Raw genomic sequence first — 144179 nt, 5'->3', positions numbered from 1 at the left:
TACAATTATATTTCTTACAATATATAAATTTACATGTAAAAAACATCTCTACAGTCTACATGTTTCATGCTTGATTTCCATCTTTTATTGTTTTTAAAAACAAAAGTTCTAACAAGAAACCTTCTTTTAGTAATGCAAGTGATGCTCTTGATAAGCTGATATTCTTAAGTGTAACGGATCCCTCATTACTTGGAGATGCTGGTGAGTTTGAAATCCAAATTAAACCTGATCCAGAAAAAGGGACAATCACAATATCATAAGATTACTTACTTTTCTTCATTCTTGAATCTTTCCTCATAAAATACAACTCTACAAGAGATTTATAAACCTTTTTTTACCCTTATTGTAGAGACACTGGTATTCGAATGACCAAAGAAGAACTAATAGACTGCCTTGGAACCATTTCTCAAAGTGGTACTTTACCTTCTTTCATATAAATCATTAGCAAATATGTACTACATTACATTAATTGGTTAATTTTATAAAATGTTGAATCTTTTTGTTTAGGAGAACAAGGATCTTGGAAATGATAACAGTTTAATTGCTCAGTTGTTTTTTACACTCTCTGGCACTGCAGTAGAAAAGATGTATTTTTTTTTTATACCAAGTGGCTCTTAGTCTCACTTTACAAATTTTCATGTTTTGGGAAAACAAAATACCTGAGTAGGACCCTTAAATATTGAGTCATCAACTGCAATTGAAGGTTTCTTGATGAAAGCCCTAATTTTATTAAAGAGGAAGAGGCGACTAATCCGTAAATGGAAGCCTTTGGATTAGCTAGTCATCCAGTTTCTCTGAAAAATAGAACACCACACTATTATTAATATTATATATTTTAGGTGCCAATACAAGTGAAAAAATTCTTGGCACATAGTGATGGGATGAAGGTTGTTGAATCTGCAAAGGTTTCATTCGAGGGTTCTCCAAATGGTTTAATTTTTAAAGAACTTGATCGGTATAAACTATAAACAGTTAAACACACCCATATTTCATCTTTTTTTTAATTATATAAACAAACTTTTTTTTTAAATTATACAGACCAAGTGGACAGCCTTGTATTGAAACCAAGGAGTTTAATCTTGTAAGAAACATGCTTATTACTGCTGTTGAAGAACGTTATAGAGATGTTGGTATTTTTTTCTTACTTTTTGTCTTAACCCATTAAGTCATTTCCTCCAGATCAAGTGCTTAACCCATTAAGTGTTGTTTTTCACACAGCACAATGGAGGGACAAGCTTACTCAATTCCGATCAAAGAAGAACCGGGCATAAAAGGTAGTGAATTCCTCTTTATTTATTTTACAAACATATAATTAAAAAAAAAACATTTGAGTAACAATGTTCAACTATATATATATATATATATATATATATATATATATATATATATATATATATATATATATATATATATATATATCATGTGATGCAGGAGGATCAAATCTGTAAATAATTGATCGAAGAAATGATATGAACTCACGTCTTTTCGTCCCCATGTGTAGCAACGTCCATCGACATATCAATATCCAATGCCACACAATGATTAGATGTTGCATAAAATGTTCAAGAACATTATAAACTTAGGGATTTTAACAGGGCAAATGTAGGTCTTCTTCAGGAGCTCTTTTCATCCATTCCTGTAATTTATTTACACATGTGCTATTATAAATAATTCTGATTACAAAGTCAAACACATGTAAAGAAAAGTCAAAAGTAATACCTAAATGGTGGAGCCAGTGATTTTTTCAACAGAAAATGCAGTTCCATACCATGGCTCTATTAGCTCAGTATGTCCATCAAATTTTGTTGACTCCCAAATGTTTCTGGAACCAGAAGGGCATACTGAGAAATCATATAAATTTAGCCAGCACTAACAAACTCATTGATAGATGATCCGCTACCTTACATTGTTTGGTGTGATCTCACTTAGTGCAGACTGAATAACTTCAGGGGGGAAAAAGTGGAAGGTAAAGATGATCCAACTAGCCAATCTTTTGAAGGGTATAACTGCAATGTTGTTCAAAATCAAAATGATTATTCAAATAAGTAAAGCAAAAATATGATAAAAAGTGCAAATACCTGCATATTTGATGAAAATTTCACAACATAATCAATTAGAGGAATCTTGTCCTGATAATGGAAAGTCATCTCACAGATTGCAGAAAGCTATATGGATCTTATAACAAAATAACATCATTTGATTTTATTTTAAAAAAAAAAAAGAGTATGAACATGATATGATAATATTTTCTAGTATTTTCAGGTACCTCATCATAGATCCACTTGCAAACACCATATCACTGCAAGAGTGTAATGTATTTGAAAAGGAGCCTAATTATATGTTCAGCATTTGCTGGTGTTTTCATGAAACATATATTACAAATGATGTCAGTATCTAAATAATCATGAAAGAAATGAACACACACACAGAGAGAAACAGAAGACTGGAAACACTAACCATGTCCAACATCAGTTAATTCAATAACCACTTTAAAGAAAGAGAACTCCACAGTCCAGTTTGATTCACCAACAGACAAGCTTGTTGCCCAACCCAATTTCTTCAAGACATAGAAGAGGGATCCTTCTCCTTCATGACCAATTAAGTGTCCAAGATACCTACTTGGCCCTTCCATGTAATGATCAATGCCATGTGTCATTGGCCATGTGATTCTTAGCTTGTGACCACGTTTTACAGGAACAATTTTCACAATAACCTAATGAATAAATGCAACAAGACAATAAATGAAAGCAATTAAGCGTACAAATGAAAGCAATTATGTGTACCAAGATAATTATTCATAAATTTTGGGGCACGAAGAGGTCGACCCCTATGATTAGCAATAGAAATCTTCCACCTATCAAGAACAGTAACTGCAGCATGCTCCATGTGTTGCAACATCATACAAAGTCCTCCTTGTTTCTCTACAGACCCCAAACCACCACCCCAATTCAAAACCCTAGCCAAGTCACTCCCAGTTCCAACAGGTAGAATGGCTATAGGAGGGGGTGAAACGTAACTTTGCTTCTCAATTGCATCCAATACCCACCCTGCTGTCCCATCTCCTCCACATACAAGAATTTTGGAATGAGCTACTCTTCTGAATAGATAAAGACCAACTTCTGGCCCTTCTGTTGAACTCAACTCAAATATCTACAAAAAGTTTCATCAAGATTTTAGAAATTTTGGTCAAAAGATAAATCAAGAACATATTTAGCTAAAATATCAACCTAATTTGACAAATTCATATGAATTGTTGAATAGATAAAGTGATTGATGCACCTTGGAGAACATATTTAGCTCTAACATCGAGAATATAAGTAGAAATTTTACCTGCAATGAGTAGCAAACTGTCATTCTCTTCAGTCGCAGCTCCTCCAGGAATGGATACGCTTTGGCGAGAACACTCAACCATGGATGAACATCAGCTCCCCAATCATCCGGTACTAAATTGAAATCTGAAAACCTCGGTTTCCCCTTCAAGGTTTTGGTTCGCTTCTTATTTAGATCCATACTTTGCTGGAAATTTTCAATTAATGATTCGGCTCATTTCAATAAGATTCGAAGCTAAAATCTTCATATTTCAGAACTAGAATTCAACGAAATTCACTGCCGAGATTTCTCCAAAAACTTCAATCAATCGTGGAACTGATTTCGGTTCAAGACTAACCGACAAAAACTTCAATCAATCGTGGAGGCAGTTTTAGGAGTTTGACATTATAGGAGGTGGGAACGTATTCGCAGGGGAAGGTGGAGGGATAACAATCATTCCGAAGCTTGATCGGTACTGGGAGAGGGGATGCATCAGGTGCAAGATACGCACGCATCACGCATCAAGACCTAGGGCTTGTAAGTACAACAAAAAAATCATGAGAAACCTTCATCGTCGAAAAGAAATATTGTAGATGGAAGAGAAAGTTGAGATGGAAGTATTGAAACCCACATCAGGAGCTGACGACTAAAGCTATTAATAGATAGTATTAACAGAGGGTGAGTCGGAAAATGACATCAACGGAGGTGAAGGGAACGCATAAAGAAACCCCTATGAGAGAGAAAGCAAGAGTCGATTTGAAGCAACCGACAAATGAAATTGAAAGGTAGAGGCGCTACACTCTTTTTTTTGTTCGTGTCACCACACATCAACATAGAGAAATCGAGAACCCCTACAGGTTTGATCAGTTCAAAAGACGGGATCAGAGATTTGGTGATATTACGATTTTGTTGTGGGAGAAAAGAGGATTGATGATGATATTAGGGTTTTTTTGTGTATTAGAGAGAGAGAGAGAGAGACTAAGAGAGAGAGAGAGAGAGAAAAAAAAGGATGGAAATAAGGTAGAGAAGAACAATGGCGGCCTTTCAAACTTTTGGGATTTTTGTTTCCCCTCGCTGCAAAAGAGGAGAAAGCGCCTTTCATTCAAAAAATATAAAGCGACATTTCTAAACGACGCCCATTTTTAAGTAAGTGCCCTCCGTGTTTTTAATTTTTTTTGTTGGACATTAATTCTAGGGCGCGTACAAAAGCGTATCGTTTATCCTTCAAATTTTAGAAGAGATGACATTATTTTAAGGGTACACGCTTTTGCGTATCGTAAATCACCGCGTGTCATTGTTTGCGCGTCATTAAAGGGTTTTTTTCTAGTAGTGCCTCCTGAGACAACTGGAGGAAATCAAGAAAAGAAAGTCAGCTGCGAACAATAAAACTATGAATGCTTTGATTGTACAGGATACATGCAACTGTGATGAATTCGGAGGCATGGAAGTATGGTCCACGGACTCAGAGGATGAAGAAGTAAGAAAACCCACTCATAGCAAAGAGATGCTAGTGAAAGAAGAACCCGCTACAGGAAGATGTTTGATGGTGACCGAAGGTGTGTCTCTTATGAGAGGATATACAACTGATGGTGGGATAGAAGGCGAGAAGGAGCGAGAGGACAGGTGTTTTGCTGCGAAACCTGTTAGTGCACAGATCAACGAATGTGATGAGTTGATCAAGACGGTACAAAATATCCTTGCTTCTCTAAATATAACAGTTGCTGACTATGAAAAGGAATTGAATAGCTTAAAATCTAAATTTTCAAGTATAAGTAGCAGTCTCACCCAAACCCGTGTCACAAATTCTAACCTGACTATCAAATTAGCAGGATATCGTCGAAGAGTGAGGAAAGGAGGATGTGGATTGAGCAGAAGGAGAAAGAGTTGATTAGGTCTAAGGATGAATCGGTTTATTTGCAACGAGACAATCTTAAACTTTTAAAACAACGAAATGTGTTTTGTTTGATTGCTAAAAGACTTTATTTTAATATCACTCACGGGATAGATTTGGACTATGGATCAATCATTTGGCAACAACTGGTCTAAAGCTTGCATTCTTCCTCAAGACATTCAGAAATCTCGTGTGGTAGGTACTGGTCCATCATCACTAAGTGGGCAATAGATCGTCTTCATGTTCCAATAATGGCGGATTCTCTTCTCTCCTCTATCACCACCTTTCACACAACCAAGATAATCATCACGGATCCCACTAAGTACTCCTTCATTGGATCCATTCCTGATACCATGCTTACCTGTGTGTCCACAGCAAGCACTGTTCTGCAACAATACAGGAAGATTCCTTCTTCGCGTCCAAGGGAGCTCACGCAATCTATGGTTCGCTCCATTGAAGAGGCTGACAAGCCAGCAAAGGGGGGAAAGAAAACTGAGACGAAGGCTACTAAACCAACTAAGGGGCAAACCCCTACGAAGCAAAATTCTGACAAGGCTGCTCCGTCACAACCTCAACCGAAGAAACAGAAAAAGCCTGCTCGGAGACCCATACTCCAATCTCCAACTGATTCAGAGTCAGAGTATGTTCCTCCCAAACACAAATATGCTCCTCCTTCAGAATCTGAAAGCGAAAGCTCTGACGATGAGGCTTCGGGTCGTGGTGACACCCCGCCTCGCTCGCCTACCCCAGAAATACCAGTTCTCTCCCTACCTCCTTCTCCTCCACCTGTTACCATCCCATTATCCATCCCTCCGATATTTCCTATCCCTACCTCTCAACCATCAACCACTATTCCCATCCCTACTCCAATCTTCACAGACACTACCACTACCACCACTACTATAGGGGCTCATTCTACAGCTCCAACCCCACCTGTTACAACCAAACCACCACTAACAACCGAACCTCCTATCACTACCAAACCCTTATCCCCTACCCGTCCACTGACACCATGCCAGTTCTAGGCGGTCAGGACTTGGAATTTGATTCCACTTATTTCAGTCCTTACCGTGTACAAAGTGATGAAGACGACGATGAACCTGTCACCAAGCATCATCTCAAAGCAGTCAACGACAAACTCGATCACTACTTTCCTCCTCTTCATCTGGGCTTATTTTGATGTTGCTTTAAAGGTTTTGTTCTCCTCTATAGTCCAAGAACACAATGCCTCCCTTACAAATGTAGCTAAGGCTATCGACGCCTCCACTTCCCAATGCCAGAAATCCTCCCTTGCAGTTGAAGCTTCCACCAAGGAGTGCAAAGAAGCAACCGTAAAAGTCAATAAACTAGTTTCTGAGGCTCACTTATTTTTGGATTCTTTGCAGGCGGCTGCTCAGAAAAATTCTCAAATTGTGAATGCTTCGGTTGATAACCTTCAGCGTTCTCTTCAAGCTGAATGGTCCAAACTTGAATCTGCTCGTCAAGCAATCGAAGCAGCCAATGCTACTCTGCACGACAATGTCAATGATCGATTGACTCAATTGGAGGCAGAGTTGGTAGTTGAAAATCGCATCATGGATGAACTCGACAAAAGAACTTCTCAACTAAAGATGCAGAATCTAAAACTTCGCAATGCGACAGCTGAAATCAATGACTTGAAGTCTGAGAGGGAGGTTATTCGAAGCTCTACTGGCGATGTTCACTCCATCTTACTTCACCTCCTTGAAGCCCATGATCCCATCATTACCATCACCATCCGTAGGCATTTGGCTGAAAAAATTCGACCTGCACTGGCCATACTTAGTCGTATCGAGGGTGTTCTGGTGACTAGTGTCCAGCCGAAACAAGGGGGAGATAAGGTAGCAAAGATTCAACCTGCTCATGAACCGAAACCAACTGTTGAACCGAAGGTTAATGAAGCTTCGGTTAGTAATAGAGACAAGAAGAAAAAGAATAAGAAAATTAGGGAGGATAACATTGATAATGAAGAAGATGTTTATGAAAAGGATCCTGAAAACCCTTTTCAGAAGACAAAATCTTTTGTTAAAGAGCTTGAAGAAACGTTTAAGCAACACACGGCTAAGCTAGAGCAGAAGCAAAAGGAAAAGGAGCTCCTAGAAAAAGAAGATGTCCATTTTTGCTGAGTTAACTCTCGATTCGCTCCAAAGGTGTGCTATCGATGAACCAAGTATACTTTGGCTTGAGCCTGTGATGTCATTCGGGCTTGACAACTCCAAGGATGCACAGTTTGACATGCCGATCACGCGAAAGGAATTCATCTTTCATTGTTTCAACTCCACTGTTTCCATCCCATCTCCAGACCCGAAGGTGGATCGGGATCTATTGGAATTCTATCTGGAGTTTGCTAAGCCTCAGTACTTGATCTAGAGTTCACAAAAAATCACAACTGTCAAGGTACTGAAGCCCTATTCAGCAGGGAAGTTTGTTAATGTGAAATTTAAAGTGACTCGAGGATCTGAAGGCTCGGTTCACAACTTCACTCTTGCTGATCTACCGAACCTCAATCCCCACGACTGGATAATCCTCATCAACATCTTACTATTAAATCCTCAGGAGTATCAGCCAATCATTGACCATATCAAGCGAATGCTTGTCTGCTACATTCACTAAGTAGAAAAATAGACCAAGAAATCGCCTCGGTAATTCACAAGCAAACAATGATAAAACCAATGGGAAGAGTTGGCGATGTTAACTTGATGGTCAAAGGGAAGATTGATACGAAGTACCACACTGTGTTGTTCATTAGAGGCGAAGGACAGAAATGCCTGTTCGCTCTTGTTGACAAACACCTCTTCTCAACTGCTTACTTAGAGTACATTTTAGAGATTGTTCAGAGGTGTGATCAGAACATAGCAGCCGACAAGAAGATGTTTACTGATATGCTGAGATGGTATATTCAATTTCGGCAGACACTTCTTGCTATCATCCCTCGGCTGTTCAAGGTGGTAAAGACAGTAAGGCCAACTCAGAAGAAATAATCTCTCGCCTCATTTGACGCAAAAGGGGAGATTGTTGGGTTTATAGTGTTGCGTCATGGGCTCGGTCCTTAGCCCAGTTTTGGTTGCCGGTTTGGGCCTGTCCAACCGTGCATGTTTTATTCTAGGGTTTAGTATTTAAGCTACATGCATGCAGTCTTTGTGATTAACGATTTTATTTATTTTTCTCATTAAGTTTTGTAAACCCTAGCTCGCCTATACAGTGGAAGTTCTTGATCGAGCTCTGCTGAGGCATGACTATATTTGAATCAGAAGCATAACGTTGATTCGATTCGGTGTTCATAATATTATTGTGTTTGTTTTGTTTGATCTTCATCTTTTACCTGTGAAAGATTTAATCGATCTAAGTTTTAATCTCATCACATTTATATACAAATGGTCTAATACATTTAAAGTGTCTAATACAATTACATAAAACATGTCATAAATGTTTAACAAAGTGTTTAAAAGAAAAAACTAAGAATCATTCTATGGATTACCGATGGGTATATTGAATTATCTCATAAAATCTATCTACATTCTTCAAGTTATTTGTGTTTGTTGAGTTTTTCCATGCCTTTGAACTTGTTCGTGCAATGACCAGACCTAAAAATGATAAGACAAACATATATAATTAGTATACGAGTTTTACTTTTAAGCGATAACAACAATGTACTTTAGTTTTAACCCATTATAAGAATGTATTATTTACCTTCATCATTTATCATTATAAGGAAATAAAAACCATAAATAGTAACTACTAGTTCATCATTCATCGCACATATACCACCATACTCTGCCATTTGTCATTTAATAAAAGGTACACAAGCATCTTATTTATATTAGTTATTGAATACAATAATTTAATAACCTTTATTAACAAAAAAAAAAAGTTAGCAAGCATTTATTACAACATACTGTAATTGAATCAGTTTTTTCTATTTTGCATGAGAGAAGTTGCATGCATATATAATCATCAGACAACATTTGTAAGCTCTAGTCTACTAACAAGCATATTATATTGGCAATCATTAAAACCAACAAGGATAACTAAGGATATTTCCTGTCACGCTTTCACATAACAAACTCGTTGAGACTTTACATTAAATATAGGAAATGAAAATAAAATCGTAAGAGTTGTAAAGCTCTAGATGCATAATTGATCAATCGACTTCTTCAATATTCATGGCTTCTCCCTGGAAATCATTCAACACCAGCTCAAGCTCAAAATTTTCCAAGTCAAAGAGCATAAATTATAAAGCAAATCCTTGTGATTATGGGTACCCTTCTTAAATATGTACATCAACCACAAAGACAAATCTTGGTAAAAAGAAGTAGGGTTTGTCCTAACTCTTTAGTTAGTGCATCTAAAAGCTTTATCATCGTTTTTCTTTTAGAAAATTGTTTGTTTATGTTAATTGTTAATTGAATATGAAGGATCCAAAGAAGGAAAAATGTAATTTATGAATGGATTGATGAAGATGAAGAAGTTATAACCAAGAATAAGAAAGATGAAGCTCATGAACACTCCACTGTGGTGAAAATTGCAATATTGGAACATGATTTCAGTGTGTGCAAGGTGACGATTGATAAGCAATCTAAGGGCGAGTTCGGTTCATATAATGTTTTTGAAAGGAATGGAATCTATCAAAAAAATTAGAATCCGGAGGAATTAGAGTCTGAATGTACTAGAAACTTAAATGCGTTTGGTTGACATAGAATGAAATCTGATTTCTGTTTGGTTTGTTGATTTACCAAAGTAATTGAAAAATGACTTTTGTAATATGACAAAAAGTACCCTTTAGTGATTTTTTGTGACTTAATTATATTTTTTAATAAACATGACGAAGTTTTATATAATTACAACATTTTTATTGAACCCTTCTATAAAATATAAATTAAAAATAACTAACATGTGTTTCGTCAAACACATAAAAATCTTAAATACATTTTTTAAAATTGAAATAAAACAATTATATATAATAATATAAAGCAGCAAATGTCATTCGTTATTTTCAATCTAAATTTAATAATTTTTAAGAAAAATTAACCACACACTATGTAAAATAATGTCTAGATACCTAGTTCATAATCATGTCACTCTTCTAACATGAGCCTCACAAAATCCTCTCGATCTTCTCCTTCCAAATTCCATAAACTTAACACGGTTTCCAGGCCACGCATTATTTTCCTACTTGCTTTGAACATATCCAAGGCACTCAATGACTGCATTTTTGAAATTTCGGGAATCACCATCAAAGCTTTTTTTGTACTTTTGTTTCTCCTAGTATTGCCTTATTCATGTTATTCACTACTTTTTCAAGTTTTTCTTCAAGGACGTTAGCTGCAATAGTTGTTCCCTTAATAACAACATAAACTCTTTTTCTCTTCTTTGAGCCTATGTTTGGAGATTCTTCATTTTTTGTGGTTTGTTCTTCAAAATCATCTGCTACTTGTTCAGATTGTTCTTCATTGTTTGCATCTTCTTCCATTTGTGCGAAATCCTTGGCTTTATTCCTTTGAGATATATCCTTTCCAAAAATGATGCATAAATCCTCGTAATGAGGAAATATCATATTTCTCCATTTTCTTGCCTCTTTGTGAACCTATTTTGTATCATAAAAGGTTGGCACATAAAAATATAACATAAATATTTAAATAGTAACAAAATATATAAAAGTTTTAATATTGTACTTGTATGTAAGAATCTCAAACCGATGGTTCAGCTGTTACATAATGAGTGGAGCTATCATAACCAAAACCACTCGTGTTTGTACCATTCACCATACCATAAATGACTTGCCAATCTTTTTTCATGGTATTGATCATTGACTCAATGTGGGGTATACCCAATATGTCAGAGGTAGGAATTTTTTCCTTCAATACATTTTCTAGATGTTGTAAATATCCAAAGTTAAAATCATTATCGACTTTAAATTCTCTCATGTTCAGCATATTTACCAATGCTTCCACGAGCTTGGCATCTTTACTGATTGTCCAGTTACGATAGTTCCTACTTTGATCTATCACACCTACTACTATAAACATAAAAATTAGATGAAACAATGCATGTAATAAAAAGAAATAGCTAACCATATATATATATATATATATATATATATATATATATATATATATATATATATATATATATATATATATATATATATATATATAGTAACCGGAAAAAAAACAAATTAAACTTCATTATTGAAAAGAACAAACGTAGCACAAATTCGTTCCTAGAAAATGATAAACATAACAAAAGTAGAAAGGATCAAGTTGTAGTATTCCAAGAATCAAAAATAGTTTGCACTAAGTTGTTTCTAAATGTAGTCCACTCGGTTGATACACCAACAGAAGTGATATTATCATCGTCTCCATCACTGACATCTCTAGTTCCCTCGTCTAATGCAAAGCGGATCTCAAATAAATCAATTGTCATATCTTGTATTATATAATTATGAAGAAGACAACATGCCATGATGATCTTATTTCTTATATCAATAGGATAATATGACTTTTCCTTTAAAATTCCCCATCATGCCTTGAAAATACCAAAACAACTTTCTATAACATTTCTCGCAGATGAATGTCTCGTGTTGAACAATTCTTTAGGTGTAGTTGGTTGGTGTCCAGCATGCCAATCATTCAAATGATATCTTTGATCTCTATAAGGGGCTAAGAAACCTTCACCATTTTTGTAACCAGCATCTACCAAATAGTAACCTATATATGTAGTATAGTTAGTATAATTAATAACTAATAAAAATCTAAGATACCAATTATTATACATACTCGGCATCGGGTCCTTCAATCCATTTGGTCTAAGCAGGGCATCTCAAAGCACTCTACCATTTGAAGTTGAGCCCTCCCACATAAATACATTGCATATCTTGTGAACACACCCCTAAGACATTTGTGGCAAATATCATTTTTTTTCTTGTCCTGTATTTAGGCATGTCTTTTAGTGGCACTAAGCGCTTTATGTGTTTTCCATATAAAGCTCCTAGACAATTATATACGATATACAAAAAGAAATGGTCGTATGTCATATCAAGCAATTCATGTACTAATTGGAAATTTTATAAGTAGTATATATACCTTGAACCACTTACATCTTTGATCTGTAGAGTTTTCTGTAATTGGTTCGGGTTTCTTAAGAAACTGTGGATGAAACCTTATCACCACATTGCAAAATCACGTAACAATTTTGCTAATTGTTTCTACAAAACGCTGGAAACGGTCTTTCATGACTCGATTCTTCACATTATGTGTAATAATGTGAAGAAATATGGCCACTTATTCATCAATATCCATATGTCTACTTGCTCTTAACCCACCTAATGTGTGAAGCATGTCACATAACTTTCTTAAACATCTTCGGGTCATTCTAAGGTGTGATATGCACGTATTGTCGCTTTTGTAAGAGTAATTGTGTAATATTGATTGTCGATCCACATCTGAAGATATGTTTTTTATATGCACACCATGACAAAAAAAAATCATGCAATAGTTGTCATAACTTCATTCCAAAATGTAATGACTTTTTGACTTATTTGTTTTCTATATGTGTTTCTAATTAGACTAAGTCGTGCCATTTCCTGCTCATCTCCCACAAAATAAACATTTTACATTTCAAAGACATAATAGTTAATAATGTTGTGAAAATTGGATCATTAACAGATTTGAGTTGTTGCAAATGTAACTGAAATTATGTAGTACAATATATTAGTATAAAAAGGAATTAAATGATGTTTTTTAAAAGCAAATTTATCAAATACAAATGTACATGAAAGTACAAACTTACAATTTGTTAACCTCATTTTGTACATGTAATGGTTATTAAGTATGGATTTTAGAGTAATTTATGGGCTTTTATCTTTTCTTCTCCAAGAAAACAAACACTAGTGGTAAAAGGAGTGAATACAAAAAAAAAAAAAAAATCATGTTGGCAAATAAAAAAAATAACACAGAGGCAAAAACACAAACATTTGGTGTGCATAATTATAAAAGGATTGATTGCACATCCCCAACAGTAAATCCAAACCAGAAAATTATACATATACATGTAAAGAGAAATCTTGATACTTTATCTAAAAAAACTAGAGATGAAGTACAACCAGACAGTAGATGAAGCAAATATGAAGTATAGTAGCACAAATATGTATATATTATGTAGCTGTCTATCACACAAAGATGAAAGCACAAACAAATATGTATGAAAACAATAATAAAACACAGTTGATTGTAGAAAATAGAAGGATTCGAGGGAATACTTGTAAATGGAGATGATAAAGGAATGACGAACCATAATAAATATGGTAGCACGGCAACAATGAAAATAGATGGAATCGTTTGGAAAATACTAGTTGCAGATATACATAATCGAGAAGCCAATGTAATTGTAGAAAAGATATGAAAATCACGTAAATAATTTGATTTTGATTTCACACATGGATAATAGGAGGATAGTGGTGTAATTTAAAACAAAGTTATGGAATTGAATTTGAATTCTCCTTGAACGATGATTGAATTATAAGTCTTTCAAATATGGAATTGAATGGTTATTATGGAAATCTAATTCCTTTTATTTGGTTTGCCAAATGCATTTTCCACATGAATTTAATTTCCAATTCACTTTAATTCCTTTGGAATCTGTGACATCCCCAAAATCTCGGTCAGAAAAGACCGATTTCATTTATGCTTTTTTTTAAAATAGTTTCAGAGTAAATCCTTTTGATTTAAAAGAGTTGTGGAATTTGTTCGCAAAAACAAAATATGATAAAATAATATTTATCAAAGCATTTCATCAAGAGATGCATTTTCATTATATAATCAAAACTCGCGATGTCATGTTCCGATACAGACCATAAAGTATAAGCGATAACATTACAAGTCATTCAACAAATATATACATATACAGACTTGTAAACAAAACAACTTGATGATTCATCCATCTTATGCCCTTGCGCCACTTCCTGTAATACAAATAAACTTAGTGGGTTAGACTTGGGAGCCTAGTGAGCATATAGGGTTTTCAACCCACAATAAATAATTATATTTAATTTCACCAACCAACAATAACCCAATTACCCATTCCCGTTATCCTCACTTTATGTCCCCAAAACAACATCTATCTCAAGGGACCTAATCTATGATTTTCTTCGGGACGGACATTACTGCTAAGGGGTTTCCTCAACAATAGAGATCCTAAAGGCAACCATGAGGGGATAGAGTACACCGGTGAACACATCGTTCACAACACCTACAGGTTATGAACCTGCTAGCGTTGCACTGGACTGTCTAGAAAGAGTCCGTGGTCGTCATCCATACTCCGCTAGATGACTAGGCCAACATCAAAAACATCAAGGCCTCTCATCTGTTTATCACACATCAATTATCTACCCATGTTCTACCCAACATATTAGTAGATAAAAATATATATTTTTATACATAGTTTAAAAGCAGTATAGCATGTTTAATCTATATTTTTATACATAGTTTAAAAGCAGTATAGCATGTTTAATCAATACATATTCCACATAACAGATGAGGCACACACACATAACACGTATTTCATAGAGAATAAATCAGATCTATGAGATAGAAGAAAGTGAATATACAGTCATACTTATAACAACAAAGTATACACATAACACATATTTTATATAAAATACTTCATAATTATGCGTTAGAAGAAAATAACTACACACTCACTTGATCAGAAGACGATCGGACAGCACTACGACTTGTAAAAGTAGTATTCTTTGGTAGATCTAGAAGATCTTCACAAAAACCGGGCTCCTTGCGGGCAGAGCTTCGGCTCAGGAATTTCACTTCTCGGGATCTTCGGGCTTCGGGACTTGCTTCGGGGTTCGGGAATGATCCTGGGGCTTCGGGATATTTCTTGCACGAAAAATGATGCAAAACAGGGGAGAGAGGAGAGAATTTGGCAAAAGAAGTCGGCTGCCCTCGCATGCCTTTTATAGAGATTGAAGCCTCGCATTACGCTGGGCGTAATGCTCTACGCGGGGCGTACGCTTCGGAAACCATCATCGCTTACGTCATCGGAGCTCTTGAGTGCGAGGCGGTGCATGCATCGGGGTATGTTGGGCGTACTGAACTACGCTGGGCGTAGTTCGGATCAAACTGGTGACTCCTCCGGATATACATCCGAATTAAAGATCAATTAATAAATATTAATCATTTAAAAACTTTGGAAATTCATATTTTCTTCACACGAACTCCGTTTTCGACGTTCTTTATATCCACGCGTAGGTGAGACTACACTCTACAACTTTCGTTTAGACTCCATCGACAAACTCTGAATTTATTTTTATTATTTATTTTTAGTAGTCCGGGACAAGAAAACTCCGTTATAAATTCATAACTTCTTCATCCGACGTCCGTTTTCACCTATCTTTTCATCGTTTCACTACAATTAACGAGATCTTCGATTCTCGTTTAGATTGTTTCGGCTAAAAACCGTTCGGTCTTAAATCGAGTATTCGGGCTATATACTGCTAAGACGAAACTTCGAAAAATCATAACTTCCTCATACGAAGTCAGATTTTGGCTAAATATCGCTCTAATGTAAATTTCACTTTTTACGTCATTCAGCGTTGCCGGTTCTGTCGCGAAACTTCGATAGATCATAACTTCTTCGTTATAACTCGGATTTCGGCATTCTTTAAATATTCGGAAACCTCATTTCAGCTACTAAAACATTATTCGTAGATATCAAGCTTATCTAACATTTCATTTTGATGCTTATTTTTATTCTTAATTCTATTAAGTCACACAGTTAAGCACAAAACACATAATACTCAAATAATACACTTCTATTATTTCAAAACGGGTTACAAAGGTTAACCTATACTATTATATCAAGATTAATGACAAGCCCAGAAACACAGGCGTTACAGAATCATGCGCCCTAAGAGTTATAGAAAGGAATTGGATAAAATGAGTAGGAAATTGTGTACTATGGAATGTTTCGGGCTAAACAAATAAGCAATAAAAATGACCTTTTAATAGAAGATTATTTAGGATAAATAATATTAACCAAAGTTATAGTATACGTGACAAGGATTAAAGAACTCTGAAATCCGACTCCGTATGAAGAAGTTATGCTTTTACAAAGTTTTTCTATTAAACCGGCGTGACTCGGCGTATCTTGAAAGTGAAATTTTGATAAATTACTTTTTAGTCAAAGTAATCTAAACAAAATTCGTTGTAGTCGTAAAACTGAGAATGTAACAATCCACTCACCTTTTGTTAGGTGAGTCCATAGTTACTTTCAGCTTACACATAAATATTAAGTATTTAATTTGCTTAGATGCCATATGTGCTTATTATCTCTGTTCCTAATAATTGTGCTATATGAGATAGATGATTTTTTTACTCGCAATAAATTATATATATATATATATATATATATATATATATATATATATATATATATATATATATATATATATATATATATATATAGGAATAGGATCAAATGAAAACACTTAAAATGTTGAGAACGCGAGAACAAATCTTAACCTTCCAAATAGTAATATTTGTGGTTATTTAAAAGGTGTCATTTATATAAATTATGAAAGTTTTGTGGTGAAATCAAAAAGGATAAAATTAACATAATGGCATTATGGGAATTACAATTCATTTGACTTCCATATAATCAACCTATATTTTGAGGATCTCGTCAATATCTCCCCCATCTCTAATTAAATTAGGGCTCATCATAATCGTACCCATCAATTTAATCAGCACCGGTCTCCAAATAAGCCCTTCCATTGTCTTCCCTGCTCCTCCACTATTTGCTACGCTTGCTTAGATCCATGTATCTTCTACATTCCTTCGTTCCCTCAAATCTTCCTCGCCTTCTGAATAAATCGAGTTTTCTTAATATTCTCTCTTTCATCGCATCCCTAATCGGTTTCAGACTCTTGATCGTGAATGAAACCAAATCCATCTTCAACCCATCGAAGATGCTTCCATTAACGCATTTTGAGTATAATCAAAGTCGATTTACTGTTTCTCTTATCAGTGTCTCCTTTCTCAATTTTTCCAAAGTTTTACTTCAATAGCTTTAGCAACGACAACACCACACAAGATCTATTGATAGAAGGCATCCAGATTTTTAGCCAAAACCACGAGCTTGAATGGCAACACCAAGCAACTTGGTCGCTCACCGATGCTAGAATCAGTAGTTTTCGGGCATTCAAGTCTAGATCGCATATAATCATCAAAGCATGTAAGGCGGTGTTCAGTTATAATGGTGGTGGTAGAGAGGTTAGAGAGACTGGTTCACATATGCGAAAGGTAAAAGGTAGTTACTTGGAGAAGAAGACGTTGAATCGGACATGGAAGAGTTCAGATGCTCCTCTTCTTCCATATGGTCAATGGGTGTTTGTATCAAGAAATACCAGTAGACATCTTTATTGGCTTCAATTATCTATGTAACTACTCTAAATTTTTCTGGATGTAATTAAGGATATACACAAGAGAAGCAGTGTATTTATTTGTGAATAGCAGTGCATTCATGTGTGAATGAATCTATTTACTTATGATCAGATGTATTTATTTATTCATTTTTGAATAGCAAAGTACTTATTTGTTAATAGCAGTGTATTCATTTGTGAATAGCAGTATAATAATGTGTTAATGAATGTATTTATTTGTGATTAGAGGTATTCTTTTTATGAAGAAATTATAAGTTTTGCACTCTTTTTATTTTTAATTGATTAAAAAAGGAATTTGATTACTTTTAAATCGACGTGTATTCATTTGTGACTGGAGTAATATCATATTTTTTTATAAAAAAAATCATTTGTGAATACAAATATATTGATTTGGGGTAACTGATCCTACATTTAAGGGAATTTGATTGAATTTTATTTTGTTTTGATTTAATTAAAATATATAATTACTAATATGACATTATATATTGATTGGTCCAGAATTGTTCTCGCGTTCTCAACCTTTTAAGTGTTCTCATTTGATCATTCTCATATATATATATATATATATATATATATATATATATATATATATATATATATATATATATATATATATATATATATATATTACTATACTTATATTATATCTGGTAGAAAGGGTAAAGAGAGAAAGAAATGAGATAATGGTGAGAGACAATGTCAGAGATAAAATAATGGTGAGAGACCATACTAGAGATAATACAATGGTGCGGGATCATGCCAGAGATAAAATAGTAGTGAGAGACAATACCATAGATAATATAATGCTGAGATATTATGCCCAATTGAGAGCAGTCATCTAGCAGAGTATTGATGACAACCATGGACTCTTCTAGACAACCTAGTAGAAATCTAGCAGACTCACAATCAATAGGTGTTAATGAATCATACTATCCAGGATTATGGATTATGTTTTCATTCGAGTACTCTATCCACCTCATGATTTCCTTACAGACATGCATTGCTAAGTAATCCCCGAAGCAGTGTCGTCTACTCATTGTTACAGAGATCCTTTAGGATAAGTCCCTTGAGATAATCATTTTAGGATCGAAGAGTAACAATAACAAGAATGGTTAATTAGGATTAAATATGTTTGGTGTGTTAAAGTATACTTAAAACAATGTAATAATAAAAATATAGGTTGAAAACCATATGTGCTCACGAGGCCCCCAAGCCTGACCCACTCAGTTTCTTTGTATCACAGGTAGCTGTATGAAGGTACAATCCACGAGAGATTTGAGGAGTATAGGTCACTAGTATAATGAGTTAATGTAAGGCGTGTAATGATTACATTTATTGTAACATCCTAAAAATCATGACCAAAAATTTCATTTTAAGTTATTAAATAAAACCATATCTTCTCATCAAAATGTAAATCATAGTATCTCAAACATCATATCAAAACTCATATCAATATATCAGAGTAAAAACATCTCATGCTAACATAATGGTTTCCACTACAGTCATCCCGAGCTCTTCCCTTTGCTACCAGAAGTACCTGAAACCAAAACTGAAAACTATAAGCACGAAGCTTAGTGAGTCTCCCCAAACTACCACACACCATACACGTAATCACATAATAACATATCATGGGCCTTTCCTGCTTCATCGGGCCACGCCTGGCATCAGACAATGCCCGGCATCGAGCAAAGCTTGGTATACATATAAACATATCCACAAATACACATAAATAATCACATAACATAAACATGTAAACATTCCTCGGCCCCCGTCCGGTATCGGACCAAAATACGGAAACATACTAAGATTCCTCAGGCATTGCCCGGCATCCGACCAATATCCGAAAAGCATATAAAATAACCACATGCAAGAATCACGAAGACATTAAGCATACAAACATTCCTCGAGTACTGCCCGGCATCGGATCAGAATCCGAAAACATATAAACCTACATCGGGCCCTATCCGAGATCAGACATTGGTGTGGAACATACTAGCATACATATACGGGTCGGCATTGGTGCCATCGACCCGTTCATACAGGAGGAAACTCACCTCACTGTCGGATGATAGCTGAAATTTCTCTGCCTGGAATCGGCTCTACTCACTCCCTGTACCAAAACAACCCCATAGATACCATTCCATACTCATAACCCTTAAGGGTCAACTCTAGTCAAGTCAAATTCAAATTCAAGTCAAAGTCAACGCTCCGAGTTGACGCAACTCGTCGAGTTCCCATGAATCACAAAATCGTGAAATCGCGATCTAACTCGTCGAGTTTTCCTCTAACTAGCCGAGTTTCTATAAACTTCCTCTGGCCCTGCCCGACATCGGACCGAAATCCTGAAACATATAAACATTCCTTGGGCTTTCCCTGGCATCGGACCGAAGTCCGGAAACATATAAAACAAGCACATGCAAGAATCACAAAGACATCAAGAATACAAACATTCCTTGGGCTTTCCCCGGCATCAAACCGAAGTTCGGAAACATATAAACCTACATCGGGCCTTGACCTTCATTGGACCTAATCCCGGAACATACTAGCATATATATACAGGCCGACAATGGTGCCTTCGACTCGTTCATACAGGAGGAAACTCACATCGCAAAGTTGAATGCGGAATCTCACTGTAAGGAATCTCTGACGGTTGCTCCAACGACTCCCCAGTGCCTCGTTTGTTTTTCTACAAAAGTATTTTTTGAGCACTTTTCCCTTCTGGTGGGTAGACGTTTCGCAAGTGCACGTCTTCTTCCGCAAACTTGGAAAAAGACAAAAGACATTTAACCACTTCCAAAACAAACAGCACCTTAGTCAAAATCCCATAATCCTTCTTAGGGTAAAACGACCATTTTAACCCCTGGTTTAATTTGGACCATATCATAGGCCCAATTTAATCTAATCTTTCCAAGCTCACTAATGGCCCGATTTTCTAAATTGGTCCCAACTCCTCAAATGGGCCTTCCCCTAAGACCAACATGTCCTTAGCCCAATAACTGACTCTTAATGGCCCACTAAGGCCCAGAAGCTAAGTAGTCCAAAGATTGGCCCAACCCGAGGCCCAATATGATGTGAAGCCCAAAATCAGTGAATACGCAGGGGGTACTCCTCTGTATGCTAAGCGTACATGTTGGATGGCTTGTAAGATGCGCGTACCGGCTTGTACGCCCAGCGTACTACCCTATTAAGCCATAAACTTCAAAAGGGCTTAATCCCTTAAGACCTTAAGCTCTAAACACAAATCTGAGTCCACTAGAGTGTCTTAATCCAAAAAGTCGATTACTTGGTGGCTTGCAACCCACCAAATGGACCCAAACTTGGAATATAGCAACTAACTTCCATGGAAATGACTAGAACTCATGCATGGTCACAAAAGGACCTTAAAGATAAAAAAATTACTGTTATTGAGACTCATATAGCACTAAGGGTGGCAACTATAAGCTTAGATACAAAGTTGAACCATAAAAATCCATTATTGGGACCTAAAAAGGTCCAAAACTCCATTAACATAGATCGAAGCATTCATGAGGCAAGTTGAAAGCTTTTTACCTCAAATGAGTTCCAAATGGTGATGTTATCTCGGATCCTTAAGCTCAATCTATTCAAGTTCTTCTTCTTCAACTTCTTTTTTCTCCTTTCAAGCTTCTAAACACCACAATGAACTTCATAAGGCAAAAAAACACAAGGATGAGGAATGAAAGGCTATCTAGGGTTTCTGAGGTTGAGAGGCTGGTAAGGAGGCTAGGGTTTGATTCATAATGGTGTATATATATGGCTTAAACCCTAAAAATTAGGGTTTTGAGTCTGCTTGCGTACGTTGCACATACACCTTGGTACGTTATGCGTACGCACCTCCGCCCCCCGCATCCAATGTTGCACTACGTCCTGCGTAAGCCCAACGTACGTCTTCAGGTAGCCCAATCATGATGTCCCACTTGCTAAAGCCCAACTCAGTAATCCACTTATCTATTTCATAGCCCAACAATTAGTTACAAATATATTAAATAATTATTACCTCAAGTGACGGATGTTATAGAAAAAATGGACAATTTTTTGCAAATTGTTTCCGAAAAAGAGTGTAGAAAACAAAGGGGTAATGACATGAAACTACTAACGCTCCACAAGTCACATGGTTGGGGATGAGGTTAAAATTGTTTTGGCAATGAAAGTCGACGTTAAAAAACATTATGTTAATTAGTTTTTTAATCGTTTGTTGTGTTTTTTTTTTACGTTTGTAGGTTTAAAAATTCTAGTTATTTTATTTTGTAAGTGTTTAAGAGTTTTTTTTAATCTTATGTTATGTATTTTTAAGTAATGAAACGTTATGTTTCTTTTTAAATAATGAAATTTATGTTTATCATTAAATTGTTTTATAAAATTATATATATACATATATGTTTGTCATTGTATCCACATTTAGGTGTTGTTCGTTTTTTTTAAGCGAAAATTCATGAAGTCTGCGGACCACCTCTGCAATTCTCTGTAGCAGAAGAGGTACAACAAACGGCTGAAACATATAATAAGAAGCATGTTTGTTTTTTAACATCTGCAGACTGCTGCAGTAAACTGAAATTTAAATAAACTGATTTTATAAACTGAAAATAGTTCTCAACACCAGAATTTTAATAATTTTAGTCTTAAAATATTGACAGAATACTAAAAAGAACATGTAAAAAAACAAAAATATAAACATTTAAAAAAAACTTTAAAAAATATAAAAGAAGCTAACATTTTTATTCTAGAAAAAAAAAATTAAAAACATAAAAAAAATAATAATAATAAAAAATAAATAAAGTATTGCAAACGATGTCTACAAAGTTCGTAAAAAATTGCACACGTTAAAAATGATACAACTGAAACTGAAAATATTATTAACAGAAACGGTAAAATAATTAAAAAAATCAAAGTTTTTTTTTAAATCAAGTTAAAAAAAAATATGGAAACTATATAAAGAACTTGTATGAAATCCGTAAATAAAAGTTAAAAAAAAAATAATAAGTTATATCAAAATTCTAAAAAAAACACTTGGAAAAAATGAAAGTTGAAGAGGTTTGAAGATGCAAGTCAAGTGTTTTGCCATGCAACAAACGCACAGAGGTTTTGTAGTCTGAAAACTTTCAAAAAAACAAACTGCTGCAAGGGGAAAAGTGTTGCGCGTGTGTTGCGTCGTGCAGCAGAAAGTGGTTTGAAGAGATTTTATTAAAAAAAACAAACGGCACCTTAGTGTGTAGCAAAGAAACCATACTTTTATGATAAAAATGACATGGATGTAACTTGTAAGATGGTATCGATGTGGAATGTGGTAACAATGATATTAGAGCATTGGGTGTGGGCAAGAAGGTGCAACACCAAGTTGTGTCACTTCACATGTCACATAAGTAAGTTGTGTTATAACATCAAGTGGGAAAATAGACAACAAGATGTAACACCAACTTTTTGAAAAAAAAATATGTTTTATTTTTTATTTTTTATTTTTTTGAAATTCTTGTTCTCCTGTCATCAAAGGAAAAAAAAAAAGACGAAAAAAAAAAAAAAAGTTGGTGTTCCCTCTAAAATCTTGCCGTTTCAATTCGTCGCAACGCCAACGAGATACGCCACGACGAGATGCAACAAGTTGGGGGCAGTGTTCCCCTGGTTATGACGGCGTTGTGGGCATCCAGGTCAGCATCTTCCTTTCTCGTTATAACCCATACTGTGCGGTCTTAGATTATGATGATCAGTTTGAGACCAAAGCTAGTGTACGGTCGAAAACATTTAATGCATCACATCTTCCATACTATCTTCCTCATAAAAAAGTATAGGACGACATACAAATTGGGCAGACCACATGTGAAGAATTGACTTTTTGCATTGTAGCAAAAACACATTTTGTGAAAAGGTGGTTTCCATTTTCTACCTAACTGGAGAAGGTCCATGTTTGGTAATTTTGGGTCTCCATGTTTGGTAATTTTGACGTTTCCATGTCGATCAAAAAAATAATGTAGAGTAAATTATATTTTGGGTCTCCATGTTTGGTAATTTTGACGTTTCAATCCTATAAAGGTTTGTGTTGCGGTTTTGGTCCTCATTTAAGGTTTTTGTAATATTTTTGGTATCTAATCCACATAAAATGACTACTTTTTGTGCTGATTTTAGCAGTTTTTTTTTTTTAGAAAATAGTCATCTTGTTGGAAAAAAATACCAAAATCGTTACAAAACCTCAAATAATAACCGAAACTTCAAGATGAAACTTTTTTAGGCCAAAATTGTAAAATCAACCACACTCATGGACCAATGTGTAACTTACTCTTTAATGTGATTAGGTATAGTAAGTTTACACACAAAGGACAAACAAAGGAAACCTTTTGTCCTATTCTACATGAAGTCTTTAAAAATATGAAAACGTGGATATGAGATTCAAGGAAAAAAACATGAATAGCATTGATATAAAAAACCGGGTAGATGCTGAATGGGCCCACCCAATATATGATTTATGAATATCAAATGTGAGTATACATAACTTTTACCTTTATATTCAAACAAAACAATTTCCTAATATTCATCAATTATAGACATTGTGAACAAATAAAAACATCAATTCACATTAGTGTTTTAAAAGCTTTTTCGGCTTAAACTAAATCATTATGTCCCGATTAAGTAAAAAAGAAACAGTCGTATATAATTGTCCATATCAAGTCCTAAATCTATTAAGCTCATTGAGTCAAATTGTCAAAAAGGCACTAATGGACCAAATTATGGATCATTAATCTTCATGTTCAAATTCAAACCATATAATAACAAGTAAATATTCACACAAGAAGCTTTACAAACATATCCCGATAAGAATCTAAAGGTGGAACCTTTTACTTCAATACAACTCTCTCCAACCATCTTTTTAACCTTCATACTCTTCCTCACTTTTTCTACCTCCTCCCATTTGCATACATTCGCATATCTATTTGCAATAATTACCAAATTGCCACTCCACTTTGGCTCCAATTCAAGTAATCTTTTTTTAACCTTTTCACCAACTCCATCAAAGTCATTTCCACCATGAACATTACATGCACTCAACAAAGTCCTCCACACAGTTGGATCAGGTTTAATTGGCATTTTCAAAATGAAATCATATGCTTCATTGAGGCAACCAGATCTTCCTAAAACATCCACCATTGCACCATAGTGTGTCATCCGAGGGTTAATTCCAAAAACGCCCTTCATTTGTTTAAAGAATCGATACCCATCTTTCACTAATCCACCATGGCTACAAGCAGAAAGAACCCCAAGAAATGTCACATGGTTAGGTTGGATTTTAGTGAGTTCCATTTTCTCGAAAAGTGTTAGAGCATGTGTAGCGAATCCATGTTGGGCTAATCCTTGAATCATTGTACTCCATGTCCACACATTTCGATTGTGCATTTTGTCGAACACTAAATGTGCATAATTTAAAGCCCCACATTTGGCATACATGTTAACGAGTGATGTTCCTAATTGACAATTAAGTTCTAATCCTTTTGCAATTGTTTGAGTATGAACGCATTTCCCCATTGTCAAGTTCCCAAGCTCAGCACAAACAGAGAGCATCACCACCATTGTAGTTCCATCTGGCTCGATCCCAATGTTTCTCATCTTTGTATAATACAGTATTGATTCATAGAACCACGAGACATGAAAGAAAGCAGAAATGATAGTGTTCCAAGAAACAACACTTCTGTACGACATTTCATCGAACAGTTGTCGTGCGTTAATGATCTTCTTGCAAGACGCATAGAAATGAATCATGGTGTTCCGCACATAGACATCGAAATCCAAACCACGTTTCAGGCAGTTGACTTGGATCTGCCGGCCTTCTTCAAAGGCCAACATCGAGGCACAAGCTTTAAATACAGAAGCGTATGTAAGCTCAAAGGGTCTAATATGTGAAGAATGCATCTGTTTGAAATTCAATATGGTTTCTCTTTCTCTATACAAATCCCCATTGTTTCCTTTCCTGGTGGTACAAACCCTGATGACATTGTTCGATGACGAAGGCTTAGAAATTTCGGAGTGTTGAATCACAAGCCTTGCATAACTTGAGCTGCCAAAGTGCTTTGAAGTGCAAAATCGGGTGATTTCACGAATCACATGTCTGTGGGAATGCAATCCAGATGTTAGGATTTGGGCATGAATCCGCAAGAGATCTTTCATAGAAAGTACAAGATTTTAGGATGGAAAACAATCATTGGTGTCTCATGTCGTCTGTTATGTGTATCAGTTTCGAGTTGCAGGTAGATTTCCTTCGGATTCACATATCTTCTTTTGTGATTATACGGAGTATAATCTCATTCCCATCTTGGAAAATTGTGTCATTCATCAATTCTAAAACTAAAAGTTCGTATGAATCTTCAAACTCAAAACAAACTCTATTATCAATAAGAAACATAGAATTCGGGTACCCAAACAAATGAACAATTCCAATTGTTTGTATTTTTATTATACTAAAGTTTATAGCCAAAATGAAAATTACCTATGACCAAAGACAATTAAAATTTATCATCGGTTATTATACAACTAGAAAAAGAAAAATAATAATTTAATTCCATGAGTATCCTTTTAGGGATCTTGATTCACCATGAAGGTTACAAATTAAAGAAATACAAAAAGATAAACTACAACGGATCTAGATCCGGATATCCGTGACACAAGTCCTTTTTTTCTTGGATCCTCCACAGATACACAGATATATGTGAAGGATCAAAAACAATCTTTCTGATGAACAACAAAAAAGGGTAAATTAGACCGGAAGGATACCTTCCCCGACAAAAAGTCCTACAATTAATATAACAAGGCCGGTGCCGATACATTGAGTTGGAGTCATGTATGTTTGTGAATAAGCAGAAAGTGTAATTCATGCACCTACAACTCCAATCATCAAAGCTTTCACCTTGTCATTCATCATCTTTTTGTTCTTCAATTCTATAGATCAAAGAGAAAGTCAACTTAAGTTTCCGGCAGAAATCAAACGAAGATATGAAATGGCTCAAATTTGGAAACATTTAAAACAATAAAGTCAACTCTTGGAAGCTAGAGAGAAGTTTCATTTGAGGGTTGTTAACTTTTTCAATAACATATATATATATATATATATATATATATATATATATATATATATATATATATATATATATATATATATATATATATATATATATATATATATATTGGATCGAGTGAGAATTCAAAAATAAAGACTGCGATGACAACTTTTTACAGCAGGATTGAAAAATAAAAGATGGAGATTTTATTTTATTTATCGTTAATATCTCGCAAGATAATATTACATTTTTGTAATTATGTGTGAAATTTTGATATTTTCCCGCAAAGGTTAATTGTTTGGAGGTTAAATAAGTAAAAGAAAAAAGAGGGAAAAAAAATGAACTTCGCCCCTAGATGTGACTCGAGTTATAACACGCAAACACCACCACGCCTTACTTGGGGAGATAAGTCGCAGCTACACACAAGAATCTCCTTCTATTATCTTTTCTTTCTTTTTTCCAGGTGATGCCCAGCCCCTTATATAATTAAATCTAATTTGGAAATATAAAATAGTAAAGGATGAACTTTAATAAATTGTGAGAATGCCTTCGCAATGCTTTCATAATCTAAAAGATAAGTGATTATGTGGCTTTGAAATATGCTTATGGGGACTTGTAATTTTCCTTTGCAAGAACCGGTCAGCGCAATGTTACCACTTGTCTTACCATTCATATCAATACAATAACTCTTTTTCAAAGCGGATGCCATTAACTTTGATCATTTTAATGTTTAATTCAACATTTATTTTTTAAAAAGAAAATTCTAATTTGATATGATAATTTATCATTTTATGTAGAAAAAAAATAAGAATTGTTTTTTTAATTTGAACAAAATATAAAATAATTATGTTTCAAAAAATAATAGTTGAAATTAAACCGTAAACTTTATTAGAAATTTCCAAAATAATTTTCATATATTTCAAAAAAGAAAATTATTGGACTCCATAACACACAGACACCCAAAAAAAAAAAAAAAACAGCGTATCAACTTTTCAAGAAGCTGTAGACAAATGACAACCAAATGGACCAAAACTGCAATTTACCCTAATTCTCATTACCTCACCCACAGATACGAAGCAAAATCATTAGTTTTACACAAAAGCTAGTCGAGACTTTTATTTCCAAAATACAAAGAAACTATAATCAACTCGTCAATAAACTACTTTTTGTCTTGATAAAAAGAAAACGCTAGAAATAATGTTAAAATACTCTCATCATCTAAAAATACATCGATAACAAATGATAGCTTCGTATCAATCCAAATTACCCAACCAAAACTCCAAAATATTGAAAAAAAAACCCTGTGTAAAAGTAAAAAAACTGGATAACTTTAACTCACTGCGACTTTTTCTGACCATCGATTAACTTTAACTTTTTAACCACAGGCATTTTCCCGGGAAACGCCCAGCGTAAAAACCTTTCCCAACTATAACACCCAACAAACATCAAAACCGCCCAAATCAAAAGCTTATCCCTCAACTCCCTTGGCAACGGCACCAACTTCAACCAATCATTCAAATCCCGAAACAAATCCGAAGCAATCACTGTAAAAAACACAACCGCTCCCAAAAGCGCAATCTTAAACGGTTTATTCTCGCTAATACTCTGATTAAACGGATGCCCCATGTAATTCACCGCAAACGTCGCCACCTGTATCATCATACTCACCATGTAAGAAACCGTATTCACTAAATTACTCTCGAATTCCGAATCCGGTTCTATGCATTCCTCAGGCATGTGTTTTTCAGCTTCGGAAACTGATGAGATTAGGAAGAGGATGTGGAAGGTGAATTGGCCGAGGAGAGAGAGGAAGACGTAGTAGCAGAAGATGTTGGGGTGGGGGCGTTCCGCGGAGAGTGTCGGGAGTGGGCGCGCGTGGGAGATGAAGAGGAAGAACGCGGCGGTGAAGACGCCGGAGATGGTGGCTTGGATGTCGCCGAGTTTGACTCCGTCGAGATACATGACGCTTAGGACGTAGGCGGTTGCGAGGCAGTTGAGGCCGAGGATTTTGAACATTTGGAGGGTGGTGACGAGGGTGCTCCGGCCTTGGCGGATGATGTCGGTGGTGGGGGAGACGGAGGCATGCTTGGCGGTGAATGGTGAGGCCATGGAGGCGTCGCCTAGTTTGACTATCGGAGCGGAACGACCGTCGTCTCCTTCGTTTAGTTCGTCCATTAGCTTCTTTAGCTTCTGTCTTTGGACTTCGGCGGGTGTTAGATGGCGGTTGGAGGCGGTTGGAGTGGCGGTGATGGTGGTGCTGGAGCTTGGTTCGGTGGTGGGTTTTGGTTTTTTTGATTTGGTGGTGGGTTTTGTTTCGGGTGTTGGTTTGTTGTCGGGATTTGGTGGAGGTATTGCGTTTAGTAGTGCTACTCCTACGTGTGCCTGAAAACCACAAATAAACATCAACAGATGGTTATGATAGTTAATAATGTTAATTTTACAATTTTGGTCCCTGAATTTGGATGTTTTCTTCGAATTTGGTTTCAAAAGAAATTGGTTTGTAAGAAAAAACATTTAACAGCTGAGTAGTTAGAATTTCACAATTCAGGGGCCAATATGAAAGAAACATCAAAAGAAGGATCAATATTGTAATTTACTCTTAACTAACAAACAAAATCTATGAAAGTAAATTGCTATTTCTTGCATTACCTGTTTCAAAGCTCCAACATCATTAGTACCATCACCGCACATCAAAGTTACTCTCCCGGATGATTTAAAAGTTGTCATTATCAACTCTTTTTGCTCCGGAGCCACCCTGGCAAATACCTGATAATTGAAGTTGATTTTTTAGCTAAACAGCTTCATATAAAAAGTTTTTGAAAAAAAAAATTACAAATTTGGTCCCTGTATCATACTATTTTTCCAGCTTTAGTCCAAGGGCAAAATGGTCATTTTGAAAAAAGCTAAACTGAGTTGTTAAACTCAACAACCATGGTCTATATCGGAAACAAACTGATACAAAAACATAACCCGGACCAAAACCGAAAAATACAGTAAACCACAGGGACCAAAGTCGTAATTTAGTAAAAAAAAAAAAAAAAAGTTTCACAACCTTCACATATGGAATGACTTTAACAACAGCAGAAGTCTGCAGCAACATTTCAAAGCAGTCGCCTCCAATACAGAGGTCATGATCCTCTGCTAAAGCCTCAACTTCTTCCTCACTGTGTAAACAGAAAGTGGATAATGTGTTTTCTTATTAAAGCATTGTACTTTGAAAAAAAATAAAAGTAGGATGCTATAAAAAGCAAATGAATGAAAGTACATCGCTATTTCTTGTTACCTGTAGCTCACAACTTCCGTTTCATCTGGTGAAACCCATTCATATCGTTCCTTGTTCTTTGTTGGAGCAAGAATCAAAGCTGGTTTTGAGATTATATTAACTTCACGAGCAACATGACATGCAGTCAATGCTTGATCACCCGTAATCATAACCTAATGCAAAATTCATTAAGTGAGAGTAAATGACCATTTTACCCTTGTATTCTAACAAATAACTTTTCGCTCGGTGATACTTACCAAGTCATGTGATGATTTTTTCAATTCAGCCAAGACAGTAGCAGAATCTGCTCTGATAGGGCAATTAAATACCTGAAGTTTATTTATATAACAAAAATGAAACCATGTTAAAAAACTTTTTTTTTAAAAAAACAAAAAGTCGAATAATTTAATATTTATACCGCGAAACCAGCAAAAGTGAGTCCAGTTTCCACTACTTCCCTGTCCAAGTTTCTAGCTTCACTCACCTATAACAAAGAAGCTGATTGTTGTGTAAGTGAAAACTAGGGATTCTCAAAAGGGCAAAATAGTAAATACGAAAGAATATTTACCGTCATATCAGGAAGTGGTTTATATGCTAAAGCAAGGACACGAGAGCCTTGACGTGTGTACCTCTTGTAGGTGTTTATATAAAACGAGGGTATATCACTTAATCTTTCTTGAATGGTCTCTGGTGCACCCTAAAACAAACACCATTTAAAATTTTAATAAAACTGAAAACACCATAATATATTATGTATTTAACATTTTAAATACCTTCACAAACACAAAAAATTGTTCTTCTGTACGAATAACAACTGACATTCTTTTCAAGTGAGATGCAAAGTGATGCCTTTGAACGATTTGAACTGCACTACCACCTCCCCTGTAAAAAAAAAAAAAAGATTATTAATTAATTTCAACCATTTATATATTTTTTTAAAAAAAATGTTAATTAGGGTTTAATTTCATTGATAACAGCTTACTTCTTAGGCATGGCCTTCTCATCAGATTTGTAGCTCCATTCTATCCCTTTGATTGCAGCCTTCTCAAGAGGATCACCAACCTAAAAGCAATGGTATAAATATAAATATATATAGGCCACAACTAGAAAGTGAAAAATATAATTTGAGATTATAATTATTATAATATTTTATATACCAGTTTGTTGTCCACAAAAACAAGTGCATGACAAGAAGCAAGAATTTCCAAAGTTCGAGTTGGGATTTTTTTAGTGTCTGTTTCAAGATCTAAATCAGCACTCAGTCCACCAACTCCAGAGAATTCCTGCAAAAAAAAAAAAAAAAAACATGAATGGGGGACTGGAAATGGAAATTTTACCATGAATGGCAGAATTGTAAATACCATGTCATCAGATGTCAATGTTCCCGTCTTGTCGAAACAACATATATCAACCTGCAAAAGATTTACTATATGATCATAATAGCAAAGAAATGGAAGGCAAATTGGTCATTTTACATCCATCAATTAAGGGTGTCAAAGTCGGACTAAAAGCATGACTAAATTGCATTTTAGGGACTAAAAATCGAAATATTGGACCATATCCGTAAAAACCGACAAACCACGTGGACTAAAAATGTCATTTGCTTAAAAAAACATGTAGTATAAGCTAAAAGACTTAATCCCAGGTTTATGATCAAACTAGCAAAGAAACTGGGGCGAAATGGTCATTTTACACGCACTTAACATCCAGCTATTGACAGTGTCAAAGTCAGGGACTAAAGATACAACGAAGCAACATTTCAGGGACCAGAAGTTAAAAATCAACAAACACACAAGTTAGAAAACTGTAATTTACCAAAATATACATGTATTAGAAGCTAAAAGACATGCTAAAACATAAAGCCATGGGGGACAAAATGGTCATTTTTACATGCATTTAACATCCATCTATTATTGGTGTCTAAGTCAAGGACTTCAAGTGTGAAGAAACTATTATTTGGGGAACCAGAAGTTAAATATCAAACAAACTGGAGCAAACCCATAAAAATGAAGAAACCACAGGGACTAACAATACAATTTTAATTTTTACCACAAAAAAATAAATGTTAATGCTGACCTTCCCAGCAAATGGTATACGAAAAGGCTCTGTACAAAATATACCACGTCTTGCTAATGCAATCAATGAGGTATTAACAGCTATTGACAACTCCATTGGCAATTCAGGGGGAATCACAGATGTTATAATTAAAGAACAGCTCAGAAGAAGCTTGTATCTACTCCTGTTTGGGTCCTCAAGCCCCTAAATCATGAAAAAATTACGGTTATAACCTTCACCACACCTTTAAAACACTAATAGATGTCGATTTTCATCACCCAGTTGAGAGCTTTATACCTTTTTTAGAACATATCCAGCTGCTATAATTGCAAAAACAACTAAAAACAAAATGAAGAACCCACTCTCCCAGCTGTTAGCAGTAACCTACATTAAAAGATATATATACAATTATATAATTATCAAACAAACGGTGATAAAAATGTACCAAAATTACGGAATTACCCTCTCGGTTGAAAACAAAATAGTCCGCATGAGTTTCCCTTGAGTTGTCTCAAATCCAGTTCTTAAAACAATTGCTAAACAGCCACCATCGGGAGTTTTCATATGAAAGGTCTGAAATAAATTACAAAAGAGTAAAACTTTAGACTGAAAATTAAAATAAAAATGGATTTTATTTAATGCAATGTGTAAAAAACCTTATCAGGAGTATGCTGCAGTATCTTTGTGCCACCAAAAAGAACATGGTTTTTATCTCGTTTAGATGACAAACGCTCTTCAGGTCCTCTTCCCATTATTGAAACCTGAAAAAACATGTCATTTGTATACATAAAGTAGAGAAATATTATAAAGTATAAAGTATAAACCCTTTTCTTGAAATAAGGAAGCAAATTTCAAGAAAGAGAATCACCTTCCATTGAGGGGTGGATTCGCCAGTTAGGATTGCTTCATTTACAATAGCAGTGCCAGCTAGGATAAGCATGTCAGCAGGGACAGATTTTTCTTCTCCATCTTGACCAGCAGCACGACCAATGGACACAACATCACCAGGCAAAAGCTCTGTTCCTGCTACCTTTGTCCACCTGTCAAAAACCAAAGTCAACATAAGTCAACAAAGAAAGTGTCAAGAAAACTAAAACTTGTAAGTTGTAATTTGTAGATTGTAATTTGTAAAGATGAATAGATAATAACTTACTTCCCACAACGATACACCATTAGCACTTGAGAATCTACTCTCACACGTCTAAGTTCTGATAAAGTCTTCAACCGACTTTTGGCCATTGTTGACTCAAACATAAACAGCATAAAGAGGGTGAAAAGACTATAATACCAATACTCATCTAGACACCAAAGTCCCACACAGAAAACCTGCAGTTTAAAGGGGATAGCTTTATTGAGAAAAAAAGTTAAACAAAAGCACATGTTAAAGGTGTCTTTCATTGATGATTAAATGGACCTGAAATACAAAGAAGGGCTCCATGCAGTGTTCTTTCATTAATTTCTGGAATGTTGGTTGTGGATATTCAAATCTATAAAAAGATTTTGATAAGATAATAAGAAATGTGAGTTGATAACTTGATATCACTAGTGACAAGGGAAAAAGCATAAAATTGAAGAAACTTACACGTTGCGTCCCCATTTCTCAGCAGCAACTTGAACTTTAGCTTCAGTACCATGTCCAGTGCTTTTGAGATAATACCCAAAAGATTCTTTGGAAGGGTAAGGAAGCTTACAGAAAGTGTTTTTCTCATTTGAATAGATGAAACACTGCTTTCTGAAATCAAAATATATCTCCTCTGTTGAAGAGCCTGCCAACTGATATAAACAAAAACATATTGATGTCTATGTTGATACAGATGATAAAAAGATAATGATTATTTAATAAGTGATATAAGTTGAGTTTATAACCTTCCGGAAATGTAGTGGTACTACTTCTTTAGCACCACAAAATTTGGCTGGAGTGATTTTGCATGCATTTGCAAGATGAATATCATTAACCTGACAAAGGAGCATTATAGTTTCTTTAAGAATGTGATGTTAAGTGAACTGAACTATAGAAAGAAATTACATTGAAAAATAGTTTAGAAAGACACAAACCTTTGAATACTGAACGAAACATTTAAAATCCACAGACCATACAGTAAAGAGGATCACCAATATGTGGAGAACAACCAAACCTCCAAAAATTATGAAGGCATCAAGGAAATCTAAACTGGGTATGATAACAATCATCCAAGTAGCATAAAGTACGGCAAATGGCCATGAATCAAATCGCCATGGCCAGTGTCTCTTCCTCAGCAAATCAACAGTATCAACAACTTTTCCATTGACATGAAACCTTGTCATCTCTCTTGTTAATTAACAACTCAAGTTCCAATCTAGTTAGCAGCCAATCACCCCCCTTTGAAGTCTGAACTGCAATGAAGCACGTAAACTAAACATAAGTAGATTAAACAAACGGGCACAATCAGAACTCGATAGTAATCTTATGAAGAACTTTACGTAATTATACTAATAAAAAAATTTCCCTTTGTTTCGTTTGAGCTTTTTTCTTCACTAGTTTTCACTATAGGCTACATATGTTCTGAACCATACGAAATCGGACTAACACGATTGAATATATTATATAAACAACTAGCGTCATTCTCACTAAAAAAAATCAACCTTAAATCATGAGAACTGAAACTTGAACATAAACTGGCTTACTTGTGACTAGGTTTAAAACGCTTCGACGGAGATCAAGGCGAAGGTGATGGAGATACCTTGTCCGCCTCTCTCTCTCTCTCTCTCTAGATCGTTAGGGTTTATATAGCGGTGTCGACTCCAATTGAGGGTTTTGATTGTTGGTAAAATGGGGCGGAGATCTGGCGGAAGGCGCGATCGGAGGGAACACCAAGAAAGAAGCGCAAGAAGTGAACCAAAAGACTCGACACCATATAACTTTGAGATAAGTTACAGAAACAGTCCTTAAACTATTTCATAACTTCCATATTTTGCCCGGTGGTTGGTATCAAATGTTGATGCTTAATGTGGTTTTATTTTACAAATGCTCTTCGTTGAATACCTATGAGATATTCAAAACTCGATTAATCTATTGGCTATTGAGTTTGAGTAATCAAACTAGGGTTTTTCACCTCTTATCTCAAAAGCGCTCATTGAAGATAAATCAATACATTTAACAACAAAAACTTCTTCAAATTCTTCCTTCTCTATACATCCTCATTCAAAACACTTAATATGAATATACATTTAACTACGTCGATTGTAAATTCAAACATTAATGAGCTTTTGTGCTTCTTATCTCACCTCATATATACACATCTATATATCTACAACATACGCCAAGATTCAAAGCAAATTAATACCTGAACACGGAAAGACTGACTTGCAGGCTAAGCTATCAATTGCGCGCTATAGCGGCGCTATAACATTTTGCGGAGGTCAGGAACCGCTATTTTCAACTTAGCGTTTTCATTTCGCGGTACCGCTATTAGCGGCGCTATTCACCGCTATTTACCGCTATTTCAATAACCGCTATAGCGGCGCTATGGGTGCTATTCCATTTTCATTCACATTTAGGGTCATTTTGTTACTTTGTCAATGAAAAACTAGTTTTAATGATCTCACTTCACTTTCATTTTAAAATGCCCAAACAACTAACATAATTAAAAGCATTCAAAGCAACTACGTCTACCGACAACTCTCTTTCTCATCATCTTTTTCTGTACTCACGACGACTTGAGCTGCTATGGTCGGACTCCATTAATGTTTTTTGTAAATCGAACCACACCTATGAGGCTACGACTTGGGAGTTAACTCTTTATATCAACCATGACCTACTAATACAATATTGAATACGGGCAATACAATTATTCTCTATTTGACACTTTGACACTACGTAGTTTCCTTATTACCATAATAGAATATTATGTTATGTTTTTATATCACTTTTTAGGTTTATGATATTAATTCTATATAAACTTATAGTATTAATACTCAAATATATATAACTTCTATATAAATATAATATAAAATTATAAATTATCCGTAATATTAAAAAAAACGCTATATCACCGCTATACCACCGCGATAACCGCGATCTCAAATAACGGCATGTGACCGCTATTGAAATTTTGACCGCGATAACTGCATAGCTTGCAGGTCCTTAACAGCTTGCGACCTGGTGATGTATCTGGCGGCGTTCCCTTCCTTCTTCTTCCCCTGCGAACCACAAGTGAAAAACGCAACATAAAAACGATATTCTTCCGTGTAGGGAATTACTAGTAAGTTTCGTTTGAAACTTACTGGAGGCCTGTAATGTTTAGGCGTGGCTGCTAGCAGTCACGACTCTGCTTCTAGGAAAGACGGTGAGGTACGGTGCTCCGGTGAAAGGTGACTCGGCCAGTTGAAAGCCTTTCTCTGGAGAGGGAAAGGGCGGCTGTGGGTGGCCGAAGTTCGGCGACGAAGAAAGGGAGGCGTATGTTCTTCGATCGTGAAACTATATATCTTACGGTTTTCACGTTAAAAAGGTATTATACTACCACATTAAGGTAATGTCGGTGTTACCATATTTACCTCCCCTCAACTTTGAGAAATATACTTCCACCCCTTGTCTTCTTTTAACTTTCAAAAATGATATTTTTTATTCCAATATTTCGTAAAATGTTATTTTAAGTCCTTCTATTTTGAACCTTTTAAAATATCAGTTTCAACCCTTTTATTTTCTAACTTTTTATATTTAACCCAAAAAATTACTTGTTTTTGTATGTATGTTTAGGTATAAATTTGGTTTTTTGTCTATTTAAAATATCAGTTTCAACCCTTTTATTTTCTAACGTTTTATATCTAGTAACTCGTTTAGTATTATATGAATGAATTTGGACCCTCCACCCGACCCCCACATCATTCTTATCCTTCACAATAATCCACCATGATAACCAAAACTTTGGCCGCACTCTACTCCTCATGCAACAGGGTTATAAATACCAAACAAGGAAACGTGTAGCAAATTGTCTATTAAAAGCCTTATTCCACTTAAAATAGATATTTAACTAATCTAATTTAAAAAAAGAATTTTTGGATTTTTCCATTTATTTTGCATTTTAAAATTATTTTTAGATTTGGTCTTACGGTATCACAAAATTATAATGGTCTCAAATAAACCTGAACCTATATATATATATATATATATATATATATATATATATATATATATATATATATATTAACCCCCTTTATCAATAAGATTACAAACAAGAAATATATTTCTAACCTGTTTTTGGTTGTTTTTAAGAAATATAACTTTTTTAGCAAAATGACCATTTGGTTCCGAATGCGGAATTTCGGACCCCATTTTAAATTCGGTTAAATGGGTAGATATCCCTTATAAATATCAATTAATCTTTTTCGAATTATACTTCGATATCCCTTGTTTCGGATTATCGTATCTTTCATTCTGGACACCTTTTACAACTGAAAATGTATTTTGATAGCAAGGAAAAAATGCAATAAGTTTCAAATTTATTTCTAATTAAATGCATTTATTTTAGATTATACGCTAAAAATGTTTAGTTTACGCAATTATATAGGTATTATAGGGTTTTCTATAAATTTTAATCGTGTTAAGACAATAATATGATTACATAGGCTTATACATTTACATTACATGATACATTGTTATCAAAAATCCTAATTTTTGCTAGTCCGGAACGTGTCGGGAATCCAAAAATCATGTCCGGAATCTGATAATCATGTCCGGAATACAACGAACTGTGTCTGGAATTTTAGTCCAATACCGTACCCGGTTTTCGGATTCCGAAACATACATACAAAAATCCTAATTCCGGAATACAATCAAAAACGCTAATTCCGGAATACAATTAAAACCCTATTTCCGCTCAGGAACATACATACAAATATCCCTAATTAATAATTCTTTTGATTGCAACACGATATAACATACGAAGCGGTTGTTGCTACAACGTGCATACCTAAACTTGGGCGCAAAATCATGGCGCGCTTACAAAGCCGACGAGTTTGTGGGGCGATGTTTAAGCAATCATGTTTTGTTGATTACGTGAACATGTTGATAGGTGTCTAATGTCACCATTTACTATGCTGTTATCTTATGTGTAACGAAGTTACTACTTTTGATCCAGTTGACCTAGAAAAGCTTCTATTTCTGGTTCGAGGTTATTGAGTTTACTTAGACAGGAACACATTCTACTTGGTTACCGGCTTGTAGTTTCGGGATTATTTTCGTCCAACTTCTGGTTTTTGCAGAATTCAAAGAACATATGTTTCCATTTGTGCCGCTTTCACATTTGGTGAGTGTGGTTGGCCTTACGCACGTGTTCAATAACTTACTTCGTCAATTAAGTAATGAAGATGTGGTGAGAGTCTCCCTGTTGTATATGCTAGAGCAAGGATTTTTTGAGAAATACCTTTGACAGCCAATTGCTAATGAACGTATGACACACATCTCTAATTTATAAGAGTTTTTAACAGGTATATAGTTTTTTTTACCTACATTATATTAAAATAATATATATACTTATTAAGTGTAATTTTTTGACATATGTACCAATGGGGAAGATTGATATGGAGTTCACTTACAAATAGATGCGTGTTGTGTTTGATAAGATTGAGGACTATTTGAACCCAAATGCGCAAAGAATCGGCAGTAGACACACATATACTCTATAGGGATTTGTCTGTGCATTTAAGGTATGTACATTATGTTTAATAAGAGGTTTTAAACAACAAGTATTGTAATCTTGTTAACTTAGTAAGTTGTTTGTCATTTTAATTTTGTAGATTTGGATCTTGGTGACATTTCCCAAGAAATTGTTGGTTCCCCTAATTAAAAAAATGGCATATTGAATGAATATATGGCTTATTGAGATCGTTAATAACATCATAGATAACACCAACCTTTTTATTTGGTCCATCATTGGAGTATGAATCAAGGTTTCCTAATTAAAAAACAGTAACAAAAAAAAAACACGATTACTTTGAAGGGTGACAAAAATAAGGAAACTCCAATTCGAAACATGAAGATGTAATTGAATAAAAAAAGGACTAAATTGAATTAAAATAATTGTTTTGATGTTGTCATACATGAGTGACAAATCGATTACGATACATGGTGTAGAGCGACGTTGTTGTTAAATGCATCGATTACGATACATGTTGTTAAATGTTTCGACACACCAAAACATCATCAACCTTTTCTTTTATAACCATAAAATAGCACAAACAAATAAAACTGAAAAAGATAAATATATTGGATCTTTTTTCTAAAAGATGATAAAATTATTATACTTCTACTTATACAATAAAAGACATTAAAATTATCATATGATCATTACGAATTTAATATTTAACATCGGAGATTAAAATGATAAAAACTAATTAATGAAAAATAATAAAACTTTAAACGTTAAATAAAATAAGGGAATAAAATGGAAAATTGTTAAATAAAATGACTTAACTGCATCAAACATTAAGCTTATAAAAACATTAAGTGAAATATAAAATATAAGGTTTTGTGTTATTAAAGGACCACACCCGACATGTAGAATTAGTTCCGACGGGAACACCACATAGGCTAGGATGGTGACCATACTCAAGAGCTCCACCGGGTCATGGGCGGAGCTTTATTAGGGCGAGGAGGGCTGTGGCCCCTTCTCCTGATTTTTTTTGTTACAAATAGCCCCTTATATTTTCATTTTATACATATTAGACCGAAAAATATAAAATTTTGGCGGTGGTTCCCCTTGATCACCGATTTTTATACATATTATATTTTCGGCCTCCAAATCATATGTTGAAGCTCTTCCACTGCACCGGGTGGAACAACGTTGCATTTTTTTTTCCTCTTTTACTTTTTGAAAAGAAAACATAATACCTCTTATAATACCCATAAACTTTAATATATTTTTTTCAGACCACCCAGCCAACACTCTCTTATTTTCTCTCTTATTAACCTCTAAAATGAATTTTCAAAGTCCCTCAATTTTCACAACGCCGCTATCATCATGTAGCCGACCTCATCTTCCTAACACAACCATAACCACAACCATACTCGCACCCACTTCCACCTCTGATAATCTATTTTCTCTTGAATCTTCACCACAACCATACATATCGCACAATATGATATGCTTTCATTCATTCAATTCAACCCCGTATGTTTTCTTCAACCCCTTCATATTTTTCCTGATAGAAGCATAACCAATCTTTCATAACATCAACCACTTAAACTATTGTTATACCACTATTTTTATTTTCTTTTTCCTTTCTATGCCCTCATCAGCATCACATCATCTCCACTCAATTTTCAATCAAATTTACAATCTATGTTATACTCTTTTTTCACCATTGTCGTACTTTTTATTGTATTTTTTTAATTTAAAGAAATAATGCAATTATCTTAACACTTACTTTTATTATTTGTATTAAAAAGAATGAAAGATGAAAAACGAATATAATATAGGTTGAAAGAAAGCAATGAGAGTGAAAATGATATGGCAATGACAAACATAGAAAGGAAGAAAAGAAAAGGAGAGGTTTAACAATAGCCTAAATTAAGTGGTTGATATTCTTAACCAAAAAACATTTCACTCCAACGGTATAAGAGCTCCCATATACTATTGGAAATAGTTATGTGAAGAAAATAATCATAATATCACATGGGTTCACATTCTTTTAAAATCGTAAGTTTTTCTAAGATGTTAAACATAATATGGGAAAAACATACACACAAATTAATACTCACAGAGAACAAATTCAAAGTCATACCATATGTGATTTAGTAAGAATATCATCAGATCCAGAAACAAACCAAATTTTGAGGAAAAAAAAAATCCACCGTTATAAAAACATGTAAAAAAAAGCCAATACCTACAAAATTTAATTCATTGCTTTGATTATAAAAACGCAGGGAATTAAGGACCTTGAATCTCTAAATCAGCTTCAGTGAGATGATGTTTTCTTGGAGTTTTGAATATTTTTCTTCCTTGTCTTGAGAGTATCCACACTTGCCTTTTTCCTTTCTTGCGAAATCTGGACACAAAGAAACACAAATTAAATAAACAAAACATATGATGGGCTTCTTGATTAAAAAAAAAAGAGATATATACAATTGAAACTAACCTTCATGGCTTCATAAAGTCTCCTCTTTTTACGTGACATGGTAACCTTTGACATGTTGTCATTATCATCAGCAAACTGCTGCAGATTTTGATCATCATCTTCCGTTTCTTCATCATCAACGTTCTTTTTCTTCTTCTTGCCCTCTTCAGCTGTAGCGGGTGTGTGTTGTGTTGTCCCTTCCAGTTCCTTTTTTAGTTCATGATGATACTCCTCTTGAAGCATCGCCATCTGCATCCCCAAGGGGTAAAATCGTCATTTCACACAGCACCATCCAACTCATAGACTAAGGAGCTGTTTCTTTTCTTACTTAATGGGTTTATCGGGGGTTAAGCACACTAAATATAATGAATATCGTAAATAAGTTTTCTGGGATGCAAGGGCATAATGGTCATTTGCCGATCAAGAAAAGATACCAAAATTTATCATTAATTATTCATTCAATCATTGGAATGTAAGGCGTTATCACACAGGGAGCAAGAAGAAAGAAAGATTCTTTTGGGGACCAAATCCGAGAGGATGACCAAAGCACAAGGACCAAAAATGTAAATTTGTAAAGCAGGAGGAAAGGAACCTTTCTTTTTCTTTCAGCAGCTTCTTTGGCTTTAGTGCGATCGATGATGCCTTCAGCAAGTAGATTTTGGGCATTATCAAGATCATCTTGTTCGCCACCTGGCATTGGGAGGATCTCTTTTCTAGCAGCAGCTTGATGCCTTTTAATGGTCTCTGCATACTCGGGTTCATGTCCTTCTGCTTCATTATCAACAAATGGAGACAAATGTGGTGGAAGAACCCTGATTTACACACAATGACAATGTTAAGAACTATTATCATCTTTTGGTCCCTGGGTATTGTTTTTTATTTAAATTTTAGTCCTTATTTGAGTTTTTTGTAATATTTTTTGGTCTAGGTTCCAAGTAAAATGATTATACTTCTAGGACCAAAATTGCAAAAATCAGCTATATTGAGGCCAAAAATAATCATTTTACATGGAACATAGACCAAAAATGTTACAAGAATCTAAAATAAGAACCAAAACTGAAAGAAAACTTTTTGGGACCAAATTGCAAAAATCAGCTTTACTCAAGGACCAAGAATGTCTGTTTTACTTTGAACAAGGAACAAAAATGTTTCAAGAGCTTCAAATAAGGACTAAATTTGTAAAATAACACTTTTTGGGACAAGGATTGCGAAAATCAGCTATAGTCCGGGATCGAAGATAATCATTTTACTAGGAAAAAAAGACCAAAAATGTATAAGAAAATATTTGGGACCTTATTTGCAAAAATCAGATATACTCTACTCTGGGACCGAAAATAGTCATCTTACTTTGAACAAGGAACAAAAACATTACACGAATCTCAAATAAGGATTAGAATTGTTAAAGAACACTTTTTGGGACCAAAAATGTAAAAGAACGCTTTTTGGCACCAAAATTGCAAAAACCAGCCATAATCTGGGACCAAAGATGGTCATTTTATGTGAAAAGGGACCAAAAACATTATAAGAACCTCAAATAAGGTATAAAATTGTGATAAAAAAACTTTTGAGGACCAACTTTATAAAAATCAGCTATACTTAGGGACCAAAAATGTAATTTACTCTATTAAAAATTAATATATTAAAAGGTGGGTGTTTACTGAAACTTACTTCCCAACAATATAGTCTTCGGTTGGTAGTATAATTCGTGCATTTATGCAATCAAAGACCCATTGTGGCTGTATATAATCTCTGGAAATAAACCGGTGACTTTGACTTGGCCTATCAACAATCTACAAAAATAAAACATCAGAATAATACTAATAATTAGTAAGAAATATATAAAAGAATTTTTTTTTTATAATAAAATAATAAAATACCTGATAATTAATGATAATTAATGCTCTGGTTAGATTCCTCAAATGGAGCTCCATCTCCCTCCCATGAAACCACACCACCAAATGCCGTAATCACAAAAAGCAATGATTCTCTTGGAACCAGTAAAAAAAATCGACACTCACTTTAACACGATGAAAGAAGCTTGAAGGCTAAGCAATTATTCAATTTAAAAAAAAAAAAACAAAAAAAACAAAAAAAAAACATCGACTTTATTTACCTCACGACTCAAGAAGAATGTCATGTCTTTGAAAAGGGTTTTACATGCTCTTGTTTCTTCATCATCTTCATTCTCATCAGCAACATTTTCAACATACCTTGTAAAAGCATATAAATCTGTACAAATTTTTAAAAAGTTAAGTTACCTTATGATATCTAGTAATAATCTATATTCTATGATGTGATAGAAAATTCATACCTGAAGCTGAAGCTTTCAGTCGAGGATCAAGGATAGGTGGGTATTTCAAATTAATCGAATTGTAGAGTTTGAAATTAACAAAACCTAAGAGATTCTGCATATTTAATCAATTTATATGTAAGTAAGAGTTAAAACAAAAAGATATATAATATTCATAAGAAAGGTAGAAGCTTGATCATTATCACAAACCTCGTATAATTCCAAGAATGTAAGCATGATCTTGTAATCTACATCTTGAGGCATTACTTGTTGTAGCGCATGAGGCGTCAACCATGTGATTTTTTGCCCTTCAACCTCTGCCTAAAAGGGGCAAATTGGTAATTTTACATTCTACATAACATCAAATTTATTGATTTATACATGTGATGATTTCTATACCTGGTAATATATGCCTTTCACAGATATGAAAGCCTTTCGCAATTTATGTGTGCGAGAGACATATGCTTGCCACTCAAGACTCAACCTAAAGAAATTAAAGCATATAAACCATTAAGATATAAAATTAGATATTCAAAATATGGGAACACATTACACATACCCTCTACAACTATGGATTCTTTCTACTTGAATGTTTTCCCTTTCTATAGCAGGTAATGCAGCAAAAAGATGCACCATGGTGAGTCCATCATCCAAATCTCTTAATGCATCAATGAATGTTGGATACCTGAAGTCAAATTTGTAAAAAGTTACGACTTAATTGGGAAAATCTTCTTTTTACTTTTCTATCAAGTCGTTCTTTTTGCATTTAGTAAAAAAGAAAGACTGGTATATAGTTATATACTATAGGTATATAGCATACCGGATTAAGTAATGTCCTCATTGAGTCAAAAGGAAAATGCAACAAAAAGTGTTGTATAAGTTAGATATATTATGACACTAACCTCTCAAGGATAGGCCTATCAAGTGTGTAAGAAGGCTTGTGTGTTGACACGCGTTCAACAAGATCTTTGTTCTTCTTAGACATTGCTTTCTTTTTCTTTTTCTCATATGTCCTAGCCTCACGAAACTTGACAAGAAGTGGGTCATGTTTAAGACCCAAAATATCTTTCATGTGATAATAGGTATGGTGGTTTCCCTTCACTTTTTTCTTTGGGTCTCGAGGAAAAACTTTTTTGAAGATACATAATTTCCTATTTAATCAAAAACAACCAAAACATTTGGATTATTAGAGTATATATACACAATTGAAAATATAGAACCTCTTATGAATTGTATACGTACCAAATATTTAACTATCAAATACACAACACAAGAGAGTAACTATTCAAATCCACATTATTACATGTTTTGCTTTTTAAATCAATAAGACCCTTGATCATGGTAGTAAAGGACATCAAATTAGGGTTATGGACTTCTTATCATCACTCCAAACTAGGGTTTTTCACCTCTTATCTCAAAAGCGCTCATTGAAGATAAATCAATACATTTAACAACAAAAACTTCTTCAAATTCTTCCTTCTCTATACATCCTCATTCAAAACACTTAATATGAATATACATTTAACTACGTCGATTGTAAATTCAAACATTAATGAGCTTTTGTGCTTCTTATCTCACCTCATATATACACATCTATATATCTACAACATACGCCAAGATTCAAAGCAAATTAATACCTGAACACGGAAAGACTGACTTGCAGGCTAAGCTATCAATTGCGCGCTATAACGGCGCTATAGCATTTTGCGGAGGTCAGGAACCGCTATTTTCAACTTAGCGTTTTCATTTCGCGGTACCGCTATTAGCGGCGCTATTCACCGCTATTTACCGCTATTTCAATAACCGCTATAGCGGCGCTATGGGCGCTATTCCATTTTCATTCACATTTAGGGTCATTTTGTTACTTTGTCAATGAAAAACTAGTTTTAATGATCTCACTTCACTTTCATTTTAAAATGCCCAAACAACTAACATAATTAAAAGCATTCAAAGCAACTACGTCTACCGACAACTCTCTTTCTCATCATCTTTTTCTGTACTCACGACGACTTGAGCTGCTATGGTCGGACTCCATTAATGTTTTTTGTAAATCGAACCACACCTATGAGGCTACGACTTGGGAGTTAACTCTTTATATCAACCATGACCTACTAATACAATATTGAATACGGGCATACAATTAATCTCTATTTGACACTTTGACACTACGTAGTTTCCTTATTACCATAATAGAATATTATGTTATGTTTTTATATCACTTTTTAGGTTTATGATATTAATTCTATATAAACTTATAGTATTAATACTCAAATATATATAACTTCTATATAAATATAATATAAAATTATAAATTATCCGTAATATTAAAAAAAACGCTATATCACCGCTATACCACCGCGATAACCGCGATCTCAAATAACGGCATGTGACCGCTATTGAAATTTTGACCGCGATAACTGCATAGCTTGCAGGTCCTTAACAGCTTGCGACCTGGTGATGTATCTGGCGGCGTTCCCTTCCTTCTTCTTCCCCTGCGAACCACAAGTGAAAAACGCAACATAAAAACGATATTCTTCCGTGTAGGGAATTACTAGTAAGTTTCGTTTGAAACTTACTGGAGGCCTGTAATGTTTAGGCATGGCTGCTAGCAGTCACGACTCTGCTTCTAGGAAAGACGGTGAGGTACGGTGCTCCGGTGAAAGGTGACTCGGCCAGTTGAAAGCCTTTCTCTGGAGAGGGAAAGGGCGGCTGTGGGTGGCCGAAGTTCGGCGACGAAGAAAGGGAGGCGTATGTTCTTCGATCGTGAAACTATATATCTTACGGTTTTCACGTTAAAAAGGTATTATACTACCACATTAAGGTAATGTCGGTGTTACCATATTTACCTCCCCTCAACTTTGAGAAATATACTTCCACCCCTTGTCTTCTTTTAACTTTCAAAAATGATATTTTTTATTCCAATATTTCGTAAAATGTTATTTTAAGTCCTTCTATTTTGAACCTTTTAAAATATCAGTTTCAACCCTTTTATTTTCTAACTTTTTATATTTAACCCAAAAAATTACTTGTTTTTGTATGTATGTTTAGGTATAAATTTGGTTTTTTGTCTATTTAAAATATCAGTTTCAACCCTTTTATTTTCTAACGTTTTATATCTAGTAACTCGTTTAGTATTATATGAATGAATTTGGACCCTCCACCCGACCCCCACATCATTCTTATCCTTCACAATAATCCACCATGATAACCAAAACTTTGGCCGCACTCTACTCCTCATGCAACAGGGTTATAAAGACCAAACAAGGAAACATGTAGCAAATTGTCTATTAAAAGCCTTATTCCACTTAAAATAGATATTTAACTAATCTAATTTAAAAAAAGAATTTTTGGATTTTTCCATTTATTTTGCATTTTAAAATTATTTTTAGATTTGGTCTTACGGTATCACAAAATTATAATGGTCTCAAATAAACCTGAACCTATATATATATATATATATATATATATATATATATATATATATATATATATATATATATATATATTAACCCCCTTTATCAATAAGATTACAAACAAGAAATATATTTCTAACCTGTTTTTGGTTGTTTTTAAGAAATATAACTTTTTTTAGCAAAATGACCATTTGGTTCCGAATGCGGAATTTCGGACCCCATTTTAAATTCGGTTAAATGGGTAGATATCCCTTATAAATATCAATTAATCTTTTTCGGATTATACTTCGATATCCCTTGTTTCGGATTATCGTATCTTTCATTCTGGACACCTTTTACAACTGAAAATGTATTTTGATAGCAAGGAAAAAATGCAATAAGTTTCAAATTTATTTCTAATTAAATGCATTTATTTTAGATTATACGCTAAAAATGTTTAATTTACGCAATTATATAGGTATTATAGGGTTTTCTATAAATTTTAATCGTGTTAAGACAATAATATGATTACATAGGCTTATACATTTACATTACATGATACATTGTTATCAAAAATCCTAATTTTTGCTAGTCCAGAACGTGTCTGGAATCCAAAAATCATGTCCGGAATCTGATAATCATGTCCGGAATACAACGAACTGTGTCTGGAATTTTGGTCCGATACCGTACCCGGTTTTCGGATTCCGAAACATACATACAAAAATCCTAATTCCGGAATACAATCAAAAACGCTAAATCCGGAATACAAAAATTTACACGAATGGTCCCTATGGTTTGGGGTAATTTGCACGTTTGATCCATAATTTACTTTTTTAACTCGGAAGGTCACTACTGTTTGTTTTTGTTACGCGTTTGGTCCCTTTTATTTGTTTTTGTTATGCGCTTGGTCCCTGTCTTACCTAAAAAAACTATTATTTGAATATGGAAAAATAATGGGATAGGTAGGGTAAGGTGAGGGGAGTGGGGTTGCGAGTGTGTTTATTTAAATAAATTAAAAAATCAGGGGCAAAATAGTCTTTTTTGGTAAGACAGGGACTAAGCGTGTAACAAAAACAAACAATAGGGACCTTCCGAGTTAAAAAAATAAGTTAAGGACCAAACGTGCAAATTACCTTAAACCATAGGGACTATTCGTGTAATTTACTCAAAATTTAATTTACTCTATCAAAAATTAATATATTAAAAAGTGGGTGTTTACTGAAACTTACTTCCCAACAATATAGTCTTCGGTTGGTAGTATAATTCGTGCATTTATGCAATCAAAGACCCATTGTGGCTGTATATAATCTCTGGAAATAAACCGGTGACTTTAACTTGGCCTATCAACAATCTACAAAAATAAAACATCAGAATAATATTAATAATCAGTAAGAAATATATAAAAGATTTTTTTTATAATAAAATATTAATATACCTGATAATTAATGCTCTGGTTAGATTCCTCAAATGGAGCTCCATCTCCCTCCCATGAAACCACACCACCAAATGCCGTAATCACAAAAAGCAATGATTCTCTTGGAACCTGTAAAAAAAAATAGACACTCACTTTAACAAGATGAAAGAAGCTTGAAGGCTAAGCAATTATTCAATTTAAAAAAAAAAAAAAAAAAAAAACATCGACTTTATTTACCTCACGACTCAAGAAGAATGTCATGTCTTTGAAAAGGGTTTTACATGCTCTTGTTTCTTCATCATCTTCATTCTCATCAGCAACATTTTCAACATACCTTGTAAAAGCATATAAATCTATACAATTTTTTAAAAAGTTAATATACCTTATATATGATATCTAGTAATAATTAATCTATCATGTGATAGAAAATTCATACCTGAAGCTGAAGCTTTCAGTTGAGGATCAAGGATAGGTGGATATTTCAAATTAATCGAATTGTAGAGTTTGAAATTAACAAAACCTAAGAGATTCTGCATATTTAATCAATTTATATGTAAGTAAGAGTTAAAACAAAAAGATATATAATATTCATAAGAAAGGTAGAAGCTTGATCATTATCACAAACCTCGTATAATTCCAAGAATGTAAGCATGATCTTGTAATCTACATCTTGAGGCATTACTTGTTGTAGTGCATGAGGCGTCAACCATGTGATTTTTTGCCCTTCAACCTCTGCCTAAAAGGGGCAAATTGGTAATTTTACATTCTACATAACATCAAATTTATTGATTTATACATGTGATGATTTCTATACCTGGTAATATATGCCTTTCACAGATATGAAAGCCTTTCGCAATTTATGTGTGCGAGAGACATATGCTTGCCACTCAAGACTCAACCTAAAGAAATTAAAACATATAAACCATTAAGATATAAAATTAGATATTCAAAATATGGGAACACATTACACATACCCTCTACAACTATGGATTCTTTCTACTTGAATGTTTTCCCTTTCTATAGCAGGTAATGCAGCAAAAAGATGCACCATGGTGAGTCCATCATCCAAATCTCTTAATGCATCAATGAATGTTGGATACCTGAAGTCAAATTTGTAAAAAGTTACGACTTAATTGGGAAAATCTTCTTTTTACTTTTCTATCAAGTCGTTCTTTTTGCATTTAGTAAAAAAGAAAGACTGGTATATAGTTATATACTATAGGTATATAGCATACCGGATTAAGTAATGTCCTCATTGAGTCAAAAGGAAAATGCAACAAAAAGTGTTGTATAAGTTAGATATATAATGACACTAACCTCTCAAGGATAGGCCTATCAAGTGTGTAAGAAGGCTTGTGTGTTGACACGCGTTCAACAAGATCTTTGTTCTTCTTAGACATTGCTTTCTTTTTCTTTTTCTCATATGTCCTAGCCTCACGAAACTTGACAAGAAGTGGGTCATGTTTAAGACCCAAAATATCTTTCATGTGATAATAGGTATGGTGGTTTCCCTTCACTTTTTTCTTTGGGTCTCGAGGAAAAACTTTTTTGAAGATACATAATTTCCTATTGAATCAAAAACAACCAAAACATTTGGATTATTAGAGTATATATACACAATTGAAAATATAGAACCTCTTATGAATTGTATACGTACCAAATATTTAACTATCAAATACACAACACAAGAGAGTAACTATTCAAATCCACATTATTACATGTTTTGTTTTTTAAATCAATAAGACCCTTGATCATGGTAGTAAAGGACATCAAATTAGGGTTATGGACTTCTTATCATCACTCCAAACTAGGGTTTTTCACCTCTTATCTCAAAAGCGCTCATTGAAGATAAATCAATACATTTAACAACAAAAACTTCTTCAAATTCTTCCTTCTCTATACATCCTCATTCAAAACACTTAATATGAATATACATTTAACTACGTCGATTGTAAATTCAAACATTAATGAGCTTTTGTGCTTCTTATCTCACCTCATATATACACATCTATATATCTACAACATACGCCAAGATTCAAAGCAAATTAATACCTGAACACGGAAAGACTGACTTGCAGGCTAAGCTATCAATTGCGCGCTATAGCGGCGCTATAGCATTTTGCGGAGGTCAGGAACCGCTATTTTCAACTTAGCGTTTCATTTCGCGGTACCGCTATTAGCGGCGCTATTTACCGCTATTTACCGCTATTTCAATAACCGCTATAGCGGCGCTATTCCATTTTCATTCACATTTAGGGTCATTTTGTTACTTTGTCAATGAAAAACTAGTTTTAATGATCTCACTTCACTTTCATTTTAAAATGCCCAAACAACTAACATAATTAAAAGCATTCAAAGCAACTACGTCTACCGACAACTCTCTTTCTCATCATCTTTTTCTGTACTCACGACGACTTGAGCTGCTATGGTCGGACTCCATTAATGTTTTTTGTAAATCGAACCACACCTATGAGGCTACGACTTGGGAGTTAACTCTTTATATCAACCATGACCTACTAATACAATATTGAATACGGGCAATACAATTAATCTCTATTTGACACTTTGACACTACGTAGTTTCCTTATTACCATAATAGAATATTATGTTATGTTTTTATATGACTTTTTAGGTTTATGATATTAATTCTATATAAACTTATAGTATTAATACTCAAATATATATAACTTCTATATAAATATAATATAAAATTATAAATTATCCGTAATATTAAAAAAAACGCTATATCACCGCTATACCACCGCGATAACCGCGATCTCAAATAACGGCATGTGACCGCTATTGAAATTTTGACCGCGATAACTGCATAGCTTGCAGGTCCTTAACAGCTTGCGACCTGGTGATGTATCTGGCGGCGTTCCCTTCCTTCTTCTTCCCCTGCGAACCACAAGTGAAAAACGCAACATAAAAACGATATTCTTCCGTGTAGGGAATTACTAGTAAGTTTCGTTTGAAACTTACTGGAGGCCTGTAATGTTTAGGCGTGGCTGCTAGCAGTCACGACTCTGCTTCTAGGAAAGACGGTGAGGTACGGTGCTCCGGTGAAAGGTGACTCGGCCAGTTGAAAGCCTTTCTCTGGAGAGGGAAAGGGCGGCTGTGGGTGGCCGAAGTTCGGCGACGAAGAAAGGGAGGCGTATGTTCTTCGATCGTGAAACTATATATCTTACGGTTTTCACGTTAAAAAGGTATTATACTACCACATTAAGGTAATGTCGGTGTTACCATATTTACCTCCCCTCAACTTTGAGAAATATACTTCCACCCCTTGTCTTCTTTTAACTTTCAAAAATGATATTTTTTATTCCAATATTTCGTAAAATGTTATTTTAAGTCCTTCTATTTTGAACCTTTTAAAATATCAGTTTCAACCCTTTTATTTTCTAACTTTTTATATTTAACCCAAAAAATTACTTGTTTTTGTATGTATGTTTAGGTATAAATTTGGTTTTTTGTCTATTTAAAATCTCAGTTTCAACCCTTTTATTTTCTAACGTTTTATATCTAGTAACTCGTTTAGTATTATATGAATGAATTTGGACCCTCCACCCGACCCCCACATCATTCTTATCCTTCACAATAATCCACCATGATAACCAAAACTTTGGCCGCACTCTACTCCTCATGCAACAGGGTTATAAAGACCAAACAAGGAAACATGTAGCAAATTGTCTATTAAAAGCCTTATTCCACTTAAAATAGATATTTAACTAATCTAATTTAAAAAAAGAATTTTTGGATTTTTCCATTTATTTTGCATTTTAAAATTATTTTTAGATTTGGTCTTACGGTATCACAAAATTATAATGGTCTCAAATAAACCTGAACCTATATATATATATATATATATATATATATATATATATATATATATATATATATATATATATATATATATATATATATATATTAACCCCCTTTATCAATAAGATTACAAACAAGAAATATATTTCTAACCTGTTTTTGGTTGTTTTTAAGAAATATAACTTTTTTAGCAAAATGACCATTTGGTTCCGAATGCGGAATTTCGGACCCCATTTTAAATTCGGTTAAATGGGTAGATATCCCTTATAAATATCAATTAATCTTTTTCGGATTATACTTCGATATCCCTTGTTTCGGATTATCGTATCTTTCATTCTGGACACCTTTTACAACTGAAAATGTATTTTGATAGCAAGGAAAAAATGCAATAAGTTTCAAATTTATTTCTAATTAAATGCATTTATTTTAGATTATACGCTAAAAATGTTTAGTTTACGCAATTATATAGGTATTATAGGGTTTTCTATAAATTTTAATCGTGTTAAGACAATAATATGATTACATAGGCTTATACATTTACATTACATGATACATTGTTATCAAAAATCCTAATTTTTGCTAGTCCGGAACGTGTCTCGAATCCAAAAATCATGTCCGGAATCTGATAATCATGTCCGGAATACAACGAACTGTGTTTGGAATTTTAGTCCAATACCGTACCCGGTTTTCGGATTCCGAAACATACATACAAAAATCCTAATTCCGGAATACAATCAAAAACGCTAATTCCGGAATACAATTAAAACCCTATTTCCGCTCAGGAACATACATACAAATATCCCTAATTAATAATTCTTTTGATTGCAACACGATATAACATACGAAGCGGTTGTTGCTAGAACGTGCATACCTAAACTTGGGCGCAAAATCATGGCGCGCTTACAAAGCCGACGAGTTTGTGGGGCGATGTTTAAGCAATCATGTTTTGTTGATTACGTGAACATGTTGATAGGTGTCTAATGTCACCATTTACTATGCTGTTATCTTATGTGTAACGAAGTTACTACTTTTGATCCAGTTGACCTAGAAAAGCTTCTATTTCTGGTTCGAGGTTATTGAGTTTACTTAGACAGGAACGCATTCTACTTGGTTACCGGCTTGTAGTTCCGGGATTATTTTCGTCCAACTTCTGGTTTTGCAGAATTCAAAGAACATATGTTTCCATTTGTGCCGCTTTCACATTTGGTGAGTGTGGTTGGCCTTACGCACGTGTTCAATAACTTACTTCGTCAATTAAGTAATGAAGATGTGGTGAGAGTCTCCCTGTTGTATATGCTAGAGCAAGGATTTTTTGAGAAATACCTTTGACAGCCAATTGCTAATGAACGTATGACACACATCTCTAATTTATAAGAGTTTTTAGCAGGTATATAGTTTTTTTTACCTACATTATATTAAAATAATATATATACTTATTAAGTGTAATTTTTTGACATATGTACCAATGGGGAAGATTGATATGGAGTTCACTTACAAATAGATGCGTGTTGTGTTTGATAAGATTGAGGACTATTTGAACCCAAATGCGCAAAGAATCGGCAGTAGACACACATATACTCTATAGGGATTTGTCTGTGCATTTAAGGTATGTACATTATGTTTAATAAGAGGTTTTAAACAACAAGTATTGTAATCTTGTTAACTTAGTAAGTTGTTTGTCATTTTAATTTTGTAGATTTGGATCTTGGTGACATTTCCCAAGAAATTGTTGGTTCCCCTAATTAAAAAAATGGCATATTGAATGAATATATGGCTTATTGAGATCGTTAATAACATCATAGATAACACCAACCTTTTTATTTGGTCCATCATTGGAGTATGAATCAAGGTTTCCTAATTAAAAAACAGTAACAAAAAAAAAACACGATTACTTTGAAGGGTGACAAAAATAAGGAAACTCCAATTCGAAACATGAAGATGTAATTGAATAAAAAACGGACTAAATTGAATTAAAATAATTGTTTTGATGTTGTCAGACATGAGTGACAAATCGATTACGATACATGGTGTAGAGCGACGTTGTTGTTAAATGCATCGATTACGATACATGTTGTTAAATGTTTCGACACACCATAACATCATCAACCTCTTCTTTTATAACCATAAAATAGCACAAACAAACAAAACTGAAAAAGATAAATATATTGGATCTTTTTTCTAAAAGATGATAAAATTATTATACTTCTACTTATACAATAAAAGACATTAAAATTATCATATGATCATTACGAATTTAATATTTAACATCGGAGATTAAAATGATAAAAACTAATTAATGAAAAATAATAAAACTTTAAACGTTAAATAAAATAAGGGAATAAAATGGAACATTGTTAAATAAAATGACTTAACTGCATCAAACATTAAGCTTATAAAAACATTAAGTGAAATATAAAATATAAGGTTTTGTGTTATTAAAGGACCACACCCGACATGTAGAATTAGTTCCGACGGGAACACTACATAGGCTAGGATGGTGACCATACTCAAGAGCTCCACCGGGTCATGGGCGAAGCTTTATTAGGGCGAGGAGGGCTGTGGCCCCTTCTCCTGATTTTTTTTGTTACAAATAGCCCCTTATATTTTCATTTTATACATATTAGACCGAAAAATATAAAATTTTGGCGGTGGTTCCCCTTGATCACCGATTTTTATACATATTATATTTTCGGCCTCCAAATCATATGTTGAAGCTCTTCCACTGCACCGGGTGGAACAACGTTGCATTTTTTTTTCCTCTTTTACTTTTTGAAAAGAAAACATAATACCTCTTATAATACCCATAAACTTTAATATATTTTTTTCAGACCACCCAGCCAACACTCTCTTATTTTCTCTCTTATTAACCTCTAAAATGAATTTTCAAAGTCCCTCAATTTTCACAACGCCGCTATCATCATGTAGCCGACCTCATCTTCCTAACACAACCATAACCACAACCATACTCGCACCCACTTCCACCTCTGATAATCTATTTTCTCTTGAATCTTCACCACAACCATACATATCGCACAATATGATATGCTTTCATTCATTCAATTCAACCCCGTATGTTTTCTTCAACCCCTTCATATTTTTCCTGATAGAAGCATAACCAATCTTTCATAACATCAACCACTTAAACTATTGTTATACCACTATTTTTATTTTCTTTTTCCTTTCTATGCCCTCATCAGCATCACATCATCTCCACTCAATTTTCAATCAAATTTACAATCTATGTTATACTCTTTTTTCACCATTGTCGTACTTTTTATTGTATTTTTTTAATTTAAAGAAATAATGCAATTATCTTAACACTTACTTTTATTATTTGTATTAAAAAGAATGAAAGATGAAAAACGAATATAATATAGGTTGAAAGAAAGCAATGAGAGTGAAAATGATATGGCAATGACAAACATAGAAAGGAAGAAAAGAAAAGGAGAGGTTTAACAATAGCCTAAATTAAGTGGTTGATATTCTTAACCAAAAAACATTTCACTGCAACGGTATAAGAGCTCCCATATACTATTGGAAATAGTTATGTGAAGAAAATAATCATAATATCACATGGGTTCACATTCTTTTAAAATCGTAAGTTTTTCTAAGATGTTAAACATAATATGGGAAAAACATACACACAAATTAATACTCACAGAGAACAAATTCAAAGTCATACCATATGTGATTTAGTAAGAATATCATCAGATCCAGAAACAAACCAAATTTTGAGAAAAAAAAAAATCCACCGTTATAAAAACATGTAAAAAAAAGCCAATACCTACAAAATTTAATTCATTGCTTTGATTATAAAAACGCAGGGAATTAAGGACCTTGAATCTCTAAATCAGCTTCAGTGAGATGATGTTTTCTTGGAGTTTTGAATATTTTTCTTCCTTGTCTTGAGAGTATCCACACTTGCCTTTTTCCTTTCTTGCGAAATCTGGACACAAAGAAACACAAATTAAATAAACAAAACATATGATGGGCTTCTTGATTTAAAAAAAAAAAGAGATATATACAATTGAAACTAACCTTCATGGCTTCATAAAGTCTCCTCTTTTTACGTGACATGGTAACCTTTGACATGTTGTCATTATCATCAGCAAACTGCTGCAGATTTTGATCATCATCTTCCGTTTCTTCATCATCAACGTTCTTTTTCTTCTTCTTGCCCTCTTCAGCTGTAGCGGGTGTGTGTTGTGTTGTCCCTTCCAGTTCCTTTTTTAGTTCATGATGATACTCCTCTTGAAGCATCGCCATCTGCATCCCCAAGGGGTAAAATCGTCATTTCACACAGCACCATCCAACTCATAGACTAAGGAGCTGTTTCTTTTCTTACTTAATGGGTTTATCGGGGGTTAAGCACACTAAATATAATGAATATCGTAAATAAGTTTTCTGGGATGCAAGGGCATAATGGTCATTTGCCGATCAAGAAAAGATACCAAAATTTATCATTAATTATTCATTCAATCATTGGAATGTAAGGCGTTATCACACAGGGAGCAAGAAGAAAGAAAGATTCTTTTGGGGACCAAATCCGAGAGGATGACCAAAGCACAAGGACCAAAAATGTAAATTTGTAAAGCAGGAGGAAAGGAACCTTTCTTTTTCTTTCAGCAGCTTCTTTGGCTTTAGTGCGATCGATGATGCCTTCAGCAAGTAGATTTTGGGCATTATCAAGATCATCTTGTTCGCCACCTGGCATTGGGAGGATCTCTTTTCTAGCAGCAGCTTGATGCCTTTTAATGGTCTCTGCATACTCGGGTTCATGTCCTTCTGCTTCATTATCAACAAATGGAGACAAATGTGGTGGAAGAACCCTGATTTACACACAATGACAATGTTAAGAACTATTATCATCTTTTGGTCCCTGGGTATTGTTTTTTATTTAAATTTTAGTCCTTATTTGAGTTTTTTGTAATATTTTTTGGTCTAGGTTCCAAGTAAAATGATTATACTTCTAGGACCAAAATTGCAAAAATCAGCTATATTGAGGCCAAAAATAATCATTTTACATGGAACATAGACCAAAAATGTTACAAGAATCTAAAATAAGAACCAAAACTGAAAGAAAACTTTTTGGGACCAAATTGCAAAAATCAGCTTTACTCAAGGACCAAGAATGTCTGTTTTACTTTGAACAAGGAACAAAAATGTTTCAAGAGCTTCAAATAAGGACTAAATTTGTAAAATAACACTTTTTGGGACAAGGATTGCGAAAATCAGCTATAGTCCGGGATCGAAGATAATCATTTTACTAGGAAAAAAAGACCAAAAATGTATAAGAAAATATTTGGGACCTTATTTGCAAAAATCAGATATACTCTACTCTGGGACCGAAAATAGTCATCTTACTTTGAACAAGGAACAAAAACATTACACGAATCTCAAATAAGGATTAGAATTGTTAAAGAACACTTTTTGGGACCAAAAATGTAAAAGAACGCTTTTTGGCACCAAAATTGCAAAAACCAGCCATAATCTGGGACCAAAGATGGTCATTTTATGTGAAAAGGGACCAAAAACATTATAAGAACCTCAAATAAGGTATAAAATTGTGATAAAAAAACTTTTGAGGACCAACTTTATAAAAATCAGCTATACTTAGGGACCAAAAATGTAATTTACTCTATTAAAAATTAATATATTAAAAGGTGGGTGTTTACTGAAACTTACTTCCCAACAATATAGTCTTCGGTTGGTAGTATAATTCGTGCATTTATGCAATCAAAGACCCATTGTGGCTGTATATAATCTCTGGAAATAAACCGGTGACTTTGACTTGGCCTATCAACAATCTACAAAAATAAAACATCAGAATAATACTAATAATTAGTAAGAAATATATAAAAGAATTTTTTTTTTATAATAAAATAATAAAATACCTGATAATTAATGCTCTGGTTAGATTCCTCAAATGGAGCTCCATCTCCCTCCCATGAAACCACACCACCAAATGCCGTAATCACAAAAAGCAATGATTCTCTTGGAACCTGTAAAAAAAATCGACACTCACTTTAACACGATGAAAGAAGCTTGAAGGCTAAGCAATTATTCAATTTAAAAAAAAAAAAAAACAAACAAAAAAAACAAAAAAAAAATATCGACTTTATTTACCTCACGACTCAAGAAGAATGTCATGTCTTTGAAAAGGGTTTTACATGCTCTTGTTTCTTCATCATCTTCATTCTCATCAGCAACATTTTCAACATACCTTGTAAAAGCATATAAATCTGTACAAATTTTTAAAAAGTTAAGTTACCTTATGATATCTAGTAATAATCTATATTCTATGATGTGATAGAAAATTCATACCTGAAGCTGAAGCTTTCAGTCGAGGATCAAGGATAGGTGGGTATTTCAAATTAATCGAATTGTAGAGTTTGAAATTAACAAAACCTAAGAGATTCTGCATATTTAATCAATTTATATGTAAGTAAGAGTTAAAACAAAAAGATATATAATATTCATAAGAAAGGTAGAAGCTTGATCATTATCACAAACCTCGTATAATTCCAAGAATGTAAGCATGATCTTGTAATCTACATCTTGAGGCATTACTTGTTGTAGTGCATGAGGCGTCAACCATGTGATTTTTTGCCCTTCAACCTCTGCCTAAAAGGGGCAAATTGGTAATTTTACATTCTACATAACATCAAATTTATTGATTTATACATGTGATGATTTCTATACCTGGTAATATATGCCTTTCACAGATATGAAAGCCTTTCGCAATTTATGTGTGCGAGAGACATATGCTTGCCACTCAAGACTCAACCTAAAGAAATTAAAACATATAAACCATTAAGATATAAAATTAGATATTCAAAATATGGGAACACATTACACATACCCTCTACAACTATGGATTCTTTCTACTTGAATGTTTTCCCTTTCTATAGCAGGTAATGCAGCAAAAAGATGCACCATGGTGAGTCCATCATCCAAATCTCTTAATGCATCAATGAATGTTGGATACCTGAAGTCAAATTTGTAAAAAGTTACGACTTAATTGGGAAAATCTTCTTTTTACTTTTCTATCAAGTCGTTCTTTTTGCATTTAGTAAAAAAGAAAGACTGGTATATAGTTATATACTATAGGTATATAGCATACCGGATTAAGTAATGTCCTCATTGAGTCAAAAGGAAAATGCAACAAAAAGTGTTGTATAAGTTAGATATATAATGACACTAACCTCTCAAGGATAGGCCTATCAAGTGTGTAAGAAGGCTTGTGTGTTGACACGCGTTCAACAAGATCTTTGTTCTTCTTAGACATTGCTTTCTTTTTCTTTTTCTCATATGTCCTAGCCTCACGAAACTTGACAAGAAGTGGGTCATGTTTAAGACCCAAAATATCTTTCATGTGATAATAGGTATGGTGGTTTCCCTTCACTTTTTTCTTTGGGTCTCGAGGAAAAACTTTTTTGAAGATACATAATTTCCTATTGAATCAAAAACAACCAAAACATTTGGATTATTAGAGTATATATACACAATTGAAAATATAGAACCTCTTATGAATTGTATACGTACCAAATATTTAACTATCAAATACACAACACAAGAGAGTAACTATTCAAATCCACATTATTACATGTTTTGCTTTTTAAATCAATAAGACCCTTGATCATGGTAGTAAAGGACATCAAATTAGGGTTATGGACTTCTTATCATCACTCCAAACTAGGGTTTTTCACCTCTTATCTCAAAAGCGCTCATTGAAGATAAATCAATACATTTAACAACAAAAACTTCTTCAAATTCTTCCTTCTACATCCTCATTCAAAACACTCAATATGAATATACATTTAACTACGTCGATTGTAAATTCAAACATTAATGAGCTTTTGTGCTTCTTATCTCACCTCATATATACACATCTATATATCTACAACATACGCCAAGATTCAAAGCAAATTAATACCTGAACACGGAAAGACTGACTTGCAGGTCCTTAACAGCTTGCGACCTGGTGATGTATCTGGCGGCGTTCCCTTCCTTCTTCTTCCCCTGCGAACCACAAGTGAAAAACGCAACATAAAAACGATATTCATCCGTGTAGGGAATTACTTGTAAGTTTCGTTTGAAACTTACTGGAGGCCTGTAATGTTTAGGCATGGCTGCTAGCAGTCACGACTCTGCTTCTAGGAAAGACGGTGAGGTACGGTGCTCCGGTGAAAGGTGACTCGGCCGGTTGAAATCCTTTCTCTGGAGAGGGAAAGGGCGGCTGTGGGTGGCCGAAGTTCGGCGACGAAGAAAGGGAGGCGTATGTTCTTCGATCGTGAAACTATATATCTTACGGTTTTCACGTTAAAAAGGTATTATACTACCACATTAAGGTAATGTCGGTGTTACCATATTTACCACCCCTCAACTTTGAGAAATATATTATATAAACAACTAGCGTCATTCTCACTAAAAAAAATCAACAGTATCAACAACTTTTCCATTGACATGAAACCTTGTCATCTCTCTTGTTAATAAACAACTCAAGTTCCAATCTAGTTAGCAGCCAATCACCCCCCTTTGAAGTCTGAACTGCAATGAAGCACGTAAACTAAACATAAGTAGATTAAACGACCGGGCACAATCAGAACTCGATAGTAATCTTATGAAGAACTTTACGTAATTATACTAATAAAAAAATTTCCCTTTGTTTCGTTTGAGCTTTTTTCTTCACTAGTTTTCACCATAGGCTACATATGTTCTGAACCATACGAAATCGGACTAACACGATTGAATATATTATATAAACAACTAGCGTCATTCTCACTAAAAAAAATCAACCTTAAATCATGAGAACTGAAACTTGAACGTAAACTGGCTTACTTGTGACTAGGTTTAAAACGCTTCGACGGAGATCAAGGCGAAGGTGATGGAGATACCTTGTCCGCCTCTCTCTCTCTCTCTCTAGATCGTTAGGGTTTATATAGCGGTGTCGACTCCAATTGAGGGTTTTGATTGTTGGTAAAATGGGGCGGAGATCTGGCGGAAGGCGCGATCGGAGGGAACACCAAGAAAGAAGCGCAAGAAGTGAACCAAAAGACTCGACACCATATAACTTTGAGATAAGTTACAGAAACAGTCCTTAAACTATTTCATAACTTCCATATTTTGCCCGGTGGTTGTGTTGACAATTTGATTGGTATCAAATGTTGATGCTTAATGTGGTTTTATTTTACAAATGCTCTTCGTTGAATACCTATGAGATATTCAAAACTCGATTAATCTATTGGCTATTGAGTTTGAGTAAGGTGTTGTTTGTTTTTTTAATCAAAAATTCATAAAATCGCGATAACCGCGATCTCAAATAACGGCATGTGACCGCTATTGAAATTTTGACCGCGATAACTGCATAGCTTGCAGGTCCTTAACAGCTTGCGACCTGGTGATGTATCTGGCGGCGTTCCCTTCCTTCTTCTTCCCCTGCGAACCACAAGTGAAAAACGCAACATAAAAACGATATTCTTCCGTGTAGGGAATTACTAGTAAGTTTCGTTTGAAACTTACTGGAGGCCTGTAATGTTTAGGCATGGCTGCTAGCAGTCACGACTCTGCTTCTAGGAAAGACGGTGAGGTACGGTGCTCCGGTGAAAGGTGACTCGGCCAGTTGAAAGCCTTTCTCTGGAGAGGGAAAGGGCGGCTGTGGGTGGCCGAAGTTCGGCGACGAAGAAAGGGAGGCGTATGTTCTTCGATCGTGAAACTATATATCTTACGGTTTTCACGTTAAAAAGGTATTATACTACCACATTAAGGTAATGTCGGTGTTACCATATTTACCTCCCCTCAACTTTGAGAAATATACTTCCACCCCTTGTCTTCTTTTAACTTTCAAAAATGATATTTTTTATTCCAATATTTCGTAAAATGTTATTTTAAGTCCTTCTATTTTGAACCTTTTAAAATATCAGTTTCAACCCTTTTATTTTCTAACTTTTTATATTTAACCCAAAAAATTACTTGTTTTTGTATGTATGTTTAGGTATAAATTTGGTTTTTTGTCTATTTAAAATATCAGTTTCAACCCTTTTATTTTCTAACGTTTTATATCTAGTAACTCGTTTAGTATTATATGAATGAATTTGGACCCTCCACCCGACCCCCACATCATTCTTATCCTTCACAATAATCCACCATGATAACCAAAACTTTGGCCGCACTCTACTCCTCATGCAACAGGGTTATAAAGACCAAACAAGGAAACGTGTAGCAAATTGTCTATTAAAAGCCTTATTCCACTTAAAATAGATATTTAACTAATCTAATTTAAAAAAAGAAATTTTGGATTTTTCCATTTATTTTGCATTTTAAAATTATTTTTAGATTTGGTCTTACGGTATCACAAAATTATAATGGTCTCAAATAAACCTGAACCTATATATATATATATATATATATATATATATATATATATATATATATATTAACCCCCTTTATCAATAAGATTACAAACAAGAAATATATTTCTAACCTGTTTTTGGTTGTTTTTAAGAAATATAACTTTTTTAGCAAAATGACCATTTGGTTCCGAATGCGGAATTTCGGACCCCATTTTAAATTCGGTTAAATGGGTAGATATCCCTTATAAATATCAATTAATCTTTTTCGGATTATACTTCGATATCCCTTGTTTCGGATTATCGTATCTTTCATTCTAGACACCTTTTACAACTGAAAATGTATTTTGATAGCAAGGAAAAAATGCAATAAGTTTCAAATTTATTTCTAATTAAATGCATTTATTTTAGATTATACGCTAAAAATGTTTAGTTTACGCAATTATATAGGTATTATAGGGTTTTCTATAAATTTTAATCGTGTTAAGACAATAATATGATTACATAGGCTTATACATTTACATTACATTATACATTGTTATAAAAAATCCTAATTTTTGCTAGTCCGGAACGTGTCTCGAATCCAAAAATCATGTCCGGAATCTGATAATCATGTCCGGAATACAACGAACTGTGTCTGGAATTTTAGTCCAATACCGTACCCGGTTTTCGGATTCCGAAACATACATACAAAAATCCTAATTCCGGAATACAATCAAAAACGCTAATTCCGGAATACAAAAATTTACACGAATGGTCTCTATGGTTTGGGGTAATTTGCACATTTGATCCATAATTTACTTTTTTAACTCGGAAGGTCCCTACTGTTTGTTTTTGTTACGCGTTTGGTCCCTTTTATTTGTTTTTGTTATGCGCTTGGTCCCTGTCTTACCTAAAAAAACTATTATTTGAATATGGAAAAATAATGGGATAGGTAGGGTAAGGTGAGGGGAGTGGGGTTGCGAGTGTGTTTATTTAAATAAATTAAAAAATCAGGGGCAAAATAGTCTTTTTTGGTAAGACAGGGACTAAGCGTGTAACAAAAACAAACAATAGGGACCTTCCGAGTTAAAAAAATAAGTTAAGGACCAAACGTGCAAATTACCTTAAACCATAGGGACTATTCGTGTAATTTACTCAAAATTTAATTTACTCTATCAAAAATTAATATATTAAAAAGTGGGTGTTTACTGAAACTTACTTCCCAACAATATAGTCTTCGGTTGGTAGTATAATTCGTGCATTTATGCAATCAAAGACCCATTGTGGCTGTATATAATCTCTGGAAATAAACCGGTGACTTTAACTTGGCCTATCAACAATCTACAAAAATAAAACATCAGAATAATATTAATAATCAGTAAGAAATATATAAAAGATTTTTTTTATAATAAAATATTAATATACCTGATAATTAATGCTCTGGTTAGATTCCTCAAATGGAGCTCCATCTCCCTCCCATGAAACCACACCACCAAATGCCGTAATCACAAAAAGCAATGATTCTCTTGGAACCTGTAAAAAAAAATAGACACTCACTTTAACAAGATGAAAGAAGCTTGAAGGCTAAGCAATTATTCAATTTAAAAAAAAAAAAAAAAAAAAAACATCGACTTTATTTACCTCACGACTCAAGAAGAATGTCATGTCTTTGAAAAGGGTTTTACATGCTCTTGTTTCTTCATCATCTTCATTCTCATCAGCAACATTTTCAACATACCTTGTAAAAGCATATAAATCTATACAATTTTTTAAAAAGTTAATATACCTTATATATGATATCTAGTAATAATTAATCTATCATGTGATAGAAAATTCATACCTGAAGCTGAAGCTTTCAGTTGAGGATCAAGGATAGGTGGATATTTCAAATTAATCGAATTGTAGAGTTTGAAATTAACAAAACCTAAGAGATTCTGCATATTTAATCAATTTATATGTAAGTAAGAGTTAAAACAAAAAGATATATAATATTCATAAGAAAGGTAGAAGCTTGATCATTATCACAAACCTCGTATAATTCCAAGAATGTAAGCATGATCTTGTAATCTACATCTTGAGGCATTACTTGTTGTAGTGCATGAGGCGTCAACCATGTGATTTTTTGCCCTTCAACCTCTGCCTAAAAGGGGCAAATTGGTAATTTTACATTCTACATAACATCAAATTTATTGATTTATACATGTGATGATTTCTATACCTGGTAATATATGCCTTTCACAGATATGAAAGCCTTTCGCAATTTATGTGTGCGAGAGACATATGCTTGCCACTCAAGACTCAACCTAAAGAAATTAAAACATATAAACCATTAAGATATAAAATTAGATATTCAGAATATGGGAACACATTACACATACCCTCTACAACTATGGATTCTTTCTACTTGAATGTTTTCCCTTTCTATAGCAGGTAATGCAGCAAAAAGATGCACCATGGTGAGTCCATCATCCAAATCTCTTAATGCATCAATGAATGTTGGATACCTGAAGTCAAATTTGTAAAAAGTTACGACTTAATTGGGAAAATCTTCTTTTTACTTTTCTATCAAGTCGTTCTTTTTGCATTTAGTAAAAAAGAAAGACTGGTATATAGTTATATACTATAGGTATATAGCATACCGGATTAAGTAATGTCCTCATTGAGTCAAAAGGAAAATGCAACAAAAAGTGTTGTATAAGTTAGATATATAATGACACTAACCTCTCAAGGATAGGCCTATCAAGTGTGTAAGAAGGCTTGTGTGTTGACACGCGTTGAACAAGATCTTTGTTCTTCTTAGACATTGCTTTCTTTTTCTTTTTCTCATATGTCCTAGCCTCACGAAACTTGACAAGAAGTGGGTCATGTTTAAGACCCAAAATATCTTTCATGTGATAATAGGTATGGTGGTTTCCCTTCACTTTTTTCTTTGGGTCTCGAGGAAAACCTTTTTTGAAGATACATAATTTCCTATTGAATCAAAAACAACCAAAACATTTGGATTATTAGAGTATATATACACAATTGAAAATATAGAACCTCTTATGAATTGTATACGTACCAAATATTTAACTATCAAATACACAACACAAGAGAGTAACTATTCAAATCCACATTATTACATGTTTTGTTTTTTAAATCAATAAGACCCTTGATCATGGTAGTAAAGGACATCAAATTAGGGTTATGGACTTCTTATCATCACTCCAAACTAGGGTTTTTCACCTCTTATCTCAAAAGCGCTCATTGAAGATAAATCAATACATTTAACAACAAAAACTTCTTCAAATTCTTCCTTCTCTATACATCCTCATTCAAAACACTTAATATGAATATACATTTAACTACGTTGATTGTAAATTCAAACATTAATGAGCTTTTGTGCTTCTTATCTCACCTCATATATACACATCTATATATCTACAACATACGCCAAGATTCAAAGCAAATTAATACCTGAACACGGAAAGACTGACTTGCAGGCTAAGCTATCAATTGCGCGCTATAGCGGCGCTATAGCATTTTGCGGAGGTCAGGAACCGCTATTTTCAACTTAGCGTTTTCATTTCGCGGTACCGCTATTAGCGGCGCTATTCACCGCTATTTACCGCTATTTCAATAACCGCTATAGCGGCGCTATTCCATTTTCATTCACATTTAGGGTCATTTTGTTACTTTGTCAATGAAAAAGTAGTTTTAATGATCTCACTTCACTTTCATTTTAAAATGCCCAAACAACTAACATAATTAAAAGCATTCAAAGCAACTACGTCTACCGACAACTCTCTTTCTCATCATCTTTTTCTGTACTCACGACGACTTGAGCTGCTATGGTCGGACTCCATTAATGTTTTTTGTAAATCGAACCACACCTATGAGGCTACGACTTGGGAGTTAACTCTTTATATCAACCATGACCTACTAATACAATATTGAATACGGGCAATACAATTAATCTCTATTTGACACTTTGACACTACGTAGTTTCCTTATTACCATAATAGAATATTATGTTATGTTTTTATATGACTTTTTAGGTTTATGATATTAATTCTATATAAACTTATAGTATTAATACTCAAATATATATAACTTCTATATAAATATAATATAAAATTATAAATTATCCGTAATATTAAAAAAAACGCTATATCACCGCTATACCACCGCGATAACCGCGATCTCAAATAACGGCATGTGACCGCTATTGAAATTTTGACCGCGATAACTGCATAGCTTGCAGGTCCTTAACAGCTTGCGACCTGGTGATGTATCTGGCGGCGTTCCCTTCCTTCTTCTTCCCCTGCGAACCACAAGTGAAAAACGCAACATAAAAACGATATTCTTCCGTGTAGGGAATTACTAGTAAGTTTCGTTTGAAACTTACTGGAGGCCTGTAATGTTTAGGCGTGGCTGCTAGCAGTCACGACTCTGCTTCTAGGAAAGACGGTGAGGTACGGTGCTCCGGTGAAAGGTGACTCGGCCAGTTGAAAGCCTTTCTCTGGAGAGGGAAAGGGCGGCTGTGGGTGGCCGAAGTTCGGCGACGAAGAAAGGGAGGCGTATGTTCTTCGATCGTGAAACTATATATCTTACGGTTTTCACGTTAAAAAGGTATTATACTACCACATTAAGGTAATGTCGGTGTTACCATATTTACCTCCCCTCAACTTTGAGAAATATACTTCCACCCCTTGTCTTCTTTTAACTTTCAAAAATGATATTTTTTATTCCAATATTTTGTAAAATGTTATTTTAAGTCCTTCTATTTTGAACCTTTTAAAATATCAGTTTCAACCCTTTTATTTTCTAACTTTTTATATTTAACCCAAAAAATTACTTGTTTTTGTATGTATGTTTAGGTATAAATTTGGTTTTTTGTCTATTTAAAATCTCAATTTCAACCCTTTTATTTTCTAACGTTTTATATCTAGTAACTCGTTTAGTATTATATGAATGAATTTGGACCCTCCACCCGACCCCCACATCATTCTTATCCTTCACAATAATCCACCATGATAACCAAAACTTTGGCCGCACTCTACTCCTCATGCAACAGGGTTATAAAGACCAAACAAGGAAACATGTAGCAAATTGTCTATTAAAAGCCTTATTCCACTTAAAATAGATATTTAACTAATCTAATTTAAAAAAAGAATTTTTGGATTTTTCCATTTATTTTGCATTTTAAAATTATTTTTAGATTTGGTCTTACGGTATCACAAAATTATAATGGTCTCAAATAAACCTGAACCTATATATATATATATATATATATATATATATATATATATATATATATATATATATATATATATATATATATATATATATTAACCCCCTTTATCAATAAGATTACAAACAAGAAATATATTTCTAACCTGTTTTTGGTTGTTTTTAAGAAATATAACTTTTTTAGCAAAATGACCATTTGGTTCCGAATGCGGAATTTCGGACCCCATTTTAAATTCGGTTAAATGGGTAGATATCCCTTATAAATATCAATTAATCTTTTTCGGATTATACTTCGATATCCCTTGTTTCGGATTATCGTATCTTTCATTCTGGACACCTTTTACAACTGAAAATGTATTTTGATAGCAAGGAAAAAATGCAATAAGTTTCAAATTTATTTCTAATTAAATGCATTTATTTTAGATTATACGCTAAAAATGTTTAGTTTACGCAATTATATAGGTATTATAGGGTTTTCTATAAATTTTAATCGTGTTAAGACAATAATATGATTACATAGGCTTATACATTTACATTAACATTATACATTGTTATAAAAAATCCTAATTTTTGCTAGTCCGGAACGTGTCTCGAATCCAAAAATCATGTCCGGAATCTGATAATCATGTCCGGAATACAACGAACTGTGTCTGGAATTTTAGTCCAATACCGTACCCGGTTTTCGGATTCCGAAACATACATACAAAAATCCTAATTCCGGAATACAATCAAAAACGCTAATTCCGGAATACAATTAAAACCCTATTTCCGCTCAGGAACATACATACAAATATCCCTAATTAATAATTCTTTTGATTGCAACACGATATAACATACGAAGCGGTTGTTGCTAGAACGTGCATACCTAAACTTGGGCGCAAAATCATGGCGCGCTTACAAAGCCGACGAGTTTGTGGGGCGATGTTTAAGCAATCATGTTTTGTTGATTACGTGAACATGTTGATAGGTGTCTAATGTCACCATTTACTATGCTGTTATCTTATGTGTAACGAAGTTACTACTTTTGATCCAGTTGACCTAGAAAAGCTTCTATTTCTGGTTCGAGGTTATTGAGTTTACTTAGACAGGAACGCAATCTACTTGGTTACCGGCTTGTAGTTCCGGGATTATTTTCGTCCAACTTCTGGTTTTGCAGAATTCAAAGAACATATGTTTCCATTTGTGCCGCTTTCACATTTGGTGAGTGTGGTTGGCCTTACGCACGTGTTCAATAACTTACTTCGTCAATTAAGTAATGAAGATGTGGTGAGAGTCTCCCTGTTGTATATGCTAGAGCAAGGATTTTTTGAGAAATACCTTTGACAACCAATTGCTAATGAACGTATGACACACATCTCTAATTTATAAGCGTTTTTAACAGGTATATAGTTTTTTTTACCTACATTATATTAAAATAATATATATACTTATTAAGTGTAATTTTTTGACATATGTACCAATGGGGAAGATTGATATGGAGTTCACTTACAAATAGATGCGTGTTGTGTTTGATAAGATTGAGGACTATTTGAACCCAAATGCGCAAAGAATCGGCAGTAGACACACATATACTCTATAGGGATTTGTCTGTGCATTTAAGGTATGTACATTATGTTTAATAAGAGGTTTTAAACAACAAGTATTGTAATCTTGTTAACTTAGTAAGTTGTTTGTCATTTTAATTTTGTAGATTTGGATCTTAGTGACATTTCCCAAGAAATTGTTGGTTCCCCTAATTAAAAAAATGGCATATTGAATGAATATATGGCTTATTGAGATCGTTAATAACATCATAGATAACACCAACCTTTTTATTTGGTCCATCATTGGAGTATGAATCAAGGTTTCCTAATTAAAAAACAGTAACAAAAAAAAAACACGATTACTTTGAAGGGTGACAAAAATAAGGAAACTCCAATTCGAAACATGAAGATGTAATTGAATAAAAAAAGGACTAAATTGAATTAAAATAATTGTTTTGATGTTGTCAGACATGAGTGACAAATCGATTACGATACATGGTGTAGAGCGACGTTGTTGTTAAATGCATCGATTACGATACATGTTGTTAAATGTTTCGACACACCATAACATCATCAACCTCTTCTTTTATAACCATAAAATAGCACAAACAAACAAAACTGAAAAAGATAAATATATTGGATCTTTTTTCTAAAAGATGATAAAATTATTATACTTCTACTTATACAATAAAAGACATTAAAATTATCATATGATCATTACGAATTTAATATTTAACATCGGAGATTAAAATGATAAAAACTAATTAATGAAAAATAATAAAACTTTAAACGTTAAATAAAATAAGGGAATAAAATGGAACATTGTTAAATAAAATGACTTAACTGCATCAAACATTAAGCTTATAAAAACATTAAGTGAAATATAAAATATAAGGTTTTGTGTTATTAAAGGACCACACCCGACATGTAGAATTAGTTCCGACGGGAACACCACATAGGCTAGGATGGTGACCATACTCAAGAGCTCCACCGGGTCATGGGCGGAGCTTTATTAGGGCGAGGAGGGCTGTGGCCCCTTCTCCTGATTTTTTTTGTTACAAATAGCCCCTTATATTTTCATTTTATACATATTAGACCGAAAAATATAAAATTTTGGCGGTGGTTCCCCTTGATCACCGATTTTTATACATATTATATTTTCGGCCTCCAAATCATATGTTGAAGCTCTTCCACTGCACCGGGTGGAACAACGTTGCATTTTTTTTTTCCTCTTTTACTTTTTGAAAAGAAAACATAATACCTCTTATAATACCCATAAACTTTAATATATTTTTTTCAGACCACCCAGCCAACACTCTCTTATTTTCTCTCTTATTAACCTCTAAAATGAATTTTCAAAGTCCCTCAATTTTCACAACGCCGCTATCATCATGTAGCCGACCTCATCTTCCTAACACAACCATAACCACAACCATACTCGCACCCACTTCCACCTCTGATAATCTATTTTCTCTTGAATCTTCACCACAACCATACATATCGCACAATATGATATGCTTTCATTCATTCAATTCAACCCCGTATGTTTTCTTCAACCCCTTCATATTTTTCCTGATAGAAGCATAACCAATCTTTCATAACATCAACCACTTAAACTATTGTTATACCACTATTTTTATTTTCTTTTTCCTTTCTATGCCCTCATCAGCATCACATCATCTCCACTCAATTTTCAATCAAATTTACAATCTATGTTATACTCTTTTTTCACCATTGTCGTACTTTTTATTGTATTTTTTTAATTTAAAGAAATAATGCAATTATCTTAACACTTACTTTTATTATTTGTATTAAAAAGAATGAAAGATGAAAAACGAATATAATATAGGTTGAAAGAAAGCAATGAGAGTGAAAATGATATGGCAATGACAAACATAGAAAGGAAGAAAAGAAAAGGAGAGGTTTAACAATAGCCTAAATTAAGTGGTTGATATTCTTAACCAAAAAACATTTCACTGCAACGGTATAAGAGCTCCCATATACTATTGGAAATAGTTATGTGAAGAAAATAATCATAATATCACATGGGTTCACATTCTTTTAAAATCGTAAGTTTTTCTAAGATGTTAAACATAATATGGGAAAAACATACACACAAATTAATACTCACAGAGAACAAATTCAAAGTCATACCATATGTGATTTAGTAAGAATATCATCAGATCCAGAAACAAACCAAATTTTGAGAAAAAAAAAAATCCACCGTTATAAAAACATGTAAAAAAAAGCCAATACCTACAAAATTTAATTCATTGCTTTGATTATAAAAACGCAGGGAATTAAGGACCTTGAATCTCTAAATCAGCTTCAGTGAGATGATGTTTTCTTGGAGTTTTGAATATTTTTCTTCCTTGTCTTGAGAGTATCCACACTTGCCTTTTTCCTTTCTTGCGAAATCTGGACACAAAGAAACACAAATTAAATAAACAAAACATATGATGGGCTTCTTGATTTAAAAAAAAAAAGAGATATATACAATTGAAACTAACCTTCATGGCTTCATAAAGTCTCCTCTTTTTACGTGACATGGTAACCTTTGACATGTTGTCATTATCATCAGCAAACTGCTGCAGATTTTGATCATCATCTTCCGTTTCTTCATCATCAACGTTCTTTTTCTTCTTCTTGCCCTCTTCAGCTGTAGCGGGTGTGTGTTGTGTTGTCCCTTCCAGTTCCTTTTTTAGTTCATGATGATACTCCTCTTGAAGCATCGCCATCTGCATCCCCAAGGGGTAAAATCGTCATTTCACACAGCACCATCCAACTCATAGACTAAGGAGCTGTTTCTTTTCTTACTTAATGGGTTTATCGGGGGTTAAGCACACTAAATATAATGAATATCGTAAATAAGTTTTCTGGGATGCAAGGGCATAATGGTCATTTGCCGATCAAGAAAAGATACCAAAATTTATCATTAATTATTCATTCAATCATTGGAATGTAAGGCGTTATCACACAGGGAGCAAGAAGAAAGAAAGATTCTTTTGGGGACCAAATCCGAGAGGATGACCAAAGCACAAGGACCAAAAATGTAAATTTGTAAAGCAGGAGGAAAGGAACCTTTCTTTTTCTTTCAGCAGCTTCTTTGGCTTTAGTGCGATCGATGATGCCTTCAGCAAGTAGATTTTGGGCATTATCAAGATCATCTTGTTCGCCACCTGGCATTGGGAGGATCTCTTTTCTAGCAGCAGCTTGATGCCTTTTAATGGTCTCTGCATACTCGGGTTCATGTCCTTCTGCTTCATTATCAACAAATGGAGACAAATGTGGTGGAAGAACCCTGATTTACACACAATGACAATGTTAAGAACTATTATCATCTTTTGGTCCCTGGGTATTGTTTTTTATTTAAATTTTAGTCCTTATTTGAGTTTTTTGTAATATTTTTTGGTCTAGGTTCCAAGTAAAATGATTATACTTCTAGGACCAAAATTGCAAAAATCAGCTATATTGAGGCCAAAAATAATCATTTTACATGGAACATAGACCAAAAATGTTACAAGAATCTAAAATAAGAACCAAAACTGAAAGAAAACTTTTTGGGACCAAATTGCAAAAATCAGCTTTACTCAAGGACCAAGAATGTCTGTTTTACTTTGAACAAGGAACAAAAATGTTTCAAGAGCTTCAAATAAGGACTAAATTTGTAAAATAACACTTTTTGGGACAAGGATTGCGAAAATCAGCTATAGTCCGGGATCGAAGATAATCATTTTACTAGGAAAAAAAGACCAAAAATGTATAAGAAAATATTTGGGACCTTATTTGCAAAAATCAGATATACTCTACTCTGGGACCGAAAATAGTCATCTTACTTTGAACAAGGAACAAAAACATTACACGAATCTCAAATAAGGATTAGAATTGTTAAAGAACACTTTTTGGGACCAAAAATGTAAAAGAACGCTTTTTGGCACCAAAATTGCAAAAACCAGCCATAATCTGGGACCAAAGATGGTCATTTTATGTGAAAAGGGACCAAAAACATTATAAGAACCTCAAATAAGGTATAAAATTGTGATAAAAAAACTTTTGAGGACCAACTTTATAAAAATCAGCTATACTTAGGGACCAAAAATGTAATTTACTCTATTAAAAATTAATATATTAAAAGGTGGGTGTTTACTGAAACTTACTTCCCAACAATATAGTCTTCGGTTGGTAGTATAATTCGTGCATTTATGCAATCAAAGACCCATTGTGGCTGTATATAATCTCTGGAAATAAACCGGTGACTTTGACTTGGCCTATCAACAATCTACAAAAATAAAACATCAGAATAATACTAATAATTAGTAAGAAATATATAAAAGAATTTTTTTTTTATAATAAAATAATAAAATACCTGATAATTAATGCTCTGGTTAGATTCCTCAAATGGAGCTCCATCTCCCTCCCATGAAACCACACCACCAAATGCCGTAATCACAAAAAGCAATGATTCTCTTGGAACCTGTAAAAAAAATCGACACTCACTTTAACACGATGAAAGAAGCTTGAAGGCTAAGCAATTATTCAATTTAAAAAAAAAAAAAAACAAACAAAAAAAACAAAAAAAAAATATCGACTTTATTTACCTCACGACTCAAGAAGAATGTCATGTCTTTGAAAAGGGTTTTACATGCTCTTGTTTCTTCATCATCTTCATTCTCATCAGCAACATTTTCAACATACCTTGTAAAAGCATATAAATCTGTACAAATTTTTAAAAAGTTAAGTTACCTTATGATATCTAGTAATAATCTATATTCTATGATGTGATAGAAAATTCATACCTGAAGCTGAAGCTTTCAGTCGAGGATCAAGGATAGGTGGGTATTTCAAATTAATCGAATTGTAGAGTTTGAAATTAACAAAACCTAAGAGATTCTGCATATTTAATCAATTTATATGTAAGTAAGAGTTAAAACAAAAAGATATATAATATTCATAAGAAAGGTAGAAGCTTGATCATTATCACAAACCTCGTATAATTCCAAGAATGTAAGCATGATCTTGTAATCTACATCTTGAGGCATTACTTGTTGTAGTGCATGAGGCGTCAACCATGTGATTTTTTGCCCTTCAACCTCTGCCTAAAAGGGGCAAATTGGTAATTTTACATTCTACATAACATCAAATTTATTGATTTATACATGTGATGATTTCTATACCTGGTAATATATGCCTTTCACAGATATGAAAGCCTTTCGCAATTTATGTGTGCGAGAGACATATGCTTGCCACTCAAGACTCAACCTAAAGAAATTAAAACATATAAACCATTAAGATATAAAATTAGATATTCAAAATATGGGAACACATTACACATACCCTCTACAACTATGGATTCTTTCTACTTGAATGTTTTCCCTTTCTATAGCAGGTAATGCAGCAAAAAGATGCACCATGGTGAGTCCATCATCCAAATCTCTTAATGCATCAATGAATGTTGGATACCTGAAGTCAAATTTGTAAAAAGTTACGACTTAATTGGGAAAATCTTCTTTTTACTTTTCTATCAAGTCGTTCTTTTTGCATTTAGTAAAAAAGAAAGACTGGTATATAGTTATATACTATAGGTATATAGCATACCGGATTAAGTAATGTCCTCATTGAGTCAAAAGGAAAATGCAACAAAAAGTGTTGTATAAGTTAGATATATAATGACACTAACCTCTCAAGGATAGGCCTATCAAGTGTGTAAGAAGGCTTGTGTGTTGACACGCGTTCAACAAGATCTTTGTTCTTCTTAGACATTGCTTTCTTTTTCTTTTTCTCATATGTCCTAGCCTCACGAAACTTGACAAGAAGTGGGTCATGTTTAAGACCCAAAATATCTTTCATGTGATAATAGGTATGGTGGTTTCCCTTCACTTTTTTCTTTGGGTCTCGAGGAAAAACTTTTTTGAAGATACATAATTTCCTATTGAATCAAAAACAACCAAAACATTTGGATTATTAGAGTATATATACACAATTGAAAATATAGAACCTCTTATGAATTGTATACGTACCAAATATTTAACTATCAAATACACAACACAAGAGAGTAACTATTCAAATCCACATTATTACATGTTTTGCTTTTTAAATCAATAAGACCCTTGATCATGGTAGTAAAGGACATCAAATTAGGGTTATGGACTTCTTATCATCACTCCAAACTAGGGTTTTTCACCTCTTATCTCAAAAGCGCTCATTGAAGATAAATCAATACATTTAACAACAAAAACTTCTTCAAATTCTTCCTTCTACATCCTCATTCAAAACACTCAATATGAATATACATTTAACTACGTCGATTGTAAATTCAAACATTAATGAGCTTTTGTGCTTCTTATCTCACCTCATATATACACATCTATATATCTACAACATACGCCAAGATTCAAAGCAAATTAATACCTGAACACGGAAAGACTGACTTGCAGGTCCTTAACAGCTTGCGACCTGGTGATGTATCTGGCGGCGTTCCCTTCCTTCTTCTTCCCCTGCGAACCACAAGTGAAAAACGCAACATAAAAACGATATTCATCCGTGTAGGGAATTACTTGTAAGTTTCGTTTGAAACTTACTGGAGGCCTGTAATGTTTAGGCATGGCTGCTAGCAGTCACGACTCTGCTTCTAGGAAAGACGGTGAGGTACGGTGCTCCGGTGAAAGGTGACTCGGCCGGTTGAAATCCTTTCTCTGGAGAGGGAAAGGGCGGCTGTGGGTGGCCGAAGTTCGGCGACGAAGAAAGGGAGGCGTATGTTCTTCGATCGTGAAACTATATATCTTACGGTTTTCACGTTAAAAAGGTATTATACTACCACATTAAGGTAATGTCGGTGTTACCATATTTACCACCCCTCAACTTTGAGAAATATATTATATAAACAACTAGCGTCATTCTCACTAAAAAAAATCAACAGTATCAACAACTTTTCCATTGACATGAAACCTTGTCATCTCTCTTGTTAATAAACAACTCAAGTTCCAATCTAGTTAGCAGCCAATCACCCCCCTTTGAAGTCTGAACTGCAATGAAGCACGTAAACTAAACATAAGTAGATTAAACGACCGGGCACAATCAGAACTCGATAGTAATCTTATGAAGAACTTTACGTAATTATACTAATAAAAAAATTTCCCTTTGTTTCGTTTGAGCTTTTTTCTTCACTAGTTTTCACCATAGGCTACATATGTTCTGAACCATACGAAATCGGACTAACACGATTGAATATATTATATAAACAACTAGCGTCATTCTCACTAAAAAAAATCAACCTTAAATCATGAGAACTGAAACTTGAACGTAAACTGGCTTACTTGTGACTAGGTTTAAAACGCTTCGACGGAGATCAAGGCGAAGGTGATGGAGATACCTTGTCCGCCTTTCTCTCTCTCTCTCTAGATCGTTAGGGTTTATATAGCGGTGTCGACTCCAATTGAGGGTTTTGATTGTTGGTAAAATGGGGCGGAGATCTGGCGGAAGGCGCGATCGGAGGGAACACCAAGAAAGAAGCGCAAGAAGTGAACCAAAAGACTCGACACCATATAACTTTGAGATAAGTTACAGAAACAGTCCTTAAACTATTTCATAACTTCCATATTTTGCCCGGTGGTTGTGTTGACAATTTGATTGGTATCAAATGTTGATGCTTAATGTGGTTTTATTTTACAAATGCTCTTCGTTGAATACCTATGAGATATTCAAAACTCGATTAATCTATTGGCTATTGAGTTTGAGTAAGGTGTTGTTTGTTTTTTTAATCAAAAATTCATAAAATCGCGATAACCGCGATCTCAAATAACGGCATGTGACCGCTATTGAAATTTTGACCGCGATAACTGCATAGCTTGCAGGTCCTTAACAGCTTGCGACCTGGTGATGTATCTGGCGGCGTTCCCTTCCTTCTTCTTCCCCTGCGAACCACAAGTGAAAAACGCAACATAAAAACGATATTCTTCCGTGTAGGGAATTACTAGTAAGTTTCGTTTGAAACTTACTGGAGGCCTGTAATGTTTAGGCATGGCTGCTAGCAGTCACGACTCTGCTTCTAGGAAAGACGGTGAGGTACGGTGCTCCGGTGAAAGGTGACTCGGCCAGTTGAAAGCCTTTCTCTGGAGAGGGAAAGGGCGGCTGTGGGTGGCCGAAGTTCGGCGACGAAGAAAGGGAGGCGTATGTTCTTCGATCGTGAAACTATATATCTTACGGTTTTCACGTTAAAAAGGTATTATACTACCACATTAAGGTAATGTCGGTGTTACCATATTTACCTCCCCTCAACTTTGAGAAATATACTTCCACCCCTTGTCTTCTTTTAACTTTCAAAAATGATATTTTTTATTCCAATATTTCGTAAAATGTTATTTTAAGTCCTTCTATTTTGAACCTTTTAAAATATCAGTTTCAACCCTTTTATTTTCTAACTTTTTATATTTAACCCAAAAAATTACTTGTTTTTGTATGTATGTTTAGGTATAAATTTGGTTTTTTGTCTATTTAAAATATCAGTTTCAACCCTTTTATTTTCTAACGTTTTATATCTAGTAACTCGTTTAGTATTATATGAATGAATTTGGACCCTCCACCCGACCCCCACATCATTCTTATCCTTCACAATAATCCACCATGATAACCAAAACTTTGGCCGCACTCTACTCCTCATGCAACAGGGTTATAAAGACCAAACAAGGAAACGTGTAGCAAATTGTCTATTAAAAGCCTTATTCCACTTAAAATAGATATTTAACTAATCTAATTTAAAAAAAGAAATTTTGGATTTTTCCATTTATTTTGCATTTTAAAATTATTTTTAGATTTGGTCTTACGGTATCACAAAATTATAATGGTCTCAAATAAACCTGAACCTATATATATATATATATATATATATATATATATATATATATATATATATATATATATATTAACCCCCTTTATCAATAAGATTACAAACAAGAAATATATTTCTAACCTGTTTTTGGTTGTTTTTAAGAAATATAACTTTTTTAGCAAAATGACCATTTGGTTCCGAATGCGGAATTTCGGACCCCATTTTAAATTCGGTTAAATGGGTGGATATCCCTTATAAATATCAATTAATCTTTTTCGGATTATACTTCGATATCCCTTGTTTCGGATTATCGTATCTTTCATTCTGGACACCTTTTACAACTGAAAATGTATTTTGATAGCAAGGAAAAAATGCAATAAGTTTCAAATTTATTTCTAATTAAATGCATTTATTTTAGATTATACGCTAAAAATGTTTAATTTACGCAATTATATAGGTATTATAGGGTTTTCTATAAATTTTAATCGTGTTAAGACAATAATATGATTACATAGGCTTATACATTTACATTACATGATACATTGTTATCAAAAATCCTAATTTTTGCTAGTCCGGAACGTGTCTGGAATCCAAAAATCATGTCCGGAATCTGATAATCATGTCCGGAATACAACGAACTGTGTCTGGAATTTTGGTCCGATACCGTACCCGGTTTTCGGATTCTGAAACATACATACAAAAATCCTAATTCCGGAATACAATCAAAAACGCTAAATCCGGAATACAAAAATTTACACGAATGGTCTCTATGGTTTGGGGTAATTTGCACATTTGATCCATAATTTACTTTTTTAACTCGGAAGGTCCCTACTGTTTGTTTTTGTTACGCGTTTGGTCCCTTTTATTTGTTTTTGTTATGCGCTTGGTCCCTGTCTTACCTAAAAAAACTATTATTTGAATATGGAAAAATAATGGGATAGGTAGGGTAAGGTGAGGGGAGTGGGGTTGCGAGTGTGTTTATTTAAATAAATTAAAAAATCAGGGGCAAAATAGTCTTTTTTGGTAAGACAGGGACTAAGCGTGTAACAAAAACAAACAATAGGGACCTTCCGAGTTAAAAAAATAAGTTAAGGACCAAACGTGCAAATTACCTTAAACCATAGGGACTATTCGTGTAATTTACTCAAAATTTAATTTACTCTATCAAAAATTAATATATTAAAAAGTGGGTGTTTACTGAAACTTACTTCCCAACAATATAGTCTTCGGTTGGTAGTATAATTCGTGCATTTATGCAATCAAAGACCCATTGTGGCTGTATATAATCTCTGGAAATAAACCGGTGACTTTGACTTGGCCTATCAACAATCTACAAAAATAAAACATCAGAATAATATTAATAATCAGTAAGAAATATATAAAAGATTTTTTTTTATAATAAAATATTAATATACCTGATAATTAATGCTCTGGTTAGATTCCTCAAATGGAGCTCCATCTCCCTCCCATGAAACCACACCACCAAATGCCGTAATCACAAAAAGCAATGATTCTCTTGGAACCTGTAAAAAAAAATAGACACTCACTTTAACAAGATGAAAGAAGCTTGAAGGCTAAGCAATTATTCAATTTAAAAAAAAAAAAAAAAAAAAAAAAAAAAAAAAAAAAAAAAAACCATCGACTTTATTTACCTCACGACTCAAGAAGAATGTCATGTCTTTGAAAAGGGTTTTACATGCTCTTGTTTCTTCATCATCTTCATTCTCATCAGCAACATTTTCAACATACCTTGAAAAAGCATATAAATCTGTACAATTTTTTAAAAAGTTAATATACCTTATATATGATATCTAGTAATAATTAATCTATCATGTGATAGAAAATTCATACCTGAAGCTGAAGCTTTCAGTCGAGGATCAAGGATAGGTGGATATTTCAAATTAATCGAATTGTAGAGTTTGAAATTAACAAAACCTAAGAGATTCTGCATATTTAATCAATTTATATGTAAGTAAGAGTTAAAACAAAAAGATATATAATATTCATAAGAAAGGTAGAAGCTTGATCATTATCACAAACCTCGTATAATTCCAAGAATGTAAGCATGATCTTGTAATCTACATCTTGAGGCATTACTTGTTGTAGTGCATGAGGCGTCAACCATGTGATTTTTTGCCCTTCAACCTCTGCCTAAAAGGGGCAAATTGGTAATTTTACATTCTACATAACATCAAATTTATTGATTTATACATGTGATGATTTCTATACCTGGTAATATATGCCTTTCACAGATATGAAAGCCTTTCGCAATTTATGTGTGCGAGAGACATATGCTTGCCACTCAAGACTCAACCTAAAGAAATTAAAACATATAAACCATTAAGATATAAAATTAGATATTCAGAATATGGGAACACATTACACATACCCTCTACAACTATGGATTCTTTCTACTTGAATGTTTTCCCTTTCTATAGCAGGTAATGCAGCAAAAAGATGCACCATGGTGAGTCCATCATCCAAATCTCTTAATGCATCAATGAATGTTGGATACCTGAAGTCAAATTTGTAAAAAGTTACGACTTAATTGGGAAAATCTTCTTTTTACTTTTCTATCAAGTCGTTCTTTTTGCATTTAGTAAAAAAGAAAGACTGGTATATAGTTATATACTATAGGTATATAGCATACCGGATTAAGTAATGTCCTCATTGAGTCAAAAGGAAAATGCAACAAAAAGTGTTGTATAAGTTAGATATATAATGACACTAACCTCTCAAGGATAGGCCTATCAAGTGTGTAAGAAGGCTTGTGTGTTGACACACGTTGAACAAGATCTTTGTTCTTCTTAGACATTGCTTTCTTTTTCTTTTTCTCATATGTCCTAGCCTCACGAAACTTGACAAGAAGTGGGTCATGTTTAAGACCCAAAATATCTTTCATGTGATAATAGGTATGGTGGTTTCCCTTCACTTTTTTCTTTGGGTCTCGAGGAAAAACTTTTTTGAAGATACATAATTTCCTATTGAATCAAAAACAACCAAAACATTTGGATTATTAGAGTATATATACACAATTGAAAATATAGAACCTCTTATGAATTGTATACGTACCAAATATTTAACTATCAAATACACAACACAAGAGAGTAACTATTCAAATCCACATTATTACATGTTTTGTTTTTTAAATCAATAAGACCCTTGATCATGGTAGTAAAGGACATCAAATTAGGGTTATGGACTTCTTATCATCACTCCAAACTAGGGTTTTTCACCTCTTATCTCAAAAGCGCTCATTGAAGATAAATCAATACATTTAACAACAAAAACTTCTTCAAATTCTTCCTTCTCTATACATCCTCATTCAAAACACTTAATATGAATATACATTTAACTACGTTGATTGTAAATTCAAACATTAATGAGCTTTTGTGCTTCTTATCTCACCTCATATATACACATATATATATCTACAACATACGCCAAGATTCAAAGCAAATTAATACCTGAACACGGAAAGACTGACTTGCAGGCTAAGCTATCAATTGCGCGCTATAGCGGCGCTATAGCATTTTGCGGAGGTCAGGAACCGCTATTTTCAACTTAGCGTTTTCATTTCGCGGTACCGCTATTAGCGGCGCTATTCACCGCTATTTACCGCTATTTCAATAACCGCTATAGCGGCGCTATTCCATTTTCATTCACATTTAGGGTCATTTTGTTACTTTGTCAATGAAAAAGTAGTTTTAATGATCTCACTTCACTTTCATTTTAAAATGCCCAAACAACTAACATAATTAAAAGCATTCAAAGCAACTACGTCTACCGACAACTCTCTTTCTCATCATCTTTTTCTGTACTCACGACGACTTGAGCTGCTATGGTCGGACTCCATTAATGTTTTTTGTAAATCGAACCACACCTATGAGGCTACGACTTGGGAGTTAACTCTTTATATCAACCATGACCTACTAATACAATATTGAATACGGGCAATACAATTAATCTCTATTTGACACTTTGACACTACGTAGTTTCCTTATTACCATAATAGAATATTATGTTATGTTTTTATATGACTTTTTAGGTTTATGATATTAATTCTATATAAACTTATAGTATTAATACTCAAATATATATAACTTCTATATAAATATAATATAAAATTATAAATTATCCGTAATATTAAAAAAAACGCTATATCACCGCTATACCACCGCGATAACCGCGATCTCAAATAACGGCATGTGACCGCTATTGAAATTTTGACCGCGATAACTGCATAGCTTGCAGGTCCTTAACAGCTTGCGACCTGGTGATGTATCTGGCGGCGTTCCCTTCCTTCTTCTTCCCCTGCGAACCACAAGTGAAAAACGCAACATAAAAACGATATTCTTCCGTGTAGGGAATTACTAGTAAGTTTCGTTTGAAACTTACTGGAGGCCTGTAATGTTTAGGCGTGGCTGCTAGCAGTCACGACTCTGCTTCTAGGAAAGACGGTGAGGTACGGTGCTCCGGTGAAAGGTGACTCGGCCAGTTGAAAGCCTTTCTCTGGAGAGGGAAAGGGCGGCTGTGGGTGGCCGAAGTTCGGCGACGAAGAAAGGGAGGCGTATGTTCTTCGATCGTGAAACTATATATCTTACGGTTTTCACGTTAAAAAGGTATTATACTACCACATTAAGGTAATGTCGGTGTTACCATATTTACCTCCCCTCAACTTTGAGAAATATACTTCCACCCCTTGTCTTCTTTTAACTTTCAAAAATGATATTTTTTATTCCAATATTTCGTAAAATGTTATTTTAAGTCCTTCTATTTTGAACCTTTTAAAATATCAGTTTCAACCCTTTTATTTTCTAACTTTTTATATTTAACCCAAAAAATTACTTGTTTTTGTATGTATGTTTAGGGTATAAATTTGGTTTTTTGTCTATTTAAAATATCAGTTTCAACCCTTTTATTTTCTAACGTTTTATATCTAGTAACTCGTTTAGTATTATATGAATGAATTTGGACCCTCCACCCGACCCCCACATCATTCTTATCCTTCACAATAATCCACCATGATAACCAAAACTTTGGCCGCACTCTACTCCTCATGCAACAGGGTTATAAAGACCAAACAAGGAAACATGTAGCAAATTGTCTATTAAAAGCCTTATTCCACTTAAAATAGATATTTAACTAATCTAATTTAAAAAAAGAATTTTTGGATTTTTCCATTTATTTTGCATTTTAAAATTATTTTTAGATTTGGTCTTACGGTATCACAAAATTATAATGGTCTCAAATAAACCTGAACCTATATATATATATATATATATATATATATATATATATATATATATATATATATATATATATATATTAACCCCCTTTATCAATAAGATTACAAACAAGAAATATATTTCTAACCTGTTTTTGGTTGTTTTTAAGAAATATAACTTTTTTAGCAAAATGACCATTTGGTTCCGAATGCGGAATTTCGGACCCCATTTTAAATTCGGTTAAATGGGTAGATATCCCTTATAAATATCAATTAATCTTTTTCGGATTATACTTCGATATCCCTTGTTTCGGATTATCGTATCTTTCATTCTGGACACCTTTTACAACTGAAAATGTATTTTGATAGCAAGGAAAAAATGCAATAAGTTTCAAATTTATTTCTAATTAAATGCATTTATTTTAGATTATACGCTAAAAATGTTTAGTTTACGCAATTATATAGGTATTATAGGGTTTTCTATAAATTTTAATCGTGTTAAGACAATAATATGATTACATAGGCTTATACATTTACATTACATGATACATTGTTATCAAAAATCCTAATTTTTGCTAGTCCGGAACGTGTCTCGAATCCAAAAATCATGTCCGGAATCTGATAATCATGTCCGGAATACAACGAACTGTGTCTGGAATTTTAGTCCAATACCGTACCCGGTTTTCGGATTCCGAAACATACATACAAAAATCCTAATTCCGGAATACAATCAAAAACGCTAATTCCGGAATACAATTAAAACCCTATTTCCGCTCAGGAACATACATACAAATATCCCTAATTAATAATTCTTTTGATTGCAACACGATATAACATACGAAGCGGTTGTTGCTAGAACGTGCATACCTAAACTTGGGCGCAAAATCATGGCGCGCTTACAAAGCCGACGAGTTTGTGGGGCGATGTTTAAGCAATCATGTTTTGTTGATTACGTGAACATGTTGATAGGTGTCTAATGTCACCATTTACTATGCTGTTATCTTATGTGTAACGAAGTTACTACTTTTGATCCAGTTGACCTAGAAAAGCTTCTATTTCTGGTTCGAGGTTATTGAGTTTACTTAGACAGGAACGCATTCTACTTGGTTACCGGCTTGTAGTTCCGGGATTATTTTCGTCCAACTTCTGGTTTTGCAGAATTCAAAGAACATATGTTTCCATTTGTGCCGCTTTCACATTTGGTGAGTGTGGTTGGCCTTACGCACGTGTTCAATAACTTACTTCGTCAATTAAGTAATGAAGATGTGGTGAGAGTCTCCCTGTTGTATATGCTAGAGCAAGGATTTTTTGAGAAATACCTTTGACAGCCAATTGCTAATGAACGTATGACACACATCTCTAATTTATAAGAGTTTTTAACAGGTATATAGTTTTTTTTACCTACATTATATTAAAATAATATATATACTTATTAAGTGTAATTTTTTGACATATGTACCAATGGGGAAGATTGATATGGAGTTCACTTACAAATAGATGCGTGTTGTGTTTGATAAGATTGAGGACTATTTGAACCCAAATGCGCAAAGAATCGGCAGTAGACACACATATACTCTATAGGGATTTGTCTTTGCATTTAAGGTATGTACATTATGTTTAATAAGAGGTTTTAAACAACAAGTATTGTAATCTTGTTAACTTAGTAAGTTGTTTGTCATTTTAATTTTGTAGATTTGGATCTTAGTGACATTTCCCAAGAAATTGTTGGTTCCCCTAATTAAAAAAATGGCATATTGAATGAATATATGGCTTATTGAGATCGTTAATAACATCATAGATAACACCAACCTTTTTATTTGGTCCATCATTGGAGTATGAATCAAGGTTTCCTAATTAAAAAACAGTAACAAAAAAAAAACACGATTACTTTGAAGGGTGACAAAAATAAGGAAACTCCAATTCGAAACATGAAGATGTAATTGAATAAAAAAAGGACTAAATTGAATTAAAATAATTGTTTTGATGTTGTCAGACATGAGTGACAAATCGATTACGATACATGGTGTAGAGCGACGTTGTTGTTAAATGCATCGATTACGATACATGTTGTTAAATGTTTCGACACACCATAACATCATCAACCTCTTCTTTTATAACCATAAAATAGCACAAACAAACAAAACTGAAAAAGATAAATATATTGGATCTTTTTTCTAAAAGATGATAAAATTATTATACTTCTACTTATACAATAAAAGACATTAAAATTATCATATGATCATTACGAATTTAATATTTAACATCGGAGATTTAAATGATAAAAACTAATTAATGAAAAATAATAAAACTTTAAACGTTAAATAAAATAAGGGAATAAAATGGAACATTGTTAAATAAAATGACTTAACTGCATCAAACATTAAGCTTATAAAAACATTAAGTGAAATATAAAATATAAGGTTTTGTGTTATTAAAGGACCACACCCGACATGTAGAATTAGTTCCGACGGGAACACCACATAGGCTAGGATGGTGACCATACTCAAGAGCTCCACCGGGTCATGGGCGGAGCTTTATTAGGGCGAGGAGGGCTGTGGCCCCTTCTCCTGATTTTTTTTGTTACAAATAGCCCCTTATATTTTCATTTTATACATATTAGACCGAAAAATATAAAATTTTGGCGGTGGTTCCCCTTGATCACCGATTTTTATACATATTATATTTTCGGCCTCCAAATCATATGTTGAAGCTCTTCCACTGCACCGGGTGGAACAACGTTGCATTTTTTTTTCCTCTTTTACTTTTTGAAAAGAAAACATAATACCTCTTATAATACCCATAAACTTTAATATATTTTTTTCAGACCACCCAGCCAACACTCTCTTATTTTCTCTCTTATTAACCTCTAAAATGAATTTTCAAAGTCCCTCAATTTTCACAACGCCGCTATCATCATGTAGCCGACCTCATCTTCCTAACACAACCATAACCACAACCATACTCGCACCCACTTCCACCTCTGATAATCTATTTTCTCTTGAATCTTCACCACAACCATACATATCGCACAATATGATATGCTTTCATTCATTCAATTCAACCCCGTATGTTTTCTTCAACCCCTTCATATTTTTCCTGATAGAAGCATAACCAATCTTTCATAACATCAACCACTTAAACTATTGTTATACCACTATTTTTATTTTCTTTTTCCTTTCTATGCCCTCATCAGCATCACATCATCTCCACTCAATTTTCAATCAAATTTACAATCTATGTTATACTCTTTTTTCACCATTGTCGTACTTTTTATTGTATTTTTTTAATTTAAAGAAATAATGCAATTATCTTAACACTTACTTTTATTATTTGTATTAAAAAGAATGAAAGATGAAAAACGAATATAATATAGGTTGAAAGAAAGCAATGAGAGTGAAAATGATATGGCAATGACAAACATAGAAAGGAAGAAAAGAAAAGGAGAGGTTTAACAATAGCCTAAATTAAGTGGTTGATATTCTTAACCAAAAAACATTTCACTCCAACGGTATAAGAGCTCCCATATACTATTGGAAATAGTTATGTGAAGAAAATAATCATAATATCACATGGGTTCACATTCTTTTAAAATCGTAAGTTTTTCTAAGATGTTAAACATAATATGGGAAAAACATACACACAAATTAATACTCACAGAGAACAAATTCAAAGTCATACCATATGTGATTTAGTAAGAATATCATCAGATCCAGAAACAAACCAAATTTTGAGAAAAAAAAAAATCCACCGTTATAAAAACATGTAAAAAAAAGCCAATACCTACAAAATTTAATTCATTGCTTTGATTATAAAAACGCAGGGAATTAAGGACCTTGAATCTCTAAATCAGCTTCAGTGAGATGATGTTTTCTTGGAGTTTTGAATATTTTTCTTCCTTGTCTTGAGAGTATCCACACTTGCCTTTTTCCTTTCTTGCGAAATCTGGACACAAAGAAACACAAATTAAATAAACAAAACATATGATGGGCTTCTTGATTTAAAAAAAAAAAGAGATATATACAATTGAAACTAACCTTCATGGCTTCATAAAGTCTCCTCTTTTTACGTGACATGGTAACCTTTGACATGTTGTCATTATCATCAGCAAACTGCTGCAGATTTTGATCATCATCTTCCGTTTCTTCATCATCAACGTTCTTTTTCTTCTTCTTGCCCTCTTCAGCTGTAGCGGGTGTGTGTTGTGTTGTCCCTTCCAGTTCCTTTTTTAGTTCATGATGATACTCCTCTTGAAGCATCGCCATCTGCATCCCCAAGGGGTAAAATCGTCATTTCACACAGCACCATCCAACTCATAGACTAAGGAGCTGTTTCTTTTCTTACTTAATGGGTTTATCGGGGGTTAAGCACACTAAATATAATGAATATCGTAAATAAGTTTTCTGGGATGCAAGGGCATAATGGTCATTTGCCGATCAAGAAAAGATACCAAAATTTATCATTAATTATTCATTCAATCATTGGAATGTAAGGCGTTATCACACAGGGAGCAAGAAGAAAGAAAGATTCTTTTGGGGACCAAATCCGAGAGGATGACCAAAGCACAAGGACCAAAAATGTAAATTTGTAAAGCAGGAGGAAAGGAACCTTTCTTTTTCTTTCAGCAGCTTCTTTGGCTTTAGTGCGATCGATGATGCCTTCAGCAAGTAGATTTTGGGCATTATCAAGATCATCTTGTTCGCCACCTGGCATTGGGAGGATCTCTTTTCTAGCAGCAGCTTGATGCCTTTTAATGGTCTCTGCATACTCGGGTTCATGTCCTTCTGCTTCATTATCAACAAATGGAGACAAATGTGGTGGAAGAACCCTGATTTACACACAATGACAATGTTAAGAACTATTATCATCTTTTGGTCCCTGGGTATTGTTTTTTATTTAAATTTTAGTCCTTATTTGAGTTTTTTGTAATATTTTTTGGTCTAGGTTCCAAGTAAAATGATTATACTTCTAGGACCAAAATTGCAAAAATCAGCTATATTGAGGCCAAAAATAATCATTTTACATGGAACATAGACCAAAAATGTTACAAGAATCTAAAATAAGAACCAAAACTGAAAGAAAACTTTTTGGGACCAAATTGCAAAAATCAGCTTTACTCAAGGACCAAGAATGTCTGTTTTACTTTGAACAAGGAACAAAAATGTTTCAAGAGCTTCAAATAAGGACTAAATTTGTAAAATAACACTTTTTGGGACAAGGATTGCGAAAATCAGCTATAGTCCGGGATCGAAGATAATCATTTTACTAGGAAAAAAAGACCAAAAATGTATAAGAAAATATTTGGGACCTTATTTGCAAAAATCAGATATACTCTACTCTGGGACCGAAAATAGTCATCTTACTTTGAACAAGGAACAAAAACATTACACGAATCTCAAATAAGGATTAGAATTGTTAAAGAACACTTTTTGGGACCAAAAATGTAAAAGAACGCTTTTTGGCACCAAAATTGCAAAAACCAGCCATAATCTGGGACCAAAGATGGTCATTTTATGTGAAAAGGGACCAAAAACATTATAAGAACCTCAAATAAGGTATAAAATTGTGATAAAAAAACTTTTGAGGACCAACTTTATAAAAATCAGCTATACTTAGGGACCAAAAATGTAATTTACTCTATTAAAAATTAATATATTAAAAGGTGGGTGTTTACTGAAACTTACTTCCCAACAATATAGTCTTCGGTTGGTAGTATAATTCGTGCATTTATGCAATCAAAGACCCATTGTGGCTGTATATAATCTCTGGAAATAAACCGGTGACTTTGACTTGGCCTATCAACAATCTACAAAAATAAAACATCAGAATAATACTAATAATTAGTAAGAAATATATAAAAGAATTTTTTTTTTATAATAAAATAATAAAATACCTGATAATTAATGCTCTGGTTAGATTCCTCAAATGGAGCTCCATCTCCCTCCCATGAAACCACACCACCAAATGCCGTAATCACAAAAAGCAATGATTCTCTTGGAACCTGTAAAAAAAATCGACACTCACTTTAACACGATGAAAGAAGCTTGAAGGCTAAGCAATTATTCAATTTAAAAAAAAAAAAAAACAAACAAAAAAAACAAAAAAAAAATATCGACTTTATTTACCTCACGACTCAAGAAGAATGTCATGTCTTTGAAAAGGGTTTTACATGCTCTTGTTTCTTCATCATCTTCATTCTCATCAGCAACATTTTCAACATACCTTGTAAAAGCATATAAATCTGTACAAATTTTTAAAAAGTTAAGTTACCTTATGATATCTAGTAATAATCTATATTCTATGATGTGATAGAAAATTCATACCTGAAGCTGAAGCTTTCAGTCGAGGATCAAGGATAGGTGGGTATTTCAAATTAATCGAATTGTAGAGTTTGAAATTAACAAAACCTAAGAGATTCTGCATATTTAATCAATTTATATGTAAGTAAGAGTTAAAACAAAAAGATATATAATATTCATAAGAAAGGTAGAAGCTTGATCATTATCACAAACCTCGTATAATTCCAAGAATGTAAGCATGATCTTGTAATCTACATCTTGAGGCATTACTTGTTGTAGTGCATGAGGCGTCAACCATGTGATTTTTTGCCCTTCAACCTCTGCCTAAAAGGGGCAAATTGGTAATTTTACATTCTACATAACATCAAATTTATTGATTTATACATGTGATGATTTCTATACCTGGTAATATATGCCTTTCACAGATATGAAAGCCTTTCGCAATTTATGTGTGCGAGAGACATATGCTTGCCACTCAAGACTCAACCTAAAGAAATTAAAACATATAAACCATTAAGATATAAAATTAGATATTCAAAATATGGGAACACATTACACATACCCTCTACAACTATGGATTCTTTCTACTTGAATGTTTTCCCTTTCTATAGCAGGTAATGCAGCAAAAAGATGCACCATGGTGAGTCCATCATCCAAATCTCTTAATGCATCAATGAATGTTGGATACCTGAAGTCAAATTTGTAAAAAGTTACGACTTAATTGGGAAAATCTTCTTTTTACTTTTCTATCAAGTCGTTCTTTTTGCATTTAGTAAAAAAGAAAGACTGGTATATAGTTATATACTATAGGTATATAGCATACCGGATTAAGTAATGTCCTCATTGAGTCAAAAGGAAAATGCAACAAAAAGTGTTGTATAAGTTAGATATATAATGACACTAACCTCTCAAGGATAGGCCTATCAAGTGTGTAAGAAGGCTTGTGTGTTGACACGCGTTCAACAAGATCTTTGTTCTTCTTAGACATTGCTTTCTTTTTCTTTTTCTCATATGTCCTAGCCTCACGAAACTTGACAAGAAGTGGGTCATGTTTAAGACCCAAAATATCTTTCATGTGATAATAGGTATGGTGGTTTCCCTTCACTTTTTTCTTTGGGTCTCGAGGAAAAACTTTTTTGAAGATACATAATTTCCTATTGAATCAAAAACAACCAAAACATTTGGATTATTAGAGTATATATACACAATTGAAAATATAGAACCTCTTATGAATTGTATACGTACCAAATATTTAACTATCAAATACACAACACAAGAGAGTAACTATTCAAATCCACATTATTACATGTTTTGCTTTTTAAATCAATAAGACCCTTGATCATGGTAGTAAAGGACATCAAATTAGGGTTATGGACTTCTTATCATCACTCCAAACTAGGGTTTTTCACCTCTTATCTCAAAAGCGCTCATTGAAGATAAATCAATACATTTAACAACAAAAACTTCTTCAAATTCTTCCTTCTACATCCTCATTCAAAACACTCAATATGAATATACATTTAACTACGTCGATTGTAAATTCAAACATTAATGAGCTTTTGTGCTTCTTATCTCACCTCATATATACACATCTATATATCTACAACATACGCCAAGATTCAAAGCAAATTAATACCTGAACACGGAAAGACTGACTTGCAGGTCCTTAACAGCTTGCGACCTGGTGATGTATCTGGCGGCGTTCCCTTCCTTCTTCTTCCCCTGCGAACCACAAGTGAAAAACGCAACATAAAAACGATATTCATCCGTGTAGGGAATTACTTGTAAGTTTCGTTTGAAACTTACTGGAGGCCTGTAATGTTTAGGCATGGCTGCTAGCAGTCACGACTCTGCTTCTAGGAAAGACGGTGAGGTACGGTGCTCCGGTGAAAGGTGACTCGGCCGGTTGAAATCCTTTCTCTGGAGAGGGAAAGGGCGGCTGTGGGTGGCCGAAGTTCGGCGACGAAGAAAGGGAGGCGTATGTTCTTCGATCGTGAAACTATATATCTTACGGTTTTCACGTTAAAAAGGTATTATACTACCACATTAAGGTAATGTCGGTGTTACCATATTTACCACCCCTCAACTTTGAGAAATATATTATATAAACAACTAGCGTCATTCTCACTAAAAAAAATCAACAGTATCAACAACTTTTCCATTGACATGAAACCTTGTCATCTCTCTTGTTAATAAACAACTCAAGTTCCAATCTAGTTAGCAGCCAATCACCCCCCTTTGAAGTCTGAACTGCAATGAAGCACGTAAACTAAACATAAGTAGATTAAACGACCGGGCACAATCAGAACTCGATAGTAATCTTATGAAGAACTTTACGTAATTATACTAATAAAAAAATTTCCCTTTGTTTCGTTTGAGCTTTTTTCTTCACTAGTTTTCACCATAGGCTACATATGTTCTGAACCATACGAAATCGGACTAACACGATTGAATATATTATATAAACAACTAGCGTCATTCTCACTAAAAAAAATCAACCTTAAATCATGAGAACTGAAACTTGAACGTAAACTGGCTTACTTGTGACTAGGTTTAAAACGCTTCGACGGAGATCAAGGCGAAGGTGATGGAGATACCTTGTCCGCCTCTCTCTCTCTCTCTCTAGATCGTTAGGGTTTATATAGCGGTGTCGACTCCAATTGAGGGTTTTGATTGTTGGTAAAATGGGGCGGAGATCTGGCGGAAGGCGCGATCGGAGGGAACACCAAGAAAGAAGCGCAAGAAGTGAACCAAAAGACTCGACACCATATAACTTTGAGATAAGTTACAGAAACAGTCCTTAAACTATTTCATAACTTCCATATTTTGCCCGGTGGTTGTGTTGACAATTTGATTGGTATCAAATGTTGATGCTTAATGTGGTTTTATTTTACAAATGCTCTTCGTTGAATACCTATGAGATATTCAAAACTCGATTAATCTATTGGCTATTGAGTTTGAGTAAGGTGTTGTTTGTTTTTTTAATCAAAAATTCATAAAATCGCGATAACCGCGATCTCAAATAACGGCATGTGACCGCTATTGAAATTTTGACCGCGATAACTGCATAGCTTGCAGGTCCTTAACAGCTTGCGACCTGGTGATGTATCTGGCGGCGTTCCCTTCCTTCTTCTTCCCCTGCGAACCACAAGTGAAAAACGCAACATAAAAACGATATTCTTCCGTGTAGGGAATTACTAGTAAGTTTCGTTTGAAACTTACTGGAGGCCTGTAATGTTTAGGCATGGCTGCTAGCAGTCACGACTCTGCTTCTAGGAAAGACGGTGAGGTACGGTGCTCCGGTGAAAGGTGACTCGGCCAGTTGAAAGCCTTTCTCTGGAGAGGGAAAGGGCGGCTGTGGGTGGCCGAAGTTCGGCGACGAAGAAAGGGAGGCGTATGTTCTTCGATCGTGAAACTATATATCTTACGGTTTTCACGTTAAAAAGGTATTATACTACCACATTAAGGTAATGTCGGTGTTACCATATTTACCTCCCCTCAACTTTGAGAAATATACTTCCACCCCTTGTCTTCTTTTAACTTTCAAAAATGATATTTTTTATTCCAATATTTCGTAAAATGTTATTTTAAGTCCTTCTATTTTGAACCTTTTAAAATATCAGTTTCAACCCTTTTATTTTCTAACTTTTTATATTTAACCCAAAAAATTACTTGTTTTTGTATGTATGTTTAGGTATAAATTTGGTTTTTTGTCTATTTAAAATATCAGTTTCAACCCTTTTATTTTCTAACGTTTTATATCTAGTAACTCGTTTAGTATTATATGAATGAATTTGGACCCTCCACCCGACCCCCACATCATTCTTATCCTTCACAATAATCCACCATGATAACCAAAACTTTGGCCGCACTCTACTCCTCATGCAACAGGGTTATAAAGACCAAACAAGGAAACGTGTAGCAAATTGTCTATTAAAAGCCTTATTCCACTTAAAATAGATATTTAACTAATCTAATTTAAAAAAAGAAATTTTGGATTTTTCCATTTATTTTGCATTTTAAAATTATTTTTAGATTTGGTCTTACGGTATCACAAAATTATAATGGTCTCAAATAAACCTGAACCTATATATATATATATATATATATATATATATATATATATATATATATATATTAACCCCCTTTATCAATAAGATTACAAACAAGAAATATATTTCTAACCTGTTTTTGGTTGTTTTTAAGAAATATAACTTTTTTAGCAAAATGACCATTTGGTTCCGAATGCGGAATTTCGGACCCCATTTTAAATTCGGTTAAATGGGTGGATATCCCTTATAAATATCAATTAATCTTTTTCGGATTATACTTCGATATCCCTTGTTTCGGATTATCGTATCTTTCATTCTGGACACCTTTTACAACTGAAAATGTATTTTGATAGCAAGGAAAAAATGCAATAAGTTTCAAATTTATTTCTAATTAAATGCATTTATTTTAGATTATACGCTAAAAATGTTTAATTTACGCAATTATATAGGTATTATAGGGTTTTCTATAAATTTTAATCGTGTTAAGACAATAATATGATTACATAGGCTTATACATTTACATTACATGATACATTGTTATCAAAAATCCTAATTTTTGCTAGTCCGGAACGTGTCTGGAATCCAAAAATCATGTCCGGAATCTGATAATCATGTCCGGAATACAACGAACTGTGTCTGGAATTTTGGTCCGATACCGTACCCGGTTTTCGGATTCTGAAACATACATACAAAAATCCTAATTCCGGAATACAATCAAAAACGCTAAATCCGGAATACAAAAATTTACACGAATGGTCTCTATGGTTTGGGGTAATTTGCACATTTGATCCATAATTTACTTTTTTAACTCGGAAGGTCCCTACTGTTTGTTTTTGTTACGCGTTTGGTCCCTTTTATTTGTTTTTGTTATGCGCTTGGTCCCTGTCTTACCTAAAAAAACTATTATTTGAATATGGAAAAATAATGGGATAGGTAGGGTAAGGTGAGGGGAGTGGGGTTGCGAGTGTGTTTATTTAAATAAATTAAAAAATCAGGGGCAAAATAGTCTTTTTTGGTAAGACAGGGACTAAGCGTGTAACAAAAACAAACAATAGGGACCTTCCGAGTTAAAAAAATAAGTTAAGGACCAAACGTGCAAATTACCTTAAACCATAGGGACTATTCGTGTAATTTACTCAAAATTTAATTTACTCTATCAAAAATTAATATATTAAAAAGTGGGTGTTTACTGAAACTTACTTCCCAACAATATAGTCTTCGGTTGGTAGTATAATTCGTGCATTTATGCAATCAAAGACCCATTGTGGCTGTATATAATCTCTGGAAATAAACCGGTGACTTTGACTTGGCCTATCAACAATCTACAAAAATAAAACATCAGAATAATATTAATAATCAGTAAGAAATATATAAAAGATTTTTTTTTATAATAAAATATTAATATACCTGATAATTAATGCTCTGGTTAGATTCCTCAAATGGAGCTCCATCTCCCTCCCATGAAACCACACCACCAAATGCCGTAATCACAAAAAGCAATGATTCTCTTGGAACCTGTAAAAAAAAATAGACACTCACTTTAACAAGATGAAAGAAGCTTGAAGGCTAAGCAATTATTCAATTTAAAAAAAAAAAAAAAAAAAAAAAAAAAAAAAAAAAAAAAAAACCATCGACTTTATTTACCTCACGACTCAAGAAGAATGTCATGTCTTTGAAAAGGGTTTTACATGCTCTTGTTTCTTCATCATCTTCATTCTCATCAGCAACATTTTCAACATACCTTGAAAAAGCATATAAATCTGTACAATTTTTTAAAAAGTTAATATACCTTATATATGATATCTAGTAATAATTAATCTATCATGTGATAGAAAATTCATACCTGAAGCTGAAGCTTTCAGTCGAGGATCAAGGATAGGTGGATATTTCAAATTAATCGAATTGTAGAGTTTGAAATTAACAAAACCTAAGAGATTCTGCATATTTAATCAATTTATATGTAAGTAAGAGTTAAAACAAAAAGATATATAATATTCATAAGAAAGGTAGAAGCTTGATCATTATCACAAACCTCGTATAATTCCAAGAATGTAAGCATGATCTTGTAATCTACATCTTGAGGCATTACTTGTTGTAGTGCATGAGGCGTCAACCATGTGATTTTTTGCCCTTCAACCTCTGCCTAAAAGGGGCAAATTGGTAATTTTACATTCTACATAACATCAAATTTATTGATTTATACATGTGATGATTTCTATACCTGGTAATATATGCCTTTCACAGATATGAAAGCCTTTCGCAATTTATGTGTGCGAGAGACATATGCTTGCCACTCAAGACTCAACCTAAAGAAATTAAAACATATAAACCATTAAGATATAAAATTAGATATTCAGAATATGGGAACACATTACACATACCCTCTACAACTATGGATTCTTTCTACTTGAATGTTTTCCCTTTCTATAGCAGGTAATGCAGCAAAAAGATGCACCATGGTGAGTCCATCATCCAAATCTCTTAATGCATCAATGAATGTTGGATACCTGAAGTCAAATTTGTAAAAAGTTACGACTTAATTGGGAAAATCTTCTTTTTACTTTTCTATCAAGTCGTTCTTTTTGCATTTAGTAAAAAAGAAAGACTGGTATATAGTTATATACTATAGGTATATAGCATACCGGATTAAGTAATGTCCTCATTGAGTCAAAAGGAAAATGCAACAAAAAGTGTTGTATAAGTTAGATATATAATGACACTAACCTCTCAAGGATAGGCCTATCAAGTGTGTAAGAAGGCTTGTGTGTTGACACACGTTGAACAAGATCTTTGTTCTTCTTAGACATTGCTTTCTTTTTCTTTTTCTCATATGTCCTAGCCTCACGAAACTTGACAAGAAGTGGGTCATGTTTAAGACCCAAAATATCTTTCATGTGATAATAGGTATGGTGGTTTCCCTTCACTTTTTTCTTTGGGTCTCGAGGAAAAACTTTTTTGAAGATACATAATTTCCTATTGAATCAAAAACAACCAAAACATTTGGATTATTAGAGTATATATACACAATTGAAAATATAGAACCTCTTATGAATTGTATACGTACCAAATATTTAACTATCAAATACACAACACAAGAGAGTAACTATTCAAATCCACATTATTACATGTTTTGTTTTTTAAATCAATAAGACCCTTGATCATGGTAGTAAAGGACATCAAATTAGGGTTATGGACTTCTTATCATCACTCCAAACTAGGGTTTTTCACCTCTTATCTCAAAAGCGCTCATTGAAGATAAATCAATACATTTAACAACAAAAACTTCTTCAAATTCTTCCTTCTCTATACATCCTCATTCAAAACACTTAATATGAATATACATTTAACTACGTTGATTGTAAATTCAAACATTAATGAGCTTTTGTGCTTCTTATCTCACCTCATATATACACATCTATATATCTACAACATACGCCAAGATTCAAAGCAAATTAATACCTGAACACGGAAAGACTGACTTGCAGGCTAAGCTATCAATTGCGCGCTATAGCGGCGCTATAGCATTTTGCGGAGGTCAGGAACCGCTATTTTAAACTTAGCGTTTTCATTTCGCGGTACCGCTATTAGCGGCGCTATTCACCGCTATTTACCGCTATTTCAATAACCGCTATAGCGGCGCTATTCCATTTTCATTCACATTTAGGGTCATTTTGTTACTTTGTCAATGAAAAAGTAGTTTTAATGATCTCACTTCACTTTCATTTTAAAATGCCCAAACAACTAACATAATTAAAAGCATTCAAAGCAACTACGTCTACCGACAACTCTCTTTCTCATCATCTTTTTCTGTACTCACGACGACTTGAGCTGCTATGGTCGGACTCCATTAATGTTTTTTGTAAATCGAACCACACCTATGAGGCTACGACTTGGGAGTTAACTCTTTATATCAACCATGACCTACTAATACAATATTGAATACGGGCAATACAATTAATCTCTATTTGACACTTTGACACTACGTAGTTTCCTTATTACCATAATAGAATATTATGTTATGTTTTTATATGACTTTTTAGGTTTATGATATTAATTCTATATAAACTTATAGTATTAATACTCAAATATATATAACTTCTATATAAATATAATATAAAATTATAAATTATCCGTAATATTAAAAAAAACGCTATATCACCGCTATACCACCGCGATAACCGCGATCTCAAATAACGGCATGTGACCGCTATTGAAATTTTGACCGCGATAACTGCATAGCTTGCAGGTCCTTAACAGCTTGCGACCTGGTGATGTATCTGGCGGCGTTCCCTTCCTTCTTCTTCCCCTGCGAACCACAAGTGAAAAACGCAACATAAAAACGATATTCTTCCGTGTAGGGAATTACTAGTAAGTTTCGTTTGAAACTTACTGGAGGCCTGTAATGTTTAGGCGTGGCTGCTAGCAGTCACGACTCTGCTTCTAGGAAAGACGGTGAGGTACGGTGCTCCGGTGAAAGGTGACTCGGCCAGTTGAAAGCCTTTCTCTGGAGAGGGAAAGGGCGGCTGTGGGTGGCCGAAGTTCGGCGACGAAGAAAGGGAGGCGTATGTTCTTCGATCGTGAAACTATATATCTTACGGTTTTCACGTTAAAAAGGTATTATACTACCACATTAAGGTAATGTCGGTGTTACCATATTTACCTCCCCTCAACTTTGAGAAATATACTTCCACCCCTTGTCTTCTTTTAACTTTCAAAAATGATATTTTTTATTCCAATATTTCGTAAAATGTTATTTTAAGTCCTTCTATTTTGAACCTTTTAAAATATCAGTTTCAACCCTTTTATTTTCTAACTTTTTATATTTAACCCAAAAAATTACTTGTTTTTGTATGTATGTTTAGGTATAAATTTGGTTTTTTGTCTATTTAAAATATCAGTTTCAACCCTTTTATTTTCTAACGTTTTATATCTAGTAACTCGTTTAGTATTATATGAATGAATTTGGACCCTCCACCCGACCCCCACATCATTCTTATCCTTCACAATAATCCACCATGATAACCAAAACTTTGGCCGCACTCTACTCCTCATGCAACAGGGTTATAAAGACCAAACAAGGAAACATGTAGCAAATTGTCTATTAAAAGCCTTATTCCACTTAAAATAGATATTTAACTAATCTAATTTAAAAAAAGAATTTTTGGATTTTTCCATTTATTTTGCATTTTAAAATTATTTTTAGATTTGGTCTTACGGTATCACAAAATTATAATGGTCTCAAATAAACCTGAACCTATATATATATATATATATATATATATATATATATATATATATATATATATATATATATATATATATATATATATATATATTAACCCCCTTTATCAATAAGATTACAAACAAGAAATATATTTCTAACCTGTTTTTGGTTGTTTTTAAGAAATATAACTTTTTTAGCAAAATGACCATTTGGTTCCGAATGCGGAATTTCGGACCCCATTTTAAATTCGGTTAAATGGGTAGATATCCCTTATAAATATCAATTAATCTTTTTCGGATTATACTTCGATATCCCTTGTTTCGGATTATCGTATCTTTCATTCTGGACACCTTTTACAACTGAAAATGTATTTTGATAGCAAGGAAAAAATGCAATAAGTTTCAAATTTATTTCTAATTAAATGCATTTATTTTAGATTATACGCTAAAAATGTTTAGTTTACGCAATTATATAGGTATTATAGGGTTTTCTATAAATTTTAATCGTGTTAAGACAATAATATGATTACATAGGCTTATACATTTACATTACATGATACATTGTTATCAAAAATCCTAATTTTTGCTAGTCCGGAACGTGTCTCGAATCCAAAAATCATGTCCGGAATCTGATAATCATGTCCGGAATACAACGAACTGTGTCTGGAATTTTAGTCCAATACCGTACCCGGTTTTCGGATTCCGAAACATACATACAAAAATCCTAATTCCGGAATACAATCAAAAACGCTAATTCCGGAATACAATTAAAACCCTATTTCCGCTCAGGAACATACATACAAATATCCCTAATTAATAATTCTTTTGATTGCAACACGATATAACATACGAAGCGGTTGTTGCTACAACGTGCATACCTAAACTTGGGCGCAAAATCATGGCGCGCTTACAAAGCCGACGAGTTTGTGGGGCGATGTTTAAGCAATCATGTTTTGTTGATTACGTGAACATGTTGATAGGTGTCTAATGTCACCATTTACTATGCTGTTATCTTATGTGTAACGAAGTTACTACTTTTGATCCAGTTGACCTAGAAAAGCTTCTATTTCTGGTTCGAGGTTATTGAGTTTACTTAGACAGGAACGCATTCTACTTGGTTACCGGCTTGTAGTTCCGGGATTATTTTCGTCCAACTTCTGGTTTTGCAGAATTCAAAGAACATATGTTTCCATTTGTGCCGCTTTCACATTTGGTGAGTGTGGTTGGCCTTACGCACGTGTTCAATAACTTACTTCGTCAATTAAGTAATGAAGATGTGGTGAGAGTCTCCCTGTTGTATATGCTAGAGCAAGGATTTTTTGAGAAATACCTTTGACAGCCAATTGCTAATGAACGTATGACACACATCTCTAATTTATAAGAGTTTTTAACAGGTATATAGTTTTTTTTACCTACATTATATTAAAATAATATATATACTTATTAAGTGTAATTTTTTGACATATGTACCAATGGGGAAGATTGATATGGAGTTCACTTACAAATAGATGCGTGTTGTGTTTGATAAGATTGAGGACTATTTGAACCCAAATGCGCAAAGAATCGGCAGTAGACACACATATACTCTATAGGGATTTGTCTGTGCATTTAAGGTATGTACATTATGTTTAATAAGAGGTTTTAAACAACAAGTATTGTAATCTTGTTAACTTAGTAAGTTGTTTGTCATTTTAATTTTGTAGATTTGGATCTTAGTGACATTTCCCAAGAAATTGTTGGTTCCCCTAATTAAAAAAATGGCATATTGAATGAATATATGGCTTATTGAGATCGTTAATAACATCATAGATAACACCAACCTTTTTATTTGGTCCATCATTGGAGTATGAATCAAGGTTTCCTAATTAAAAAACAGTAACAAAAAAAAAACACGATTACTTTGAAGGGTGACAAAAATAAGGAAACTCCAATTCGAAACATGAAGATGTAATTGAATAAAAAAAGGACTAAATTGAATTAAAATAATTGTTTTGATGTTGTCAGACATGAGTGACAAATCGATTACGATACATGGTGTAGAGCGACGTTGTTGTTAAATGCATCGATTACGATACATGTTGTTAAATGTTTCGACACACCATAACATCATCAACCTCTTCTTTTATAACCATAAAATAGCACAAACAAACAAAACTGAAAAAGATAAATATATTGGATCTTTTTTCTAAAAGATGATAAAATTATTATACTTCTACTTATACAATAAAAGACATTAAAATTATCATATGATCATTACGAATTTAATATTTAACATCGGAGATTAAAATGATAAAAACTAATTAATGAAAAATAATAAAACTTTAAACGTTAAATAAAATAAGGGAATAAAATGGAACATTGTTAAATAAAATGACTTAACTGCATCAAACATTAAGCTTATAAAAACATTAAGTGAAATATAAAATATAAGGTTTTGTGTTATTAAAGGACCACACCCGACATGTAGAATTAGTTCCGACGGGAACACCACATAGGCTAGGATGGTGACCATACTCAAGAGCTCCACCGGGTCATGGGCGGAGCTTTATTAGGGCGAGGAGGGCTGTGGCCCCTTCTCCTGATTTTTTTTGTTACAAATAGCCCCTTATATTTTCATTTTATACATATTAGACTGAAAAATTTAAAATTTTGGCGGTGGTTCCCCTTGATCACCGATTTTTATACATATTATATTTTCGGCCTCCAAATCATATGTTGAAGCTCTTCCACTGCACCGGGTGGAACAACGTTGCATTTTTTTTTCCTCTTTTACTTTTTGAAAAGAAAACATAATACCTCTTATAATACCCATAAACTTTAATATATTTTTTTCAGACCACCCAGCCAACACTCTCTTATTTTCTCTCTTATTAACCTCTAAAATGAATTTTCAAAGTCCCTCAATTTTCACAACGCCGCTATCATCATGTAGCCGACCTCATCTTCCTAACACAACCATAACCACAACCATACTCGCACCCACTTCCACCTCTGATAATCTATTTTCTCTTGAATCTTCACCACAACCATACATATCGCACAATATGATATGCTTTCATTCATTCAATTCAACCCCGTATGTTTTCTTCAACCCCTTCATATTTTTCTTGATAGAAGCATAACCAATCTTTCATAACATCAACCACTTAAACTATTGTTATACCACTATTTTTATTTTCTTTTTCCTTTCTATGCCCTCATCAGCATCACATCATCTCCACTCAATTTTCAATCAAATTTACAATCTATGTTATACTCTTTTTTCACCATTGTCGTACTTTTTATTGTATTTTTTTAATTTAAAGAAATAATGCAATTATCTTAACACTTACTTTTATTATTTGTATTAAAAAGAATGAAAGATGAAAAACGAATATAATATAGGTTGAAAGAAAGCAATGAGAGTGAAAATGATATGGCAATGACAAACATAGAAAGGAAGAAAAGAAAAGGAGAGGTTTAACAATAGCCTAAATTAAGTGGTTGATATTCTTAACCAAAAAACATTTCACTCCAACGGTATAAGAGCTCCCATATACTATTGGAAATAGTTATGTGAAGAAAATAATCATAATATCACATGGGTTCACATTCTTTTAAAATCGTAAGTTTTTCTAAGATGTTAAACATAATATGGGAAAAACATACACACAAATTAATACTCACAGAGAACAAATTCAAAGTCATACCATATGTGATTTAGTAAGAATATCATCAGATCCAGAAACAAACCAAATTTTGAGAAAAAAAAAAAATCCACCGTTATAAAAACATGTAAAAAAAAGCCAATACCTACAAAATTTAATTCATTGCTTTGATTATAAAAACGCAGGGAATTAAGGACCTTGAATCTCTAAATCAGCTTCAGTGAGATGATGTTTTCTTGGAGTTTTGAATATTTTTCTTCCTTGTCTTGAGAGTATCCACACTTGCCTTTTTCCTTTCTTGCGAAATCTGGACACAAAGAAACACAAATTAAATAAACAAAACATATGATGGGCTTCTTGATTTAAAAAAAAAAAGAGATATATACAATTGAAACTAACCTTCATGGCTTCATAAAGTCTCCTCTTTTTACGTGACATGGTAACCTTTGACATGTTGTCATTATCATCAGCAAACTGCTGCAGATTTTGATCATCATCTTCCGTTTCTTCATCATCAACGTTCTTTTTCTTCTTCTTGCCCTCTTCAGCTGTAGCGGGTGTGTGTTGTGTTGTCCCTTCCAGTTCCTTTTTTAGTTCATGATGATACTCCTCTTGAAGCATCGCCATCTGCATCCCCAAGGGGTAAAATCGTCATTTCACACAGCACCATCCAACTCATAGACTAAGGAGCTGTTTCTTTTCTTACTTAATGGGTTTATCGGGGGTTAAGCACACTAAATATAATGAATATCGTAAATAAGTTTTCTGGGATGCAAGGGCATAATGGTCATTTGCCGATCAAGAAAAGATACCAAAATTTATCATTAATTATTCATTCAATCATTGGAATGTAAGGCGTTATCACACAGGGAGCAAGAAGAAAGAAAGATTCTTTTGGGGACCAAATCCGAGAGGATGACCAAAGCACAAGGACCAAAAATGTAAATTTGTAAAGCAGGAGGAAAGGAACCTTTCTTTTTCTTTCAGCAGCTTCTTTGGCTTTAGTGCGATCGATGATGCCTTCAGCAAGTAGATTTTGGGCATTATCAAGATCATCTTGTTCGCCACCTGGCATTGGGAGGATCTCTTTTCTAGCAGCAGCTTGATGCCTTTTAATGGTCTCTGCATACTCGGGTTCATGTCCTTCTGCTTCATTATCAACAAATGGAGACAAATGTGGTGGAAGAACCCTGATTTACACACAATGACAATGTTAAGAACTATTATCATCTTTTGGTCCCTGGGTATTGTTTTTTATTTAAATTTTAGTCCTTATTTGAGTTTTTTGTAATATTTTTTGGTCTAGGTTCCAAGTAAAATGATTATACTTCTAGGACCAAAATTGCAAAAATCAGCTATATTGAGGCCAAAAATAATCATTTTACATGGAACATAGACCAAAAATGTTACAAGAATCTAAAATAAGAACCAAAACTGAAAGAAAACTTTTTGGGACCAAATTGCAAAAATCAGCTTTACTCAAGGACCAAGAATGTCTGTTTTACTTTGAACAAGGAACAAAAATGTTTCAAGAGCTTCAAATAAGGACTAAATTTGTAAAATAACACTTTTTGGGACAAGGATTGCGAAAATCAGCTATAGTCCGGGATCGAAGATAATCATTTTACTAGGAAAAAAAGACCAAAAATGTATAAGAAAATATTTGGGACCTTATTTGCAAAAATCAGATATACTCTACTCTGGGACCGAAAATAGTCATCTTACTTTGAACAAGGAACAAAAACATTACACGAATCTCAAATAAGGATTAGAATTGTTAAAGAACACTTTTTGGGACCAAAAATGTAAAAGAACGCTTTTTGGCACCAAAATTGCAAAAACCAGCCATAATCTGGGACCAAAGATGGTCATTTTATGTGAAAAGGGACCAAAAACATTATAAGAACCTCAAATAAGGTATAAAATTGTGATAAAAAAACTTTTGAGGACCAACTTTATAAAAATCAGCTATACTTAGGGACCAAAAATGTAATTTACTCTATTAAAAATTAATATATTAAAAGGTGGGTGTTTACTGAAACTTACTTCCCAACAATATAGTCTTCGGTTGGTAGTATAATTCGTGCATTTATGCAATCAAAGACCCATTGTGGCTGTATATAATCTCTGGAAATAAACCGGTGACTTTGACTTGGCCTATCAACAATCTACAAAAATAAAACATCAGAATAATACTAATAATTAGTAAGAAATATATAAAAGAATTTTTTTTTTATAATAAAATAATAAAATACCTGATAATTAATGCTCTGGTTAGATTCCTCAAATGGAGCTCCATCTCCCTCCCATGAAACCACACCACCAAATGCCGTAATCACAAAAAGCAATGATTCTCTTGGAACCTGTAAAAAAAATCGACACTCACTTTAACACGATGAAAGAAGCTTGAAGGCTAAGCAATTATTCAATTTAAAAAAAAAAAAAAAACAAACAAAAAAAACAAAAAAAAAATATCGACTTTATTTACCTCACGACTCAAGAAGAATGTCATGTCTTTGAAAAGGGTTTTACATGCTCTTGTTTCTTCATCATCTTCATTCTCATCAGCAACATTTTCAACATACCTTGTAAAAGCATATAAATCTGTACAAATTTTTAAAAAGTTAAGTTACCTTATGATATCTAGTAATAATCTATATTCTATGATGTGATAGAAAATTCATACCTGAAGCTGAAGCTTTCAGTCGAGGATCAAGGATAGGTGGGTATTTCAAATTAATCGAATTGTAGAGTTTGAAATTAACAAAACCTAAGAGATTCTGCATATTTAATCAATTTATATGTAAGTAAGAGTTAAAACAAAAAGATATATAATATTCATAAGAAAGGTAGAAGCTTGATCATTATCACAAACCTCGTATAATTCCAAGAATGTAAGCATGATCTTGTAATCTACATCTTGAGGCATTACTTGTTGTAGTGCATGAGGCGTCAACCATGTGATTTTTTGCCCTTCAACCTCTGCCTAAAAGGGGCAAATTGGTAATTTTACATTCTACATAACATCAAATTTATTGATTTATACATGTGATGATTTCTATACCTGGTAATATATGCCTTTCACAGATATGAAAGCCTTTCGCAATTTATGTGTGCGAGAGACATATGCTTGCCACTCAAGACTCAACCTAAAGAAATTAAAACATATAAACCATTAAGATATAAAATTAGATATTCAAAATATGGGAACACATTACACATACCCTCTACAACTATGGATTCTTTCTACTTGAATGTTTTCCCTTTCTATAGCAGGTAATGCAGCAAAAAGATGCACCATGGTGAGTCCATCATCCAAATCTCTTAATGCATCAATGAATGTTGGATACCTGAAGTCAAATTTGTAAAAAGTTACGACTTAATTGGGAAAATCTTCTTTTTACTTTTCTATCAAGTCGTTCTTTTTGCATTTAGTAAAAAAGAAAGACTGGTATATAGTTATATACTATAGGTATATAGCATACCGGATTAAGTAATGTCCTCATTGAGTCAAAAGGAAAATGCAACAAAAAGTGTTGTATAAGTTAGATATATAATGACACTAACCTCTCAAGGATAGGCCTATCAAGTGTGTAAGAAGGCTTGTGTGTTGACACGCGTTCAACAAGATCTTTGTTCTTCTTAGACATTGCTTTCTTTTTCTTTTTCTCATATGTCCTAGCCTCACGAAACTTGACAAGAAGTGGGTCATGTTTAAGACCCAAAATATCTTTCATGTGATAATAGGTATGGTGGTTTCCCTTCACTTTTTTCTTTGGGTCTCGAGGAAAAACTTTTTTGAAGATACATAATTTCCTATTGAATCAAAAACAACCAAAACATTTGGATTATTAGAGTATATATACACAATTGAAAATATAGAACCTCTTATGAATTGTATACGTACCAAATATTTAACTATCAAATACACAACACAAGAGAGTAACTATTCAAATCCACATTATTACATGTTTTGCTTTTTAAATCAATAAGACCCTTGATCATGGTAGTAAAGGACATCAAATTAGGGTTATGGACTTCTTATCATCACTCCAAACTAGGGTTTTTCACCTCTTATCTCAAAAGCGCTCATTGAAGATAAATCAATACATTTAACAACAAAAACTTCTTCAAATTCTTCCTTCTACATCCTCATTCAAAACACTCAATATGAATATACATTTAACTACGTCGATTGTAAATTCAAACATTAATGAGCTTTTGTGCTTCTTATCTCACCTCATATATACACATCTATATATCTACAACATACGCCAAGATTCAAAGCAAATTAATACCTGAACACGGAAAGACTGACTTGCAGGTCCTTAACAGCTTGCGACCTGGTGATGTATCTGGCGGCGTTCCCTTCCTTCTTCTTCCCCTGCGAACCACAAGTGAAAAACGCAACATAAAAACGATATTCATCCGTGTAGGGAATTACTTGTAAGTTTCGTTTGAAACTTACTGGAGGCCTGTAATGTTTAGGCATGGCTGCTAGCAGTCACGACTCTGCTTCTAGGAAAGACGGTGAGGTACGGTGCTCCGGTGAAAGGTGACTCGGCCGGTTGAAATCCTTTCTCTGGAGAGGGAAAGGGCGGCTGTGGGTGGCCGAAGTTCGGCGACGAAGAAAGGGAGGCGTATGTTCTTCGATCGTGAAACTATATATCTTACGGTTTTCACGTTAAAAAGGTATTATACTACCACATTAAGGTAATGTCGGTGTTACCATATTTACCACCCCTCAACTTTGAGAAATATATTATATAAACAACTAGCGTCATTCTCACTAAAAAAAATCAACAGTATCAACAACTTTTCCATTGACATGAAACCTTGTCATCTCTCTTGTTAATAAACAACTCAAGTTCCAATCTAGTTAGCAGCCAATCACCCCCCTTTGAAGTCTGAACTGCAATGAAGCACGTAAACTAAACATAAGTAGATTAAACGACCGGGCACAATCAGAACTCGATAGTAATCTTATGAAGAACTTTACGTAATTATACTAATAAAAAAATTTCCCTTTGTTTCGTTTGAGCTTTTTTCTTCACTAGTTTTCACCATAGGCTACATATGTTCTGAACCATACGAAATCGGACTAACACGATTGAATATATTATATAAACAACTAGCGTCATTCTCACTAAAAAAAATCAACCTTAAATCATGAGAACTGAAACTTGAACGTAAACTGGCTTACTTGTGACTAGGTTTAAAACGCTTCGACGGAGATCAAGGCGAAGGTGATGGAGATACCTTGTCCGCCTCTCTCTCTCTCTCTCTAGATCGTTAGGGTTTATATAGCGGTGTCGACTCCAATTGAGGGTTTTGATTGTTGGTAAAATGGGGCGGAGATCTGGCGGAAGGCGCGATCGGAGGGAACACCAAGAAAGAAGCGCAAGAAGTGAACCAAAAGACTCGACACCATATAACTTTGAGATAAGTTACAGAAACAGTCCTTAAACTATTTCATAACTTCCATATTTTGCCCGGTGGTTGTGTTGACAATTTGATTGGTATCAAATGTTGATGCTTAATGTGGTTTTATTTTACAAATGCTCTTCGTTGGATACCTATGAGATATTCAAAACTCGATTAATCTATTGGCTATTGAGTTTGAGTAAGGTGTTGTTTGTTTTTTTAATCAAAAATTCATAAAATCGCGATAACCGCGATCTCAAATAACGGCATGTGACCGCTATTGAAATTTTGACCGCGATAACTGCATAGCTTGCAGGTCCTTAACAGCTTGCGACCTGGTGATGTATCTGGCGGCGTTCCCTTCCTTCTTCTTCCCCTGCGAACCACAAGTGAAAAACGCAACATAAAAACGATATTCTTCCGTGTAGGGAATTACTAGTAAGTTTCGTTTGAAACTTACTGGAGGCCTGTAATGTTTAGGCATGGCTGCTAGCAGTCACGACTCTGCTTCTAGGAAAGACGGTGAGGTACGGTGCTCCGGTGAAAGGTGACTCGGCCAGTTGAAAGCCTTTCTCTGGAGAGGGAAAGGGCGGCTGTGGGTGGCCGAAGTTCGGCGACGAAGAAAGGGAGGCGTATGTTCTTCGATCGTGAAACTATATATCTTACGGTTTTCACGTTAAAAAGGTATTATACTACCACATTAAGGTAATGTCGGTGTTACCATATTTACCTCCCCTCAACTTTGAGAAATATACTTCCACCCCTTGTCTTCTTTTAACTTTCAAAAATGATATTTTTTATTCCAATATTTCGTAAAATGTTATTTTAAGTCCTTCTATTTTGAACCTTTTAAAATATCAGTTTCAACCCTTTTATTTTCTAACTTTTTATATTTAACCCAAAAAATTACTTGTTTTTGTATGTATGTTTAGGTATAAATTTGGTTTTTTGTCTATTTAAAATATCAGTTTCAACCCTTTTATTTTCTAACGTTTTATATCTAGTAACTCGTTTAGTATTATATGAATGAATTTGGACCCTCCACCCGACCCCCACATCATTCTTATCCTTCACAATAATCCACCATGATAACCAAAACTTTGGCCGCACTCTACTCCTCATGCAACAGGGTTATAAAGACCAAACAAGGAAACGTGTAGCAAATTGTCTATTAAAAGCCTTATTCCACTTAAAATAGATATTTAACTAATCTAATTTAAAAAAAGAAATTTTGGATTTTTCCATTTATTTTGCATTTTAAAATTATTTTTAGATTTGGTCTTACGGTATCACAAAATTATAATGGTCTCAAATAAACCTGAACCTATATATATATATATATATATATATATATATATATATATATATATATATATATATATATATATATATTAACCCCCTTTATCAATAAGATTACAAACAAGAAATATATTTCTAACCTGTTTTTGGTTGTTTTTAAGAAATATAACTTTTTTAGCAAAATGACCATTTGGTTCCGAATGCGGAATTTCGGACCCCATTTTAAATTCGGTTAAATGGGTGGATATCCCTTATAAATATCAATTAATCTTTTTCGGATTATACTTCGATATCCCTTGTTTCGGATTATCGTATCTTTCATTCTGGACACCTTTTACAACTGAAAATGTATTTTGATAGCAAGGAAAAAATGCAATAAGTTTCAAATTTATTTCTAATTAAATGCATTTATTTTAGATTATACGCTAAAAATGTTTAATTTACGCAATTATATAGGTATTATAGGGTTTTCTATAAATTTTAATCGTGTTAAGACAATAATATGATTACATAGGCTTATACATTTACATTACATGATACATTGTTATCAAAAATCCTAATTTTTGCTAGTCCGGAACGTGTCTGGAATCCAAAAATCATGTCCGGAATCTGATAATCATGTCCGGAATACAACGAACTGTGTCTGGAATTTTGGTCCGATACCGTACCCGGTTTTCGGATTCCGAAACATACATACAAAAATCCTAATTCCGGAATACAATGAAAAACGCTAAATCCGGAATACAAAAATTTACACAAATGGTCCCTATGGTTTGGGGTAATTTGCACGTTTGATCCATAATTTACTTTTTTAACTCGGAAGGTCCCTACTGTTTGTTTTTGTTACGCGTTTGGTCCCTTTTATTTGTTTTTGTTATGCGCTTGGTCCCTGTCTTACCTAAAAAAACTATTATTTGAATATGGAAAAATAATGGGATAGGTAGGGTAAGGTGAGGGGAGTGGGGTTGCGAGTGTGTTTATTTAAATAAATTAAAAAATCAGGGGCAAAATAGTCTTTTTTGGTAAGACAGGGACTAAGCGTGTAACAAAAACAAACAATAGGGACCTTCCGAGTTAAAAAAATAAGTTAAGGACCAAACGTGCAAATTACCTTAAACCATAGGGACTATTCGTGTAATTTACTCAAAATTTAATTTACTCTATCAAAAATTAATATATTAAAAAGTGGGTGTTTACTGAAACTTACTTCCCAACAATATAGTCTTCGGTTGGTAGTATAATTCGTGCATTTATGCAATCAAAGACCCATTGTGGCTGTATATAATCTCTGGAAATAAACCGGTGACTTTGACATGGCCTATCAACAATCTACAAAAATAAAACATCAGAATAATATTAATAATCAGTAAGAAATATATAAAAGATTTTTTTTTTATAATAAAATATTAATATACCTGATAATTAATGCTCTGGTTAGATTCCTCAAATGGAGCTCCATCTCCCTCCCATGAAACCACACCACCAAATGCCGTAATCACAAAAAGCAATGATTCTCTTGGAACCTGTAAAAAAAAATAGACACTCACTTTAACAAGATGAAAGAAGCTTGAAGGCTAAGCAATTATTCAATTTAAAAAAAAAAAAAAAAAACATCGACTTTATTTACCTCACGACTCAAGAAGAATGTCATGTCTTTGAAAAGGGTTTTACATGCTCTTGTTTCTTCATCATCTTCATTCTCATCAGCAACATTTTCAACATACCTTGTAAAAGCATATAAATCTGTACAATTTTTTAAAAAGTTAATATACCTTATATATGATATCTAGTAATAATTAATCTATCATGTGATAGAAAATTCATACCTGAAGCTGAAGCTTTCAGTCGAGGATCAAGGATAGGTGGATATTTCAAATTAATCGAATTGTAGAGTTTGAAATTAACAAAACCTAAGAGATTCTGCATATTTAATCAATTTATATGTAAGTAAGAGTTAAAACAAAAAGATATATAATATTCATAAGAAAGGTAGAAGCTTGATCATTATCACAAACCTCGTATAATTCCAAGAATGTAAGCATGATCTTGTAATCTACATCTTGAGGCATTACTTGTTGTAGTGCATGAGGCGTCAACCATGTGATTTTTTGCCCTTCAACCTCTGCCTAAAAGGGGCAAATTGGTAATTTTACATTCTACATAACATCAAATTTATTGATTTATACATGTGATGATTTCTATACCTGGTAATATATGCCTTTCACAGATATGAAAGCCTTTCGCAATTTATGTGTGCGAGAGACATATGCTTGCCACTCAAGACTCAACCTAAAGAAATTAAAACATATAAACCATTAAGATATAAAATTAGATATTCAAAATATGGGAACACATTACACATACCCTCTACAACTATGGATTCTTTCTACTTGAATGTTTTCCCTTTCTATAGCAGGTAATGCAGCAAAAAGATGCACCATGGTGAGTCCATCATCCAAATCTCTTAATGCATCAATGAATGTTGGATACCTGAAGTCAAATTTGTAAAAAGTTACGACTTAATTGGGAAAATCTTCTTTTTACTTTTCTATCAAGTCGTTCTTTTTGCATTTAGTAAAAAAGAAAGACTGGTATATAGTTATATACTATAGGTATATAGCATACCGGATTAAGTAATGTCCTCATTGAGTCAAAAGGAACATGCAACAAAAAGTGTTGTATAAGTTAGATATATAATGACACTAACCTCTCAAGGATAGGCCTATCAAGTGTGTAAGAAGGCTTGTGTGTTGACACGCGTTCAACAAGATCTTTGTTCTTCTTAGACATTGCTTTCTTTTTCTTTTTCTCATATGTCCTAGCCTCACGAAACTTGACAAGAAGTGGGTCATGTTTAAGACCCAAAATATCTTTCATGTGATAATAGGTATGGTGGTTTCCCTTCACTTTTTTCTTTGGGTCTCGAGGAAAAACTTTTTTGAAGATACATAATTTCCTATTGAATCAAAAACAACCAAAACATTTGGATTATTAGAGTATATATACACAATTGAAAATATAGAACCTCTTATGAATTGTATACGTACCAAATATTTAACTATCAAATACACAACACAAGAGAGTAACTATTCAAATCCACATTATTACATGTTTTGTTTTTTAAATCAATAAGACCCTTGATCATGGTAGTAAAGGACATCAAATTAGGGTTATGGACTTCTTATCATCACTCCAAACTAGGGGTTTTCACCTCTTATCTCAAAAGCGCTCATTGAAGATAAATCAATACATTTAACAACAAAAACTTCTTCAAATTCTTCCTTCTCTATACATCCTCATTCAAAACACTTAATATGAATATACATTTAACTACGTCGATTGTAAATTCAAACATTAATGAGCTTTTGTGCTTCTTATCTCACCTCATATATACACATCTATATATCTACAACATACGCCAAGATTCAAAGCAAATTAATACCTGAACACGGAAAGACTGACTTGCAGGCTAAGCTATCAATTGCGCGCTATAGCGGCGCTATAGCATTTTGCGGAGGTCAGGAACCGCTATTTTCAACTTAGCGTTTTCATTTCGCGGTACCGCTATTAGCGGCGCTATTCACCGCTATTTACCGCTATTTCAATAACCGCTATAGCGGCGCTATTCCATTTTCATTCACATTTAGGGTCATTTTGTTACTTTGTCAATGAAAAACTAGTTTTAATGATCTCACTTCACTTTCATTTTAAAATGCCCAAACAACTAACATAATTAAAAGCATTCAAAGCAACTACGTCTACCGACAACTCTCTTTCTCATCATCTTTTTCTGTACTCACGACGACTTGAGCTGCTATGGTCGGACTCCATTAATGTTTTTTGTAAATCGAACCACACCTATGAGGCTACGACTTGGGAGTTAACTCTTTATATCAACCATGACCTACTAATACAATATTGAATACGGGCAATACAATTAATCTCTATTTGACACTTTGACACTACGTAGTTTCCTTATTACCATAATAGAATATTATGTTATGTTTTTATATGACTTTTTAGGTTTATGATATTAATTCTATATAAACTTATAGTATTAATACTCAAATATATATAACTTCTATATAAATATAATATAAAATTATAAATTATCCGTAATATTAAAAAAAACGCTATATCACCGCTATACCACCGCGATAACCGCGATCTCAAATAACGGCATGTGACCGCTATTGAAATTTTGACCGCGATAACTGCATAGCTTGCAGGTCCTTAACAGCTTGCGACCTGGTGATGTATCTGGCGGCGTTCCCTTCCTTCTTCTTCCCCTGCGAACCACAAGTGAAAAACGCAACATAAAAACGATATTCTTCCGTGTAGGGAATTACTAGTAAGTTTCGTTTGAAACTTACTGGAGGCCTGTAATGTTTAGGCGTGGCTGCTAGCAGTCACGACTCTGCTTCTAGGAAAGACGGTGAGGTACGGTGCTCCGGTGAAAGGTGACTCGGCCAGTTGAAAGCCTTTCTCTGGAGAGGGAAAGGGCGGCTGTGGGTGGCCGAAGTTCGGCGACGAAGAAAGGGAGGCGTATGTTCTTCGATCGTGAAACTATATATCTTACGGTTTTCACGTTAAAAAGGTATTATACTACCACATTAAGGTAATGTCGGTGTTACCATATTTACCTCCCCTCAACTTTGAGAAATATACTTCCACCCCTTGTCTTCTTTTAACTTTCAAAAATGATATTTTTTATTCCAATATTTCGTAAAATGTTATTTTAAGTCCTTCTATTTTGAACCTTTTAAAATATCAGTTTCAACCCTTTTATTTTCTAACTTTTTATATTTAACCCAAAAAATTACTTGTTTTTGTATGTATGTTTAGGTATAAATTTGGTTTTTTGTCTATTTAAAATATCAGTTTCAACCCTTTTATTTTCTAACGTTTTATATCTAGTAACTCGTTTAGTATTATATGAATGAATTTGGACCCTCCACCCGACCCCCACATCATTCTTATCCTTCACAATAATCCACCATGATAACCAAAACTTTGGCCGCACTCTACTCCTCATGCAACAGGGTTATAAAGACCAAACAAGGAAACATGTAGCAAATTGTCTATTAAAAGCCTTATTCCACTTAAAATAGATATTTAACTAATCTAATTTAAAAAAAGAATTTTTGGATTTTTCCATTTATTTTGCATTTTAAAATTATTTTTAGATTTGGTCTTACGGTATCACAAAATTATAATGGTCTCAAATAAACCTGAACCTATATATATATATATATATATATATATATATATATATATATATATATATATATATATATATATATATTAACCCCCTTTATCAATAAGATTACAAACAAGAAATATATTTCTAACCTGTTTTTGGTTGTTTTTAAGAAATATAACTTTTTTAGCAAAATGACCATTTGGTTCCGAATGCGGAATTTCGGACCCCATTTTAAATTCGGTTAAATGGGTAGATATCCCTTATAAATATCAATTAATCTTTTTCGGATTATACTTCGATATCCCTTGTTTCGGATTATCGTATCTTTCATTCTGGACACCTTTTACAACTGAAAATGTATTTTGATAGCAAGGAAAAAATGCAATAAGTTTCAAATTTATTTCTAATTAAATGCATTTATTTTAGATTATACGCTAAAAATGTTTAGTTTACGCAATTATATAGGTATTATAGGGTTTTCTATAAATTTTAATCGTGTTAAGACAATAATATGATTACATAGGCTTATACATTTACATTACATGATACATTGTTATCAAAAATCCTAATTTTTGCTAGTCCGGAACGTGTCTGGAATCCAAAAATCATGTCCGGAATCTGATAATCATGTCCGGAATACAACGAACTGTGTCTGGAATTTTAGTCCAATACCGTACCCGGTTTTCGGATTCCGAAACATACATACAAAAATCCTAATTCCGGAATACAATCAAAAACGCTAATTCCGGAATACAATTAAAACCCTATTTCCGCTCAGGAACATACATACAAATATCCCTAATTAATAATTCTTTTGATTGCAACACGATATAACATACGAAGCGGTTGTTGCTACAACCTGCATACCTAAACTTGGGCGCAAAATCATGGCGCGCTTACAAAGCCGACGAGTTTGTGGGGCGATGTTTAAGCAATCATGTTTTGTTGATTACGTGAACATGTTGATAGGTGTCTAATGTCACCATTTACTATGCTGTTATCTTATGTGTAACGAAGTTACTACTTTTGATCCAGTTGACCTAGAAAAGCTTCTATTTCTGGTTCGAGGTTATTGAGTTTACTTAGACAGGAACGCATTCTACTTGGTTACCGGCTTGTAGTTCCGGGATTATTTTCGTCCAATTTCTGGTTTTGCAGAATTCAAAGAACATATGTTTCCATTTGTGCCGCTTTCACATTTGGTGAGTGTGGTTGGCCTTACGCACGTGTTCAATAACTTACTTCGTCAATTAAGTAATGAAGATGTGGTGAGAGTCTCCCTGTTGTATATGCTAGAGCAAGGATTTTTTGAGAAATACCTTTGACAGCCAATTGCTAATGAACGTATGACACACATCTCTAATTTATAAGAGTTTTTAACAGGTATATAGTTTTTTTACCTACATTATATTAAAATAATATATATACTTATTAAGTGTAATTTTTTGACATATGTACCAATGGGGAAGATTGATATGGAGTTCACTTACAAATAGATGCGTGTTGTGTTTGATAAGATTGACGACTATTTGAACCCAAATGCACAAAGAATCGGCAGTAGACACACATATACTCTATAGGGATTTGTCTGTGCATTTAAGGTATGTACATTATGTTTAATAAGAGGTTTTAAACAACAAGTATTGTAATCTTGTTAACTTAGTAAGTTGTTTGTCATTTTAATTTTGTAGATTTGGATCTTGGTGACATTTCCCAAGAAATTGTTGGTTCCCCTAATTAAAAAAATGGCATATTGAATGAATATATGGCTTATTGAGATCGTTAATAACATCATAGATAACACCAACCTTTTTATTTGGTCCATCATTGGAGTATGAATCAAGGTTTCCTAATTAAAAAACAGTAACAAAAAAAAAACACGATTACTTTGAAGGGTGACAAAAATAAGGAAACTCCAATTCGAAACATGAAGATGTAATTGAATAAAAAAAAGGACTAAATTGAATTAAAATAATTGTTTTGATGTTGTCAGACATGAGTGACAAATCGATTACGATACATGGTGTAGAGCGACGTTGTTGTTAAATGCATCGATTACGATACATGTTGTTAAATGTTTCGACACACCGTAACATCATCAACCTTTTCTTTTATAACCATAAAATAGCACAAACAAACAAAACTGAAAAAGATAAATATATTGGATCTTTTTTCTAAAAGATGATAAAATTATTATACTTCTACTTATACAATAAAAGACATTAAAATTATCATATGATCATTACGAATTTAATATTTAACATCGGAGATTAAAATGATAAAAACTAATTAATGAAAAATAATAAAACTTTAAACGTTAAATAAAATAAGGGAATAAAATGGAACATTGTTAAATAAAATGACTTAACTGCATCAAACATTAAGCTTATAAAAACATTAAGTGAAATATAAAATATAAGGTTTTGTGTTATTAAAGGACCACACCCGACATGTAGAATTAGTTCCGACGGGAACACCACATAGGCTAGGATGGTGACCATACTCAAGAGCTCCACCGGGTCATGGGCGGAGCTTTATTAGGGCGAGGAGGGCTGTGGCCCCTTCTCCTGATTTTTTTTGTTACAAATAGCCCCTTATATTTTCATTTTATACATATTAGACCGAAAAATATAAAATTTTGGCGGTGGTTCCCCTTGATCACCGATTTTTATACATATTATATTTTCGGCCTCCAAATCATATGTTGAAGCTCTTCCACTGCACCGGGTGGAACAACGTTGCATTTTTTTTTCCTCTTTTACTTTTTGAAAAGAAAACATAATACCTCTTATAATACCCATAAACTTTAATATATTTTTTTCAGACCACCCAGCCAACACTCTCTTATTTTCTCTCTTATTAACCTCTAAAATGAATTTTCAAAGTCCCTCAATTTTCACAACGCCGCTATCATCATGTAGCCGACCTCATCTTCCTAACACAACCATAACCACAACCATACTCGCACCCACTTCCACCTCTGATAATCTATTTTCTCTTGAATCTTCACCACAACCATACATATCGCACAATATGATATGCTTTCATTCATTCAATTCAACCCCGTATGTTTTCTTCAACCCCTTCATATTTTTCCTGATAGAAGCATAACCAATCTTTCATAACATCAACCACTTAAACTATTGTTATACCACTATTTTTATTTTCTTTTTCCTTTCTATGCCCTCATCAGCATCACATCATCTCCACTCAATTTTCAATCAAATTTACAATCTATGTTATACTCTTTTTTCACCATTGTCGTACTTTTTATTGTATTTTTTTAATTTAAAGAAATAATGCAATTATCTTAACACTTACTTTTATTATTTGTATTAAAAAGAATGAAAGATGAAAAACGAATATAATATAGGTTGAAAGAAAGCAATGAGAGTGAAAATGATATGGCAATGACAAACATAGAAAGGAAGAAAAGAAAAGGAGAGGTTTAACAATAGCCTAAATTAAGTGGTTGATATTCTTAACCAAAAAACATTTCACTCCAACGGTATAAGAGCTCCCATATACTATTGGAAATAGTTATGTGAAGAAAATAATCATAATATCACATGGGTTCACATTCTTTTAAAATCGTAAGTTTTTCTAAGATGTTAAACATAATATGGGAAAAACATACACACAAATTAATACTCACAGAGAACAAATTCAAAGTCATACCATATGTGATTTAGTAAGAATATCATCAGATCCAGAAACAAACCAAATTTTGAGAAAAAAAAATCCACCGTTATAAAAACATGTAAAAAAAAGCCAATACCTACAAAATTTAATTCATTGCTTTGATTATAAAAACGCAGGGAATTAAGGACCTTGAATCTCTAAATCAGCTTCAGTGAGATGATGTTTTCTTGGAGTTTTGAATATTTTTCTTCCTTGTCTTGAGAGTATCCACACTTGCCTTTTTCCTTTCTTGCGAAATCTGGACACAAAGAAACACAAATTAAATAAACAAAACATATGATGGGCTTCTTGATTTAAAAAAAAAAAAAGAGATATATACAATTGAAACTAACCTTCATGGCTTCATAAAGTCTCCTCTTTTTACGTGACATGGTAACCTTTGCCATGTTGTCATTATCATCAGCAAACTGCTGCAGATTTTGATCATCATCTTCCGTTTCTTCATCATCAACGTTCTTTTTCTTCTTCTTGCCCTCTTCAGCTGTAGCGGGTGTGTGTTGTGTTGTCCCTTCCAGTTCCTTTTTTAGTTCATGATGATACTCCTCTTGAAGCATCGCCATCTGCATCCCCAAGGGGTAAAATCGTCATTTCACACAGCACCATCCAACTCATAGACTAAGGAGCTGTTTCTTTTCTTACTTAATGGGTTTATCGGGGGTTAAGCACACTAAATATAATGAATATCGTAAATAAGTTTTCTGGGATGCAAGGGCATAATGGTCATTTGCCGATCAAGAAAAGATACCAAAATTTATCATTAATTATTCATTCAATCATTGGAATGTAAGGCGTTATCACACAGGGAGCAAGAAGAAAGAAAGATTCTTTTGGGGACCAAATCCGAGAGGATGACCAAAGCACAAGGACCAAAAATGTAAATTTGTAAAGCAGGAGGAAAGGAACCTTTCTTTTTCTTTCAGCAGCTTCTTTGGCTTTAGTGCGATCGATGATGCCTTCAGCAAGTAGATTTTGGGCATTATCAAGATCATCTTGTTCGCCACCTGGCATTGGGAGGATCTCTTTTCTAGCAGCAGCTTGATGCCTTTTAATGGTCTCTGCATACTCGGGTTCATGTCCTTCTGCTTCATTATCAACAAATGGAGACAAATGTGGTGGAAGAACCCTGATTTACACACAATGACAATGTTAAGAACTATTATCATCTTTTGGTCCCTGGGTATTGTTTTTTATTTAAATTTTAGTCCTTATTTGAGTTTTTTGTAATATTTTTTGGTCTAGGTTCCAAGTAAAATGATTATACTTCTAGGACCAAAATTGCAAAAATCAGCTATATTGAGGCCAAAAATAATCATTTTACATGGAACATAGACCAAAAATGTTACAAGAATCTAAAATAAGAACCAAAACTGAAAGAAAACTTTTTGGGACCAAATTGCAAAAATCAGCTTTACTCAAGGACCAAGAATGTCTGTTTTACTTTGAACAAGGAACAAAAATGTTTCAAGAGCTTCAAATAAGGACTAAATTTGTAAAATAACACTTTTTGGGACAAGGATTGCGAAAATCAGCTATAGTCCGGGATCGAAGATAATCATTTTACTAGGAAAAAAAGACCAAAAATGTATAAGAAAATATTTGGGACCTTATTTGCAAAAATCAGATATACTCTACTCTGGGACCGAAAATAGTCATCTTACTTTGAACAAGGAACAAAAACATTACACGAATCTCAAATAAGGATTAGAATTGTTAAAGAACACTTTTTGGGACCAAAAATGTAAAAGAACGCTTTTTGGCACCAAAATTGCAAAAACCAGCCATAATCTGGGACCAAAGATGGTCATTTTATGTGAAAAGGGACCAAAAACATTATAAGAACCTCAAATAAGGTATAAAATTGTGATAAAAAAACTTTTGAGGACCAACTTTATAAAAATCAGCTATACTTAGGGACCAAAAATGTAATTTACTCTATTAAAAATTAATATATTAAAAGGTGGGTGTTTACTGAAACTTACTTCCCAACAATATAGTCTTCGGTTGGTAGTATAATTCGTGCATTTATGCAATCAAAGACCCATTGTGGCTGTATATAATCTCTGGAAATAAACCGGTGACTTTGACTTGGCCTATCAACAATCTACAAAAATAAAACATCAGAATAATACTAATAATTAGTAAGAAATATATAAAAGAATTTTTTTTTATAATAAAATAATAAAATACCTGATAATTAATGCTCTGGTTAGATTCCTCAAATGGAGCTCCATCTCCCTCCCATGAAACCACACCACCAAATGCCGTAATCACAAAAAGCAATGATTCTCTTGGAACCTGTAAAAAAAATCGACACTCACTTTAACACGATGAAAGAAGCTTGAAGGCTAAGCAATTATTCAATTTAAAAAAAACAAAAAAACAAAAAAAACAAAAAAAAAACATCGACTTTATTTACCTCACGACTCAAGAAGAATGTCATGTCTTTGAAAAGGGTTTTACATGCTCTTGTTTCTTCATCATCTTCATTCTCATCAGCAACATTTTCAACATACCTTGTAAAAGCATATAAATCTGTACAAATTTTTAAAAAGTTAAGTTACCTTATGATATCTAGTAATAATCTATATTCTATGATGTGATAGAAAATTCATACCTGAAGCTGAAGCTTTCAGTCGAGGATCAAGGATAGGTGGGTATTTCAAATTAATCGAATTGTAGAGTTTGAAATTAACAAAACCTAAGAGATTCTGCATATTTAATCAATTTATATGTAAGTAAGAGTTAAAACAAAAAGATATATAATATTCATAAGAAAGGTAGAAGCTTGATCATTATCACAAACCTCGTATAATTCCAAGAATGTAAGCATGATCTTGTAATCTACATCTTGAGGCATTACTTGTTGTAGTGCATGAGGAGTCAACCATGTGATTTTTTGCCCTTCAACCTCTGCCTAAAAGGGGCAAATTGGTAATTTTACATTCTACATAACATCAAATGTAATAATTTATACATGTGATGATTATTATACCTGGTAATATATGCCTTTCACAGATATGAAAGCCTTTCGCAATTTATGTGTGCGAGAGACATATGCTTGCCACTCAAGACTCAACCTAAAGAAATTAAAACATATAAACCATTAAGATATAAATTTAGATATTCAAAATATGGGAACACATTACACATACCCTCTACAACTATGGATTCTTTCTACTTGAATGTTTTCCCTTTCTATAGCAGGTAATGCAGCAAAAAGATGCACCATGGTGAGTCCATCATCCAAATCTCTTAATGCATCAATGAATGTTGGATACCTGAAGTCAAATTTGTAAAAAGTTACGACTTAATTGGGAAAATCTTCTTTATACTTTTCTATCAAGTTCTTTCTGCATTTAGTAAAAAAGAAAGACTAGTATATAGTTATATACTATAGGTATATAGCATACCGGATTAAGTAATGTCCTCATTGAGTCAAAAGGAAAATGCAACAAAAAGTGTTGTATAAGTTAGATATATAATGACACTAACCTCTCAAGGATAGGCCTATCAAGTGTGTAAGAAGGCTTGTGTGTTGACACACGTTCAACAAGATCTTTGTTCTTCTTAGACATTGCTTTCTTTTTCTTTTTCTCATATGTCCTAGCCTCACGAAACTTGACAAGAAGTGGGTCATGTTTAAGACCCAAAATATCTTTCATGTGATAATAGGTATGGTGATTTCCCTTCACTTTTTTCTTTGGGTCTCGAGGAAAAACGTTTTTGAAGATACATAATTTCCTATTGAATCAAAAACAACCAAAACATTTGGATTATTAGAGTATATATACACAATTGAAAATATAGAACCTCTTATGAATTGTATACGTACCAAATATTTAACTATCAAATACACAACACAAGAGAGTAACTATTCAAATCCACATTATTACATGTTTTGCTTTTTAAATCAATAAGACCCTTGATCATGGTAGTAAAGGACATCAAATTAGGGTTATGGACTTCTTATCATCACTCCAAACTAGGGTTTTTCACCTCTTATCTCAAAAGCGCTCATTGAAGATAAATCAATACATTTAACAACAAAAACTTCTTCAAATTCTTCCTTCTACATCCTCATTCAAAACACTCAATATGAATATACATTTAACTACGTCGATTGTAAATTCAAACATTAATGAGCTTTTGTGCTTCTTATCTCACCTCATATATACACATCTATATATCTACAACATACGCCAAGATTCAAAGCAAATTAATACCTGAACACGGAAAGACTGACTTGCAGGTCCTTAACAGCTTGCGACCTGGTGATGTATCTGGCGGCGTTCCCTTCCTTCTTCTTCCCCTGCGAACCACAAGTGAAAAACGCAACATAAAAACGATATTCATCCGTGTAGGGAATTACTTGTAAGTTTCATTTGAAACTTACTGGAGGCCTGTAATGTTTAGGCATGGCTGCTAGCAGTCACGACTCTGCTTCTAGGAAAGATGGTGAGGTACGGTGCTCCGGTGAAAGGTGACTCGGCCAGTTGAAATCCTTTCTCTGGAGAGGGAAAGGGCGGCTGTGGGTGGCCGAAGTTCGGCGACGAAGAAAGGGAGGCGTATGTTCTTCGATCGTGAAACTATATATCTTACGGTTTTCACGTTAAAAAGGTATTATACTACCACATTAAGGTAATGTCGGTGTTACCATATTTACCTCCCCTCAACTTTGAGAAATATACTTTCCACCCCTTGTCTTCTTTTAACTTTCAAAAATGATATTTTTTATTCCAACATTTCGCAAAATGTTATTTTAAGTCCTTCTATTTTTAACCTTTTAAAATATCAGTTTCAACCCTTTTATTTTCTAACTTTTTATATTTAACCCAAAAAATTACTTGTTTTTGTATGTATGTTTAGGTATAAATTTGGTTTTTTTTCTATTTAAAATATCAGTTTCAACCCTTTTATTTTCTAACGTTTTATATCTAATAACTCGTTTAGTATTATATGAATGAATTTGGACCCTCCACCCGACCCCCACATCATTTTTATCCTTCACAATAATCCACCATGATAACCAAAACTTTGGCCGCACTCTACTCCTCATGCAACAGGGTTATAAAGACCAAACAAGGAAACATGTAGCAAATTGTCTATTAAAAGCCTTATTCCACTTAAAATAGATATTTAACTAATCTAATTAGTTCTTATCTTCGACTTTTTCCCAAATATTAGCCAACAAGTCTTATAGTATAAATTAGACCAACATGTCATATAAATTAGGACTTGGAACTAATTTTACCGCGAAACCAAAAAGACTTATCTTCCATCTTTTCTCTCAAGTAAAGTACATCACGTGCATGTTGGAGGTGACATCAGGAGAATGGTCAGAAATTATGGAAAAGTGCACACATGGGTGCAAAGCTCTTTGTTGGATGGTGTCTTAGGCTTACCCTTTGTGATATGGATTTTTTGGGTGAGGCTTGCATATATATACTTGTATAGTTTACATGTATAGGTTTGAGAGAGCTTCTATTATATAGATTTCTAGTATAGTTCTAGTTCTAGGGAGATAGAGAGAGTACGAGAGATAGATAGATAGAGAGTAAGAGAGAGAGAGAAAGAGAGAAAGAGAGCAGTATAGTAAGCAAGCACATGCTTCTATATTTTTTGTATTTTCTTTAATATCTATATAAATTTGTGCTTAAACTTTAACCTGATTCTTATCGATTATGCATTGATTCTTTAATTCTGCATTGGTCATCTTCATTGGGATCCTACATATGGTATCAGAGCTTAATCTTGAAGGTTTAACAACTTTTCAAAATCAACGATCCTAGATGGCAATATTTTTGTGTGTAATTAACTTGAAGATTCAAATTTTTTGGTGAGTCTCTCCATTAGATATATTTGCTTTCAATTTCAAATTTGTTAATCCAATTATCTTTTTAATTCAAAATCTATCGAAATCTCTCGGAATCATGCTCTTGAAATCGTTTTTGATCATTTTGATTCCATTGGATATATTTGCTTTTATTCCAAATTTTGTTGATCCATTTAATTTTCATTCTCATTGGTTACAATCATTTTTATTCAATTTTATTAAGTTTAAGAGTCCAAAATGTTGATCCGATCATTATTCGATTCATAAGCCTAATTAATTCAAATTTTCTTTGGATTGTTACTGTTCATATCCTATTTTTTAGCCTAAAATCACTAATTCATTATTGTTCTTATCCAATTTTAAGCCCATCACGTTCAAAGATCCATCAAGATGCTTCCTAACTCGAAGCTCTTCACGCTTCACTCTTCACCTTCAAGAACTCCTCTAAACACTCTAATGGAGCTATAATGTTGCCATATTTATACATATTTTTAGGCAATATTTAAGTACATATTTATATATATTTTGGTCATTTGCATAGAATAATGATACTTATAAGGTTAAATTATATTTTGCAGCAAAAAAGAAGGCATTTTGAAGAAAGGGACTAAAAGCGTTAAAGGATGGAACTTTGAAGGTTGAAGGCTTGAAAGACAAGAAAAAACCACCCAGAAAATACGTACGACGTGAACAATTGATGGTTCACGACGTGAGTATAGAAAGTTAGAAGATAAGCATCCGGGGAGAGGAATCCTTGGAGATCACGATAACTTCGAGTTCACGACGTGAGTTTTTAATTCTCACGACGTGAACAGTGATTTTCCAGAAGATATATATATATATATATATATATATATATATATATATATATATATATATATATATATATATCCTTCTCCATTACGATTGAGAGGACTTTTGGCTGAAGAAAGAGGTTCCAGGAGGCGAATTACAACAGAAGAAAGGTTTTTGAAAAGGTTTTTCAACACCAAGAGAGTAAAAGTTCATAATTTGTTTACTTGTTAAATACTTATGAACATGTTTTCTTATTTCAATTGTGTTTATGTGTTAGTTGCTACTATAAGCAGCTGAATGTAGCTACTCTTATTTAGCTAGATGAAGCTTCTAACTTATGATTAGCATAATTTTATATGGATTTATTTAGTTGGTGAATTGCTTGTGTTTGATTTATTGTTACCTAGCATGCTTATGTTATGACTTTAAGTTGCCTTAATTCATGTTGTGCATATCATAGTGACCATTAACCGCATGAACATGATAACCTAGTAATTTAATGAACATTGGATTGCTAGAGCTAGGATCAACCATAATCTTAGTGAGTAATTGAAGTAATTAATTTTTCTGTGCTAGAGAACATAAATGATGACCATAATTGTGTTTGCATGATAAATCTTACATAGCATATTCATAACATAATTGGTTTTGTGTTTAATTGTGTGTGACCATACATAGGTATACATGAATTAATTAACTATTGGTAAATTAGACCTAAATTACTAATATAATAACAACCAACTTAATAATCCATAATCATTAGCTAGCCATAAGGACGAAGTGGATTCGAACTAGATAGGAGTGTTGTTAATTATTGATTGAGTTTTTGTTAAAGAATTAAGTTCATCTAAACTTGCAAAATTAGATAAAACCCCTTTTAGCTCACTAATAGTTAAATTAATTTAGTAGTGAATAGATTAATTAATAACACTGTTCCCTATGATCGACACCCGACTTACCTAAGCTATACTGTAGTCTGACTAGGTACACTGCCTACAAGTACATAGTTAGTCTATGTTTGTTAGGTTATAAATATTAAAATTAGTGGGTACTTTCGTGCACATAAGGCTCCAAAAAGTCACTCTTTCACTTAGGGTTTCTTGGGGGTCGTTCTCACAGAGCGTAGCTGAAGAAGGACGAAGACATGAGGTTATAATGACATTTATATAGGGCCATACCCCTAAAAATTAGGGTTTGCATGATCTTCGTGTACGCCCAGTATACGAGTTGTACACTCAATGTAAACGAACTACAACGTGCCCTAATATGCTTGGCGTACACATGTACACTCAGCGTACTCCCCAAAGTCCGAATTTACCAAAGTGTCACTGTGGGCCCCTTTTGCACTCTTTCTTTTACTTAGGGACCAAAATGCAATATAATTTAATTATAGAGTCAAAATTAGAAGTACCTCATCTTTGGGATGTTACAACTACAACTTTCATTTAGACTTAATCGGATAATTCTCATTTTAATTTTATTTTTTTACAGTCAATAAAGAATACACTGTAAATTATTTTCAAAATTCATAACTTTTTTCATACAAATTCGGTTCTTGACGTTCTTTATACCGATTGTTTCATATTTTCAAGGACATCAACTTTTGTTTAGATTGTTTTGACTAACGAGTAACCCATATCCATCTCACTTTTATGACAAGCATATTGTATCGCGTCGAACGCGAAACTTCGAAAAATCATACAAAGTCAGATTTTTGCATTCTTTTTACTCACGGTTTCGTAATTACGATTATTATGATTTTCGTTTAGATCGTTTATCCTAAATTTGCTTTTATAAAAAATGTTCTTTTATTGTTTAACTATAAATTTTATATTAAGATTTTCTACAAATATTATATACTCATAATATTTGTCCTTATAACATGTATACAATAAATAAATATTTCTTTGACTCATAACCTTTACGAATAACAATTATTCGACAATATGGATAATAAGAATTGTTATCCCTTAAATGTCTAGTCCGGAATCGTCGGCGTTAAATGAAACCTGCTATTTCCCTGTCCACAATCGAAGCAGAGTACATGTTAGTGACCTTAATTAATAAAGGAGTGCATGTGGTTTGCTATACGGTCTCGTTTAAAATCTTGGTTTGAAGGTGGAGAAACATGCCTTGTTTTATGATAGTTAGAGTGTTTTGTGTCTTGCAAAGAATATGATATGTACTAAGAAGACAAAACATATTGATGTAAGGCTAAATTTAATTTGGAATGTTTTGAAAGAAGAAAGGTTTTATATTCAAAATATAGATACCAAGGAAAACCTAGTTCATGTAAGGCTAAATTTCATCTGGAATGTTTTGGGGACCGACCATGTTCTAGATAAGGTTTCCATTTGTACTTGGTCTATATATATAACGACTGCTAGTTATGGTTTCAATTATTCCATTTCTATCGTTTCAAGCTTGAGAATAAAAATCCTCTTACTATGTGGACGTATGTTACATTGACCAAACCACATTAAATACTATGCATTTGTTTGTGTGCATGTGTGTATAATATTCTCGTTTATTCTTGACACTAAAAATTCTTAAGAAATTTATATATGTGAAAACTATCTTTTCCTTATTGAAGTAAGAATAATAAAAAATAATGAAGAGAAAAGAAGCATAACATGAAGAAGACACTTAGTGAAGAAAAATACCATGGCTTATAGTTGATGAAGAAATCACCATTATCATCATTTCATTATCATTATGATTATCATTATATACTTATAAAGCTTGCATTTTTTCTTCAACAACATTCATTTGAAACTCCCATGTATTTTTTCCTTTCACCACATTCATTTGAAACTCCCATGACTTTTCAATTTCTTTCTAATAATTATTATAAGTTGGTTAATAAGGTTAATAAATATCAAACCTAAAGTGTAATCATATATAAACTAAATTTCAATATTAAAAAATATATATTTTCTTCTACTTATAAAGTTTTGTTAAACTTTTAACATATTATACTTAATTTATTAGGTCTACTATGTTGTATGTAAACCATTATCATTTTAAAGCTACAACTTTTGATCAATTTGTGTAAAATACTTAAATTGTTAATTTAAATATAACTTTACAGGATCAACTTAAATATAAAATTTAGTTAAACTTAAACAACCCAATGAATATTTTGTAAATAGTTAAAAGTGATAAATTGTAGTGCCTTTCTAATAATGATTATAAATTGGTTAATAAGGATAAATAAGTATCAAACCTAAAGTGTAATAAAAAATAAACTAAATTTCTATATTAAAATAGTATTTTTACTTCTACTTATAAAGTTATGTCTTTAACTTTTAACAAATTATACTTAATTTATTAGATTTAATATGTTGTTGTATGTAAACCATTATCAGTTTAAAGCTACAACTTTTGAACTGTATAGACAAAATACTTAAATTGTTAATTTAAATATAATATTACAGGATCAACTTCAATATAAATTTCAGTTCCGCTTAAAAAAAACCCAAATAATATTTTTTGAATAGTGAAAAGTGATAAATTGTAGTGCTAAATGCAAAACCTAAATTGTAATATCAATTCACTAAAATATTTCCTAAAAATATTTTTATAATCGTTAAAAGCTTTTAAACGAGTAGCTTAAAATAACTTACAATAACAATAGTTTAAAATAACTCTATATAAATGATTATATTGTTACCTTTAAAATAAAAAACAATTGTTTGATGTTTTAAATAATTACACTGATAGAAATTAAAACGTTAATCAAATAAATTTTAAAAATGAATTAACAATAACAACAACTATAAATAATATTAAACCATATATTATATTTAAGTTTATTCATGTGTAACCCGCAGATAGAGATCATTCAAAAGATTGAGATTATGTAGTTTTAATAGATGTATATATTATCATATAATTCAAAATAATCAATATACTATATCAACTTAGTATACGCATTATTATATCAAATTTAACAATGACATTATTGTTATATTTAAAAAACATATATCTGTAAAGATTTTAGTTGTATAGATGTTTATGCGCAAAGCGCGGGCATTTGCCTAGTATACTTATAAAGCTAGCATTTTTCCTTTCACCACATTCATTTGAAACTCATATTCATTTTTCCTTTCACCACATTTATTTGAAACTCCCGCGACTTTTCAATTTTTTCTAATAATGATTATAAGTTGGTTAATAGGTTAAATAAATATAAAACCTAAAGTTTAATGATATATAAACTAAATTTTAATATTAAAAGAATATATTTTCTTCTACCTATAAACTTATGTTTTTAACTTTTAACATATTATACTTAATTTATTAGGTCTAATATGTTGTTGTATGTAAACCTTTATCATTTTAAAGCTACAACTTTTAAACACTTTGTATAAAATACTTAAATTGTTAATTTAAATATAACCTTACAGGATCAACTTAAATATAAATTTTAGTTTAACTTAAACAACCTAAAGAATATTTTGTAAATAGTTAAAATTGATAAATTTTAGTGTCTTTCTAATAATGATTATAAGTTGGTTAATAATGTTAAATAAGTATCAAACCTAAAGGGTATCATAAATAAACTAAATTTCAATATTAAAATAATATTTTTACTTCTACTTATAAAGTTATGTTTTTAACTGTTAACATTACTTAATTTATTAGATTTAATATGTTGTTGTATGTAAATCATTATCAATTTAAATCTACAACTTTTGAACAGTTTGGACAAAATACTTGAATTGTTAATTTAAATATAACATTACATGTGACAACCCGATATTTCAACTATATGTAAACAACCAAAAAAAGTCAAGTATTGTAACCACGTTCGCTATAATAAAATTAACTTCGAAAATAAAATATCCAAAAATCACTAATTAAATTACCTATTATGTTAGATATCATTAAACCGTGATCGTACGTAAAAAGAACGCCCAAATTCGACTTCGTATAAGAAAGTTAGAAATTTTCCAAGTTCGGCTTAACGACAGACGGCTAAAAACTCGAATCGGAGATCGAGCAACTTTTGGCCGGAATGACCTAAACGAGAATCGAAGGTCTCGACAATGGTATTTCAGCGGTAAAAAGTCTGGCAAAAACAGACATCAGATAATAAAGTTATGAATTTTTAAAGAAATTTTCTTACCGCGACCTTTTAAAAATAAATAATAAAAATAACTTCAGAATTTGCCGACGGGATCTAAACGAAAGTTGTAGAGTATGGTCTCACCTACACGTGGATATAAAGAACGTCGAAAACGGAGTTCGTATGAAGAAGATATGAATTTTTGAAGTTTATTAAATAATAAATATATATATTTTTTATTGAAATCTTCGGTATTATCCGAAGGCTGAGTCACGCGAGTACGCCCAGCGTACACGGTTATGCCCAGCGTACTCGAGGCCCGAGGCCTTGGCCTTGGATCGTCCACGTCGCGCCCTATGCAAGGCTATGCCCCATCCCATCCGAGCTCCGAGGCAGTCGAGGATTCGGTCATGCGTGACGCACGCGTACGCCCAGCGTACCGAGGCGGTTCCCAGCCCCTATAAAAGGGATGCGAGGGTTCCGAAGAAAGGGCACCATTTCTCTCATTTCTATTGCGTTCTTGCCTCGTTTTCCGTCCCGTGCTAACCCGAAGCCCCGATCACTTTTCTCAAGTCCCGAAGGTCATTTGTGCTCTCGAGATTCCCGAGGAAATCCACTTTCTCGAGTCGAAGTTCTGCTCGGTTTTCATCTCGATTTTCTTCGATCTTTCAAGTGAGTTCATACCCCTATAATTCACACTTTTTAATGTTTTATGAGTACTTTTATATGCTTTTAAGGGGGGGGGGGGGGAATACATGTAAAACATTCGATTAATATTGTGTGTCATATAAACTTTCACTATACGCGTTTTATCAAAGGAATCATATGTGATTTATAACTATTATACGGAAACTTTCATATGCAAATTATACCACGACAACATTTTATCTTTTGAAATGAGAAATGATTTATGTATTTATATAAATCAGACACTCTGCCTATATTATATTTATGTGTGTCGGTTTTGGCACTACAAAAACTATATTTTTCATAACAAGTGAGCATTTTCACTAAGGGTTTATTATACAAACGAAACACACTTTTAGAAAACTATAATAGGTATAGTTTTACAAGAATACTACGGACTTTTACATACATGGAAATACTATTTCAAGAAGCTACTTTCATATACAATAACAGACGAACATTTTCACATGTAAATCTGTTTTATACTAAGTTTTGTGAGCCATTAAACTTCACGTACGCACGAGTACACATTTCAAGTCATGTATTATATACCAGAATCCCTTGGAGGGGGAGCATGGTGTTTGTGTATAAATCTATACGGGCTTGACAACCCCGCGCCCTGACTGTTAGCTACAGTACACCATTTGGGGTGACAAACGTCAGAACATTCCAACGCCTGAAGAACGTTGTGTATAGGCATTCCTTATCAATAGCATGCTTATAAAACTCACATAGAGTATTAAAAACACATTGATTTACGGGGGTTTTCAGATATAATGGAGGTTTTATACTTACATAAGTTCATTTATTTTATGCATGAAAAACCCAATTGTGATATAAGTTTGGAACTTCTAAACCACTACTCATAGATGGAAAAACATCAACTTTTTAACATATATTGGTCTTGATTTAAGGCTACATTTATACCAGTAGGAAATATGAGATTTTCTAGAGACTAACGAACAAAAACGAACCATTTCATTTTCATACAAATACTATCATTAAATGCTTATGAAACTCACCAGCTTAAATGCTAATCTACTCTTTCAAAACTACTTGTATGTCCCAGGGACTCAGTAATTACATGTACTAAACAGCTTTTGAAGAAGGAACGTTGCGACACTAGTTCAATTTCATATTTTGACATCATATTGTAATTGGTTTTGAACATGTACTCTTTTAAACAATGTAAACTTTCAATTATATATATGATGGTTGTATTGCTTTCTTTACTATGTATTCATTTGTTACGTTACCACATGAAGTCATCCGCCCCCGAACGTTTCCGCCATTCCGGTTTATGGGTGTGACAGATTGGTATCAGAGCAATGTTTATAGTGAACTAAGTATATCGAACCTCATAAGATATACAAACTATAAATGCTTAGGGACTCAAAGTCTCTGACAAATGTTTTCATACCTAAAATCCTTATTTCATTTAAATAGATTATTTTAGGTCTTGAAAATCCAAAATACATGCATACAACTACATATTTTCATGATGAGAACTATACAAAAGTATTAAGACAAGTTAGACACTACGATTAGTTCTTGAGACATGTAATCAAATTTGGGACGAATATAGCCTGATCAACTATGTTTATCCAAAATTAGACTAACGTATATCGAGGAATGATCGTAGTGAGCAACGAGTCAAAACTTACCAAAAATGGACACTAGTATCAAACGTACAATTTAAATACTATAGGAGTATTTGGTGCATACAATAGATTAATTAGTATTACATGTTCTCAAGTTTTGTTCAAATCTTATAACCCTATTCTCGTATAGTCAAATGGCTGGATTTCACCCGCATGGGGACCCCTACTACCTGAACCAAGGCAACGGAGGATGAGTAGAGGAGGATCCGGAAGAAGATGAAGAACCTATCGAGTTGGATGAAGGGGATGACTCTGGTACAAACTCGGAACCAAAAGTAGTCAACCCTCCAGCCATTAGGAGGAACTTCCAAGGACCGACTCCCGTTTGGGGAAGTCACCTCATCCATTGGAGCCACCAACAAGGGATACGCTATCCCTTTGGTATGTGTCGAGACTTCTACGACATCAGGGACAGAGGTTCATCCGACCGAGAACTTCTGGTCATGGTAGGTAAACTGGCTAACCAGTCCTACCAATCGGGGGTCCAAGCAAATCGAATCCGCGAAGTCAACGTGGAAGTACAAGTCCACACGGTCGATATCCGTCGTCTGGATATGTTGCAGAATGACACCCACCTCTGCACCGATGCATTCCAAACACAAATGAATGCAGCCCTCGCATAGTTGAGGGAACAACAAGCCGCCTTCGATAGGCGTCTTATGGAGTCAAAGCAATCGGATGCGGAGTAAAGCTCCAAGCGCAACACACGTCGCAAGTAGTACTTGCGAAAACCTCAAATTTTGTTATAAGATAGGACTTCGGCTAAAAGTTTTTACTTTCTTAAAATTCTTGTAATCAGAGACCCTTTTAAGGGTCAAATTTCCGTGATCGTTGTATCATCTATTATATTAATATAATTCGTACGCTATTACTACTACGTTGAGTATCTCGTTCAATCTTTACAATATTATGGAAAAACCATACGCTTGTTCATATATTCGGATTTACGAATAACCTTCGCTCTTCTATGTTTGAGACTCATACTATCATCTGTTGTTGAACTATAGCAATTTAGTTCATGAGACACATACATTTTCTATACTATGGACTTCTTACCCTTGTCTTTTCAATATTTAGTTGAAGGATGCCTCCGCGTAGAAATCCAAGATGAAACAACGGTGGGGAAGCACCGATACCACCACCACCTCCACCTCCTCAATTTGATGTTGTCATGTTCCAGGCAGCAGTCACCGCGGCTGTAGCAGCTGCCATGTCACAGATCAATACCCCTGTTACTACTGGGTCAGGAATTGGCATACATCCCTCCAACCATGGCGATAGTCATGGGCAACCCCAGGAGTGCACCTATAAAGACTTTACGAATGCTAAGCCCCGGATGTTTAATGGAACGGGTGGTGTGATGATTTTAAGGTAGTGGATTGAAATAACGGAATCAGTATTTGAAATCTGCTCCTGCCCAGAGCACAACAAGGTCAAGTTTTTAACTTACACACTTAGTGATAGGGCTTTAACTTGGTGGAATGGCCACGTTAAGGTACTTACCCTGATAGTGGTAAACTCAATAAGCTGGGAGAGCTTGAAAATCATGTTGATGAGGGAGTACTGTCCACGAGGAGAGATTCAAAACTCGAGCACGAACTCTGGACTCTGGGGATGATGGGTACTGACATAGCAACTTACACCAACAGATTCTGCGATCTGGCAATCCTTTGCCCAGATATGATTGCTCCCGAGAGCAAGAAAATAGAGCGATACATTTGGGTACTGTCGCCCCAAATTCAGTCAAGCGTGTTAGCTTCAAAACCTGACACTTTTGAAAGTGCCAAGGAGCTGGCACAATCGCTTATTGATCACGGAAATCATCAAAACTCAACAACTTCTGCACCAGAACCACAAAAGAGAAACAACAATAACAACAACAAGAAGAAGAGAGGGTGGAATAAGGGGAAGGGTGGGTCTTCCCAAGAATCCTCAAAGAAACAACAACTGGTTGTCGTAAACACTGCGACGATACCTACTACCATTCCTACAAATCTCTACCCAACAAAGCCTTATGTGGCAACCTCCCAAAGTGAACCAAGTGCAATTACCACCACCACGGACCTTGTCGGGAAATGCAGTGCTCCAACTGCAACAGAAATGGACACAGTGTCCGTTTCTGCAAGGCCCCCGTAAAGCCGATCACTCAAGTTCCCAATGCTGGTGTAGGCCAAGTATGCTACGGTGGTGGCGAGGTGGGCCACTACAAAAGAAACTGCCCAAAGGCAGCAAATACCGGCAGAGTGGGACGAGTATTAGCTATTGCTCACGAGGAAGCCGTAGCTGATCCTATAGTAGTTGCTGGTACGTTTCTTCTCGATAATTCATATGCATGCATCCTATTCGATAGCGGAGCAGAGAGAAGCTTTGTGAGCCAAAACTTTATTCACTTACTTAAACGTAAACCTAGCATGTTAGAAGAATCATTCACTGTAGAAATAGCAAATGGAAAAACGGAAAACACTAATTGCATATACATGGGTTGTACATTAACTTTAGACGGTCACTCTTTCCCAATCAACCTCATGCCAGTCCAAATAAAAAGTTTCGACGTTATAGTTGGCATGGATTGGTTAAGTCCTCTTCGCGACGACATCATGTGCTTTGAAAAATCCGTTCGTCTAAATCTCCCTAACCATGAAACATTAGTGATTTACGGCGACAAATCAAGTACAAACCTTCACATCATTTCGTGCATCCAAGCTCGAAAGTGTTTGCAGAAGGATTATCAGGCATTTCTTGCACACATCGTTGATACGAGTCGGGAAGTAAAGGATATAAACAGCATTCCAGAGGTACGTGACTTCCCCGATATCTTCCCAAAAGAAATACCGGGATTACCACCACAACGCCAAGTCGAGTTCAGAATCGATTTAATTCCAGGGGCTACCCCTGTAGCAAAATCACCTTATCGTCTGGCACTAGCAGAGATGCAAGAACTTTCCAGTCAGCTTAACGAACTTCACCAAAAAGGATTCATTAGACCAAGTTTCTCACCATGGGGAGCACCGGTCCTGTTTGTGAAGAAGAAATACGGATCGTTCCGGATGTGCATCGACTACCGGGAGCTGAACAAACTCACTGTAAAAAATCGTTACCCTCTGCCCCGCATTGACGACCTATTTGATCAACTTCAAGGAGCGAGCTACTTATCGAAGATAGATCTACGATCCGAATATCACCAATTACGAGTGCTGGAGGAAGATGTTCCCAAGATAGCCTTCCAAACCCGTTACGGACACTACGAATTTGTAGTGATGCCATTCGGATTAACCAACGCACCAGCAGTATTCATGGACCTAATGAATAGAGTGTGTTGTCCTTACTTGGATCAGTTCGTCATCGTATTCATTGATGATATACTTATCTACTCCCGAAGTAAGGAAGAACATAGTCAGCACCTACGAAGAGTCTTAGAAACACTACCATCAGAGAAGCTCTATGCGAAGTTCTCTAAATGTGAATTTTGGATTCGAAGAGTCGAATTTTTGGGCCACGTTGTTAGCGAAAAAGGGATACATGTGGACCCCTCCAAAATTAAGGTCATTAAGAACTGGTCGGCACCAAAGACACCTACATAGATTCGTCAATTTCTAGGTCTAGCTGGCTACTATCGCAAATTCATAAAGAACTTCTCTAGCATCGCGAAACCTCTTACTACATTAACCCAGAAAGGCGTGGTCTTTGACTGGGAAGCAAAACAAGAGAAGGCATTCCAAACACTGAAACAAGCCTTATGCACCGCACCAATACTATCCCTCCCCGAAGGGATAGAAGATTTTGTAGTGTATTGCGATGCATTGAATCAAGGGCTTGGTTGTGTTCTTATGCAACGAGGGAAGGTTATTGCCTATGCCTCCCGTCAGCTTAAGACACACGAAGTAAACTATACAACACACAATCTTGAGTTAGGAGAAGTGGTATTTGCTTTAAAGATCTGGAGACACTACCTGTACGGAACGAAGAGTACTATTTACACCGACCACAAGAGCCTTCAACACATTTTCGATCAGAAGGAGCTCAACATGCGACAACGATGATGGGTCAAGTTACTCAATGTTTATGAATGCGAGATTCGTTATCATCCTGGCAAGGCCAATGTAGTAGCTGACGCCCTCAGTCGAAAAGAATACACTGGTCGGAGAGTGAAATCTCTGAATATGACCATCCATTCCCACTTATCCACACAAATTAAGGAGGCTCAATTGGAAGCTTTACAACCCGAGCATGTGACGTGTGAATCCCTAAGAGGAATGGAAAAGAATCTAAAAATCAAGGGTGGCGGAGCCTATTATCTCATGGACCGTATCTGGACACCAAGGCTTGGTGGTTTCAGGGATGTGGTCATGACTGAAGCGCACAACACGAGGTATTCCGTTCACCTAGGTTCATATAAAATGTATTTGGATCTTAAGAAACTGTACTGGTGGCCTAACATGAAAGCAGAGATTGCTACCTTTGTAAGTAAATGTCTTACATGCGCTAAGGTTAAGGTCGAGTACCAGAAACCTTCAGGATTACTGCAACAACCAGAGATACTGGAATGGAAATGGGAATGGATTAATATGGATTTCATAACCAAGTTGCCCAAGACAACGGGTGGACTTGATACCATATGGTTCATCATCGACAGATTGACCAAATCCGTGCATTTTCTACCAATCAAGGAGACTGACAAGATGGAAAGGCTTACAATAACTTACATAAGGGAAATAGTACGATTGCATGGGGTTCCGATGTCCATTATCTCCGATAGAGATAGTAGATTTACATCAAGGTTCTGGCAGCCACGACAAAGTTCCCTAGGGACTAGACTAGACATGAGTACAACCTACCATCCACAAACAGACGGGCAAAGTGAGAGAACGATACAAACTTTGGAAGATATGCTTAGAGCCTGTGTGATTGACTTTGGAAAGGCATGGGATATCCATTTACCTCTTGTCGAATTTTCATACAACAATAGTTATCATACGAGCATAAAGTCTACTCCATTTGAAGCCCTCTATGGCTGCAAGTGCAGATCCCCTCTGTGCTGGACCAAAGTTGGCGACACACAACTAGCTAAAGGACGAGATACTGAAAACACTCTCACCAGTCCGGAAATCATATGAGAAACGCCACAGAAGATCGTTCAGATTCGTGAACGGTTGAAAGCATCTAGAGACCGACAGAAAAGCTACGTTGACCAACAGAGAAAACCTTTGGAATTCCAAGTAGGAGACCGTGTTCTATTGAAAGTCTCGCCATGGAAAGGCTTAATACGCTTTGGAAAGCGTGGAAAGCTAAATCCAAGCCACATATGGCCTTTCGAGATTCTCGCCAGAATCGGCCTTGTAGCTTACAAACTTAATCTACCACGGGAACTTAGTAACATACACCCAACCTTCCACGTATCGAATTTGAAAAAGTGTTTGTCCGATGAGACTCTTGTTATCCCACTCAACAAGATCGAGATCAACGAGAGCCTCAACTTCGTGGAAGAACCGGTAGAAATCATGGACTGAGAGGTCAAACAAACGAAACAAATTCGCATACCCATCGTGAAAGTCCGTTGGAACGCCAAGCGAGTACCTGAATTCACATGGGAACGCGAAGATCAGATGAAACAACAGTACCCACATCTTTTTCTCTGATTCACTTGTATCTTTCCTAATTTAAATTTTAGGATGAAATTCCCTCTAACAGGGGGATGATGTGACAACCCGATATTTCAACTATATGTAAACGACCAAAAAAAGTCAAGTATTGTAACCACGTTCGTTATAATAAAATTAACTTCGAAAATAAAATATCCAAAAATTACTAATTAAATTACCTATTATGTTAGATGTCATTAAACCGTGATCGTATGTAAAAAGAACGCCCAAATCCGACTTCGTATAAGGAAGTTAAAAATTTTCCAAGTTCGGCTTAACGACAAATGACTAAAAACTCGAATCGGAGATCGGGCGACTTTTGGCCGGAATGACCTAAACGATAATCGAAGGTCTCGACAATGGTATTTCAGCGGTAAAAAGTCTGGCAACAACAGACGTCAGATAATGAAGTTATGAATTTTTAAAGAAATTTTCTTACCGCGACCTTTTAAAAATAAATAATAAAAATAATTTCAAAATTTGCCGACGGGATCTAAACGAAAGTTGTAGAGTATGGTCTCACCTACGCGTGGATATAAAGAACGTCGAAAATGGAGTTCGTATGAAAAAGATATGAATTTTTGAAGTTTATTAAATAATAAATATATATTTTTTTATTGAAATCTTCGGTAGGTATTATCCGAAGGCTGAGTCACGCGAGTACGCCCAGCGTACACGGTTACGCCCAGCGTACTCGAGGCCTTGGCCTCGGATCGTCCACGTCGTGCCTATGCGAGGCTACGCCCCGTCCCATCCGAGTTCCGAGGCAGTCGAGGATTCGGTCATGCGTGATGCACGCGTACGCCCAACGTACTGAGGCGGTTCCCAGCCCCTATAAAAGGGATGCGAGGGTTCCGAAGAAAGGGCACCATTTCTCTCATTTCTCTTGCGTTCTTGCCTCGTTTTCTGTGCCCATGCTAACCCGAAGCCCTGATCACTTTGCTCAAGTCTCGAAGGTCGTTTGTGCTCCCGAGATTCCCGAGGATCCTGAGGAAATCCACTTTCTCGAGTCGAAGTTCTGCTCGGTTTTCATCTCGCTTTTCTTTGATCTTTCAAGTGAGTTCATACCCCAATAATTCATACTCGATTAATATTGTGTGTTATATAAACTTTCACTATACGCGTTTTATCAAAGGAATCATATGTGATTTATAACTATTATACAGAAACTTTCATATGCAAATTATACCACGACAACATTTTATCTTTTGAAATGAGAAATGATTTATGTATTTATATAAATCAGACACTCTGCCTATACTATATTTATGTGTGTCGGTTTTGGCACTACAAAAACTATATTTTTCATAACAAGTGAGCATTTTCACTAAGGGTTTATTATACAAACGAAACACACTTTTAGAAAACTATAATAGGTATAGTTTTACAAGAATACTATGAACTTTTACATACATGGAAATACTATTTCAAGAAGCTACTTTCATATACAATAACAGACGAACATTTTCACACGTAAATCTGTTTTATACTAAGTTTTGTGAGACATTAAACTTTATGTACGCACGAGTACACATTTCAAGTCATGTATTATATACCAGAATCCCTTGGAGGGGGAGCATGGTGTTTGTGTATAGATCTATACGGGCTTGACAACCACGCACCCTGACTGTTAGCTACAGTACACCATTTGGGGTGACAAACGTCAGGACATTCCAACGCCTGAAGAACGTTGTGTATAGGCATTCCTTGTCAATAGCATGGTTATAAAACTCATATAGAGTATTAAAAACACATTGATTTACGGGGGTTTTCAGATATAATGGAGGTTTTATACTTACATAAATTCATTTATTCTATGCATGAAAAACCCAATTATGATATAAGTTTGGAACTTCTTAACCACTACTCATAGATGGAAAAACATCAACTTTTTAACATATATTGGTCTTGATTTAAGGCTACATTTATACTAGTAGGAAATATGGGATTTTCTAGAGACTAACGAACAAAAACGATTTTCTAGAGACTAACGAACAAAAACGAACCATTTCATTTTCATACAAATACTATCATTAAATGCTTATGAAACTCACCAGCTTAAATGCTGATCTACTCTTTCAAAACTACTTGTATGTCCTAGGGACTCAGTAATTACAGGTACTAAACAGCTTTTGAAGAAGGAACGCTGCGACATTAGTTCAATTTCATATTTTACATCATATTGTAATAGGTTTTGAACATGTACTCTTTTAAACAATGTAAACTTTCAATTATATATATGATGGTTTTATTGCTTTCTTTACTATGTATTCATTTGTTACGTTACCACATGAAGTAATCCGCCCCGAACGTTTCCGCTGTTCCGGTTTGGGGGTGTGACATTACAGGGTCAACTTCAATATAAATTTCAGTTCCACTTAAAAAACCCAAAAAATGTTTTGTGCATAGTTAAAAATGATAAGTTATAGTGCTAAATGCAAAAAATAAATTGTAATATCAATTTAACTAAAATATTTCCTAAAAATATTTTTATAATCATTAAAAGTTTTCAAATAATCAGCTTAAAATAACTTATAATAACAATAATTATAAATAACTCTATATAAATTATTATATTGTTATATCTAAAATCAAAAAAATTGTTTGATGTTTTAAATAATTACAATGACAGAAATTAAAATGTTAAGCAAATAAATTTTAAAAAATTAATTAATAATAAATATAACTTTAAATAACATTAAACTATATAGTATATTTTATTTTATTCATGAATAACTCGCGGGTAGAGGTCATTCAAAATATTGAGATTATGCAGTTTTAATATATATATATATATATATATATATATATATATATATATATATATATATATATATATATATATATATATATATCTTAATTACCTTATAAAGCATTTTTGGTCAAATGTTGAATTTTAAGTCGTACAAACATACAATGTATTTGTACAATCAATTTATGTATTACAAAACGAGTAGAGTACATATGGTCAACAGTTGAAAATATCAAATCTCTTATCCCCTATTCTTAAGCTATTTTGACCCAGTTCATTCCTTATCTCCGTATTTCCCCAAATCTCGCAATTTCTGTCCACAAATCTTGGATATATATCGCTGACGTTTCCATTTCTAGGGTTTAATTGATCTTTCAGCATTCAATCACCATTGTCACACTCGTCGCTTGGCGCGGGTAAACGGCTAGTATATATATATATATATATATATATATATATATATATATATATATATATATATATATATATATATATATATATATAAAATTCAAAATAGAGTAAATTACATGAATGGTCCCTATGGTTTAGAGTAATTTGCGTGTTTGGTTCCTAACTTATTTTTTTAACTCGGAAGGATCTATTATTTGTTTTTGTTACGCACTTGGTCCCTGTCTTACCTAAAAAGACTATTTTTTCCATTGATTATCTAATTTATTTAAATAAACGCACCTCAACCCCACTCATTCACCTTAAATTACCTATCCCATAATTTTTTCCTATTTAAATAATAGTATTTTTAAGGTAAGGCAAAGATCAAACGCATAGCAAAAACAAACAGTATGGACAAAACGCGTAACAAAAACAAATAATAGGGACACTCTGAGTTAAAAAATAAGTTATGGATCAAGCGCGCAAATCACCCCAAACCGTAGGGACCACTCATGTAATTTACTCTTCCAGAATAATCAATATATTATATTTCCTTAGTATACAAATTATTATATCAAATTTAACAATAACATTATTGTTAACGTGCGGACATTCGCTTAATCGTGGGTATATGTGAAGAAGAAAACAAATTTGGGCATTGGAGAAGTAATCTAAGAGATGGTTTGTTGATGATGAGTTGATCTACGTTATGATCGTGATATTTAATATATTAATTGTAAGTTTGGTAATGTTCAAGAGTTGGTATTAAACATGATTTTTTTCTCCAAATCTCTTTAGTTGTGGAAGGAAACTTAGGAGGGATTGTTATAAAAAAACAACTTCGGAACACCATTTTTATTACTTTATTCCCAATTATTTTCCTTTCCTTTCTTCCCAATTATGATCGTGATATTTAATATATCATTTTGTGGTTATTTTGAATTAATTTTTTTTCCACATATCAATTTATGAGTTTTCCTATTTTATTAAATTTCATATAATATTTTAATATAATAATTGCAATAAATAAAATAATAAATGAATATCAATTTCATTAATGGACTTACCTTCTAATTTTAATATTTCTAAATTAAAGTTTATTAGTTTATTTTGTTTATTTATCTAAATTATTTGTTTAAATTTAAAAGATAAAAAAAACATTTCAATTTTAACAATTCATTATTTTTCTTATTTTTTTTATAAATTCAAAATTCTCAAATATTTAAACCTTTATATTTACTTTTTTTTTTTGTTTATAAATTAAATCATTTAATACATGAATCTCAAAAATAATACGGTAACATAGTGTAAAACTAAAGCCACCGATTTTTATAACTTTCTTCTCAATTCTTTTCCCTTAATTTTTTTATTATATATTTTTTAAAACTTAATGTTTCTTTTTTTAAAAACACTTCTTTGTATATTTTGCAACTTTGTTTTCTGCGAATTTAATTATTATATACAAATTTTCGATAATGTTACGCTACCTTTAGTTCATATACACAATACTTGATAAATTGTTTTAATAGACAGGTTACATTATTATTGTAATAATGTTATTCTTGAAATATATGAATATATTAATTTTTTTAAAAACTAAAAGATATGTGGACAAAGGTGCTACCCCTCAACCAAGTTTGACTCGATTGTTGTGACTTATATTAATTTTTTTTTTTTTTTGTCTAAACTGCTTTATTTAAAAAAATGAATATCATTATTTTAATATATAGATTCTATAACCATTTATTATAATATACTATTTAAAAGTTTAACGATATGCTTTAATTTTGAGATTGATGTTGCATAATTTAATACTTCCAAATTGTCAACGCAGGTGCACCCTGGCCACCTTTATCCCCTCCCCCCCCCCCCCCCCCCCACACACACACACACACACACATATACACACAAACCGCCTCCTATAAATACTCTAGATCTGTATTCATGACGATTGCTTACAATCACTCCTTTCTAAATCATCGATTCGAATCACAACGTCGATTCATAGATTAATCGCTGAAGAAGAAGCTTCCGAAAATGTCTCCATTGTTTTCTCGCAATGCTTTCGCCATTATCGCTATTTTGCTTCTGTTATTGTCAACTGGTAAGCTTATTGTCTTCTCAAATTGTATGATTTAAACAGGATCTATAACTTTTGTCTCTGTAAATTTGATTTCCTTATGTCGATTAGGGTTTAGTAGAGAACTGATGAAATCTACAATGATTGGCGATAGTTTTGCGTCTCCTCCCTCTCCGTTTGAGGTATTCATTTCATTTCCATCATTTTCTAATTGTTCTAGAGATTTTCGCTGTGTATATACAGAAATCTAAGTAAATAGCTTAATGATTGATAAAATTGAGTCACTAAGTCGATATATTATCGTTTTTGCTGTGATATATTTGGGTCAGATGGATATAACAATCATATGATAAATGAAATTGATAAAAAGCTAAACAGTATAATTACGAAAAGAATAAAATATGAACGACATTGGTTTTGAAAATGATTGTTTTGAAATGCTTTTATAGGAAAATGATTGTTACCTTCTTTTAGGCATCATCGCATGTTAGGAATAGAAATGATAGCGTTCTGATAAAATAACTAATCCCATGGATTAAGACTAATGACATCAATAATTCTTGATAATTAAAATAATAGGAATTTAATCAGTTTTTCCAATTAACGTTTGGTGAAATGGAAACTTCAAAGATTCTTTTGAGACATTCCAAGTTCAATAGACTTGGCAACTTGTAACATTACAATAATGTTTTCAAATTTTTAAGTAGTCCTACGGAATTTTGGCTTTCGATAACAAAAAAGATAATGATTGGTTTTTTTTCTCGAAAAAAATAAAACAAGTCTAATAAAATATTAATTAAGAAATAACCAATCTAACCATTAAAATAAATGGGCTGAAATCATATATGGGTCTTAATGGGCTGTGATTTCATCTAATGGGCTGCGATTTGTTCATAAACCGATCCCATAAGCCTAAGGTATTTGCATATAATTATATGTCATATGTAACTAGTTCATATAACCACATAAAATATGAGCAAAATGGGTCGAATAAAATGTAATTAATTGGGTTAAATATTGAATAATGAACAGGAAAGTGAAGGAACGACAAGAGTGATGATAGAGTTGGATTATGAAGATGCGGGTCCAAACACTAACAAACGATCTGGATTTATTTTGCCTTCACCTGATTCTGCAGCACCAACACCTCAACCTTAATTTTTATTTTACGTTTTCCGGTTTTTTCTTTTTTATCAACATTTACAACATTTCGTTTTCAAACGTTTAATAAAGTTGTT

The 144179-nt window shown here is 33.6% G+C and overlaps 11 protein-coding genes, 2 long non-coding RNA genes and 2 pseudogenes across 18 annotated transcripts in view; 1 reads left to right on the top strand and 14 right to left on the bottom strand.

Moving 5' to 3' along the window:
• Window positions 1-1905: 1905 nt before the first annotated feature.
• Window positions 1906-2663, bottom strand: LOC145039990 (uncharacterized). The gene is made up of 4 exons (XR_013679845.1): window positions 2458-2663; window positions 2267-2352; window positions 2079-2165; window positions 1906-2006 (listed from the first exon to the last, which is right to left on the bottom strand). It is a non-coding gene; the product is annotated as an uncharacterized LOC145039990 (long non-coding RNA).
• Window positions 2664-24374: 21711 nt separating this feature from the next.
• On the bottom strand, window positions 24375-26728 carry LOC145044093 (Pentatricopeptide repeat (PPR) superfamily protein). Its single transcript, XM_078992906.1, has one exon. It carries the CDS (start codon window positions 25833-25835, stop codon window positions 24402-24404), a length of 1434 nt encoding a protein of 477 aa, XP_078849032.1. The 5' UTR covers window positions 25836-26728; the 3' UTR covers window positions 24375-24401.
• A 1142-nt stretch (window positions 26729-27870) lies between these two features.
• PDR2 (phosphate deficiency response 2) lies at window positions 27871-34915 on the bottom strand. Of its 2 annotated transcripts, none has more exons than XM_078992903.1 (22): window positions 34704-34915; window positions 34095-34412; window positions 33906-33995; window positions 33622-33812; window positions 33454-33526; window positions 33193-33365; window positions 32908-33079; window positions 32696-32800; window positions 32502-32612; window positions 32337-32423; window positions 32061-32243; window positions 31346-31396; window positions 31142-31267; window positions 30967-31046; window positions 30758-30866; window positions 30553-30681; window positions 30403-30468; window positions 30242-30313; window positions 30006-30157; window positions 29775-29886; window positions 29372-29488; window positions 27871-29104 (listed from the first exon to the last, which is right to left on the bottom strand). In XM_078992903.1, exons 2-22 carry the CDS (start codon window positions 34341-34343, stop codon window positions 28058-28060), a joined length of 3495 nt encoding a protein of 1164 aa, XP_078849029.1. In that variant the 5' UTR covers window positions 34344-34412; window positions 34704-34915; the 3' UTR covers window positions 27871-28057. The 2 variants fall into 2 exon arrangements, with proteins under 2 accessions (XP_078849029.1, XP_078849031.1); XM_078992905.1 differs by having other exon boundaries at window positions 34095-34407.
• Window positions 34916-40784: 5869 nt separating this feature from the next.
• On the bottom strand, window positions 40785-46268 carry LOC145044091 (pescadillo homolog). Its single transcript, XM_078992902.1, has 14 exons — window positions 45999-46268; window positions 45841-45914; window positions 45060-45086; window positions 44325-44573; window positions 43982-44107; window positions 43822-43906; window positions 43633-43743; window positions 43444-43537; window positions 43246-43361; window positions 43020-43145; window positions 42801-42922; window positions 41725-41944; window positions 41154-41381; window positions 40785-41063 (listed from the first exon to the last, which is right to left on the bottom strand). The coding sequence occupies exons 1-14, from the start codon at window positions 46020-46022 to the stop codon at window positions 40974-40976; spliced, it is 1692 nt and encodes a 563-aa protein (XP_078849028.1). The 5' UTR covers window positions 46023-46268; the 3' UTR covers window positions 40785-40973.
• Window positions 46269-48039: 1771 nt separating this feature from the next.
• Window positions 48040-50301, bottom strand: LOC145040940 (pescadillo homolog; annotated as a pseudogene).
• Window positions 50302-55717: 5416 nt separating this feature from the next.
• Window positions 55718-61108, bottom strand: LOC145044090 (pescadillo homolog). 2 transcript variants are annotated; one of them, XM_078992900.1, is made up of 14 exons: window positions 60892-61108; window positions 60157-60600; window positions 59987-60072; window positions 59256-59504; window positions 58913-59038; window positions 58753-58837; window positions 58564-58674; window positions 58375-58468; window positions 58177-58292; window positions 57945-58052; window positions 57736-57857; window positions 56660-56879; window positions 56089-56316; window positions 55718-55996 (listed from the first exon to the last, which is right to left on the bottom strand). In XM_078992900.1, exons 2-14 carry the CDS (start codon window positions 60178-60180, stop codon window positions 55907-55909), a joined length of 1659 nt encoding a protein of 552 aa, XP_078849026.1. In that variant the 5' UTR covers window positions 60181-60600; window positions 60892-61108; the 3' UTR covers window positions 55718-55906. The 2 variants fall into 2 exon arrangements, with proteins under 2 accessions (XP_078849026.1, XP_078849027.1); XM_078992901.1 differs by having other exon boundaries at window positions 60157-60595.
• A 235-nt stretch (window positions 61109-61343) lies between these two features.
• On the bottom strand, window positions 61344-67840 carry LOC145040939 (pescadillo homolog; annotated as a pseudogene).
• Window positions 67841-71275: 3435 nt separating this feature from the next.
• On the bottom strand, window positions 71276-76663 carry LOC145044089 (pescadillo homolog). Of its 2 annotated transcripts, none has more exons than XM_078992898.1 (14): window positions 76450-76663; window positions 75715-76158; window positions 75545-75630; window positions 74814-75062; window positions 74471-74596; window positions 74311-74395; window positions 74122-74232; window positions 73933-74026; window positions 73735-73850; window positions 73503-73610; window positions 73294-73415; window positions 72218-72437; window positions 71647-71874; window positions 71276-71554 (listed from the first exon to the last, which is right to left on the bottom strand). In XM_078992898.1, exons 2-14 carry the CDS (start codon window positions 75736-75738, stop codon window positions 71465-71467), a joined length of 1659 nt encoding a protein of 552 aa, XP_078849024.1. In that variant the 5' UTR covers window positions 75739-76158; window positions 76450-76663; the 3' UTR covers window positions 71276-71464. The 2 variants fall into 2 exon arrangements, with proteins under 2 accessions (XP_078849024.1, XP_078849025.1); XM_078992899.1 differs by having other exon boundaries at window positions 75715-76153.
• A 2501-nt stretch (window positions 76664-79164) lies between these two features.
• On the bottom strand, window positions 79165-83417 carry LOC145040938 (pescadillo homolog). The gene is made up of 12 exons (XM_078988824.1): window positions 83337-83417; window positions 82192-82274; window positions 81580-81607; window positions 81428-81459; window positions 80693-80941; window positions 80350-80475; window positions 80190-80274; window positions 80001-80111; window positions 79812-79905; window positions 79613-79728; window positions 79376-79483; window positions 79165-79290 (listed from the first exon to the last, which is right to left on the bottom strand). The coding sequence occupies exons 1-12, from the start codon at window positions 83415-83417 to the stop codon at window positions 79165-79167; spliced, it is 1239 nt and encodes a 412-aa protein (XP_078844950.1).
• A 3433-nt stretch (window positions 83418-86850) lies between these two features.
• LOC145044088 (pescadillo homolog) lies at window positions 86851-92241 on the bottom strand. 2 transcript variants are annotated; one of them, XM_078992896.1, is made up of 14 exons: window positions 92025-92241; window positions 91290-91733; window positions 91120-91205; window positions 90389-90637; window positions 90046-90171; window positions 89886-89970; window positions 89697-89807; window positions 89508-89601; window positions 89310-89425; window positions 89078-89185; window positions 88869-88990; window positions 87793-88012; window positions 87222-87449; window positions 86851-87129 (listed from the first exon to the last, which is right to left on the bottom strand). In XM_078992896.1, the coding sequence occupies exons 2-14, from the start codon at window positions 91311-91313 to the stop codon at window positions 87040-87042; spliced, it is 1659 nt and encodes a 552-aa protein (XP_078849022.1). In that variant the 5' UTR covers window positions 91314-91733; window positions 92025-92241; the 3' UTR covers window positions 86851-87039. The 2 variants fall into 2 exon arrangements, with proteins under 2 accessions (XP_078849022.1, XP_078849023.1); XM_078992897.1 differs by having other exon boundaries at window positions 91290-91728.
• A 2490-nt stretch (window positions 92242-94731) lies between these two features.
• LOC145040937 (pescadillo homolog) lies at window positions 94732-98999 on the bottom strand. Its single transcript, XM_078988822.1, has 12 exons — window positions 98919-98999; window positions 97759-97841; window positions 97147-97174; window positions 96995-97026; window positions 96260-96508; window positions 95917-96042; window positions 95757-95841; window positions 95568-95678; window positions 95379-95472; window positions 95180-95295; window positions 94943-95050; window positions 94732-94857 (listed from the first exon to the last, which is right to left on the bottom strand). Exons 1-12 carry the CDS (start codon window positions 98997-98999, stop codon window positions 94732-94734), a joined length of 1239 nt encoding a protein of 412 aa, XP_078844948.1.
• Window positions 99000-102413: 3414 nt separating this feature from the next.
• LOC145044087 (pescadillo homolog) lies at window positions 102414-107825 on the bottom strand. 2 transcript variants are annotated; one of them, XM_078992893.1, is made up of 14 exons: window positions 107609-107825; window positions 106874-107317; window positions 106704-106789; window positions 105973-106221; window positions 105630-105755; window positions 105470-105554; window positions 105281-105391; window positions 105092-105185; window positions 104894-105009; window positions 104661-104768; window positions 104452-104573; window positions 103376-103595; window positions 102805-103032; window positions 102414-102712 (listed from the first exon to the last, which is right to left on the bottom strand). In XM_078992893.1, the coding sequence occupies exons 2-14, from the start codon at window positions 106895-106897 to the stop codon at window positions 102623-102625; spliced, it is 1659 nt and encodes a 552-aa protein (XP_078849019.1). In that variant the 5' UTR covers window positions 106898-107317; window positions 107609-107825; the 3' UTR covers window positions 102414-102622. The 2 variants fall into 2 exon arrangements, with proteins under 2 accessions (XP_078849019.1, XP_078849020.1); XM_078992894.1 differs by having other exon boundaries at window positions 106874-107312.
• Window positions 107826-110331: 2506 nt separating this feature from the next.
• On the bottom strand, window positions 110332-114561 carry LOC145040936 (pescadillo homolog). The gene is made up of 12 exons (XM_078988821.1): window positions 114481-114561; window positions 113335-113417; window positions 112723-112750; window positions 112571-112602; window positions 111836-112084; window positions 111493-111618; window positions 111333-111417; window positions 111144-111254; window positions 110955-111048; window positions 110756-110871; window positions 110544-110651; window positions 110332-110457 (listed from the first exon to the last, which is right to left on the bottom strand). Exons 1-12 carry the CDS (start codon window positions 114559-114561, stop codon window positions 110332-110334), a joined length of 1239 nt encoding a protein of 412 aa, XP_078844947.1.
• A 3414-nt stretch (window positions 114562-117975) lies between these two features.
• LOC145044086 (pescadillo homolog) lies at window positions 117976-121569 on the bottom strand. Its single transcript, XM_078992892.1, has 11 exons — window positions 121526-121569; window positions 121186-121311; window positions 121026-121110; window positions 120837-120947; window positions 120648-120741; window positions 120450-120565; window positions 120221-120328; window positions 120013-120134; window positions 118937-119156; window positions 118366-118593; window positions 117976-118271 (listed from the first exon to the last, which is right to left on the bottom strand). The coding sequence occupies exons 2-11, from the start codon at window positions 121260-121262 to the stop codon at window positions 118182-118184; spliced, it is 1251 nt and encodes a 416-aa protein (XP_078849018.1). The 5' UTR covers window positions 121263-121311; window positions 121526-121569; the 3' UTR covers window positions 117976-118181.
• A 21221-nt stretch (window positions 121570-142790) lies between these two features.
• LOC145039985 (uncharacterized) overlaps window positions 142791-144179 on the top strand; it is a 1537-nt gene continuing 148 nt past the window's right edge. Inside the window, exons 1-3 of the long non-coding RNA XR_013679844.1 lie at window positions 142791-142965; window positions 143053-143123; window positions 143974-144179. The exon at window positions 143974-144179 is cut by the window's right edge and continues 148 nt beyond it. This is a non-coding gene — a long non-coding RNA (uncharacterized LOC145039985). The remainder of the gene's footprint in view (window positions 142966-143052; window positions 143124-143973) is intronic.

This window comes from Lactuca saligna, chromosome 4, assembly GCF_052625555.1.
Source record: "Lactuca saligna cultivar CGN05327 chromosome 4, ASM5262555v1, whole genome shotgun sequence".
NCBI lineage: Eukaryota > Viridiplantae > Streptophyta > Magnoliopsida > Asterales > Asteraceae > Lactuca > Lactuca saligna.
This window is presented reverse-complemented; position numbering and strand designations above follow the sequence as displayed.

What these genes read in the sequence shown, in the direction of transcription:
- LOC145044093 (XM_078992906.1), bottom strand. Translation starts at nt 25,835, where the DNA reads ATGAAAGATCTCTTGCGGATTCATGCCCAAATCCTAACATCTGGATTG.
- PDR2 (XM_078992903.1), bottom strand. Translation starts at nt 34,343, where the DNA reads ATGACAAGGTTTCATGTCAATGGAAAAGTTGTTGATACTGTTGATTTG. An exon ending in TACCACTACATTTCCGGAAG is followed by an intron (nt 33,813 to 33,905) that starts GTTATAAACTCA and finishes TGTTTATATCAG; the next exon opens with TTGGCAGGCTCTTCAACAGA. An exon ending in TCACTTTTGCTGGTTTCGCG is followed by an intron (nt 30,314 to 30,402) that starts GTATAAATATTA and finishes AATAAACTTCAG; the next exon opens with GTATTTAATTGCCCTATCAG.
- LOC145044091 (XM_078992902.1), bottom strand. Translation starts at nt 46,022, where the DNA reads ATGCCTAAACATTACAGGCCTCCA. An exon ending in AAGGACCTGCAAGCTATGCA is followed by an intron (nt 45,087 to 45,840) that starts GTTATCGCGGTC and finishes TTGATAGCTTAG; the next exon opens with CCTGCAAGTCAGTCTTTCCG. An exon ending in CATTCTTGGAATTATACGAG is followed by an intron (nt 43,538 to 43,632) that starts GTTTGTGATAAT and finishes TTAAATATGCAG; the next exon opens with AATCTCTTAGGTTTTGTTAA.
- LOC145044090 (XM_078992900.1), bottom strand. Translation starts at nt 60,180, where the DNA reads ATGCCTAAACATTACAGGCCTCCA. An exon ending in GATAGGCCTATCCTTGAGAG is followed by an intron (nt 59,039 to 59,255) that starts GTTAGTGTCATT and finishes ATTTGACTTCAG; the next exon opens with GTATCCAACATTCATTGATG. An exon ending in ACCAGAGCATTAATTATCAG is followed by an intron (nt 57,858 to 57,944) that starts GTATTTTATTAT and finishes TTATTTTTGTAG; the next exon opens with ATTGTTGATAGGCCAAGTCA.
- LOC145044089 (XM_078992898.1), bottom strand. Translation starts at nt 75,738, where the DNA reads ATGCCTAAACATTACAGGCCTCCA. An exon ending in GTCAGTCTTTCCGTGTTCAG is followed by an intron (nt 75,063 to 75,544) that starts GTATTAATTTGC and finishes TTGATTCAATAG; the next exon opens with GAAATTATGTATCTTCAAAA. An exon ending in CATTCTTCTTGAGTCGTGAG is followed by an intron (nt 73,611 to 73,734) that starts GTAAATAAAGTC and finishes TTTTTTTTACAG; the next exon opens with GTTCCAAGAGAATCATTGCT.
- LOC145040938 (XM_078988824.1), bottom strand. Translation starts at nt 83,417, where the DNA reads ATGGGGTCCGAAATTCCGCATTCGGAACCAAATGGTCATTTTGCTAAA. An exon ending in TTAAAAACAACCAAAAACAG is followed by an intron (nt 82,275 to 83,336) that starts GTTAGAAATATA and finishes TGTGGTTCGCAG; the next exon opens with GGGAAGAAGAAGGAAGGGAA. An exon ending in TGAAAGGCATATATTACCAG is followed by an intron (nt 80,112 to 80,189) that starts GTATAGAAATCA and finishes TGCCCCTTTTAG; the next exon opens with GCAGAGGTTGAAGGGCAAAA.
- LOC145044088 (XM_078992896.1), bottom strand. Translation starts at nt 91,313, where the DNA reads ATGCCTAAACATTACAGGCCTCCA. An exon ending in GTCAGTCTTTCCGTGTTCAG is followed by an intron (nt 90,638 to 91,119) that starts GTATTAATTTGC and finishes TTGATTCAATAG; the next exon opens with GAAATTATGTATCTTCAAAA. An exon ending in ACTGAAAGCTTCAGCTTCAG is followed by an intron (nt 89,426 to 89,507) that starts GTATGAATTTTC and finishes AAATTTGTACAG; the next exon opens with ATTTATATGCTTTTACAAGG.
- LOC145040937 (XM_078988822.1), bottom strand. Translation starts at nt 98,999, where the DNA reads ATGGGGTCCGAAATTCCGCATTCGGAACCAAATGGTCATTTTGCTAAA. An exon ending in GATAGGCCTATCCTTGAGAG is followed by an intron (nt 96,043 to 96,259) that starts GTTAGTGTCATT and finishes ATTTGACTTCAG; the next exon opens with GTATCCAACATTCATTGATG. An exon ending in CATTCTTCTTGAGTCGTGAG is followed by an intron (nt 95,051 to 95,179) that starts GTAAATAAAGTC and finishes TTTTTTTTACAG; the next exon opens with GTTCCAAGAGAATCATTGCT.
- LOC145044087 (XM_078992893.1), bottom strand. Translation starts at nt 106,897, where the DNA reads ATGCCTAAACATTACAGGCCTCCA. An exon ending in GTCAGTCTTTCCGTGTTCAG is followed by an intron (nt 106,222 to 106,703) that starts GTATTAATTTGC and finishes TTGATTCAATAG; the next exon opens with GAAATTATGTATCTTCAAAA. An exon ending in ACCAGAGCATTAATTATCAG is followed by an intron (nt 104,574 to 104,660) that starts GTATTTTATTAT and finishes TTATTTTTGTAG; the next exon opens with ATTGTTGATAGGCCAAGTCA.
- LOC145040936 (XM_078988821.1), bottom strand. Translation starts at nt 114,561, where the DNA reads ATGGGGTCCGAAATTCCGCATTCGGAACCAAATGGTCATTTTGCTAAA. An exon ending in GTCAGTCTTTCCGTGTTCAG is followed by an intron (nt 112,085 to 112,570) that starts GTATTAATTTGC and finishes TTGATTCAATAG; the next exon opens with GAAATTATGTATCTTCAAAA. An exon ending in CATTCTTCTTGAGTCGTGAG is followed by an intron (nt 110,652 to 110,755) that starts GTAAATAAAGTC and finishes TTTTTTTTACAG; the next exon opens with GTTCCAAGAGAATCATTGCT.
- LOC145044086 (XM_078992892.1), bottom strand. Translation starts at nt 121,262, where the DNA reads ATGGTGCATCTTTTTGCTGCATTACCTGCTATAGAAAGGGAAAACATT. An exon ending in AGAATCCATAGTTGTAGAGG is followed by an intron (nt 121,111 to 121,185) that starts GTATGTGTAATG and finishes TAATTTCTTTAG; the next exon opens with GTTGAGTCTTGAGTGGCAAG. An exon ending in TGAAAGGCATATATTACCAG is followed by an intron (nt 120,948 to 121,025) that starts GTATAATAATCA and finishes TGCCCCTTTTAG; the next exon opens with GCAGAGGTTGAAGGGCAAAA.